At 47.4% G+C, this 132326-nt stretch overlaps 8 protein-coding genes and 2 long non-coding RNA genes across 12 annotated transcripts in view; 4 read left to right on the top strand and 6 right to left on the bottom strand.

The window, feature by feature from the left end:
* Positions 1-6814, bottom strand: part of LOC308041132 (acyl-CoA (8-3)-desaturase-like) — an 11164-nt gene extending 4350 nt beyond the window's left edge. For both annotated transcript variants that reach the window (XM_080345627.1, XM_080345626.1), the window contains exons 1-7: positions 6563-6814; positions 3712-3822; positions 3229-3426; positions 2107-2208; positions 1808-1936; positions 313-373; positions 119-195 (exon numbers count right to left, since the gene is read on the bottom strand). In XM_080345627.1, coding sequence (XP_080201753.1) covers positions 119-195; positions 313-373; positions 1808-1936; positions 2107-2208; positions 3229-3426; positions 3712-3822; positions 6563-6757 — 873 coding nt within the window. In that variant the 5' untranslated portion in view covers positions 6758-6814. The remainder of the gene's footprint in view (positions 1-118; positions 196-312; positions 374-1807; positions 1937-2106; positions 2209-3228; positions 3427-3711; positions 3823-6562) is intronic.
* A 10572-nt stretch (positions 6815-17386) lies between these two features.
* On the top strand, positions 17387-33567 carry LOC308041135 (acyl-CoA 6-desaturase-like; the record flags this gene model as incomplete). Its single annotated transcript, XM_080345631.1, has 12 exons — positions 17387-17593; positions 22857-22967; positions 24336-24533; positions 24980-25081; positions 25990-26115; positions 27955-28015; positions 28239-28315; positions 28506-28603; positions 29725-29821; positions 31226-31305; positions 32064-32189; positions 33516-33567. 12 exons carry the CDS (start codon positions 17387-17389, stop codon positions 33565-33567), a joined length of 1335 nt encoding a protein of 444 aa, XP_080201757.1.
* Positions 33568-48083: 14516 nt separating this feature from the next.
* On the bottom strand, positions 48084-66238 carry RAB3IL1 (RAB3A interacting protein like 1). 2 transcript variants are annotated; one of them, XM_080346149.1, is made up of 11 exons: positions 65818-66235; positions 62368-62602; positions 61829-61924; positions 60304-60381; positions 59492-59707; positions 55169-55297; positions 54948-55060; positions 53542-53565; positions 52109-52208; positions 51097-51163; positions 48084-50477 (listed from the first exon to the last, which is right to left on the bottom strand). In XM_080346149.1, the coding sequence occupies exons 1-11, from the start codon at positions 65826-65828 to the stop codon at positions 50395-50397; spliced, it is 1152 nt and encodes a 383-aa protein (XP_080202275.1). In that variant the 5' UTR covers positions 65829-66235; the 3' UTR covers positions 48084-50394. The 2 variants fall into 2 exon arrangements, with proteins under 2 accessions (XP_080202275.1, XP_080202276.1); XM_080346150.1 differs by lacking the exon at positions 53542-53565 and having other exon boundaries at positions 65818-66238.
* An 8546-nt stretch (positions 66239-74784) lies between these two features.
* On the top strand, positions 74785-82972 carry BEST1 (bestrophin 1; the record flags this gene model as incomplete). The annotated part of the gene is made up of 9 exons (XM_080345301.1): positions 74785-74936; positions 75982-76076; positions 76573-76806; positions 77758-77912; positions 78928-79005; positions 80372-80524; positions 80955-81035; positions 81477-81628; positions 81775-82972. 9 exons carry the CDS (start codon positions 74785-74787, stop codon positions 82970-82972), a joined length of 2298 nt encoding a protein of 765 aa, XP_080201427.1.
* A 1374-nt stretch (positions 82973-84346) lies between these two features.
* Positions 84347-88925, bottom strand: FTH1 (ferritin heavy chain 1). Its single transcript, XM_080344862.1, has 4 exons — positions 88666-88925; positions 86788-86934; positions 85664-85789; positions 84347-84692 (listed from the first exon to the last, which is right to left on the bottom strand). Exons 1-4 carry the CDS (start codon positions 88774-88776, stop codon positions 84528-84530), a joined length of 549 nt encoding a protein of 182 aa, XP_080200988.1. The 5' UTR covers positions 88777-88925; the 3' UTR covers positions 84347-84527.
* A 162-nt stretch (positions 88926-89087) lies between these two features.
* LOC308040703 lies at positions 89088-91388 on the top strand. The gene is made up of 3 exons (XR_013922161.1): positions 89088-89465; positions 89716-89864; positions 90078-91388. It is a non-coding gene; the product is annotated as an uncharacterized lncRNA (long non-coding RNA).
* A 371-nt stretch (positions 91389-91759) lies between these two features.
* LOC308040704 lies at positions 91760-92448 on the bottom strand. The gene is made up of 2 exons (XR_013922162.1): positions 92010-92448; positions 91760-91855 (listed from the first exon to the last, which is right to left on the bottom strand). It is a non-coding gene; the product is annotated as an uncharacterized lncRNA (long non-coding RNA).
* Positions 92449-104041: 11593 nt separating this feature from the next.
* On the top strand, positions 104042-111254 carry LOC308040923 (uncharacterized protein; the record flags this gene model as incomplete). Its single annotated transcript, XM_080345302.1, has 2 exons — positions 104042-104990; positions 110311-111254. The coding sequence occupies 2 exons, from the start codon at positions 104042-104044 to the stop codon at positions 111252-111254; spliced, it is 1893 nt and encodes a 630-aa protein (XP_080201428.1).
* An 8390-nt stretch (positions 111255-119644) lies between these two features.
* LOC308040924 (olfactory receptor 1G1-like) lies at positions 119645-120619 on the bottom strand (the record flags this gene model as incomplete). Its single annotated transcript, XM_080345303.1, has 1 exon — positions 119645-120619. The coding sequence occupies one exon, from the start codon at positions 120617-120619 to the stop codon at positions 119645-119647; it is 975 nt and encodes a 324-aa protein (XP_080201429.1).
* A 9325-nt stretch (positions 120620-129944) lies between these two features.
* On the bottom strand, positions 129945-130871 carry LOC308040850 (olfactory receptor 4E2-like; the record flags this gene model as incomplete). Its single annotated transcript, XM_080345228.1, has 1 exon — positions 129945-130871. The coding sequence occupies one exon, from the start codon at positions 130869-130871 to the stop codon at positions 129945-129947; it is 927 nt and encodes a 308-aa protein (XP_080201354.1).
* Positions 130872-132326: the final 1455 nt, after the last annotated feature.

The raw sequence follows: 132326 nt of genomic DNA on the forward strand, positions 1-132326 counted from the left end.
CAAGATCATATATTCCCAACGAGACTCACAGCTCAGCGTTCCTTCCAGTAATTTCTTGCACTGAAAAGTATCCATTAAAGGAGGAGAAGCCACCGTTGGCAAAGCGCAGCCAACTTACCACCCACTGTTTCCGCTGGACCACAAAGTAGAAGACATACCACTGGAAGTAAAGAGGCACCAGAGCTGGAGGACCAACTAGAGTGGAGAAACAGAGACATTAACCATGTCCTTTTACCCCAGGGAGGGGAACTGGGAAAGGAAAAGGATGAGTCAATGTTGTCCATACAACCGTGAAAGGGTTGGGTTACTCACTGATGAAGAAGTACTTGTGCTGGTGGTTATAAGGCATGAATTTCTTCTTTTGCACACCAAGCTGTTAAAATAAGCAAATTACTCAGGCTGTGAAGACAGCTAGAGACATCCGTGCATACACTCCTACTTATGCTTGCAAAGAAATGCATGCTTAGATACCTCCTAACCTTTCAAAGAGATGTCCTACCAAACCACGCCAGCTTCCACCACACCACTGGCTTCATCGTCCCCTGGAATTCCAGCCTCTGATTGCTACAATAAGTTCTCAGACCTGCTTTAGGTGCACAAGAGGCTAGATAGTCCCTTGCACCACAAAAGGCAGCGTGCACTGGAGGCCCTTTCCCTACAGAGGGCACAGTTGCTTAACACTTAAACCCAAACCTACCTAAGGCACTGAGAACAGTTTGCTGCCAATATAGCTTCAGAGAAAAGAAACACCTACAATGCTATAAATAAAGATAACAGTGTGCAGAACTCCCACCTACTCACAATTAACCCCTAAAGCGGAGAAATAAGCATCTAGACACTAAACTATGTCCACAGAAACAGGGGTGAACAGATTATCCTCCTCCCGAGGCCACTAATTTGTCAATGTTTGCTGTATAAATATAACAGATCACGTCACTGGCTTCCTTGAGGAACTCCATTATATTCCTGTGCACGTCCAAACCATTTCCGAATCGCAGCCCTTCCTTAATTTCAATGCAAATCACAGCATGTAAGCCAGGTGACGCTATGAATTTATGTAACTTTTTTTTTTAAAGGACCAGAAAATGCTAAAGCCATTCCATTAATTTCAGTGTTGTATCAGAAATAGAGTTGGACTCCGGTCTGACACCCCCTGTCAGCCTGAGACCCCTGAAATAGCTCTTTTGATCGGCAATTGTAAATATCACCCGCTGCTTCATTTCCCAAAACGTTACAATTAGTCAAAGCTGATCTTGGCAAATAGAATTTGGAACCTTATCTTTATGCAAATATCTCTTCAGAGACATATGAACTTGGAACTGTGACAAATATTTCATCCTTATTTTAAAACACAGCAAAAATAACTTCAGTTGAAATTTTAAGAAAAACCCCACAAGTATTGAAGTATAATTAAGGAATACTAGGGACTAGTGGAAAGTGAAGTAGCACTATATAAAATAGCAAATCAAACCATTTTCTGGATGTACTTCTCACTTTACAGAAGCAGTTTTGGTGTTTTTCTTTAAACCTTCAGAATAAATTTGGGTAATTTCAATCCACAGCAAGATTGTATTAAGGAAAAACAAACAACCAAAACAGCGTGACATGAAGTATATGGAAGCTAGTGATGCATCAGGATCTTTTTTCTTCTTGTTTTTCTAAGGCCATTAATGCCACGCTGCACTTTCTCCAAATTCCTGAATCACCGAGAGATCTCATTGACCAAACCAACAAGTCTCCAAGCTCTTCGCAGCTTTCCCAGTTTAAACCCTAATTCTGCACCCTCCCAACCTTCGCCAGGTCTCACCTCTACCGAGAGTGTTTTTCCCAAGGCAAAGAATAAGGGGTGCATGTTAACGTCGGGGTCCTTTCGGAAGCAGTTGGGTTTGGCGTGGTGTTGGAAGTGGAGGTGATTCCACCAGCTGGCTGGTGCTCCCTGGAGGAAGGAATGAGAAGAGAGTGTTGTAAAGAAGTTGTATCTTCTGCCCTTAGTCCTCCCACCCCAGTATTTCCTTGAATTTGGTTTCTTCTTGTTACTGAAGTTGGTTTTGACCACAGAGCACCCTGGGCAAGGACTCGCCGTCCCTTTCAACACCCAATGCCCACCTTCAGATGGCCGATGACGAACTTGTGCACCCAGTGGTTCCACCTGGACTTGCTAAAGACTGAAAGGTGTCCAAAATCGTGCTGGAGCCAGCCAGCCTGGGCCTGCAATTAAAGAATAGATTTAAAAAAGGTCAGCGCTGCTGGAGATAAAAAGAGTCAGGAGTCTCTGCATGTAAAAAGGGCTTTCAGTTCTCCCACTCCCACGCTCCTCACAACATAACCCTGGACAGCAAGGACATTTCCACTAATTTGCGCTAATTTCCACTAAAACTCAGTCCAAACACTTCTCTTTCACTATGTACCACTGCAGCCCAGACTTTGCCTAATGACTTTTAGTCCCAGATAGTTGTTTTCACGAGGAATCAAAAAATATCATTGGGGGGGTACGGAAAAGAAAAAAAGGTCATAGAGCTCAGAAACAGCATTTATTCTTTCACAAAACTGCACTGAATTCGGCAACAAAGTCTCCTTTAAGGAGCAGCTTGCTGCTGCCTCCTCTGAGTACTTGTAATTCCAAGGGGATCGGGCGGGCAGGGAGGAATAGCCGGGGCTTTGAGAGCGGCTCTGCCGTCTCCTCTGACTCGCTGCGGGTTCCCATGGGAACTTTGGTGGCTTGGCCACAGCTTTGGAGTTCTGGCACCAGGGACCTCCGAGGCGCAGTGTGGCTCTCATTGTGGGAAGAAGGCTGGGAATAAGGAGGGCTTTGATGGGCTACGGGAAGGAAAAAGCAGGGCAAAGCCTGCTCTAGCTAAGGAGAGTGTCGTGGCACTGTCATTGTGCCCTTTGGGGAGAAGGAGGATTTGGGGAAGTCCACAAAGATCAGGTTTCTCCTGTGCTTATGGCAATGAGCATCTAAGTCTCAAAGGGATGGCTCTTGGTGCTTCTAGGGCTTCTTTTTCATAGAATGGTTTGGGTTGGAAGGGACATTCCCAGCCCCCCCAGTGCCCCCCCCTGCCATGAGCAGGGACATCTTCACCAGCTCAGGTTGCTCAGAGCCCCGTCCAGCCTGGCCTGGGATGTCCCCAGGGATGGTTCACCCACCACCTCTCTGGCCAACCTGGGCCAGGCTCTCACCACCCTCAGGGCAACAATTCCTTCGTCATGTCTTGCCTGCTTTTTTACCTGGACAGTGCCGAGGAGCAGCGCCGAGCAGAGGAAAGGCACCGTGGATGCTCCGAAATACCAGATGACGAGCCAAGCGGCAACATCCAACAGCAAGATGTGGCAGAGGTACAGGATGAAAAAGGCAGGGTTGGGGCTGAGAAGCCCCATCTTCTCCACGGCTGCACGGAGTTCACGGAAATCTTCTACCAGCTTTTTCTGTGGGGAGACCCAAGAGTATCTGCTGGTGTGAAAATGGCTCGGGAACCCAAGGAGGAGCTCGGTTTCTCCTTTCAAGGAGCTTCTGTAGCAATGGGGAAAAGCTGAGGGTCACCTGGAGACAAATCTTCACTAAGACTATAAATAATGAGGTGAAGGGGAAGCTTCAGACCAACACAGTGATCCAGGAGATCCTGTCGTTGTATGCACAGGGAATTCTGGCTGCCAGTAAGAGCAGTTAAATTGCACATTTTCATCCCAAATAGCAAGCTTTTAAATACTTACGTTCTTGCTGGGCTCAAAGCTGGGCTGATCCGGTGCCAGTTCCCCAATTAAGAGTGGGCCCATGTACTTTCTTACTAGTGTCTTGTCAAGATGAAACGCTATGAAAGGATCCTGAAATACAGATACAGGGACAGGCTGAAGACAAATGACCATTCAGGTGGCAGGAAAATAAATACATTTCATGATATCCTGGGCTCAGCAGAAAACAACCCTATTAATGGAGGTGAACCAGATTTTACTCCACAAATCCTGCTGTTTTCTTCACACCATTTGAAGCTGAATTCTCTGTATAATTTCTTATCTGGACGCTGATAAGTGCATGTTCCCAAGAAATACGGGCTCACTTCCCTCTTCCGAGTCTGAAAATTACATCTCCTGTTGAACCACAAGATGTATTCTCAGCCATGTACTCCTCTGTTTTTATCTTTAGCTTCCATCTTATTTTTCTTCAGGCTCCATATCCTGAAATGAGAGTCTGACTGGGGAGAAGGGCAGGATATTAGCACAAAAACCTGGCCAAACTGGGAAAAATACCAGGAGAAGCAGGACACAGGTGACGGGAGCTCCCAGCAGCTCTCTTAAAATCCCCATGTTTTCCCAAACACGCACCCCCCGCAATCTCCAATGCCCACCCTGCCACATCTGCATAGGATAGTTTTATTTCCTCCTGTTTTATTTTCTCTGACAATTCCAAAGATCCCTGTTAGAGAAATCAGTTACTTTTATCATTTCAATCTCACAGCAATCTCCATGGTGACCAGGCAGCCAGCTGAAAAAATCATTAGGGGTTGTTATCACTGTCAACTCTCCCACTATACTTAGATTACAAATCTCCTGAGCACACATGGCAGTTTGACATCTGCTTCCTACCAAAGATCTCCCATTTACCTCCTTTTACATATTTCTCTCCCGGCATCCAAACCAGCACATATTTTAGCATCTCCTCCAGCCTAAGGATGCTTTTTTTGAGACAATATTTGCCCACTGCACAGCAGTTTGTAAACTTCCTGCACCACGCGCCGTTCAGCGCTATAGTTACTAATTTATCATTGCGTGCTTTAAAATAAATCGTCCTTTTGAAAGATCTCTAGTGAAGAAAGGGGTTACAAAAACAGCTGATGTTGCCAGCTCTGGGTCAGGCCTGTTGTATCTTAGTTGTAGCATCCTCTCTGCTAAGGTTTATGTGAATGAGGCGAAGAGAAGGGAATGTACATTTGCATTTTCTCATTGAAAAAGGAAGAACAAAATGGGGAGGAGTACGCGGGCCAATCAGAGGAGGGTGGCACCACACGTTTAGACCAGTCTTTCCCATGGAGGCTGTAAAACCTGGCAGAGCAACGCTAAGGGGAGCTTAAGGGACCACTGATCGCACCTTCTAGAAATCACAGCGCTCTAGTGGCATTTAGCAAACCAAAGGCGTTCTTTCCTTACGTCTTTCTTTTTCCCTGTTTTTGAGAAGCCTGATTTATTATTCTTTTTTTCATTTCCAGGACAAAACTATGGGAAAAATGGGAATTGAGTTGGCTCAGGTTCCTGAGTGGTCAGCAGTTTGGCTGCAGCCAGCAGCGACGATAACGCCTGAAAAATGCAGCTGGCTGCAATGTGACCATCTAACTGTGCTCAGCCCTACGTGCTGGTCACTGCCACCGGCTCGTTCCTCATCGCACAACAGCAACGGGACTTCAAAAATGCCTCTGTGCATGAAATGGGTGCAAATTTGCATGTTATCTCCAGCTTTACATTATATGCGTATGATGAAGTGAAGGAAAGCGCTAGATCTTGAGTTCCATCCTTTCTGGGCAGGGACAAAACTGGACTGAAACATCTTCACCATCCCACACCTGCCCTTGGGTCTAAATATTTACATTTAGAAAAAACCACATTTTCTTTTGCAAAAGACATAAGCAGACAAAGGAAGGAAACACAGCGACAAAATTACCCCACACCCTGCTTGTCAATTCAAACAATGTTTCCTCCGCATTGCAATAGTAATTGGCCTCCAGACATGAATTATTTTTTCTATTACAAAGACAGAAATGCGATTTTCAGCATCTCTTGGAAACGGGGTGCTGAGTTTTTAAAGTCAGAGGAAGCCGAATTCACCCAAATGCTTGCAAAAAAGAATATAGTAAGTCTATGTGTGCACACAGTGTTGCTACAAATGCCTCATGTGTTTCTGTTCAGTTCTGGCCTGTGGCTCACCATGTAGAAAAACAAGAGAATTCCTATTTGCTACATGCATGCAAAAATTATTGTTGGTTGGGTTTTGTTGTTGTTGCTGCTGTTTTGTTTGGGTTTTTTTCCCCAGATTTACGGCCGTTTGCAGACGCGCTATTTGTGGGATGCTTTTGTTACTCCCGCAAAACTGTTTTCTTGTAGAAATCTATAAAATTCAGTAGATATCTTTGCACATATGAGGTCACACTATGTGCAGAACACAGCCCAGCGTCTCTTCAGTGAACAGCCCCTTGCCCGCCCCCATTTGCCACTCGCCCCCTGCTCGTGTTTTGGTCCCTGGTGATCCTCCCCACTCCACGCGTGTCGCCCCTCACGCTGCTTAGGGATAGGGGACAACGACACTTGTGCCCCTGCCCCGACCGTTCCTCCTCCGTCCATCCCTCCCCGGGATGCCCCGAAAGAACCGGGGACGGACCCTCCTTGGGACGGAGCCCCCGGACACCGACACTCCAGGGACGGACACCCCGGGGGATGGAGCCCCGGGGACCGACCCTCCGGGATGGAGCCCCCGGATACGGACACTCCAGGGACGGACACCCCGGCGGATGGAGCCCCGGGAGACGGACACTCCAGGGATGAAGCCCCGGGGGACGGACACCCCCCCGCCGCTCACCGTGGCGTCCTGCCCGGCGTAGTGGCTGATGACCCGGGATCCTCCCGGGTGCCTCCGGCAGAAATGGCTGATGTCGTACACCTTCCTCTCGATCACCAGCCACCGCTCCTGCGTCCCCGGCCCCCGTCCGTTCCGCTGCCCGATCTCCTCCCAGGTGAAGCGCCGCAGCCCCCGGCCCGGTTCGGAGTCCTCCATGCTTGGGCTGGGCTCGGTTCGGCTCCGCTTAGCTGGGCTCGGCTCGACCCTCCTCGCTCCTTCCCAACCCCTTGAAAACCGGCCCGCTGGCTCGCCTCCTATTGGCTCTCCGCTCCCTCAAGCCCCGCCTCCCCCTCCATTCCCGCATTCTCATTGGTTCTCGCTCGCGTTGCGCCCGCCCCCTGGAGGGACGCGCTATGGAGCGGGGCTCGGGGCTGCGGGAGCGCGGTTTGGTGGTGGAAATCGGGGAAAAGGAGGAAACTTCGGCCTCCAGCTTGGCATCTTCAGCTGTTCAGGCTGTAATAAATGATGGGCTGTGATATACTTAAAGTTTTGGGTTTTTTTTCCAATTGTTTTCACGTATATGATTGATACTTCAACCAAAACAATAGCAAAATACCAAAGCTTATGATAACACTGAGAGCTTAAAATCAACTTTCAGGTTTCTAATATTACAACCTTATATATTTGAGGTATCCACACACTGTGAGTTTAGCATTTAGAACACATTCTGAAGGCTTTTTCCCATAAAAACATAGCAAACGCTACTTCTGATCCACCAAAGAAATGGCCCCTGAAACGTCACATCAGAAATCAGGACCCGTAAAATGCCGACTGAAGTGACGTCGACAGACAAAAGTAGGAGGGAGGAAAACACAAAGACCCAAACAAACCCCCACTACAAAACACAGAAGCAGTACCATCGACACTCAGAGTTATTCCACTGTTGCGCAAACCATTTTATTGCTAACAAAGACATTAATTTTAGAAGGAAGTATATAAGTTTAGTTTTAAAAAGTTAAAAAATTTGTAGTTGCCTGGTATAATATCAGAAAACAAACAAAAAAAATGCGTAGTTTAACATAAAATAAGTAACTCATTTATTTGGTTTTAGAGGAGTCAGCTTTGAAAAGACAAATATCAGACTCACAAATGTCTTATGCAGGGACAGGAGTTGGACTCGATGACACTTTGACACAGTCTCCCACAGCATCCTAGTTGCTAAGTTGAGGAGGTGTGCTCTAGACAATAGAGTAGTGAGGTGGGTTGCAAACTGGCTTAAGGAGAGAAGCCAGAGAGTGGTAGTCAATGGTGCGGAGTCCAGTTGGAGGCCAGTATCTAGTGCAGTGCCTCAGGGGGCAGTACTGGGGCCAGTATTATTCAAGATATTCATTAACGATTTAGACAAGGGAATTGAGTGTGCTATCAGCAAGTTTGCTGATGACACCAAGCTGGGAGGAGTGGCTGACACGCCAGAGGCTGTGCTGCCATCAGAGACCTGGACAGGCTGGAGAGTTGGGCAGGGAAAAACCTGATGAAATTTAACAAGGGCAAGTGCAGAGTCCTGCATCTGGGCAGGAACAGCCCCAGGTTACAGTATAGGTTGGGAAATTACATATTAGAGAGCAGTGTAGGCGAAAGGGACCTGGGGGTCCTGGTGGACAACAGGATGACCATGAGCCAGCACTGTGCCCTTGTGGCCAGGAAGGCCAATGGTACCTGGGGTGTATTAGAAGGGGGGTGGTCAGTAGATTGAGAGAGGTCCTCCTTCCCCTCTACTCCGCCCTGGTGAGACCCCATCTGGAGTATTGTGTCCAGTTCTGGGCCGCTCAGTTCCAGCAGGACAGGGAACTGCTGGAGAGGGTCCAGCGCAGGGCAACAGAGATGATTAAGGGAGTGGAGCACCTCCCTTATGAAGAAAGGCTGAGGGAGCTGGGGCTCTTTAGTTTGGAGAAGAGGAGACTGAGGGGTGACCTTATTAATGTTTATAAATATATAAAGGGTGAGTGCCACGAGGATGGAGCCAGGCTCTTCTCAGTGGCAAACAATGACAGGACAAGGGGTAATGGGATCAACCTGGAACACAAGAGGTTCCACTTAAATTTGAGAAGAAACTTCTCAGTGAAGGTGGCAGAGCCTGGAACAGGCTGCCCAGGGAGGTTGTGGAGTCTCCTTCTCTGGAGACATTCAAACCCACCTGGACATGTTCCTGTGCGACCTCATCTGGGTGTTCCTGCTCCAGCAGGGGGATTGCACTGGATGATCTTCTGAGGTCCCTTCCAATCCCAAACATACTGTGATACTGTGACACTTGTGAGTCCCTCCCAAATCAGGATATTCTATAATTTTAGGATTCTATACTGTTGGTGCAGCCATAGGCACAGGATAAATTTATTTCAAACATATTTGAGGGCAACCAACAGCCCTCATCATCTTGGCTTGCTCATAAAGTAGCTGGTTACAAGACACATTCCTGAAGTTGTCGGTGCAGGTGCCAGAGTTATTTAAACGCCTTCGCTTCCTACCAGGGGAAATGGGATAAATGCAGCTTTATATAGATTTGCTGATTGTATCACACTGTGGGTTTGATACGCCGGAGGGCAAGAGAGATGGGCAGGCTGACAAGAACATCAAGATCAGCTTGAGCAAGGGCCAAGTCCTGCGCTGAGGAGGTAAAGAACGCGGGAACGGGGTGAAAACATCGAGTGGCTGGTCCTAGATCACTTGTTACGTGGAAAGAACAGAGGCTTGGTGGTCAGTGTTATACGCCAGGTGAAAACACAGCCTGGAAAATTAGATTGTGAACCAAATATACGATTTGGAGGAAGCAGAAAAGCCCAAGGAACAAAAAAGCAGTGCAGTTCACACCCAAACTGCTTATTTCTAGACCAATTTACAACCTGTTTCTCTTCGCTTCTGGGCTGAGGATGCCTCATCTTCCCTGCCCTCGGCTTTTTTATCCCCTTTCCAACCAATTTCTCCCACTTTTCCATCTCTCCTGCCTCTCCCTCTCAGCTCCCACAGCATCTTTTGCTGCTGTGGCCACACGTGGCTGCTGTGGCCACACGTGGCTGCTGCTGCCTGATGTGCAGCCAGAGGGAGGGAAGGTGGCACCGTAGGTAAATCACATTTTTGAGGGTGGTCTGCGGATTATCCTTACACTAGACCACAGAATAATGATATAAGAGCTAACGATGCTAAAACAGACAGATTCATCTGCGTGGGACTTCATACACATACATTAAACGTACTTTAAAATGCCTGTCTCCACCTTCAGCTCCCTTCTTGCTTTCCCTAGTAGCAAGAGTCTTCTCTCTGAGCTCTCGTCACCGGTTCCAAATTCCTTTGTTTTCATTCACACCTTCCAATCTGACCCAATTCCAGCAATTCCAGTTGAATGTAACCATAGAAACAAAGAACCACCAGACCAGGCTGCATCCCTTCTCGTTCTGAACACCACCTGATGCTACATCACATATCGCTGCATTGGAATTCTCTGAAACGCTGTATTGAAGGTCTTTTATTTCCCTTCCTTTAGCAGTGCCGCAGCTAATACATCAAATCTCTGCTTAGACACATGGGCACCGTCACCCATGAAATAAAAGGTTTTCTCCTAATCTCAGCAAAATAACCACAAATTGCTTTGTATTTTGACTGCTGGCCATCTCACAAACATAACTATAAAAGACATAAATAAATAATGTTTTGCATATTTTTTTAATTTAACCATAATTGTAACAATGCGGTAATTATTTCCATTTCTATTTTTTTTTTTCCCCCGATTGTTGCACAAAAGAATAATTGTCATGAATTTAGTCGATATTTTTAGTTTGACTTTTCACCATTGATACGAGAGGCACTGTTCAGGTTTCCTTTTCCTATACACCACATTAAAAAACACATTTGGAAACTTGTTTTAGGAGATGGTAACAAAAGCCAAAGAGCATCACTGAGCTTGCCAAACCACAGCCTTGTTCTCCTCATGATTTCACCAGGACCAGAAGCTATAAGGAACATTAACACATTATTAACATATTTCCCCAAACAAATTATACAACAGTCCTTGGAATTACCTTCAAAGCTGCTTCTGATGGAAAATCTGTGCTCTGCTCCTTTTCCTCTCAGGAGGTGATTTAACCCAGGGTAAGACATCATGGAGGCTCCTTGAATCACCCAATTCCAAGCAGAGAAGAATCTTCATGTCCTGCTACAAGCCACCAGTTTTCAACACCAACTTCTGCACTCGCCATCCTCAGGATCTCAATGGGTCTCACAGAGAATGAGATCTTTGTAATAAGGATTGCAAGAGGAAACAGCTGTTGTTATACACTCACCACCACCCCACATCCAGCTGTGACCGCTGCCGTTAACAGGGAGCGATCCTTGCTGGAAGACAATCAGCATAATTAGCTATTATAAAACCAGATCTGGCCGCTCTGCTCTTCCAAGTGCATTATTTCTTTGCAGTGTTTGACTCCTTGTTTTACCTCTAGTATTCCCATGTCCATTTCTCTTTATTGTCATGATCTGGCTGTGACGCAGCTTCCTAGATTAGCAAAAATCAGAGAGATAAGAGGTGCTCTTTGATTCAGTCTTCTGATGCAGCTGCAATCCATTCTTAGCATTTGAGATGACTCGGGATCACCAAAAGTCAGAGAAAACATATTAGAGCTCTTAGGTCACTACCATGATTGGGCTGTAACGTACTTTAAAATACATTAAGTGACCCCCATGGTGAGGGATCACTAAGTACCCAAGCACCTGGTGACCAAATCAGTAATAGAGGAGATGGGCTGAAAGGGGGGCAGCCTTTATTTTATTATCTTGAAGAAGGAGAAAATGAGTTAGAATAATGGATGGTGAAGTCTGAACCCACAGAAAATAGGAGATTTTAAAGAAAAACAAATGCTGGAAAAAAAAAACGCTAAACAAACAAACAACAAAACACAGTTTAAAACAGAGAAGTCTGAAAGAAGAAGCAGTTCTTGGCTTTTGTTCAGCTTCAGAGAAGCCTCAGATGCAGAGTGCATGGGAACTGCGGTGTGAGGATTTACAAGAGGATGTCACCAGTACAATTAAAACCATTTCGCTGATGAAGCAAATGCAAGAGGAAACCACTAATTTTAGCTCTTGCGAGCTCAGTTCCTAATCTCAGGTTTAGGAAGGTGCAGTGGAAGCTTCAGCCTAACACCAGAAAAAGGAGTAGATACTAGAAATATTTCCTTTATTCTTATCAACTGTTGTGTTATTGGGAACGAGCTGTGATAGTTGAATAATTTAGACTAGACAAGCTAATATTGTACCTGCAACTGTTGAGGTTGCTAACACTAATTATACTGACTATAAATTCTTGGGTTTGCATATAAATGGTGTTTCTTTGGCCCACATTAACTGCATGGAGTATTTGCTCTTGTTCTCTGCCCTAACAACTGTTTGTTAAAATTTAGATGCAATAATTGTACTAGATGACAGATGGAAAGAATTAATATATTACAGACTACTGGAGGAAGATGATTGTGATTTGGGAGGAGTTTACATCTTGCCAGAAAAAAAAAACAAGAAGAAATCACTGCACATAAGGGATGGAGTTGTTGAGATGAAAATAAGTGTATTTTTTGGTATGCAAATTAAGATTAGTGACTTTTCATTACAAATTACTACAAATCAGATTATACTGACAAGGCACCATTGAGAACAGAGCCTTTCCCTCCTTATTTTTATCCTGATGGGTGCTCGCAATGTCTTCTCCTTTCTCTGCTAAACAAGTGGGATTATGTACTCGGGTTCCTTGGCATCCAGAGCAGTTTGTGCCCTGACCCTGATAATCCCACACAACCAACCCAAGACCCACTGTGGAATGTGCCATTCGTGCCAGCGACAGAAACACAATGGGAATCGCTGTTTGTTGGTTGGTTGGTTGCCTTGTAAAGTTAAGTCAGCTCTCCCATGAAACAGAAAAAGCGTCGCCAACTTCCTTCAAAATACCAGAATGTGTCAGGGGAAAATATCAAACGCATCCTTGATTTTAAATAGCATTGAAATAGATCGATTAATTAGCCAGCTCTAGCAGCACATGTAACAGAGGAAGCAAAATGGCCAGTATTATACAGACTAACTGAAAACAAGATTTATATTGAAAACTATGCTTTTCAAAGGACATTTTTATGATTAAAGTTAGGAAATAAAAAGAGAACAAAGTTCGTGTCTGTCCCTGAGGGCTGGAGGAAAAGTTTACTTTGGTTATTAAAGTGATGCTCAATGACATCTCTACCCAACCATTGGGTTCCTCACCCCAGGCTCCCTTGCTCTCAGGATCTCATGTATCTATTTCCCATTGTATTTCAATTAATTATTCCCCCATCTCAACCAGCATCTGAAGCTCCTCAGCCTTTCCTTCTAGTGAACGTCCAGAGCTCCTCAACCTTTCCTTCTAGTGAACGCAAGGGACACCCTGCGCTCCTTTCTCTCCTTACATGTGTTTTTCCTTAGCAGAGTAACTAAAGGGAGTTAAAAGCCTAAAGTGCTTGTTAAACTGGGGAGAAGGAGGATTTTCCCCACAGCTGAAGTGATTTCCATGTGCTAGTGCCAACCTGGGTGCTGCTATCAACATCATTAATGGAGATGCTAATCCTTTCTTAAAGGCAAATTAAAATAATATCATGCGATCTTATCAGATTCCACAGGGAGAAGACAACAAACTCAAAAACTGCGACTTCTAACACATTTTTAAAACACTTTTCTCGGGGTCTCATTTTTTTTTTCTTTTACATTAACAAATCAATGCATGACACAGTGTAAAAGTACCTGAACTACCAATTCTCCCTGTATTTTCCCTGTTCCACACTAACCCAGCAAGATATCCTTCACTTAGCCCAAGTTATGGCATGTATTTCATTTTGAGAGCAGATATACCCCCCTACAAAAACACTCCTGCTTTGCACTTCTTTATATATATATATATATATATGTGTGTGTGTGTCCCCTTTTCTGTGCTTTCTTTCCTGTTGTGTTTCTCACCTTTTTCCCCCATCTCATGACTACTCGATTAAACTCAGGACTTTTCTGTCCCTCACACAAGCTCTTTGTGCCGTTAAATCTACACCACGCAACAAGCGCAGCCTTTCACCTACTTGGCCACAGAAAAGAGTCTGTTCTTCTCTCATTGCCACGGCTGGGTTGCGCTGCAGGAGCCAAAAAAGACCTAGAAAAAGAGCCGCAGAAAGCCTTGACGGGATTACAGGCTGTGCTGCAAGAGAATAACGCTCTTCTTTTTATATAGGAAACTTTCAATGACTTGTCGTTATTACACAATTCTCTATGTGAAATATCCAGATGAGGAGTTCTATGCGCAGCTTTTGCGTCTATCTTGCAGGTATAAGAGCCAATACCAAAGTTGATCCCTCTCTTCAACAGTTCGTTTCTCAGGAGGGAGGATTTGCTCAAGCAAATATACCATTGAAACCCAAGGTTTGCATACGTAACCAGCCCTGCTTGGATTAGCCGCTGCTTAAAGTCGTCGGCTCTGAATTATGAACTTCCATGTGTACAAAATAACCCCCAAATTCAATAACACAAATATATTCCCTTTGTGGAGCAGTCGCCTGATGGACTAGGACCGTCAGCTAATACTGTGAGTTACCAATAATAGGTATTTTATCTCTAGAGGACAAAAGAAGTCACGTCTTTGACTCAGACAAGATGCTCTGAAATGCCTAAATTCACACTTCAGGCTCCTGTTCTCTTTCCTGATTTCTCAAGATGTGCTGCCAGCACACAGGCCAGGTTAACATGCCCAAATCTTTATTATATATGTCATTACCCTGACATAGTTTTCTCTGTTTGATGTATTTCCTTTTATTAAACAGAAATATTCTGAGTATGGTAACGTCCAAATGCAAAGTGAACACATCCGAGCTGCTCCTGTTTGTCCCTCTCATTCAGCTCCATTTTCAACTGACAAATTCCATCACTTTTTTTTTTTTTCTATTTTTTTAGCTAAGTTATAAATTAAAAGCTACAAGGCAAAGGGTAAAAACAATAGAGTAAGAAAGGACGATTCACTTACCCATGGCAATCAATATTTAATATATTGATTAGAATCATAGAATAGAATCATAGAGTCATTTCAGTTGGAGGAGACCCTCAGGATCATTGAGTCCAACCAGAATCTAACTCTAGCGCTAAATTACATATATATATTAGGAGAAACCAGGCATAATAGATAGAAAAACACATCCAAGTGCATCTCTGCAAGGCCCTGAGGATAAAGGAACTTGGGTACCACAGTAAAAGCACCGGGACAGCAGCTCCGGGTGAGTGGGTACAGATAAATGCAGGATATAGGGGGACACCCTTGGCATTACAAAGTTTAGAGCATCCAACATGCTACACAGACATGCCAACAAGGTTGAAAATCCTGAAATGCAAAGAACTGAGCACAGAAAGTGCCATGGTGAGCTTTTCCCACACCACGAGCAACGAGCTTCAGGTCCACCTTAATGGAGTGTCCTGCTGGCATTTATTATGATCCTTGTCGGAGGTCTATTTTGAATCGAACTAAATAAAACTAGCAAAGCAAGTCTTAGGAAAACATTCCTTTCGTTTCTGACTTCCGTCATCCCACACCACAGGGAAAGGCTGGTTAATAGCCTCAAGTCCTTGTGCAGCCATAAGACAGGAGAAACAGAGGAAACCTATAGCACCTATAGGACTGGAGGCATTTCTTGCTTTCACTGAACGACATGGTCTCTTATCCCATGTATAACCCCCCTCCTTCAACAACGAGATAGCAAACAAGCATTGGGAATTAAAACATTTGATGGTAAACCATAGGGGTTCCTTCCCCAGGAGGTCAGAACACAGTGCTATGGAAAGATGAGATGAATAAAGGGCTGAGCTACGGGAAGCCAGTGTTGCTCCAATCCTAAAATGTGATCACATAACAGAATTCTGTATTTTAGGGAGTGCAGTCTGCACCCTAAAACATTTGAACTGCTTGTCTATTGAATTTGCTCAGGCTCAGCCAGCGCCACTGCAGAACGGGTTAATAAACTTTCCAATTCTTAATGCAAAACGGTCACAAGAAAAGATACCCAGATACATCCCCAGGAAAGCTGTGGGTGACAGATACCCAGATATATCCCCAGGAAAGCTGTGGGTGACAGATACCCAGATACATCTCCAGGAAAGCTGTGGGTGACAGATACCCTCAGGCACAGAGAGACAGTGGTGAAAACCCTCTGCTATTGTTACGCGCTTGCACCGCAACAATTTGCATAACTTAATGACGGGGATTATTTTATTATGAAGTGCCCCATGGCAAAGGGATGGTGGCACCATCCCACCTGGGAAGAAAGCAAAAGCCTTGCCCTGTGGCTGAGCCCGCTGGCAGACAAAGGGAACTGGTCAGGCTGACGGGGGGAGTTCAGCGGGACCAGATAGAGCAGAACCGGGCTCATCTCAGGCAGTGTCAAAATCTCCTTTCGAAATCCCCCACTAAGAAGGGAAAGAGAAAATGATGAAAAGGGGGTGGGGGGGAAGGAAAAGAAAAAGAGGGGGAAGCGGGGGGGGGATTTAAAAAGGAAAAAGAAACAGGCAAAAAAAAAAAAAGGAAAAAAGGGAAAGGGAAAAGGAAAAAGGAGAAAAGGAAAAAAAAGGAGAAAAGGAAAAAGGAGAAAAGGAAAAAGGAGAAAAGGAAAAAGGAGAAAAGGAAAAAGGAGAAAAGGAAAAAGGAGAAAAGGAAAAAGGAGAAAAGGAAAAAAGGAGAAAAGGAAAAAAGGAGAAAAGGAGAAAAGGAGAAAAGGAGAAAAGGAGAAAAGGAAAAAATGAAAAGGGGGAAGAAAAATGAGAAAAAAAAGAAAAAAGAAAAAAGGGAAAAAAGGTGGAAGGGGGGAAGATGGGGAAGGGAGGAGAGTGTGGGAAAAGGGGAAAGGGAAAAGAAGAGAAGAAAAAAGGGAGTAAGTGGAGAAAGAGGGAAAAAAGGGGGGAAGGGATAGGAAAGGGGGGGAAGTGGGGAAAAAGGAGGCAAAAGGGGGAAGGAGGGGAAAAAGGGGGGAAAAGTAGAAAAAGGGGGGAAAGGCGGGAAAGAGGAGAAGGGAGGAAAAAGGGGAGGGGAAAAGGGAAAAAAGGAGGGAAAAGGGGGAGGAAAGGGGGAAGAAAGGGGGAAATTAAAAAAAAATAGGAAAAAATAATAAAGGAGGAAGAAAAAAAAAAAAAAAAGAGGGGGGAGTGGAGCAGCTTTTGAAAGCAGGAGCCAAAACGCCAAAATGCCGAGGCCAAGGCACGGAGCCGGCGGGGCAGCCGAGGGGATGCCCGCCCGGAGCGGGCCCCGCGGCGGGGGGAGCGGGCGGAGCGGTGGCCCCGCCGGGCCCGGCTTTGCGCTTCGCAAGATCGCGGCGGCCCAATGGCAGCGGCCGTGGCGGCGGGGGGAGCGGCGGGATTGGTGCAGGAGCTCTGCTGATCCCGGCGGAAACCTCGGCGGGACTGAATGGAGGAGGATGCTGGGGGGGGGAGGATGCTGGGGAGGGGGGGGAGGATGCTGAGGGGGAGAGGGAGGGGTGGGAAGGGGCCGAGCTTCTCACAAAACAGGGATATGTGCGTGGAGAAAATGCATCAGTGCGGGGAAAAACCAACCTAGGGGGCACTTCCGAGCAAGCGACGGAGCGATCGCAAGGGCCAGGCAGCGGGAGACAAAGAGAAGGGAGGACATGAGCGAAGGCAAAGGGATCAGCTGAGTTAAATCACGGAAATAAAAAAGCTCTTCCCCTCCGGCACATCCCGAAGAAGAGCAGCGACAGGTCCCTCCCTTCCCCTGCTTTGGGCAAGAAGACAAAGAAGCGAGTTGGCCCCATGGGGGAAGGGGGTGAGAAAGGAGGGGAGTCGGGGGAGCCGGAGGCGCAGATCCGCTTCTACACCTGGGAGGAGATCCAGAAGCACAACCTGAGGACGGACAAGTGGCTGGTGATAGAGCGCAAGGTGTATAATGTCACCACCTGGGCAAACAGACACCCGGGGGGTCAGCGAGTAATCAGCCACTGCGCCGGCGAAGATGCCACGGTAAGGACAGACACACAGACACACACCCCCGCTGTCACCCAGCTCCCATCACCAACCTCTGGCAGGTCCTGGTGGTGTCTGAGAAGCGAGCCAGCTTTTGGGCAGCCTCTCCCCATCTCTCTCTAACACCTGCTGCACACCCAGCTCTTTTTCGAAGAAAAAGGGTTGATCCAAATTTGATGCAGCTCCTTGGCGATCAATTCCATTGAGCCGTGGCAATTCGCGGCATGTGGAAGATGGGTTGGTGGAGATTGCTCGGCTTAAATCCCGCTGTTTTTTGCCTTTGTCTCTTGTTTGTGCTGTGCCTGGAGCTGCGAATCCATGGGCAAAGTGGCCCAAATCTTCCCTTGTGCAGCGTGTAGCTTGTGACACGTCCCAGCAGCCAAGCACAAGAAAGGGTTAACCAGAGGCCTCTCTGTGGTTCAAAGTTGCTTCTGTGTGAGAGAGTGAGCCTGAGGCTTTAAAACAAGGAGCTTTTTAGCCTTTGGGGTTTTTTTTTCTTCCCCCCAGGAGAGGATTCTCTAGAGAATTTAGTTACAGGTTGCTACAGAAAATTTAAACTAAAAAAGAAACCCATTTGCTGCTGCTGCAGCTGCTCCCGCACTTCATAGCCGGTTCAGCTGCCGCTCATGTTTCAGCAGCTTTAAAATATAAATAAATAAACAAAAGAAGCAAAACCAAACCAAACCTCGAGAAAGGAACAAACTGCCTCGGAGATTGTTATCTGCAGTTTGTTATGTGCCGTTTCCCCCCAAGCCACCCTCTTCGGAAGTGCACCCAGAGAGCACGTTCTCACCCCCGGGGCATTAGCCCATAGTTAATAAATTTAAACTGCTTCAGAGCTTTTCCGAATATGTGCATGGGAAGAGAAGGGAGAGACCAAGCTGTGACTTTTAACTCTTTGTCTCCCACGGCTTTTAACACCTTAGCAAGGAGGACGCTCTGCGTGTGGCACAGTCCTCTGGCAAGAATTACCTTTCCTTTTCCATCCGTCTCCATTTGTCTGTGGGCCATGGCTATTTTCCATTCCTTTCCTTGAAGCACTCAGCTGAGTTTTGGTGTTCCTGCCCCCTTCCAATAAATCCTCTGAATGAATAGCTTTCTCTGTCAAAAAGATGGGCCAGGTTTTACTTTTAGCTGCTTAAACACAGGCCTGCTGAAACCAGAGGAATTTGACTCCTGTCCCAAAGAATTTAACTCAAATATTTCCACTAGAAACCAAAAAGCATCTGCTCTTGGCATTTGTCTCGAATCTTTACAGGGGAGAGTGAAACGTGGGTTTGGGATTCTACTGCTTGTCCTCCTCCCACCTCCCATTGCATCGCACTATCCTCTTATGGACTTATCTCCATGAATGCTCTGAAATTGCTCATCACCGCTCTGAGCACTCAAACAGAACTGGCACCTGGTTTCCAGCCTCCCCTGTGGTGAATAACAGTTTACTGCCAAAAATATCTCTCTTTCATTCAGGGTGAGAAAAGCCTCAGGCTTGACACTGTCAAGGTTTAACTAACACGTTTTGTTCTGTGTTGCGAGATATCTCAACTGGGGGAGCTCAGGAGGAAAAGGTGATGATAAAAATTCAGTTTAACATGTTTACATTCCTAGTTTGTACGTGGCTTCCGTTTTTCTCAGGTTGCCCTTAGCACGACGTGTATTTAGGAGCTCCAGCCCAGCAAACATGCACCGAAGGAACCTCAGCATCTTGTCCATTTATCCTGGACCAGTCCTCTAGAGGACCATGTGTGTCCATCTACCACCGCACTCCTCAGCTCTGCCAGGCCACTCTAAAGATACCTTCTTGGCCATGTGTGAGCCAATTCAGCTCAGGATGCTCACAAGACATCTAATTGAGAAGCTTCCACGACATCTGTTATGTTGAGCATGCTCAGCTCATCAGGTTAGGAGCACCCAGGCTTGCTGATGCACAGATTTTCCCCACAGGTTCTAACAATACTGAGCATTTATTAATTTTAGGCCATACTTTAACATGCTGAGACAATATCCTAGTCTGAGACAACCTGTTCTGGTGTCACATCATGCATGGTTGCCTTCACAAAATGTTGCAGAGATGTTCAAGGATGTGAAAGAACATCCTTGGCTAATGGCACTAAGCACTTCAATGATCAGATACTGCTCATGCCTCAGTAATATGAAGCTTTTTTTCACCGAAAGCAGCTGGAATAATTCCCACTTGCCCAATCCTCATAGGACACTTCAGCTTATTTATCCAGTAGGTGACAAAGCTGGGAGGGTCAGGTGTGACTGTCACACAATACATCCAATCTTTTGCCTTTTGCTTTTTATCTCTAATACAGAACTGAAGACAACTCCAAAATTCAGGCAGTATCTTACATTCAGGACCTATTAGTAAAGGAGATGCATAAGATATAGCTAATAAAATAATCCTTCTATTACTATAGCTTTCTGTCTGATGGTGGTAAGAGTATCCAGGAGATGTTATTCTCTCTCCTGCTTGGCAGTTAGCCTGAAAAAAACATTCTCTACATATGCCAATGACATATATATGTATTATTTCTCAAATGAAGGTAAAACTTTCCTGCTGCCAGTATTTCCTTCATGGCGCAGGCTTGCGAGAGCAGTGGAGTGGAAGACAGGTGGTGTGGGTTTTTAAGTAACAACCGTGTTTTGACATGCGTTTGCATTTCTGACCTGTTCCTACCTTTACTTTTCGTCCCATCCGGTGAGAAGTGAGGCTAATAAGTTCAGAAGCAGAGGACGGCTCATGGAAAAGTCATTACAAACATGTTTAGAAAACAGAGAGGCTTCTGGCAGGGAAGCCCCAGGTAGATGAAAATACCTCTTAGGTGACCAGGCAGAAGCTGCTGTTGTGAGTCACCCCCCAATTAATACAACACAAATCAGCAAGATCTCAGCACGGTGGTCAGACCTCCAAAGACTTGTTTATCCTATTAGTTTAAATAATATTGAGTTGATACTCAATACTCTTCGCTTCCCCACTCGTCCTGCTCTCCCCTCTTCTTTCACACCACCTGCAAATTGTGCCAGGGAAGGAAACTAGAAACCAGACCTAACATTTCAGGGACGTTTTTATGGGCCCAAGAGCAGAAAATGCTACAAAAACTAAAGCACTGGTAAAAAAGTTTTAAGACTGGTCTGCTACCAGTTCTGCTACAGCCTTCCACTGTAACCTTGGGCAAATGAGCTGTTTAGTGCATCCTTCCCTGTCTGTACAAGGGAAAGAATGGTATTTTTTACGCTTAGGTGGGCTGGGAAGATAACATGAGGGAGGGTGAAGTATGCAGAAATCATAGCAAAGCAAATTCCTCAAATTAAGGAATGAAGAAATGACCTTTTTCCCCCACCCCCCTTACTTCTTCCCCTGTAGCCTCTGGCGTTTTATGGCTTTTATAATCTTCAAGTCATCCCACAGAGTTTTGTTTCTCTCCTGCACCTGAAACTCTCCCCCCAGCCCCTCTGCCAATGCTGTATCTCCAACGTCTCACCTATCATTTCTTTAAGTTAAATGGCTCAGATCAGCTTTCACTCTCCTTCTTTGCCTCCCACAGCAAAGCCTCTACGGTCAGAGTATTCCTTTGAAGCTCAGTCCAAAGTCTTGGAATCAGGTGAAAGTTCGTGTTGATTCTGGTGGACTTTGGGGCCAAGGTTGTTGGCTGGTATTTTTGAATTAGACTTCTGATGCAGGTCACCTCCCAGAAGGGTCAGTGAGCACTTCCCAGCCTGCCCTTCCTGTTTGGGCCAGAAATGAGATTTTAGTTGGTCCTTACCATTGTTAGGCAATGGGACAAAGGTGGAAAGGTTCAAGTATGATACTCATGACTTCTATTTTTGACTATTCTTTCTCCACCAGCCTTAGCACTTCGTGTAATTATTTATATCTTTACAGCATTCCTAGGTGATTTCCTAGAGTTAACTCCAGCTCTGTGCAGTAAGAAAAGGGCAAGGACAGGGTAAAAGTTCCTGACCTTTATCAACTTTCTGTCTCTACCACTATTTTGGGGTTAAAATTCAAGCCATGCCATGCAAAAAGAGGGGTGCGCAACATCCCAGCATCAAATATATGGTCCCACCAGGCATCTGTAGGACATGGGTAGAGAAAAACACGTGCAACAGGAAAGGAGTCCAGATAACAGTAGAGCCAGGCAAAGCCATGGGCGCCAGGATCAAAAAATATTCTACAAACGAGGCTTTGTGCTTCCTTATTGGAAGAAGGCTTGAAAATATGTAAGAAAATGATTATTCCAGATGGGTTTCCTGCTTTCCCAGCCTCAGGAGTGGATGCGATAGAGTCCGTTGCTGAAACTTAACAAGCTATTTATGTCTATTACCGCATGTTTGAGAGGATACAGAAAATGTAGCCAATGCTCACAGCGTGTACTGAACAAAAAATACACAAACAAGCTCACAAAAGATTAATGGGCCTCGTAGAAGGACAAGCAGCCACATAACACAACACAATAGAAACGACCATTAGTCTTATCAGAGGTATTGGTAACTATCAGGTCTTGGAGGCTGTTAAACACAGTAGCATATTTCAGAGTCATGAATAAAGTCGGTTTTTGGTATAACTGCTTTTTTAGCCACTAGAGAGTTTGATAGTTAGCACTTCAAAGCAATTGCTTCAAGTTCTAGTATACAACCCAGTTTTTGGTTTGGTTCCTTTCTAAGACATATTTCCTGGACTTGCATGGAAGTTGAATTGCCTGGTTGTAGAATCAAGAAGCATCAAGATAGGAGAAACAGAGTCTCCAAAATGAAGAGTCACCACTTTCTGCCCAGCTGTGTTAGTGCTGGCATCTACAGGTCTGGCCAGAAGACCTATTTTTTGTATCTGCAGTCATGTCCGGGTTCAGTCACCCCCTCTCCTGAACTGCCTCCAGCCAGCAGACTCCCAAAGGGTATTTATATCCTGCTGGGGATTTGCACAGGCTCCTCTCTGCCTGCCTTCTAAGTGAATTAACAGGATTGAGGTATTTAGTTGCCTAGGAAAAAACCATTTATTGAGGTGCCTTTCACCATATGTCTCAACAGCATCCCTCGTCTCACCATTCGCTTCCTATAGGTTAAAAAAAGAAATCATGATTCTCCAGTACTGACCAGTGACCGCGGAGATGGAAGTCAGGCTGGGACCCTCTTTCACAGCGACACGGGGGACAAATACACAGAAGGACAGTGCTGGAGATGGATGGGAATGACCCAAGGAGTGGGATGCAACAGTTTATTTCTGAATCTCACGCTGTTACTCATATTTCCACTCCAGGATGCATTCCAGGCCTTCCACATCAATCCCACCTTGGTGCAGAAGTTTCTCAAGCCGTTACTTATTGGGGAGCTTGCTCCGGGGGAACCCAGCCACGACCGAGATAAAAATGTGAGTATTTCTTTCTGAGTTGGGGCTTATGATGGGTATATCCCATCATTTTTTCCCTCTTGGGGTGACCTCCAGGCCACAGGGAGATCATAAAGGTCTCTTCACTTCTCCAGAGAGGGAGAAAAGTGCTCAGTGAGTGATCACCTCTGTCTAGCAATGTGCACATCCCAGTATAGATGAAAATGCATGTGGGACGGGGTGACACATTCAAACTGGCTGTACAAGCCTTTCCTTTCCCCCAGAGCCACCAACAGCTCTGTCATGGTCCTTGTGTCCCATCTCTAGCAGCCCATTCCGTGTATTCGGGATGGACGGGTCCCATCCTGGTGGGAAACGTCAACTGAGACACGTGGGCTAGGACATGTGCACCAGCTCTTGGGAATGGTGTCCCTCCTGCTATTCCTGTGCTGGTGACCAATCTCTAAACCACATCATCACTTGTCTGTTGTGGGGGGAAGGAAAGGAGTAGACTAAGAAGTCTGAATAGACTTCTGAACAAGTTCCTCACCACCTCAGCAAGACCTGAATCTCTTTCACTGCTCTGCAGCTTCCTTTGACAGATTAACTCCCAGGGAAAATTCCTCTTTGAGACTCAAACTGGCTTATCCTGCTAAGCCCAGTAGGTGCAAAGCTCTGGAGAGCAGTCACACTTGTGCCACGAGCAGTAGGTACCTATGGGTGAGGTGAACCAGATGTCTTGTTTTGGTGGCCGTATTTAAGGAGCAGCAACCCAACAAGTTCCTTTTCCACCTGCTCAGCATCCTCAGGGCAGCTCAGCATCCCTCCCAGACACTCCGCTCATCCATTATTCAGGCGCTGTGCACGGCATGACGAGATCTTGCCACGAAACTCAATCCAGTCCCGTTGTTTGTGCCTGGCCATGATTATGATATATCTGCCTCATTCACAATAGAGGAGATGACTCCAACCCGCATTAACCCAGGAATGCTCCTCGTGAATGATCGCACGGTAGCTGACCCAAGTATTAAATAGACGACGGGAGCTCTGGTATTGGGTGAGCTCCAGAATGATGCATAAGTAATAGGACTGAATTCTCCCTTTCTCCAGCTGCCTTTTTGATACCTGTAAAGCTCATTCAGAGGAGAGTCATCAGCTGATGTAACTCTCAACAGAGCCAGGTCGTGCCGCTGATTCACAGCAGCGAGCTTGAATTACCCTCCTAGCTCAAGGTGCAAAAGGTCAGGACGTGGGCTCGGGATGTTTATTCATAGCAAAGTGCTATGAAAACATGGAGGAATTTCTGGAGTGGTCAACTAATGCAAGAACTGGTATGGAACTTAACCTTCTTTCCTCAGACAGATTCAGACTCATGAGCTGCACGCTGTGTCTTGTGCATCTATTTTGCAGTCCCAGCTGGTGGAGGATTTCCGAACCCTGAGGAAGACGGTGGAGGACATGAACTTGTTCAGAGCAAGCCCTTTGTTCTTCTCTCTTTACCTGGGCCATATAATCGTGATGGAAGTTTTGGCTTGGCTGATGCTTTCGTACTTCGGTACCGGCTGGATCACAACTCTCATCCTCGCCTGCATCCTTACAACTTCCCAGGTGAGAGTGGTAGGCATGGAGCATATCGGCTACACAAATCACTCAGGAGAAGGCCAGTGTGTGCTAAACTTTTCATATGACATTAATTACCAGTACAAAACATTAATGCCAGTGAAAAATATTCATGACATACCTGCCACTGTGGTGCTTTCTGGCCACCCCTGCCCACTGCTGATTGTGGCTCATGTATTTTCCTCACCTCTTCGACCTTTCCTTAGTGGATTTGGTAGTGTTAGGTTTGCGGTTGAACTCGATCTTGAGAGTCTTTTCTGAACTCCATGATTCTATGTTCCCCTCTCAGAATGAAAACAGAGATCTTCACCTTCTCACTTCAATTAATTCCCTCTCTTCCTCACGCTCACAATTTGCCTTCTATCTCCATTTCCTTTTGTGCTTAACTCTGATTTCAAACACCTTCTTAACTACTATATTTCCCTTCATCCCAGGCGCAGGCAGGGTGGCTGCAACACGATTTTGGACACCTCTCTGTCTTCAAGAAGTCTTCTTGGAACCACATCCTCCACAAGTTTGTCATAGGACACCTGAAGGTAAAGGGGGTAATGGACCCAGGGCACTGTGGCAACTACGTCCACGTAGCAAACTGCAGCATTTCCATAGCGAGCAGATGCGCAGAGGAGAAGTTAGTGGCCATTGCACATGGAGATGTTGTGCTGAAGAGAGCACAACCGTAGCTGGTAGAGAACGCAGCAGTTCCGCAAGCTTCAGTGGAACCACACCAGTTTATAGCAGCTGAGGACAAAGCTTATTAAATTGCATAAAACCCAATTTTCACATCACATTTTTGCCATGCCCTTCACCTCCTTCACACTGAGGTATATTAGTCTTTCAAACGTCCCATCCTGCCACATTCCATCCATTCAAGATGCCTTCAGAACTTCTATCCTGGGCAAGGTCCAGTGCAGTCCAGGCATCTCAGCATCCACCTGCAGTAGGAACTTATAGAGGTTGGGACATGACTTCATTCATTCTCCCAAATCCATTTCATCTTGCCTGCCTCCTTATGGGCACAGGTAGCAGATGCAAATTGCTATAATAATCAATAAAGCAGCAAGAAGGTTTAGGGATGGACCTGGTAGCGTTAGACTCGACGATCTCAAGAGTCTTTTCCAACCTAAATGATTTTATGATTCAGCTACTAACAACAACTTCACATGTGGGAAGACATGGGGACATGCAACTCACTCAAGATATACTTATTCCCTGATCTTTCCATATGGATGATCTTCAGTGAAGGCAAACCAGCCCTCTGAAACCAGCAGTCTCATAGCAACCGACAGCTTACACACTTACTGCTCATCGCTATTTCAAAAGCAAATAACGGCTTGGCCATAATCAGAGTTTTGCTGGTTTAGTTTATATAAATGGACGGGTGATCCTACCGTCAGAGGAACTGTACTTTTCCATGGGTTAACTCCTTATCCCTGTATTTGCCCAGGGTGCCTCTGCGAACTGGTGGAACCATCGTCACTTCCAACACCACGCCAAGCCCAACATATTCAAGAAGGACCCAGATGTGAACATGCTGCATGTGTTTGTCCTCGGAGATACGCAGCCTGTTGAGGTAAGGAAAAGTGGGGAAAATGTGGAAAACAGTTGTCTTAGAGGGCTTCGGAGAATACTTGTGAGAAAACAAGAGTTGGCTGCATTGGTAGATGGGAATTACACAGCCAAGACTTCCAGGAATGCTGAAAAAGGAAACGTTTCATCCAGGGATTTCATCTGTCTGTGTTGTCTGACAGGAGTTTGGCCATCACACCCTCCCAAATCTTGGGCTGCAGAGCAGGATTTGTTGTGTATTTCCCTATCCATTTGCTGTGTTGACCACAGAAGGAAAGAATTTTGGGGTGGCTTGGGAAAAGCGATGAAGATGGGACTGGAAAGAAGGCAGAAAGCTGTTTATGACAACTTCATCCTACTGGCTTGAAACAGAAAGAGGAGAAAATATGGCGTTCCTCAGTAATTGATCACAAACATTTCAAAACTGATCTTCTGTTTCCATTGAAAAATGTATTTCAACCTTAGTCCAGCTGTGCTCCAGATAACCTGGACAAGGTTCTCTCCACTGGAGCCCTTGCCATGCAGTTGAGGGGATATTGCTCGCATAAGCAACACCTTTTTAAATTATCTAGATATTGTGATGCTGCACATGAAATACCAGGCTATGTTAAGGTATTTTAATTCAATCTGTCCTGCTAGAGCCAAAATATTTACTGTCTATTGTATAACCACCTACACAAAGGACATAAACCATGCACCATCCTTGGTCTTTTTTTACAAAGGAACAAGTAGTTCTAGTTTAAAAATAATAATAATAATAATAATAAATAAGTATATATATATAATCTGCAGTAAATACAATATAGGGGAATACAACATTAAAAAGTTAATGGTTTCTCAGCCAGCTTTTGTGCCACTAAAAAGTAACTCCAGACGCATGTAGGGGATATACATGCTGGTATATGCACATGTATAGACAACACCTTGCACACACAGAAGTTTCAAGAGGCAGAAGGGCTCTTATATTTGACTAAAGTGTAAACCTCCAGGAGTATAAAAAAGCCATTATCTAGAAGATATAAATCAATATCATGCTCTTCATTGCGGAAAATCTTCTGCCTGATGACTGAGTTTAAAAGCAGACAGTGGTCCTACCACTTACAGGGAAAATTAAGAGTGCAGATATTTCTGACAACAAGGAAAACTGAATCTCCCTCCTCTAAAATATCTGAAATGTTAGGCCGGCGTCAGTTTCTCTCAATCCTCATACACACTGGTATATAATCCTTTTCCGAGTGATGCTAAGCAGAGTTTCAGAGCCCAGACCAGAGGGAATGATGTAGCTGATTTACTGGTGCTACAAGAGCTACCTTCATTGGGAAGTTGCTGTGCTAGAAGCAAAAAATGCAAGTTCACAGCAATCCAGATTCCCCAAGCGTTACCTGCCTGTGCAAACATTCCTGGAGCTCAAAAAGAAGACACTTGTGTATAGCTCTAGATATTTTACTAAGGAGATGAGGTTAAGAGACTGGGTGTTCTTGGCTCCTTTTCACTGAAAAGAAATGGGCACGTGCAAAAATGCAGCAACTCAAGGTCCAAACCTATGATTGTAGAAACTCCTCTGCATCTGCTGTAACAGGAATAGTAACACAGAAATCAGTGCAGAATAGCTCCCAAGTAAATGGAAGTTATCTGAATATCAAGCAAGAAGACTTTAAAACAGAATTTACATGTAGCACAATTACAAAGTCAAGGTATTTAACCACACCAAAGCACTTTGTACCTTTACTGGTGAGGGAATTTAGTTAAAACTCCACAGGCAATAAATAGGAAGTATTGCAGGGAATCTTCTCTTATGTGTGAGTATGATAGTCCAAGCCTGAGCTTTCTCTGTGTCCTGCAGTACGGCAAGAAGAAGCTGAAGTACCTGCCCTACAACCACCAGCACGAGTACTTCTTCCTCAGTGAGTATCTGCCCTGCACTTTTCCTTTTTCCCTGAATGCCACTCAACCTTTTGAGGAGATCAGCTCCTTAAGTCTCAACTCATCCTCCCCTTCATCAGGACCACCATCCCCTGTGCAAGCCCCAAAATCGGTTCCACAGATTCTTTCCCTAGAACCAGTCCTAAGTCGCTGGCTCCTCTTTCCAGCCCTCTGATGGCCAAAACGTTTCCCTTTGCTTTGCAGTCTTCCCGCCTCTGCTCATCCCCGTGTATTTCCAAATCCAAATTATCTCCACCATGATCAGGCGCAGGTTCTGGGCGGTGAGTGAAATGTTCCCTCGATCTTTATGGGGTCCGGCTGGCTCGTAAGAGTTCACACTTGAGCAGGGAGGGAGGGTGGGCAGGGGTCACACTTTGCTCTCCCAGTTATCCAGCATCCCTAACACGACCAGCAAGGACACGTTCTATGAGACAGCCAAAGTGATGCCTGATGTCTCCTCTCTTCCCCTAGGACCTCGCCTGGGCCATCAGCTACTACATGCGTTACTTCATCACATACATCCCATTCTATGGCGTTCTGGGATCCCTGTCTCTCCTCACTTTCGTCAGGTAGGAGATAAAGGGCATCCCCATTGCTGTCCACTCCCTCCAGAGCCAGAGGAACCAAGCGTCAGCTTGGCTTTCCATCTTTTAGGTTCTCTGCAGTCATTGACCTCATTGTGTGTTACTTTGGCTATTCCCACTGCTTCACTCTCCTCTGATCATCTCCCAGTTCCAGGTCTCCTCTGCAGAGCTGGTTCTGGTGCTCAGCATCATCCCTGGTGCTGGTGATGGCTCAGCCAGGATCCTCCTCTCTTCCCTCATTCCCTGTTCTCACCTGCTGTCTGATCCCAACACATTTATGCTTTTGTTTTCCCCACTTTGGTCAGTATTGGACCTTTTTTGCGCAAAAAGAAAAGGCATCAGACGTACAAAAACCTTCACAATATTAGAACTTTTGCCTCCACAAAATTTAACATTGCCGTTCATTATTTCGGTCTGCGTAGTTTCAAAACACTTCAGACCTGAGGAAAACAGGAGGTTCAAAAGACATATATTTGTCTAAGAGCTTAGCCAACCTTTTCTGCCTGAAATCATGTTGGAAAACTTATAGAATCATAGAATAGTTTGGGTTGGAAGGGACCTTCAAAGGTCATCTAGTCCAAACCCCTTGCAATGAGCTGGGACATCTCCAACTAGATCGGATTGCTCAGAACCCCAACAGCCAACCTGTTATTTCCAACACTTCCATATATTAAACTAAAAGTGAAATAAGGCAAAATTGCAAATTCAGACCATCTGTTCTTTCAGAAAACGAGCCTAAAGGCTAGAAGGAGGATGCTTCTGCACAACTGCCTTGTCAACACCCATCTAAGTCTCAGCACAGAGAAACTACTTTGGGTAAATAAAGAGAAGAAAGTGAATTTCTGTAGGCTATCATACAGGTGCTGAAAATGCAGTTATATACCATAAGCAGTAAATAAGCCACTCCAAAGCAATACCCTGCCCAGTGCAGAGTTGAGACTTATAGTAAAGGTACTGAGAAAGAGAGGTATTTAATTCCATACCTTGGAAAAATACTTTCCTTACAGGTTGCATCTCCTGTTGCTCCTGGAAAATCTGAGTCTGTTCCCCTCGTATCCCAATCTGCTGTATCAATTATTGAGCTTTTTACCTATTTGTTTTTGAAGGTTTCTGGAGAGTCACTGGTTTGTGTGGGTCACCCAGATGAATCACATCCCAATGGAGATTGACTCTGAGAAGCACAGAGACTGGCTTAGCTCTCAGGTAACCTGGGAGGGAGACAAAACCCCAAACTCAGCCCCAAACCAATTACAAATTTACTTCAAGAGTGGGTCGGTTACCACTATCCCCAGGTATATGGTCTCTGTCCATGACCTTTCCCATAAAGACATTCTCCCCAGAGCCAGTAATGCTGAATTAAGACATGGAAGTCCAAACTCTGTTAATTAATTCTACAATAAAAAGATTTGTTCAGATTTGAGGCAGTATCAGGTTCAAGCTGCTTCCCCGTGTGATCTATTTTAGCTCATACGTACAAGCAAATAGAAGAACCCCAATGAAATTCAAAGCTGAAAAGAGAGCTTAATATATTTCTAAAGTTTATATTTCAGTAATAAGGACTGAAATTAAAGAAAACCCTCCTTTCTACATCTTTTTAATGCCTAGTCAGACAAATCCACCTTTTATTTCCAGTGGTCCAACCCTAGAAGATAATGAGAGCAACTTTGACACAGGCCATATGAATTTGGTATAACTGATCTGAGAGAAGAAATCATCTCATGTGTTAATTAATATAATTAGTATCTGGAGTTGTAATGAGTCCTTGAAGTGAGCTTTCAAAGTCTGGTGGTCAATTTCTCTCTGTTTTGCTAAAAGCACAAAAGCACTTTAAAAAAGGTGCTAAAACCACTTCTTTGTGCTAAAAGCACTATTGGGAAAGCACCTGTTTTAAATGTAACAGGTGAATAGAGTCACTGAAGCCATGGGAGGGTTCAGATGTTCACCTTAAGCTTTTGCTTAAGCACTTTATGCAACTGGAATTTGTAGCCAAGGAGAGGTTGTGAGAATGAGAGAGTTGGGGAGGGGGGGATATATTGGGTGGGAGGGAGAGACAGAAGAAAATGTGTGTGATATAGAGGTAAATCTCTTTGACACTGATGTGGTTTTATGATGCATCTTGAGGGGGTGAGGAGAGTGTCTCTCCTATGGTTACTATGCAGAAATCACAGCGGAAGGGGATTTTAAGCAAGACTACCTAATTTTACAGTTATCAATAGCAAGACTAGCTAAGAAATATTTCCAGAATATTCAGATGTTGCACTTCAGGCAAACAGGGCAACAACCGGGTGGGATGGGAAAAGCGGGTTTGCTCTGTCCATACATTTTTCCTCCCTTGTTTTCCACCTTGATACCATTGTTACCCACCTGATCTTCAACAGGAGAGCTGAGATTTAGTCTGTACTTGGACTGACATGTGACTTGTCACCCAATGTCCAAACTGCCTCCTTATATTGTCCCCTTAAGCCCTGAAGGAGGATTAAAGTTCCTTTTGCTGCAGCCGCCCATCTCAGCGCAGCAGTTTTCTGCCCGGTAGCGCAGCAAGGGCTTCGTTCTGATTTGTAGGGTGAGACTTAACTCATTTTCACCGCTGCTTTCCCTTCCCCACAGCTGGCAGCCACGTGCAATATCGAGCAGTCCTTTTTCAACGACTGGTTCACCGGGCACCTGAACTTTCAGATCGAGCACCAGTGAGTATGGACCCAGAATCATTTGGCTGCTACCAAGTTGTCACAAGACTGGACTTGAGGGCAGGGAAGGTTTCTAAAGGCACATGTGTGGGAGGGGGCAGGATTTTTTGAGCTCTACAATAAGGCTCCCAGACTACTGGGAGTCATAGTCTTGCTTCTACTACAGGCGTGGCATCTCTCTCGCTACCAAATACTTCAGCTTTCACTCCCACAATTTTAGTTTGGGGTTTAATTAGGAGTCAGTGGTACAAATCTACCAGTTACGATGGCTACGGACTCATATCCTCAGCTAACGACTTGAACTCGAGAAGCCATTGCAGAAGTCTCTCCCAGAAGCTCGGGACACTGTGTGGGTACCGTGTTCGAGGAAAGATATTAAAACCAGGGCCATATGGACCATTAGTTTTCAGTGACAACAAAAAATGTAGAAGAGGTTAAAGGGTAAAGCTGACTGGTTTGGAAGTCAGCTTAGGAAACTTCCATGGAACAGCACAGGGCAAGGTGATCCCAAATTCTTCTTTACCTGTGTTCCCTGAGCTTCCAGAGATGGGAAATCAATGCGTTTTCACAAGCCTCCTTGAAGCGGAGGACTGTGAATCACAGACACCTCTCTGTGCCTCTCTTGCTTTTGTCAGCTTGTAGATCTTGAGGAGGAGGCTTCAATAATTAACCCCCGTGAGGAGGCAGACAGAGATGCTCATCCCTTGGGGTTAGTCTCCAGAGTTTTCTCAGGTTTGTTTTCTCTTCCTGTGCTCCAGCCTGTTTCCAACGATGCCACGGCACAATTTCTGGAAGGTGAAACCTTTGGTGAAGTCATTATGTGCCAAGTATGGAGTCCAATACGAAGAGAAGCCTCTTGGAAAAGCATTCGTAGACATCGTTGGGTAAGGCCTTCGTATCATCTGCGCCTTGCAATTCATTGTTAGATGGACATCCTGTATTTTCTAGCCCAGAGAATTCAGGATACTATAGACCCTTCAGGAATACCACGTCGATGCGTTGTAATCTGGGGTCACCACATTAATAATCTTCATGTCGCAGCCCAAGGAACACCTATAGAAATGTTGACCCGCAGCAGAAATGACACAGCTCCACTAATGTAGTACAATAATGCCAGGTGACAACTGATGGGAAAATGCTTCGCTACATCATGGGGGAAGAAATAACTCTCCCCCAGAGCAGTTTCTGCAACCAGAGCACTGCTATCCAAGTACCAAAGTACTTAGCGAGCACCTAGATGGGTACTAACTTGATCTAATAGGGACCTTTTTTATCATACCTTTTTTAATATGCTCTATTTAAGATTCCCTTTTTTGAATGCGGATGATTCTTGCTTTCGGGAGCTGGCAGCATATATTCAGTCTGTAAACAGATAAATCAAGAGAATGAGTCAGGTTGCAGCATGTGCGGTTTCCCATTTGAGCCCTGCCAGCAGAAAAAGGTTGTTCCCTGCGGGTTTAGTTGAAGACTGGTCTAATAATCCTTGTCAGGCAGCCTCTGCGTTAATGTTTCTGTCTCAATTACTCCAAGGAGAATAATTCATGACAGGGAACATGAGAAAGCATTGTACAGTCAAGAGATCTCCACTCTCAAACCATCCTAAGCAAATGCAAATTAAAGCAGGTTTTCCCCAACATGCAGAAAAGGCTGAAAACTGGCTCAAAACCTCCTTTAGTCCTCTCAGCACAGGAAAATAAACGCAATACTGAGACCCAGGTGTTGATGCCCAACATCCCACTGTGTGGTACCCATCATAAGTTCTCAGGAACCATCTTGGCAATTATTTGCCCTCTCAATAGAAGGATCATCTCCTGTAAACAATATAAAGCTCCAGATCACATTGTGTTTGTCAGGAGACTTTTGGGCCCCAAACCAGCTCGGATCTGACACAGAATATTTGAGGAGGTGATACAGATGGGGAAATTCTGCTTGAGAATTCCTGGGGGGGAAGTGGAGAGCCCAGGCAATTCTGCTCTGCTCTTTATTCATGGTCAGAGGTGAAGTTCTCGCTCACTGAGTCTCAAACTGGGCACTTTGGGGGCTTAAAGAGCAAAATAGCTCTTGCTGTATTTACTATACCAGGGAAAGACACTCAGTGTCCTAAGGATTTGCATTGAAATTCAGTCGTGTGTTTCTGTATAGGAAAAAAATGACAGAGGGAAGATTCACAGCCAAAAAAAAAGCCCCTTATGTTTATTTTCTTTCCACAGGTCGTTAAAGAAATCTGGAGATCTATGGCTGGATGCTTACCTCCATAAGTGAACATGAATCTTAATGGGGAGGTGTGAGTGACAGGGAGGGACGGGGGGGTGCGCGGGGGGGAAATCACACGCGTGTCTTTTACTCTCGGATTTCAGTCTATACAGATTTCGGTCTCTATCTACGGGCACAGTTGGAGGGGACCTTCCTCTCTTGTGAACTGCTACTGGTATGGGCTCAGGCAACCTGTTAAATCCAGACAGATTTTAAACGTGCTTCTGAGGATGAGAAGCGATGCCAGTCTTGCACAAAACAGAAGGTTGGGAGAGGATGGAGAGGAGGAGTGTTTAAAAAAGGGCATTAATATCCCACCTTGACCTTCTCTTCAAAAGATTCAGTCTAGTCCTACCTAAACCCCTTAAGGCCCTGATTCCCAGACACAACAGACTTGTTAGGCTTCAGTGACTATTTACAATCCAAGGACACCCCAGTCGGTTTATGAAACTCAAACATGGGAAAGAGGCATTTTGTTATCAAGCGAAGAAATAACGTGGCTCCCTCCTTTCCCTCCCTCCTTCCTTTCTCTAGTCATAGCATCACTTTAGGAAAAGCTGTGATACTGACCCTGGACAACTAATGTGTAACCGCCTCTCAGGAGGGTTAATATAGTTGTATTTTTATGAGCAGCCCCTATTTCCAAGGGTCCGTGGAAGATCTTTGGGCTTAAAGAGCACAATATCTCCCTTAGGAGAGAGTCTATTTTTAATGAGCAGCGGGTCTGGCATAGCAATGTGGTTGTCAGTAAATTCCACGAAAGACCAAAATAAGGCACATAAGCAAAACTTACTAATTGCTCGTGAGTGCTCCCGTGTAACCACAAACGGTCTTTCCAGCAGAGCGGTTGGGCCGCCTGCTGCAGGAAAATGGCATTTCTGCCTGTTTGCACACGCCTGGCAGAAACCAAACCTCTTTCTGTTTGTCAGAGGCCAGGAGCAATGGGACTGTTTACCCTTCTCTTGGGAACAATCAGCAAAGAAAAGGGGTTCTCCCTGCAAAAGGAGGAGCTGCCCGACCATTTGACTTGGTCCCCCGGCCCTTCGAGGGGGCAGCTGAAAACAGAATTAACCAGGCGGTGCTGGTGCTATGAAACCTTCTGGAGAACTCTCTTACAAGTTTTCTAAAACTCCATTTTTCTGCCTAACACCTAATTACCGAAATCCATTAATAGCTTATTGGGAGATACGGTTGAACAGCTTCCAGGTGCTCCTGTATCAGGCAACCTGATCCCAAATAAATCAAGGGCTTTAGATTCAGTTGTAATACAACCGAAGAGACCTACCTACCTTTTAGTTCATGCTCAAGGGCTGTGGTTTCCAAAGCAGCCTCAGCACACTCAATACTCTGGTTATTAGGCAATGACTTTGCGCGCCTTGTTACTCTGCTCCGCTCTGAAACTGGATCCTCTTTGGAAAATCCTTGAATGCTCGTAGAATGTCACAGAACCAGCGAGGTTCTTCATGCACAGAGACAACCCTAGGACTTAAAAAAATCAATGTATCCCACCACCCCACACCCTCTTTGGAGAATGAGAATGTTTCTTTGCTTACAGATGGGAAAGTCGTAGGCAGGACTGCAGTTTAAGCCAGCGAGTAATACTTAAGGTTTGTAAAGGGCTTATTCTGGTGTTCGTGCCCATCGTTAAGATGGTAATACCTGAATATCCCTATGAATGGTTAGGATGAAAAGCTACTGTCTCCGGGGTGTCTGAAGCTCAAATGGACTTTGAGCAAATGTTATAGTTGGTTTCTAATAGCATAAAGAATAACGTCCTTCCAGCCAGGTAGTAACGGGACTGTGGCTAACATTGTAAAACTGCCTTAATACGTGCATCTCTTTTTCTGACTCCTTGAATGTATCTGGCTGTCTCTGCTCCAGCAAGGACGACCACAAGCACTCAGTAGCATCAGCACTGCAACCTTTTCAATATCCAGCTTATTTTTCTGACAGTTTGTATATTTTCACCCCTCCAGTTCTCATTTGCAGAGCAAATATTTCCTCAACTACAGATGCCTCTTCCTCCTTAGAGCTGTCCCCTCTTCTCTCTCTTACCTTTCATCTTGGGAAACTGTTTGCTTTTTAACACCTAGAGAAACTACAGCAGACTGACAGCTCGGCCTAGGTAAATAGTCCAGGCTTAGCAGCTTGGCTTTCCTGCTTGCCACTGACCGGTCTACTGGAAGGACTGTTTTTCTGCTAAAAACCCAAAGTACTGCCAACACCGCAGCCTGGCCTAACAGGAGGCAGCAGCTACTACTGATGGTGAACTTGAAACATTCAAGAAGAACAACCACGCTACAAGATCTACAAGGAAAGACCAGCTCTTAGGCAAATGGGCATTTTTTCCCCCAAGATCTTGGCGGAATATACAAAAGGGAAGAAAGGAAGGACAGGAGAGATCTTGATATTAACTCTTCCCCAGGGACTTGCTTCTTTCAGACTCCCAAAAAATTCCCTTTTCGTGAAAAATGTTCAGTTGCTCAAACCCAGAAATAAAAACTGTGCAATGCTGTAGTCAGAACTGATTTCAGTAACCGATGGTTACTTTTTCAGGCAAAGCCTCTCTGGTTTGTATAGTTTCTTCCCCTCCCTCCAAAAAATCCCAGCCCTCTATTTTGGAATTCAAACTGTTTCGTACACGCCTTGATGTACAAGTTCATCATTTAACCAGAGCAGGTCAAACAGATCCCTGAGAAAAAGCCCTCAAAGCCTGGAGCAATCTGTTACAATTTTAAGAAGCACCAAAGTGCAATTAGGTTTACAGGAGATATTCCAGAAGTTTCAGTAAAACTGTGAACTTAAGTGGATATAAAATTCACGTGACCTTGCTTGGCCTTATCTCCAGCCTGGTCAAAACGCAGCCAATCCATCACACATCAGCATCCCTTGCAGGTTACAATTAGCCATCAAAATAGTTCAAACACCAAAATTCAAGTAGAACTTTGCCCAGCTTTCTGAGGACCGCAATTAACTAGTTTCTCTGAAAATAATGAGGTGAAATCTTGCATGCATTGCCTCTCAATAAAGGTCATTCATTTGCACTGTATTGAGACACAAACACAGAAAAAACCAATCTGTAACACATGCTGGGAGCCTGCCAGGGTTTATTTAACCCGGTGTCTAAACCACGTCATTGGCTCTGTGAGCGCTTGGCAACGGCAAGAGGCCACCAGCTGGAAACACAGTTCGTTTCAGGGCAGATAATAAAACAATAGGCAGGAAAGTACCGGATTTGCTGCTTTTCAGTCATTTGTTATCGTAGACTGGAGTGAAAACTGGGGGACCGGGATGGGCAAAGAGAGTTGAGCTGAAGCGGGAGAGAGACGGGCACGTGTTTTGGGAGGAGTACAGAGACGGGAGAAACGTGAGAACAGAGCCAGCTGGGGAGGGATGGAGAAAAAATACCATGGGGGTGGAGAGAAGAAAAAGCAACTTGAAATCAGGTGTCCCATATTCTCCCCTTAATGGCTGTTATTAATATCTGCCTGGACAACAGCTTATGCCAGAGACAGGAGGCAGGAAAGGGCAGAGCGTGGGCTCGAAGGTGATGGATGAGGTTGGACATGTCCTGGGGAGCTGGATCTTGCGTTGAGCTGGTCCTACCCAGCTCTGGGAGCAGGGACGGCGCAGGATGACACACACACGGTCCCCTTCAATAGAGCATCTCCACCTCCTGCAAAGCTCGTGCTGGTCCTGCTCGCTGGCTTAAGTAGGTTAAAGCTGCAGCCCAGACCTTTAGTGACAAAAATTTACTTCACTGAAACGGCCAGGTCTGTGCCAGGTTTGGGAGCTGACACAAAATCTAGCCCTGTGTTTCCAGGCAGAGGCACAACAGGAATTAGGGCATGTAAACACGGAGACTTTTTGCCTCTAAGCACAGATTTGAGGAGTCTAAGGTCCAAACTGCTCACTGAAATAGGGCCTGGGAAGCTCAGAGCATCAACAGAGCCTCACCAGGACGTCTCCTTGCTACAGGTGCTGATTACTGGCTGGATTTTAGGTCTTCATTAGGGCAAAGACACCCTTTTCTTTCTGTAACAAGTTGCCATGTCCTAGCCATGGCCTCTTCTACTAGATGCTTTCCTAAGAAAGCCTTCCTAACAGAGCCCTAACATTTCAAATGTTTTCTGGGAGTTGCTAAAACGTCAAAAACACATTCATTGTATGACAAGCTCCTGATTATCTCCTTCTTACAATATATATATATATTTCAGTAACTCAAAAAGAACAGTTTTGTGTATTCTGCTGCTCAATAAAACCATAACTATTTGTTGACCATAGAAATGCTCTGTGTATTTTTTCCAGTCACACTCAGAGCCACCATGGTGCTCAAAGAACCTGTTTGTCTTGGAGCATCTTCTGCAATGCAACCCCACTAGCAGGTAGCATGGAGAAGCCAACTAAGCTGTTATAGCGAGGACATGTCACCATCCAGGTCTGGCCCTGAGACCAAGAACAAGTGTTCAAATTCCGAATTCTTAAAGGATCAGGGTAAGATTTGGCAAAAAGGGTGACTCAAGTCTGAATTGCAGCTTTAGTCTTGGAATTGCTGCTCTCATCAGTTCAAAGTCAGATCCTATAGCAAGAACTGTAAGAACATAGTGGAAGAAGCTCTAGAAAAGGATTTGGGATCAGACTTGATGAAGCCTCTTAGAATTTGCCTAGACCTCAGTTTTCTGCCCATTTGTTGCCCATCCAGAGGTGTGGTGAGCAGTAGAAAAGCAGCAGCTTTTCTAACCAGCAACTTGACCCAGCACTTCAGCGGGCTTGAGGTCACCAACACCAGTGGATTGAGGTCACCACCACCAGTGAAACTGAGGTCAGCCCAGAGGCTTTAACAGACTGTTAGCTCTGGCAAATAAACCCATTTGTCCCATGTTACCAGATAGAGGAGCACACAACAATGGACAGAGGCTGGGGGTGGGAAGCACATAGGCTGTCCCAGGTCAGCAGACAAAATGATAGTCAGGAAAGGCCGGTTGATGATTATCTGGTACCTTAAACCAATACTACAGTTTTTCAGAGTATGCATTAATAGCTTCATAGGTGAAGTCATCCTGCACAGAAAATGCTCCATGATAAGTCACAGAACAGAAAATGACCCTACCTTGCCCCATTATTAGGACTTTTATTTGATCCTAGAATAAACACATTCCCCTAATACAAACACAGGAAGCTCTTACACAAAAACAAAGAGTTGGAAATTGATATATCACCTGGCTTCCTTCCCTGGGAGCACAACTCTTCCCAGAATATCTGCTTCAAAAGGGAGGAAGGACCTGATAGTTCTGAGTCCACGTGGATTAAGATGCCAACGCTCCAGCCACATCTCACAGCTGTGCCGAAACACTCTGCTGGGAATCCACAGGTATTAGTTGAAATGGGGCAAATCAGCCAGTTTTCTCAGTTTTATCTTTCACAAGCTTAGGCTCAGCTTATCCAAAGTCGAGCTCATCCATTTTTTATTTACCTGACTTGAAGTGTCAGTGAGTCGTGACAGACTAAATCTCCCATGGGGTAGCTGAAATTAAGCCTTTTCAATTCCTTCCCTCCCTTGAAATCAGCACAAGGATGGCAAGGAATTTAAGTCATGAAAACAACATAAAATACACCTAATATTCTTATGTCAAATACTTATAGACTGGTCATGGAGCTCATCAGTTCCAACTCTATTTTTAGCTACTTAATGGTCTAAAAAGTCAATATTTCTGATTGGCAAGCTCTAGAAAGAAGCCTTCATCCATGAGCAATATTGCTTAAAAAAATAAGGAATATAAAATCTGTTTTACTTACTCTGCAATGGCCCAATTGCAGATGTCTCAGGAAACTCTGTGTTTCACAGTACACCTGGGATGCAGCATCAACATGATAGGAAATGTGTTCCTGGTGCTCATATAATACAGTTTTTCCCAGACAGTGCCAGAAAGTAGCTCCTTCCTTGCAACAGGGGTTTCAATTCTGTTCGGAAAAGTCAATGACAAGTTAAGCCTCTGAAAAAACTCAGTTTTTAGCTCAGTCTTTGAGCTGGGGTTACATCATATTATATTTTGTTGGGCGGCTTGACAAATCTGTCTGAATTCCTCAAGCATAATATAGAAACATTTTCACAGTGCGTCTTGCTTATACTGTCCCTCTGTCATGGGACCTGCACCCTGTTCTACATTCATTATATTGATGTTCTATAGGGTACAGGTGAAGGTGCGAGCCTCTTGTAAAGCAGATATTTCATTCACATTCGCAGACAGAGAATCATCTGTTTGAAACCCATGTTATAAACAGTATTAAGAGAATAATACTGAATTCCAGAAGTCAAAAGCAAGCCGGAAGGTGAATCATTCCCCCATGACAACCCTGATGCTATCCTGGGGCAGATTTATTCATATTTAATAAAACATCATCTTCCTTTGCGTGGCACGGTGGTGGCAAGAAACACACCCAACCCTTCCAGCATCCCAGACATTTCACTGTTCAAGCATCCTAAGGTCCGAAACAAAACAAAGACCTTAAGATCCACCAGGATCTCCTGAAACGTCAGTTGTTAAGCAACCTGAAGTCACTTTTGGGTGAAAGCGGGTGATTTTAGAAGAACCGCAATCCGCGGGCAGTGCAGGAATCCAGCAATGGAAGGAGACGCCGTCTGAAGGACAAGACACATGAGGAATATTTTGCAGAATTCTGACCAGAGAAGAGGAAGCAAGAATTGAGGAATTGAGAAGAGGAAACAAGAAGAGGAAGAGAGAAGAGGAAGAGAGAAGAAGAAGCAAGAAGAGGAAGAGAAAAGACATTGCAAAGTCCTTTCAGAAAGGCCGTGAGAAGCCTTTCAAAGAACACAAGTTTTACGATGCTGCCCGGCCTCCTGCTGATGAATGAGATGGGGAGGAGGGGATAATGGTGAAAAGGTCTCCTTTGTGTACAGAAGTTATTATTTTCACAGTCCGCCTGCTGACAGAATTAGGATGGGTGTGGATTTTGTTTCCCAAACGCTGCCCAGAAACAACATGAAAACTATTATTCCAATTAGAGCTACAGAACGAGCTCATTTATTTCTCAGTTCAGACTGAGAAATCCACCGGGTCTGAACACAGATATGCTATGGAGGCTGCATATTTATATATCTTTCCTATAAAGGAATCTTTCCTACATGGATTATGGACTGTTCATGAATTGTCTAAATTCACCTTATTTCTTTGAGCAACTCAAGCTGAGAATCGGAGAAAATGATTAATTTAAAACCAGTCTTTTGTAATTCCAAATAAAGATATGTAGCAGGTATCCATTTCAATGGGGGTTTATAGGAAAACACAGTGATAGCAGCCCAAAAGTTCACAGATCCAGGAAAGCAGCTTCAATATATTTACCACATACTTCTATTTTCCCTATAAATGTAAAGCAAAATGACCAAAGTGTCAGTCCAATTATTACTGTAGTGTATCAGTTATATTATAATAACCAACACATAAATCTACTTGTGAGCATTATCAAACAGGTTTTTTTTTTTTTTTAATGTATTTTTTGGATAAAGCTTCTCCAGCTCCTCGCAGAAGAACATTCAGCCCTGTGCTAAGAACCAGCGTTAGAAATATTGCTGCTGAACAGTAAAATTAACGCCTGGAAATGGGAACAGAGGCGGAAAAGCCTGTTGGCAAGGGAAACAAGTACCCAAGTGCATTCTAGCACAAACAAACCGCAAACACCCAGCTGTGACCAGCGAGATGAAATGCAGAGAAATGCTCATTTCTGGGGTGCTATTCTATGATATACAGGGAATGATGGACCTGGAAACTTAAAGTTATTTCCTGACCTATCATGATGCAAGTGGGATGATTATGGATTGTGCATTATGGATTATTGATGATAAATTGAGTTTCATGGTAAGGAGTGTCGACAGCTATATCAAATTGAACCATCAAATTAAAATGTTGACACTTTTTACCTTCAAGGCGCTGTTTTTCTAGTCTCAGAGAAAGGATGGGCTCCTTGTCAACCAGGTATTAAATTCAAAGCCTCCTCTAGTTGCTGAACAAGTCCCAAATCACAGCTTTCCTCTGTCTTAAATGCCTTTTCTAGCACCCCAAGGAGACAAACTGTCCATCAACCCCCTGCAGAATTCACTAGCGTGCAGACCCAGTTCCAGATGTCTGGTGAGAAGCCCAGTTTTATTGGGGAAATGTCTGCAGAAACTCGCAATATTTTCTCTTGCATTGCTTGGTCAGAATTAGCCACTTGGTTTGGGATGAAAGGTGGGGTTGGGTTGGTTTGGGATGAAAGGTGGGGTTGGGTTGGTTTGGGATTGGATTGGATTGGTTTGGGGTTGGGTTGTTTGTTTGGGTTTATTTCGGTTTGTGGGTTTTTGTATTAGTTTTCGGGTTTTTTTTCAGCCTGGGTTAATTGTGAGCTACCAAAAGATACGGGCATCAAGTACTCAGGATGCCAACACAAATGGCAATATCCTGCTACAACTACACTGATCCTGAGACAAATATGTAGTTTTTAGGCTGTACCTATACTTGGGGACTCCACTCGAGCCAGCAAACTGTGTTATAAATAAAAGCGCTAATTAACCCTCATGGAGGTTGCAAACATGAGCCTCGCTGATGCTAATGATGACTGTTTTATTTTTTGTAAGAGAGCTCTTACAACTGGTATTTAAATATCACACACAGGTTACTCAGGTCAAGCCAAAAAAAAACAAGCAAGAATTCAGCAAAAATTCCAAATTATCAGGAAATTAGTGGGGAAAAAAAGTCAATGAGCAGGATCCTCACATGGAAGCGCCACCCTTGCCCGAAGCATCGTTCTTAGCACAATTAGACAACTATGCAACTCATTGGCCAGGTGCTGAATTTGTAGATGACAATGAGAAGATTAATCACGGTAATTGCTTGTGATTGCACACATCCTAATTGAAATGGGTGGGGCTGGTTTCCTTGTCTGATTAATTTAATTCAATTATCTTGTGCTCAGATCTGTGTTCCTCTGCTGTGTTAAGCAGTGACCCGTTTTATATAAACCACAGGAACCGACCTGCACTTTCTCCTCTGTGATTTTTCTCCTATTTTCACAATGACCAGCACAAAGCCAGAGCCCACACGCATGGGTCTAATTGTAAAGAATGCCTGAGAGTCTTTAGGTCCAGCTCAAACCAACTTTCTTCATGAGTTTCATGTCAGCCCTTGTTTGTGCCGTTTCACTGCCCTTCGACCAGATGTCGATATAGCAGCTTCAGAGAATGTTTCAGGTCCTTTCTGTTCCAAACAACATCCTGGGTCAGGAAAGGGTGTTTGAGAGATTTTTGGGAGTCCCTGCCCATGAAGAGGTGAAAGTGTCAGACCAAAAGAACATGCTCAGCAGAGTAATTAAACTGATGATAATACCATGAGAATTAGCCCTGGAAAAAAACAACAACTTATTAAAAACAAAACCATCCTTACTTACAGATGCCTCAGAAAGCCTGAAAACTTAGTTTCTGAGTCTGCAGAAGATGCTGTTGGTTTCTCAACTGGAGCCAGTTCCTCCTTCTGCCCAGTCCTATGGGTAACTCCAGATCAATCACTTCCAATTGCAATTATCGCCTTTTGCAAGTTAACTGACCTTTAGGCCACACTCATGGCCCCAAATGGACCTAACGAGCAAAACCTGTTCTTCACCATCACCCAGGAGGGAAAAGAAAATATCAAGTTTAATATAAACGAAGGTGCCGCTGCCAATACCAATTGCAGTCCCTTGCTCATTCTTGTCTCCCGGTCATGCTGAAACTCACAAAGTGCTAAAATTAAATATCTTATTTGCTAAAGGTATGTAACCGAAGTGCAATCCAACATCACTAGAGGGCAAGGTATCGTTAGGATGACTTTAAGGCTATGATATTCGTGTTGTGTAGCAGCATTCCAACGTCATGATTCCTTTCACATCCCTGAGAAAATAATCAACAATTTTTCTAATAACAAAATGTCTGGGCTTGAATATTACAACATGAGATTCTGTCTCTCATCTTGCACAAGTCAGGAACTAAAAGGTCTTTAAAAGTCCCTTCCAACCCAAACCATCCTATGACTCTATGAAATGTTATGTCTGCATAACTGAAAAAAATCCATAAATAAAAAGCAAAGAGATGTTGCGTCAGTCGGGTCTGTGATGCACAAATGAATCACACGCAGAACGGGGGACAGAGATTAAGAAGCAATTTCCTTTCCAACGTCTCTGTAACCACCTCTGAGCAGAAAGGGGCAACTTTCAAGGTCTCAACTGCAATATTTTGTAAATGTACCCAAGTTTCAGATGTGCTGTTGCCAAGACAGTAAGAGGGCAAGTGGGAGTGTGGCAGCACATGTGCTGCAGTAAGAGCGTTCAAGATATTTGTGTATTTTGAACGTGTAAAACCAGGCTTCTAAAAATCAGCATAATGAAGAGAAGCCAGTGACACAACTCCTGACAACAGCAAAGTTATTTCTGGATTTTCAAAACCGAGTCGGATAAGGCACTGACCAGCCTGACCTCACATGTAGCCCAGGAAGCTGGACTAAATTACCTCCAGAGTTTTCTTCCTTCTTTGCAAATATCCTGTGGAATGAAATAAACATCAGTCACGGGTACAGTGACACCAGCCCTAAGCCATGACATTTGGAGGACTATGAGCCACAAGGAAATTCCCATAACCTCACAGAGTCACTAAGGATTTTAAAGAGCTTGTTGTAGTGTCTGAGGTGTCCAAATGAGTTGTTAGACCAAGACACCCTCTGCAAACCTGGAGTGAAATTCATGGACGTGCAATGGTCTGGTCAGACCAACTTAAACAGGTGGTTAAACATGAGGTTTTCTCTCAGGTACATTGGTATTTTAGTGCTAGACCAACACAATTTGGTCCTCGTGACCCCTCTGTTAGTGTTCCTAGCATAGAAAAGTCTTGGGTTTAATGCAAACCAGAGCTATCAGGCTTTTTGTGTGGTCCCAACACTTCACCAGCCCCAAAGAACTCACGTCATCCCCCCATGGGACCATCGGGCACTGCTGCAATTCCCACCGAAATGTTATTTCTCAAGCCCAGTTTGACTGAAAGTTGGATTAGGGCTTCATTCCTTATCATCTTAGTCGTCTGGCATTGAGCGGGTGGCCTGGCAAAGGGGAAGGTCACCAGAGGCGATGGACAGGTCACCTCTTCCAGCCCCAGCTCCAATTCTGACGCAGGAAGAGCAAAGGTGTCTTTGAACCGTGACTGACATACATGTACATTGGCATGAGGCATCTCAACTTGACTCTAAGGTGATTAACAGGGCAGAATTAGCACAATGAGCCAGGGGAATTAAGGACGAAGAGCTGTCCTTGAGCCAATACCACGTCTACGTCTGCCAGAGGAAAACCTGCCACTCCAGACTCAAATGGAAACATAAATAGGAAAAATTTGAAGTGTCTGGTGTTGTACATCGAGTTAAAAAGCTCATGAGGTTCTGTGTGCCCAAACAAGTATCACCAAAAGCTTTCAAAGCAGCACATGAATGAGTGCTAGAGCTTTCCCTGCAAAGCTTTCTAGAGACCACCTCCCATTTCTCTATCAGCTTCCTTTTCACAGCCCCATAGGGAGCTGTTTTGTCACTTACTATTAACATAACTCCAGCACAAATTGCTGTGAACTGTGTTTCTATCACTGAAGTTACTTGTGTGTAACCAGACATATACCAATGACTCAACTTGCCCTGCTCAGCTAACCCAGTCTGGTATCTCCTCCTCCAAGGCGAAGTGTTTCAAGTTCAACCTGGCCAAAAGGAAGTGAATTCCCCTTCTCCTTCCCAAGCTTGCCCTGCTGTCTCTGCTCCATCATCCGAGCTAATGGTATCACATCTCCTGAGCCAAGGAATCACTGTCAATTCAGATTTGCCTTTCTTCCCCTCACATCCAGCCCACAACTAGACCAAGCCTCATTTTCTCTCTGTTTTCTTTCCCTTCTAATCCACCCCCAAAGGAGCTCTTTCACTTCTCTCTTCTTCACGTTGTGCACTGCATACCTCTCATCTCACCAGTGAAGTCATCCTGAGCCCCTCTGAATTGTCCCATCACCTCCTATCACACCAGCGATCCAGCACAAATTCCTCTCCAAGGGTCTGGGCCAGTCAGTCTTCCTTCTTCTCTCCAATTTCATAGACCTAGTTGGAAGAGACCTTCAAGATCATGGAGTCCAACCATTAAACTAACGCTGCCAAGTCCACCTCTACCTCATGTCCCTGAGAACCTCATCTCTGTCTGTCCAGCCCTCCAGGGATGGTGACTCCAGCACTGCCCTGGGCAGCCTGTTCCAATGCCCCACAGCCCTTTGGGGAAGAAATTGTTCCCCAGATCCAACCTCAACCTCCCCTGGTGCAACTTGAGGCCATTTCTTCTCATCCCATCACTTGTTACTTGGGAGAAGAGACCAACACCCTCCTCACTACAACCTCCTTTCATAAGGAGATAAGGACTCCCCTCAGCTCCCATTCTCCAGGCTGAACCACCCAGGTTCCTCAGCCGCTCCCATCACACTTGACCTCAACGCAAAGTAGGCACTGACACCCCTTCTGCTTGGCTTAACCCCCAGCAACAGGCACGCAACTATAGCGTTTTGCTGCTGGCCACAACTTGAAGGGTATCATCACAGCAGGGCTAGGAGGCACTTTGGTGTCTACCCAACTCATCTTGTGCAAGCAGGACTCCCGGGGGACCTGTCCTGGCTTCTGACAGTCCTGCAAACGTTACGTCGACCGGTACAAAGTCCACCCGCCCTAACAGATTGGCTAAAGTCAACGTTTCAGCTCATTTCAGCTTGAGCCAAATCGCCCTCATGCAAATGTGGAAATATTGACCTGATAAACAGCAAAACGGGCCACTTGGCTACCGGCACCGGTGGCACCACTGGGGCTGCTCCTATAAGGAATGTGCTGCCTCGGCAGAGCTGCCGAGTCCCAGCTCGCGGTGACACGTGCGCGTGGTGACTTGTGCCAGGACATTGGCTTGGTCCGGGCTGGGCCACGCTCCCCGAATTTCTGAAAGGGCTGGAATTTCCCTGGCGCTGCCTATGTAGCTCTTTGTACATGTGGGGGCAGCCTGACCAACTGTGCAAAGACAGCCTGATTTACAAACCTATGCAAACCTGGAGTAACGCTGAAGGCAGGGCAAAGGATGGGACCAGCAGACCCAGGGAATTGCTGTGAGCAACCATATCTCTAGGTTCCTTATCCTGGTTTCTCTCTTCTTGCCATTCAAAGTCTCCTAGATTCTGCACTTAAACATCTATTAACATCTAAGTGTCTAAAATCTTCTCTGATGGTTTTGCTCATTGTCCTTCAGGCAAGACAAACACATCTAGGAAGGCAGATGTTTGAACCACCACCTCTTTGAAGCTCTTTTTTTGGCCTAGGACAAGCTAGCAGGCACCACATTGTGGGACAAATCCATGGAGAAATGCTCTTCATCCAGCAGCACAGACCAAAAAACACAGAGAATCTGTTCAAAGAACACAGAAAGGTTCTGGAAACTGGACCATGGTTTATTGGCGAGAGGGAGGACAGCAGAAAAAGCTCTGGTGGCCAAGTGGGCAGCTGGTGATAACAGACAGGGCTGATGTCTTCTCAGACCATAGAAGCTTTGGAGCCAACAACATGGTTCTTTTACCAGCCACAGAGAAGCTTCTAAACCACAATCCCTATGGACAACAGTGAGGAGGTGACACCTACAGACCCAGACATGAGGAGACATTCACAGCCTCATCCCTCTGCAATGTTCCTCAGGTTTAACCAAGAATCCCTTCAAGAAATCCAAATCCTTCCTTTTCTTTCCACATCAGACTAGTTGCCCAGTTGCCCAAGGAGACTGGTACCCATCTAACCCCAGTTCCCATTGCCTGCAGCGGGTGGAGGCTGCAGAAACACCCCTGGCAAGGGGCTGCAGGAACCAGGGCAGCTGTGACGCCAGGTAGGGGACCCTGGAGATGCTCCATTCTCGCAGGGTGGACAGTCCCTGCCTGGTCTCTCTGTGCCCTCTTGTGGCTGCCAGACATGCTGCACAGGGCAGGATGAACCTGGGAAGAACTATTACGGGCTCTGTAGGGTCCTAGAGATACAAATAAAACTGACATCCCACTCCGGAGACAGCTCTCCAGACAAAATGTAGTTGCTTAGTGCAGGAAAACAGAGGAGCTGAAAAGCACAAAGCAACTTTAGAATCATCTGAGCACAGAAAGCAGCCAATGCCGGACGCACCAGGGAAGGGATATGGGAGGACACTCTTCAAGGTCCAACTTGTCCCAAGAAACACTTGGGATAAAACTCTGTTTGCTACCAAAACACCGTCACTTAGTCCCCTGGCAAAGGGAGGGAGCTACAGAAGGGACAGACTGAGCAAGAAAAGCATTAAAAATCCCTTAAAGCTTTAAAAACCCTTAGGACACGCAGTGGCAAGAGGAGCACAGAGCACGATATCAGTCAAACTTTTCTCTTGGCTACCGAACCCACACCCCCCAACCAACCCAACCCCAGAACGGCAACCAGACCTTTGAAGAGGTTAATAACAAATGTTTATTTTCCTTTTAATAAAGAGCAGGGTGCAACCATCCCGCTGCTAACGGACTGACTTCATATTCACTTACAAATTGTTCTCTCTGCTTTGTTTGAAATGCAAGACGACCTTATACAACACACTTCTCTAATTCCTTCCATCTCAAAGTGCTTTACAAAGTGACACCGGGGCGGGGAAATAAAAACCCACAAACCAAACCATCTCATCCACAGAGAGACCATCTCATTCCCAGCGCTGTGATGCAGCCACCTCTGTTGTGCAATGTTGCAGCTGATGGCACAGGACAGGTAGAGATCAGGGGGAACAGATACAAGGATAAACTGCCACGGAATCAAATTTACCTGAGCTGAAATTTGCAACTGGGAAAAGACACTTCTGTTTTCCCCTCTGGAAAAATTGGTGTCAAATTGCCACAATTCCGCAGCCACCACCACGAGATGCAGGATTATCACCAGCTCAAGACCCAACCAGACTCTTACCCAAAGACTCATTGTCCAGGTTTTTACTCCCCATTGGAAACACATTCCTTTGGTGAAAAGCAGCAGATGTACATACCTCTCTATTTAGGGGGAGCAGCATCACTCAGCTGTGGGAAGTAAAGGCAGAACTGAGGTGTTAACGACTGGGACTCATGGCTCAGCCCTTTCTGAGGTGGATTCAAAGCTTTTGTGTCATCAGGAATGTGTTCTCCCAGCTCCGGGGATGATAACTCATACTTCACGTAGCTACTAACCCTCAGCAAACAATACCACGTGCCCATATAGCCATAAGGAAAGGATATTTTAAGTGTGCTCAGGGACAGGAAAGCTTGTGCTCATTGGGGTCTTCCACAGAAGGTTCTCAGATCTGCTGTGGAACTGTCCTTGTATTAGGTTCCCAACCAAAAACCTTTGTTTCCCCCATCTATTCCTCCCTCCCCTGGACAAGAACCCAGCAGCTCTGTTGGTTTCCTCCCACTGAAGACACAGAGCTCCTACTGTAGCATCTCCCAGGAGAAGATGAAACTTAATGGAGATGGTGATGGGGTTGTGGGCACTGACTTGCTAAGATGATGGCAGAGGGACAGGGTGACAGGCCAGTCAAGAGCACAGAAATGTCACAAGAGGTGAAACCTCCAGGGTGGGTTGTGGCTGAGCTGGTTTCATAGGGGCTAAATTGGCTATAAAACACTGTCATGGCTTTAACACAGTTTGGTAGAAAAGCCTGAGCCTGAGCTCAAGCTAGAGCTGACCTCAGCTTTAGGGACATCTTTCCCAGCGCGTTTTGAAGTCGACAGGAACCACAGCAGCCCAGGAGACACTGGGTTTCCCAGTGGATGTGCATCTCTAGGTCTGGTCTGAATCTCGGGGCTTTAAGACTGCCCAGCCTGGACACGCTCCTTCCGGAGACAAAGGAGCCAGCCTGGGATCACGGTTTCTATCTAAACAGTCAGAACAATACTGCCCAAAGCTCCTTCGGAGCAGAACCAGCTCAGAAGCATCTGTTTGTGGGTGAGGTTTGGATGTGAGAGCACCACGGGGGATGGACTTCTGCACCAAGGACTGTCGGAATCTCTAGACCAGGAGAAAACATCCTGCAGCCAGCTGTGAGTTTTGCAATATCCCCACTCATTTTCTTCTGCCCAAGGCCCCAGGTGCAAAGCTCTGACCTCTGCTCCGGCTGTTCCCCCAGCGCCAAATCACAAGCTAAAAAACACAGAAACAAACCCCTCTTTGTGACTGGGTTGGCAGAAAGCTTCTCTTGCAGACTCCTTTAAAAGGAGCGAGTACCTGCAAATAGGCTGCTCATGTCTCTCTAGAAGATTATTGTGTGCTGCTGGTGATTAAAGGGTTGTTAGGGGAGTAAAGTGGCCAGCAGGACCTTGTGTATGGCTGGACAGACAGCCAGCGTCTGTCCTGAAAGAGTTGCTTACAAAGAGAAGGCTCCAGGACGCCTGCCTTGCACAGGGCTGGCCTCAGACTACGCCAAAGCAGAGTGCATATAAAAACAAAAGGTTTAAAAAAAGAAATAAATGGATATACACTGCATATAGGAGACTCCGTAGAGCAGAGTCCATTGGCGGCCACCCCAGCGCATCCAGGCCAGCCCAGCTGCCAGGGCAGCTCCAGTCCAGTCACAGTTGGACAAGTGGGACAGCTGAAGGTGGAACTTGTGCTGCTCGCTCCTTGATCAGCGTCAGGCAGCGGGAGGATGAGGAGGGAGCGCAGCCCATGGCGGGAGAGGCGCCGCGTTCAGCTGCTTGGCAAACAGCCTTTGACGAGCTGTTCGGCCAGGAGCAGTTTCCCTCCACGCTTACATCTCGCTGGGATAAAACCCGAGTTTGGCCAAGGACATCTCCCTCCGGAGCCGCATGACCTCCCAGAACATCAGCTCCACTGCAAAACAAGAAGCGGGGAGAGAAGAAGAGGAGAAAAAAACCACAAAATAAAATGAATTGGTAAGCAAGGCGCAGCTGGACACCCCCTCTGTGCTCTCAGTGCAGCCCAGCCAGGTGCATCCCCAAGTGGGGGAAACAGAGATAGAACTGCAGAATCATGGAATAGTTTGGGTTGAAGGGACCTTTAGAGCTCATCTATTTAATCTATTCCAACCCCTGCCATGAGCAGGGACATGTTCAGCAGCTCACGTTGCTCAGAGCCCCATCCAGCCTGGCCTGGGATGTCTCCAGGGATGGTTCATCCAACCTGGGCCAGGGCTTTTGTTCTAGTATTTTACCCTCATTGTAAAAAATTCACCCTCACTGTAAAAAATTTCTCATGTCTAGAGGAAGACATGGAGGGTCCAGCAGGACAAGCCCATCAGGTCACCCCTTAACAGCTTCACCCCAGGGAAAAACCTCCCAACAGGCTGATAAGCAAAGAATAAGCGCATCAATTCATGCCTTTTTTGTCATTTAACCGTTTCTCAAAGACACAGGGAATACCCCAAGCCTGTCATGTTGAACAGAACCTCTTAATTCCTCCCAAATGTCCCACAGAAAGCATCTCCTCTTACCATCCTGCCGCACCAAGCCCTGCTGGATATAGCGAATGTAGGTGAAGAAGTTGCACACCGCTGTGATCTGAGGGACGGAAGGAAAACCAAGGAATCAGCTATATGATCTGCTTTGCCTGTCAAGAGGCTCCCACAGCACCCAGTAGGAAAGCTCAGCGTTCAGCACCCGAGAAATGAATTATTATAGTACCACATACCACCAGATGGAAAGAAATAGGAAGAAAGAGGGTTAAACATAATAAAAATCAAAATTGTAGGCATTTGCAAGATATTACACTGTGGAAGAACTGCAGCCTAATGGAGATCTGAGACATGAGTGATTGCCACTGAATGTGGGAGCAAAGTCCATGGTCTTCCTTCAAGGAGCACAGTTCCCTGACTGCATTAAAGTCTCTGGAGTTAAAGGTTTGTGCAGAAAACGTGTGTGCAGGGAGGTCAAAGGGTTCACGACACATTAGAGTAATTTGGTGCAAGTAGCAAAAATCAGTCAACTTAAGTTCATGCCCAAACCCAACTTTTTGTCTCAGAATAGTCACACGTTGCAGGATCAGCTCTTCTGATGTGCAACTGGGGAAACAATAAGCTTCTACAATGCTCCATTGAATCAGAGCCCCAACAGCAACATTAACAGATCATTCGCCTTCTCCCTTCCCTCCAAAGAAAGGACAGCTTGTTCTCAGAGCCACCCGAGTTACTGATCCATACCAGAAGGTAACCAGAGCCAGCACTTAAAGAGCAGAAAATTACTGTGTTTTACAAAGGAGGGTTAAAAAAATAATAATAAAGCAAAACAATCAAAGCCCTGTACTGAATTGGACCATGGAAAGCAAACACTCTGAAGGAACGTAAGGCAGAGCTGGAGATCATCAATGAAGAGTCACCTTGACTTCAGGAACAAACCCAAGTCCCACAGGTCTCTGTGTGTTTGAGGGCTGACCCAAAGGCTCCTCCACCTCGGGGTTTGGGAATGATTTTGGAGGGTTGAGGCACCCTGGGAAGGTGGGAGACTCACCCTGGCCCTGCAGGATGGTGAAATGTAGTAGTAATTCCCCGAGTCCCCCAGCATGATGCGGTGCTTGCAGGTCCTGGGGAGGCCGCTCAGAGCACATTTCCTGCAGAAAACGAAAAGAAACACTTAAACCCTCAGCAATCTAATGACAGAGCAGAGCACAAGCGGTTCAACAACCTCAAGACTGTCCCCAAGAGATGGAAGGGGGACCTCAGAAGCCACATGCTGTGTCATTTCAGCACAAAGAGGAAAAAACCTTGGCTTGTAGGAGCTTCTTCTCAAAAGATCCCATAAACAGCACGTCTAGGAGACCTCAGGCTAAATATCTGCACCCAGTAATCACTCCATGCCCAAGCAAACCAAGGCTGTACCCTTTCCCTGACCAAACTTGGGCTCAAAACAGGTAAATCCAGCATCTGAGCAGATTTGCTGGCGCTGAGAGCTCAAACCAAGCCGCACTGCAGCCTTTTTAGGTTCCTATTAATTAACTTGAGCCTGATTTGAAGCTCATCTAGTTGAGGCCACATGGAGTGGCTTTGGAGAAGTGCGGCAGCTCCTCAGAACCAACCCCCTTTTTATGCAGACAGGGAAGAAATTTGGCTTCACAACTGTAAGGAGATTGAAGAAAACAGACTTTTCAAGACAGCTCAGCCCCCAGGAAATCCACCAAAAGACATAATGAGTAAAGGGTGCGGCATGTCTCTCATTTCTTGCCATTTCCTTCCATGATTTGCAAGCCAAATAGTGCTTGTTTTCCACTGTTACCAAGGCAAATATCAGCTAAGAGTGGAAGCACGGGCTGGAAGTGTTCAGATGCAAGGAGAAGTAATCATTGCCTGAATGTTAACACACCTTACGGGGATCAAATCCTCAGAAGGTGCAGGATAAGCGATGCTTTTGTCAACAAGATGCCCTTAAGAGGTCCTGAATTTGAGTACAGCGGGGAAAAACAGACTCCTGCTGGTTGCTCTTGGCTTGGTTGGTACCACTTGGTGTAACCCTAGTTATTACAACCATAGGCAGAAGTAATCTAAACCACAGTGCTTGGACACCTGCCCTCAACACTCAACGTACCGCAGGGCACTCTTCCACACATGTCATTGCGAATATCAGATGTCCCCAGCACCTCCTGGCCAGCATTTTGCTCTGATTCTCTATAGGTAACATCACTTAGCGGTCAACTCAGTCCCTGCCTGTCTAGAGTCCTCAAACTGTTGCAAAAATCATTGGTTTGCATCTGGGAAACAAAGGGGAGCAAATTCCTTTTGGGTCCTTTATTGCCAAGAGCAAGATTGCCTTACCATCCTGTCTGCGTGGGTTAAAAAGTTAGTCTAGTTCAGCTCTAGCCTCAAAGCTGCTGAATTACGCTAAGTTAGTAACTTGTTAATGGATTAGAGATCTTTGATCACTGACTGAAAAATAAATATCTCACTTACGTTACAATTTGTGACCGGAACCCACTGTGAAGACATAAAAAACAAATAAAAATCAAAAGGAAACTGGTAAGGATAAACACAGGATGGGTTGTTCTTGGAACAATCTGCCTAGAGATGAGACAAAATGCACAAGAGAGTGGTAGGAAACCTGTACGTGAGCAGCTTTTAATGTCACAGGAACACCGCTTAGAAGGTGCTCTGCTTGAAGGCAAAGGAGGAAGAACAAAGAGAGAAAACCCTGATTGAGCTTAAATTCAACAGCTGGATAAAATCCCCTGTCTTTGTCTGGAATGTCACATCGCTCCTGCTTGTGCTCCTCATCTCTGAGGCCACCTCAAGTTGTCCGACAAGCTCTGGAGCAGCGATAGCCCCGATTCTGATGGCAAAGTGACAGCGTGGGGTGGGGAAGGTGACACACAGCAGCAGGACATCCCTTCTGGCCTAGACTCAAAGCCACCCGCTGCACCAGCAAGGTCGGCAGTGCAAGGTGAGCTTCCAAGCTGAAAGAACATGACATAATGCAGCCCCGACTTAATCCTTTAACCTGGGTTATGTACAAACACACCTTCGGAGAACATTAAACAAGTTGCCACCTCGAGGGAGAAAGAAAAATAACAACCTTTCCAAGGCAGGCGCACTAACACATCACTGGGTTATTCCCCAAAATAATCAACCCTAGTGCATCAGCTGAGCTAATTCCCCTTCTCAGCTAATGAGTTGAGCTGAACCAGCACAGGTCAGATGTTAAGAAAACGCTCAGCTAAGCCCCCAGAACAGTTCAACTCGACTAAGCGAGGCTTGGCTGAGCTCTGCCAGATGGTACAAGAACCAAAAGAGAGTAGAAATATGTATTGAATTAATTTAGAGGGGATTTGCCATCTTAATGATGATTCTGGAAATCAATTTAATTTATTAACTCTATGACCAGAAGTATATGCGGCAGGAACAAGGCTTCATGCACAGCACCTCTGCTCTTCTGGTGCTATTAGGATATCTACTGTGGTGTGAATAAGACCGTAACAAGCTCATTGTTTCCATTTCAATTCAGGTGAGACTGTTAATGGGTAACTGAAGCTGACTTTTGTATTCCAGGATCAGAAATGTCAATACATTTACAATAAAACTGGAATACACTGTTTCAGTTTTGAAAGCACCTTATTAGGTTATTCAGCATAACCTGAATTTCTCGGCATTTGGTATAATGAATTGTTCAAATGTATAGATTGAGTCCATACTATTGAATTTATTCTAAGCACACCGCTTCTGGTTTTACGCTGGTCCAGTTTGATACACTCCCCAGTAAACAAGTAACACACGTAAAGCTTGAACTCAAATGGTTAATGTTTGTTTAGTGATGTATAGAGGTATTCTAGACATATCAAATTTGAGTACTGAGAGTGCCTTACTTTGGGCCGCCGCACTCCTCTGCCGACACCTTCACCACAGGCAGCGCCTGGGAAGCCACCGGCTCGATGGTGAGCGTGTTCTGCTCCACGGCCACTCGCACCAGCTCCGACAGCTGCGGCAAACACAAATTACGATGGATATGCAAAGGTCACCTATAGAAAAGCGCGACTTGGGTGCTGCCAGGTCGCGTGGGTTTGCGTCCTCTTTTTGCAGCGCTCACCTCCTGCTTAGTGAAGTCCAGACAAGGTCCTATGTCTTCTCGGTAAATTCTGTCCAGGAAAGAGCAGGATTTATCCAAAGTTGGAGATTCCTTCCAGGCTTGGAACTCGGCAAATAAAATGGAGTCGACCTGCAGCAAGAGGAGCAGGAAGAGAGAATGTAGGTGGAGGGAGAGATACTATATCAGAAAATATCTAACCTAACCATGAAACATCTGGAAGGCTCAGACACCACAGAAGTGTCTGCGGGAAGCTGGCTCTCCAAGGACATCTCCTCTCCCACCCATAGGAGTTCTGTGCCACTGCCACAGCCATTCTGGGCTCATTCTGCAAGGAAAGGATTGCTCCAAAATATGATGAATTGGGAAAAGCCACTAATAAATAGCCATCAATAAACAGCCAGCAGCAGAACTACCTTCAGTGAGCCCAAGTGTGAGCTCACAACATTACCCAGCCTGTTAAAACCCACTCCAAGCCCAAAACTCTGGTGCTTCACATTTTGTAAAGCGGGAAGATGTTTATTGGTTTAAAATGCCAAAGTACATATTAGGAAAGAGATAAGATAAGATTTTTATTAACCTGCATTGGAAAACATTCCATTTTGTTTCAGTGGGAAATAAAATCTTGTTTTTAAAACCTGGGGATTATGCCAGTTTAGGATAATTATTAAAAAAATCTATCTTTTTGGAACTAACATATAGATTGTGACAAAGGAAGTTCTCAGAACAGCTTATAAGTGTTATAGTTTTCACTGTATAAAACAGTATACTGTTAATTTGCTAATTCTTCAAACTAAAAGAGCAACAGCTCTAGCAACTGGAGTTCTCCTACTTATTTTGTAGGATGCTGCCTTTAAAGTCTAGTTGTGATCTGGTATGATTTAAGTGCAAATTCAAATTCACTATAAATAAGAATATAAGTGCAAACACAAAACCAGTTTTAGATAAACCTGTTATAATAGAATTTACTAAACATTTTTTTTTTAACTAGGCGAACTCAGAACCATATGCAGCAATTGTAAAGCGAGCAAAAGGTAAAACGTATTCAGAGCAGCAGATGTAATGGAAGGCTGGGCAGCCCCACAGGCTTGCAGAGGTAAGGTGGGGTGAGGAAAGGAGGTCTCTCAAAGGGAACTCCAAGAGTAGGAACAGCCTTCCCTGTTAACAACATCTACTTGTAGCCCTTTACAGCTGGGCACACAAGTGTTATCGCTGCTCGGCAAAAAGGGACTTGGGGACAGAGCTTGTTCCCATCCCTGAGCTCCCTCCATCCCCGTCTGGCTGAAAATACTGCAGTCCTGGAGACTTAATTAAACCGTGGATGGATCATTAGCTAAAGCACCAACCTGACTGATGGGGCATCTCCTGGTAAAGCTGCTAAAAGGAAACACAGAACTAAAAGAAACCCCCCGGAGCGACACAAAGAATGTGAGTGAAGGTTTGGGTTCGAGCTATGGAGGTTGCTCACCTGGTACTGGGAGATGGCTTCAAGATGGGAAAACAAATTGAGAAAGAAAAAGGAAACCCACAAAAGCAAACTAAATGAAGAAATGGAGGTTAGCATAAAAGGAAGCCAGGACTGAAAGGTGGGGAGTGCGAGAGGCGGCCGGGTCCCACCCCTCCCCGTTACCTGCCGCAAGGAGGAGGAAGCATCTGCCCCCACGTCCTGCCAGCTGGGTTCATAGGTGATGTGGATGGACTTCCCAGGGAGGAGACAGAGGAGCAGAGAGAGGAGAGCGGGGAACCCAGACTTGGAGGGCAGAGGAAGAGACAGACAGGGAAGGAAAAGGTTTAGAGAGACGAGCAAGAAAGGGAGGTAAAAAACCATGAGACAAAACAGAAGGTACAAAGAAAGACCCAAGTCCTCCCTTGCAGGGAGCTGAACCTGCTGCTCAAGACATCCCAGGGCCACAAGCGACGCTTCAGCTTGAGGCGCAGAAAGGGAACAGAAATCCTGGCGTTTTAGGCTCAGTTCAGGATGGGCACATTTTTTTCCACAGCGCACCAAGTCTCTAAATGCCAGGTTCCCTTTCATCACCTCCCACACAGGCCACTAAGGAATTCAAGGCAGAAATTCACAACTTAACCCTTGATAATATAAAATTACTGGTCACTTTGGAAGCTGTAGCCCCAGGATTTTAAGCCCTGGGATATCAGAAATGCTAGGTCCAACTCCTTAACAAGTGAGTCACTGACAAGAGCCAGAGCTTCTCTAAAGATCGTCAACACGAGCTTTGCTGAGACTGAGCCCAGAACAGCAAAACGAGGGAAAAGTTTATTGTAGGCAGAGGGCGACTTCTACAGGGTGGTCAGGGCTCCCAGTCTGGAGCTTCCCTGCTGTGACTGCAGGAATGGTCAATGTTGGAGAGGTCACCTTAAAAAGATCTAGAGCTTTTTCTCCCTGGCCCTCAAAGCAGCTCCCAGCTGACCGCACTTGATTCCAACTTGCAGAGCATCTGGACTGTTCCCTGCTTGGCCAGGAGAAACCGGAGCACCAGGCCTTCCCGGTTACTGATTTTTTCCTTTGGCTTTCTTTTTAACACATCCTTTGCTCCTCTCTGGCTGCAAACAGAGCTACATAACTTCATCTCTCGCCGCTGTTGCTGTCTCAGGACAACGGCTACAGCCAACATTGCCTGAAGCATTTGGTCCAAACTCTGGCAAGAAGAACACTGTGCAGAAGCTGACAAGGCACATTTATTGAATCCACTGCCAAAAGCAGATGTTACTGGTGTTTCCAGCACAGCCCTGTTCAGTCAGAGTATTGATCTCACAATTCCTGCCTATGTTCTCACACAAGCCAAGTGACCAGGTACCTTCGTGTTGCCTCAATAATTCTTCATCACAGAGGCTGCAGCTCCCAGAAAAATCACTAGGGAGATGTATTCCCTCAGTCATTTTCATTTGTCCTGACCAAGTGCCATAAGCTCCCTCCTTTTTGCTCCCCAGGACAGCTGTGCACACATCTGGCACGGGGAATGTTCCCAGACAGAAAGGTTGTGCAAGCAGGGAGAAGTGTTTCTTACACCATGGTCACAGCACGTGGGGATATATCAAAAGATCAACCAAAGGGAATCAAGCAGGGTTTGTCTGAAAGATAGTCAGAAACACGCAGGGTGTTTCCCTGCCCAGTTCCCTCCAATGAAGAAGGAATTAAATGTAATTAATTAACCATGCGCTATACAAAAAGAACAACAGGGGGAAAGGGACCTGGGGGTCCTGGTGGACAACAGGATGACCATGAGCCAGCACTGGGCCCTTGTGGCCAGGAAGGCCAATGGTACCTGGGGTGGATTAGAAGGAGGGTGGTCAGAAGATCGAGAGAGGTTCTCCTGCCCCTCTGCTCTGCCCTGGGGAGACCACACCTGGAATATTGTGTCCAGTTGTGGCCCCTCAGTTCCAGCAGGACAGGGAACTGCTGCAGAGAGTCCAGCACAGGGCAACAAAGATGATTAAGGGAGTGGAGCATCTCCCTTATGAAGAAAGGCTGAGAGACTGGGGCTCTTTAGCTGGGAGAAGAGGAGGCTAAGGGGGGACCTTATTAATGTCTATAAGTATATAAAAGGTGAGTGCCACGAGGATGGAGCCAGGCTCTTCTCGGTGGCAAACAATGATAGGACAAGGGGTAATGGGATGAAGATGGAACACAAGAGGTTCCACTTAAATTTGAGAAGAAACTTCTTCTCAGTGAGGGTGGCAGAGCCTGGAACAGGCTGCCCAGGGGGGTGTGGAGTCTCCTTCTCTGGAGACATTCAAACCCACCTGGACATGTTCCTGTGCAACCTCATCTGGGTGTTACTGCTCTGGCAGAGGGATTAGACTAGATGATCTTCTGAGGTCCCTTCCAATCCCAAACATACTGTGAGATTGTGTGATACTGTGTAACAGCGACATGCCCAAGAAAACAGAGCAAGAGACAGAGACTGCAGGTCGATGCGGTGCCCTGGCGCCCAAGCCAAACCAGGCAGAGAGGGAAAAAACAACAGCAAATCACACCAAGACTCAACTACCAAGGTGCAGCAGAGAACCAGCTCCTGACACATCCACCCCCAGCGCTCCCGGACCTGTCCATGCACCCCAGGGATCCCCCAACTGCTTCCTCTGGCCCTTGTCCTGACATGGCCTTCAACACGCTCCTCAGAACCCCCCCAAACGGAAACCCTCCAGCACCTGCCTCAGCACAAATTTAGGGAACAAGCCACATCGCTGCACAAACAGCTTCTCCCAACGCTGAAACCTCAGAGCTCTCCAGGAAACCCAAGTCAGACTCAGCATGCGGTGACGGTGTCGGCGCCAGGGCTGGTGCTGGGAATGGTGCTCACCCACCTCCTTGCGCTCGTGATTGATGGGCTCTGGGGTCACGTTCTGGCTGATGGCTGAGACCATGGCGCTGCTGGTGCTCTTGTTTCGCCCGTGGCCCTTCCTGAAGACGGCTTTAGAAGGGCTCTGGAGCTGAGGGTGCAGCTCCCGGTTCGGGGAGGAAGGTGTGGATGTGATCACCAGCGTCTTCAGAGCTGTCACCTCTGCCTGCAGCATGTCGATCTGAGGAGACAAGGCCAGAGCCAACAGCGCCATCAGAACCCGCTGAGCTCAAGCTTGCTGCACCCCAAACACTAAAGCCATGGGGAACCAGCTGCAAGCGCAGTCATGAATCCTTCACCTCACTCTCCCAAACACCCACCATCACCCAGAATTTTAAACAGGGCTGAACAGCAGCTGTTTGGGAACCCGTCCCTCTGCTCCTCTGTCTGAGCACATTTTGCCCCAGGCTCTTTTTAGACCCCAAAACCCCGAGGAAATTCCTCTCTCCTCAAGAAGGAACCAGGAGCAGCCCTGTGACGCAGCCTCGTCAGGAAACCCCAGCTCTGCTCTACCCATCCCCACAACTGTGGCAATTAAACAGCGAATTGCTTCTCTATGGTTTCCCTGGCATCCATTTCTCAAAGGGGAGCTGGATCAGGTGCCTTTTCCCCCTCACTCAGTGTCCACTGGAGCGGGAACAGAGTGAACGCAGCACCATAGAGCGACCGAGCTGCAGGCGCTTTACCCTCCTCCAGCCACCACACAGCACCGGGGCCAGTGCGCAGGGATGGTACCCAATTAACACAGAAATAAATCACAGAAAGCGCATTTCTCACCTTCCCTCGTGCCTCCCTCAGCTGTTTCTCCGACGCCGCCTGTTTAGTGTTTGCTTCTCTCACCATCTTGTGCGCTTCCTGCACCAGAGAGAACTTCAGTTTGCCTGTTCCAGCACATCACTCTAGGCCAGAGCTCTGCGTACCGCAGGCTCCGGGCAGGGGGACAGACACCACTGCCACATCCCAGGGTTTAACTCTGCCAGCTGGGGAGAGCTTTCCCCCCAGGATTGCCCAGAGAAGGCTCTGAGCGCCAGAGCCTGGAGCGCATCCCCCTTCTAGGAGTGGAGTTGGCTACATTGAAGAGTTTAGCTGGCCGAGTCCAAGGTCACCTCTTCCACTGACAGGGGCTGCTGTGGAGAAAGCCTGCCTCTCCTTGCCCTTAGGAATCGCTTTAAAGCGGAGGTTTTAACACAAGCACCCACCTGTGCTATATCAAAGCGCCCAGTCCAACACCTCTGGACTCTGACCTCGACTCAGCCTCGCTACGCTGCCTTCCCGACCTGATCTCAGTCCTGCGCTGTCGCTGCAGCCTCGCAGGTTGATCACTGGGCTGTTTTCTGACCCCTGTGGCAGAGATCCCGATCCAGACTTGCTGCCTGGCATCTTGGTTCCTCACCGGTGAGATCACTGCTCTTGCCTGACTTTGTTATTGCACTTTGCTCCCACTCCTCTCGAGGAGCAGCCGGCCCTCCCTGTGACACAGCAGGAGCCGCAGCTCAGGCGGGGACCAAATGGTAGAGCCTGGCTTAAAAAATATCTCCCATGGAAGAGGGAAGCATGAGAGACCCAACTTGGGCCTCCCCGCAGCGCTGTCTGGAAACCGTCTGCCCAAGGCCACCAAAGGAAGGGGACAGCCCTCGGCTGCGTTATCTCTAGGTTCAGTTTATCTTTGTACAGCCAGATCTCCAGGAGGGGGATGCTCTCTGGGCCCTGGTGCTCAGCGCCAGCCTGCATCTCAAAGGCACAGACGGGCTCTGGCTTTTCTCACTGCCCAGTGTGATCCAGACATCAGAGCTGCTGGTAAATGGGATTTTGCCAGGATAGAGTTTGGCAAGAATCACTTTAGGAAAAAAACAAACCAAACAACCTTCTGAACACTCACTGGAGCAGAGGAGTATCCAGCTTGTTCCGACCCAAGCAAGGGCCGACACAAGCCAGGGAATCATCTCTATTACAGAGCTGGAATGGGAGAGGGACCGGGAGCTAAGCTTAGCTCCAGCTACAGGCATCCCCACATGTTTTTGCTGCCAGATGTGCAGACCCGTAACTGCTGCGCTCTTTGTGCCATCCCATGGCTGCTAAAGGGGAAAGAAAAGCATGTAAATTGCCCCCCAGGAGCAGGTACGAGCCCCTGCTCGCGGCTCTGCCTGCTACACTGCCCAGCTCTGCTTCTCCAAGGGGGAAAGAACAGGGAAAAGGAGGAAAATGTGGGAGGGGATGGCTGGAAGTTCAGGGAAAGCCTGTCTTAAAGGAGTTGGTTGCGAGCTTAGCTTAAGAAAGGATGGGAAAAGGAAGAGGGTGGTACCTCGAACAGGCTGGCTGTTAACTCCTCGAGCTCCTGCTCCAGTTGCTCTCTGACTTTGGACAATCTCTCACATTCTTTGTCCTTCAGCTTCAGCTCCTGTTGAGGAAACGGAGAGGGACACGTGAGCTCGGAGCAGACCCCCACCTGGCAATCACCACCTTCCCCCGCATCACGGCACGGATGGTGTCACCAGAGCCATCCCTCCACAAGCTGTATCCGGCTTTTCAGGCTGGAATTGCCCATTTGCCATTAGCAAGGAGGCTTCACAGTAAGCACTGCTGCCTCAAGCTGTTTTGCTGCAGCGTTTCCAGGACTAATTTGGATGTTGGCACATGTCTGGGTCAACCTAGCAAGCGATGTCCTGCTCCAAAGCACTTTATGGCTACCTCAGCTCAATCTCTCCCCTGTTCTGGCTGCTCTAGACTGCAGCACAACCACTTTCAGACCCTGCTGCCCTCAGCATCGCCTCTAAGAACCCCCCCTCCCTGCTCAAACCCGTGCCACCACCATCAGGTGTTCTCACAAACCCCAGGCTTTACCTTTTGTGCTTTGTGCAGCTCCTCCTTCAGGAATTCAGAGCCCTTCTCACGGATCTCCACGGAAGAGCTGCGCAGGCGGGACACGTTGAGCTGCTCGGTGGACGGGGTCTCATCCGCACCTCCAGCATCTTGGCTCCCCGTCTCGGGCTCCTCCTTGCTGCCTTTGGATGGCATCAGTGTCTTCCAGGGTCCCACGGCCAGTTGCTTCTGGGTGTCTTCTTCAAAACTGACCTGGCTGTGGGGAAACAGCGCAGTGAAACTTTATATGGTGGCGATTCACAGCTTTCCTCTAACGTTCACAACAAATCCGCGTCCAAGCTCTCTTCTCCAGGATGAACACCCCAACTCTTTCAGCCTGTCCTCACAGCAGAGCTGTTCCAGCCTCGGATCATTTCTGTGGCCCCTCTCCACAGACTAACACAGCCCCTGGAAGAGGCTGATGAATTTAGGAGGCTTTGCAGCTGTTGGGATCTTAAGAGAAGAAAACAGAGGCTTGAGAGCCTGCACGGTAGGACATTGCAACGTCCTGGAGCACGTGTATCATCCTTTATTCATGCAAACTGTCCCCCTGTGGTCACTCGCCATTTGAAGTCAGCGCGAGGATGATCAAGTGGAAGCTTCCTATCGTGCCTGGCCACCCCATGGGACACACACAGCGCTATGGATTAACCTGCTGTGGGTTATCTCTGGGTCAGCAGCCTGGGCTGAGCCGTGGGGCTGCCCCCTTGAACGCACAGCACCGACCCCTTGTCCCAAATGCTCCTTCTGACTCCTTCTTCCTGCCTCTACCTTCTCCTGCAGAGAACCCATCACCTTCCTCTGGTTAGGGTCACTCTCTGTTCTTCTCTTTCCCCAACCTTTGTGTTTTCCTCTCCCCAATGCACCCTGCGTCCTGTGCTCCAGCCTTGCTCTGACTCCATCACCACACTGGGCTTATCTCCTCAGCCACGTCCAGCTCAGAAGAGCCTTGTTCTTCTCCCCCATCTCACCCAAACACAAAAAACAGCCAAACCAACAACGGACAGACCTTCTCCTACGCTACACAACCCAGCAACAGCCTGGTGCTATTACACTTTTCCCACTCAAATTGCCTCTTTCCAGCCCACCAAAGCTGCCATGAGCAACAGTTGTCCACAGTCGTCTCTCTAAGAGGGAAAGAAGCAGCATTTAGCAGTTAATTTAGGTCAGGTAGCATAGGAAAGCAGGTGGAAAATCACACGGGGCAAACCCTTGGTGACACAACTAAATTTGGAAGTGGGAGAAATAACATAAAAGGGGAAAGGGCAAGAAAATAAAATTCGGTTTGGCCAGAGGTAAAAAGGACAGATGGTGCCTTCAAGCAAAGATAATTCGTCTTGAGCTACTCAGCACGCTGGGACTGCTTGATAAAAAGCCATTTGCACAAACACGGAGGGACACGCCTGAGCGAATGAGCCAAGACCAACGGGAACCCCCGGACATCTACAGCTGGAGGAGAACACACAAGTGTGAACCCCACGGTGTTCTGAGTGTGAACCTCACGGTGTCCCGAGTGTGAACTACACTGTGTTCCGAGTGTGAACTACACCGTGTCCTGAGTGTGAACCCCACGGTGTCCCGAGTGTGAATCCCACGGTGTCCCGAGTGTGTCGGGCTCGCTCCATCCAGCCAGGCTGCCCTGTCTGGTTAAGCACAGCAAAGGCACAAGTGCACAGAAGAAATGAAATGGTTAAGAAAGGTCAAGAATAGCTAACACGGCTCGCTTACCTAAACAGTGAGATTGCTAACAGGATGAGGAGGTCTCCAAGGGCTCCAAACACTAAGGAAGAGGAGGAATTACGCAAGAGAATGACCCAAAAGAAGGAATTAAACCCATAGCAGGTAGGTGGGCACCTAATGAGACCAGTTCATCCCTGTCATTGGGGATCAGGGGAAGTTCTCTGCAATGGATTTGCCACGGAGCAGCGGAAAAACACCAAACAGAGAGGTTTGTTTAATAGCCAAAGTGTTTTTCAGGTGGCAGAGTGGGTGCCCTCTCCGCTGTGACTTTTGAGATTAGATAAAGTCGCAGAGAAAACATTTCTCCAGGTTCTCCTGCATTAGAGGGGAAAAAACAGCAGAAGGGCCCCGGCCAGTCTGAGCACCTCCAGCTTCTGTCATCAGCACAAAAACCAAACCCAGAGCGTAAAGGGAAAACCAGATTCAAACCAGGCAGCTAGTAAAAAAATGTAATAAAGCAGCAGCAAGGAAAAGGAACATTTCAACAGCCCACTAAACTATTAAGACAGCCAATCTAATCTGTATGTAACAGGACAAAAACCCACAGTGTTGTTTCTTTATGATTCTCAAGTTGTCAGATGAAAGCTGTTTGTCTTGGGACAGGTATTCCAGGGTATTTCCACACGCTGCGCAAGAAAACTGGAGGACACGGAGGAATGGAACAGTCTCACCCACACTCCTTAGTGCCAAGGGACCTCAAAACTCATCCTAAAAATCATCCCATTTTTCATGACGGAATAGGACATTTTCCAAGCCATGCAAATAGAATCCCCACAAATGCCTCGGCTGTGCTGGCTTCTGCCCTGAAAAACCCCAATCTCAAAGCTGGGGTTTGAAATAAACCCCCCCAAAGACTAAAATGCCACCATATTCGCTCGCACTCTCTTGCTATCGCTGCTCTGACCAGCGGCTTTCTCAGGAAAACACATCATATCCTAAAGGTCCCAACGCTGACGTGAGAAACGCAAACCTACACAAAAACAAACCAACTTTCTAAAGTTGGATTCTGTAGAAAAAGCAAAAAAATGTGCAGGATCGGCACTTTTTCCAGCGGGCCCCACAAGTTTCCCGCAGGGCTGATGCCGCAGAGTTATTTCCCGTAGCGACAGCCTGCGGGTCTCTCCAGGTTCATCCCTTGAGCTCAGATTTGCAAAGAGGACCCGGCTTCTCCATCCCGATGGCGACAGAATCCCCGTTGTACGGCACTGCTCGCAAAACTTTCCTGCAAAGCGTTTTGTCTGCTCTATTATAACATAAATCACAGCTTGTTTGGTCTGCTCCATTATAACGTAAATCACAGCTCCTGACTCTTGTACGCGTCTCCATCAGCCGCCGTGTCCTGATGTCTGCTGGTGGACACGGGACAACCTTATAGATCTCTAATTGATAGGACAAATACAGGTCTGGGGACCGGGGTTCGCAGCTGCGGGGACTCAAGGTGTTAAAAATCAAAGAAAAAAGGAAAAAAAAAAAAGAAGGAAAAGAAGCAAAAGCAACGGGAGCCCAAGGGGAGGCTCAGTCCGGGCTGCTCCCGGCCAGACACCCCCATCCCCGCCCCCGCCGAGGCTCGGGGGCCGCCCAGCCCGTTCCCCCCGCTCCCCCGCTCCAGGTCCCGGTATCACCCGGTCGCCCCGCCCCGACCCCACCGGTACCGCTGCCTCCCCGCCCGGGGAGCCGCGCTGCCGGACCTACCCCCGCCGCATGCTGGGTCCCGCTGCTGCTCAGGGCGGAGGAGCCGCCGCCGCCGCCGCCCCCATGGCCGGAGCCGGAGCCGCTGCCGGGGCGGCGCCGCAAGGACGCGATCCCGGCGCCCGCGGGGGGAACGGCGGGGGCGCCACGTGATCCCGGAGCGGTGGGGGACGCGCATGCGCGGAGCCAGCGTTCTGTTCCGGACGAGGGTTCGAGACCGCGACCCGTCTCACCGGGTCCCGGGACGCGGTCCCTCTCCCGCAGCCCGCTGCTGGGAGGGTGACGGAGCGCGGGGTGGGTTCATACCCTCGAGGCCAGCCGTGACCCCCGGACCCGGTGTCCCGTCCCCTCGGCCGGTCCCCCGGTGCGATGGTTTGATCAGCCTGACGGTGCTTTGGGTTGGGGGCGTTCAGCCTGGAGAAGAGAAGGCTCCGGGGCGACCTTACTGCAGCCTTTCCATAATTAAAAAGTGCATACTCATCCTGAAAACTTTTTCCTTGCTTGTTTTGCTCTGCTAGCACAGGAGGGCAAAAAGCATCGGCCCCAGGTAATTCCCGGGGTGTTTGGAAATGACTGATCCACTCCACAGCCCACTGGACCAAAACCAGCCTCTTCCCTTGCAGGCCACCTTCAGATTTGTTTTCCAGATCAGTCCTTCCCCATATTTCCCATTTTCCTACCTTGTGCTGGGGTTTGCTCCGGGCAGCGCTGTCCCCCCTGAGCCTTCGCACACCAGGACAGCTCCAACCCCAGTCTCAGCTGCCCCATCCTCTTCCTCAGTGCCAGACACAATGCCAAAAGCAGGGAAATTGGAGCTGGTGATCCTTGTCCCCATTGCAGATCCCAAGCCCTGTCCCAGCTTCTCCTGGGTATCCACGTCATCTACAGCCCTGCTCTGCCCCATGGCCAGGACCCACAGTGACAACAGCGGCTGACCCCACGCCCTGCAGTCTCAGAGGGGTTTGTGTCGATGGCTGTAACCTTGGTTATCTTCAAGGAGCTTTTGGGAGGAGGGGAAAGACCTTCAGGTTTGCAAGACAGCACCAGAAAGTCATTAGTCTTTGTAATTATTAACTCCCAAGTCCCAGCTGGCAGGGACAGAGGGTCCTCAGATAAGAAAGATAGAACCTCCAGGATCCAACAAAGGCAGGAAGAAAAGAGACCTGATAATGCAGACAGGAAGCATTAAGAGAGGATGTGGTGAGGATGCTGAACCCCAGTCACCTGCAAAAAATAACTGGTCACAAGGTGAGAAGGGCACATGTTCCCCCTTGCTCCCAGCCCGAAGGACAGGCAGAGCGATTGAGGAAACCTGGGCAGACCCTGAGGTGTCTCCATAACCTGATGGATGGATGGGCTCAGCACACATCACAAGTGCAGGGTTACCATGCAAGATGCTGCCTTCTCCGTGCCCTCTGCACAACACTACTTGTCCCCCAGGCCATAGAATCATAAAATCAGAGAACAGTTTGGGTTGGGAGGGACCTGCTCCCTCCCCTCTTCCAGATCCCGAGTTTGGTTCAAACAAGGTGCAAGACTGAGCTGCAGAGCAAAAGCGGCACTCAGCTGGGACACCCTGCCCAGCACACGTGGGTGGTACCGGCCATGGGAGGGGGCTCAGGCCTGCCCGGGGTGCCTTGGCTGCTCAGGGGTCCAGACCCTGCTGCAAGTGAAACAAACCACAAACACACATACAAACACACACACATATACAAACACAAACACACACACACATATACAAACACACACACAAAAAAACCAACCCTAAAAGAACCCACAAGTGAAACAAACAAACAAACAAAAATGGAGGGAGAAAGAAAAAGAAAAAAGGATTTAAAAAAAAAGACAGGAAAAAGGGGGAAGGGAGAGAAAAAGAGAAGAAAAGAAAAAAGGGAAAAGGGAGGGAAAAAGGGGGGGGGGAAAAGGGGGGGAAAAGGGGAAACGGGGGCGCAAGGGGGGGAAGGGAGGGGAAAAGGGGGGGGAGGGGGGGAAAAGGGGGAGGAGGGGGGGAAAAGGGGGAAAAAAGGGGGGGAAAAAGGGGGGGGAAAAGGGGGGAAAGGAAAACAAAGAAAAAAGGGGAAAAGAAAAACAAAGAAAAAAGGAAAAGACAAAAGAAAGAAAATAAAACCCCAATGCAGACCCAGGCTGGGAAGGGAAGGAGTAACAGGGCTTATCTCAGATCTTGGAAAGCAGGACTGCAGCCCTGACCCAGCAAATTGCCCAGAGCGGATGTTATTGCCATGAAAATGAGAAGGAAAACAAATGGCCTAAAAGCCCGGGCTCCATCCACCCACTCGCTCCCCTCCCGTGCCCCGGCCCTGCCAGCTGTGCAGCGTTACTGACCCCGCCAGCTGTGCAGCGTTACTGAACCGGCTGCAACAGCTTCAGCAACCACCCTCTGCGATCTCTGGGGTCTCAAAGCTGCGATTCACGGAGGGGATCTGCCCTGACCCCCCAGCAAAGTGCAGCTCCCCCTCCAGGGCAAGAGGTTGGAAGGGAAACACTGATAAAGCGTAATTCTGTGCTGCTGGGGCAGCAGCGCTGGGTCGCTGGGGTGGGTGCTGCTGAGAGCGATCGCATCGCTGGGCAGAGACCCAGCAGAAACGTGGCTGTTCATGCTGGTTCTCAGCTGCGGACAGACAGCAGAGAGCGACCTAGATGAGCTCTGAAGGTCCATTCCAACCCAGACTGTTCTATGATCCTTGGGAAAAAGGGCTCAGCCTGAACACAGATGGAAAAGGGAGAAGAGCGGCTGCAAAACTCCAAGGGAAAGGAGCTCCCTCAGTTTTTTAGGAAGATCTTCCTTTCTCCTGGCTGATTTGGTCACTTTATCCAACCAGAAGCTTCTCAGCCCCGCAGCCCTCCTGCAACATCTGTAGTGAGGCAGCAGGTGGTACCTACAGGTGACATCTAGGACCAACACATTTGGCCCTGGCTTTGGAACCTAATCCCCACCATAGCGGCTAAAGCATAAAAAAGAGGACCTCAGTGAGGATTCTGCCCTCCTTTTTGTGTCGGTACGAGTTGAACTGAGCAATATCAGAGGGAAAAAGAGGGATATGTGACCCTCCAGGCTCCTGGGAATGGAAATGCGGAGGGTCAGGCAGAGATTGGCACTTGGGTCGCAGGGAGATACGGAAACATCGGAGCAATAGAGAGGTGTCACGCTCCCCTTCTGCTCATCTCTCCTGGGCAAAAATGTGTCAGGAAGCGATGGCAAAAATAAAAACAATAGAATCCAGTGATGTGCGGTCAGTTTGTCCATTTTCTGAGCTGTTTGGCCAGGATTCGCAGACATCCCGTGGTCGGTCCATGCCATCCCAAATGAACGCTGTGTGAATACACACACGTGCCAGCTCCACCTCAGAGCTGGAGCTTACAGGTACCAGATGGCTCTTGATTTGCCACAGAACTGGAAAAACAACCCAAACAAAGACACTTTTAAAAAAGCAGTAGAGCTGGCAGCAAGTTACCCCCTCCCTATGTCAGAACAGCACATAAGTAAATTAATGGTAATTAAAAATAATAATTAAAATTAACTACCGCACCAAGGCAAGTGCTACGCAGGGGGCAGGCAGCACCCTTAGTGTGAACCCGGCTCTCCGGTCCCCCCCAGGATGTGCAGAATTAGTGATGAATCCCGCAACATAAGGGAAAGAAATCTGGGCATCCTCACAGGAGCACTGATGGTCACCGCATCCTATTCAGATAGTCACTTGTTATTTTCTTGGACAATAGAAGAAGGGCACCGTGTCTTCCCAGAGACACCTGAAGATAACTCAGCACAGGGAGTGGCCCTTTGGGCTTCCCAAAGTGGGGATTTGCTTCCCGTCATGCTAACTCCATCTCTGCGTCTGTAAAATGGGGAAAATGAGCATGGTTCCAGGGCTCGGAGGGTGAGGATGGATCTCAGCACCTCCTTAGGACTTTCGAAAGTCTCTTCCAGCCCAAACTATACCATGTTTCTGCACAAGGTCAGGCTTTCAGACTGGCGTCTTCCACAGGGGACATGAAAAGAGATCCATGCTGCTAGACCTTGAATTATCTACTTTCATATTAAATTGCACAAATATTTCAGGCTGTCCCAACAGCAGCTCTGAGCCGCAGGAGCTGCCAGCGGAGCTGCTCTCAGAGGAGGGCAGCAGAGTCCCCCAGATGCCACCACAATGAGCAGGACACTTGAGGTTTTGTCGCTTCCTGTTAGTCCCCAGGAGACACCTGAAGAGCCCCAGCAAATGTCTCTCCCAAACCACTTGTGTCACGCTGCCTCAGCCTGCTTGTCTGCGAATTCTGGGTACCTTCCCAAAGGGGAGGACCAAACCATGGAGCAGAGCCCTTGTGTGGACCACCTCACCTTCAGAGGGTCCATCCCTGTGCTCTCCCAGGTCTTACCCCCACTTGCAGAGCTCTTTGGTGTTTCAAGACATCATTATGATCCTGAATCACTTGGGGACCACGGCCCAGCCTTGCAGTCCTGGCCATAAAAGGGCTTTTTGGGAGCAGCTGCAACCCCGGAGCAAAGTTTCAGGGAGCTCATAGCAAGAACAGCCCCATAACAGAGCAGATGACACAGTAGAATCATAGAATCATTTTAGTTGGAAGAGATCCTCGAGATCATCAAGTCCAAGCATTCACATATCCCTGGCACTGCCCCATGTCCTGAGAACCTCATGTCCGTCTGTCCAGCTCTCCAGCACTGCCCTGGGCAGCCTGTTCCAATGCCCCACAGCCCTTTGGGGAAGAAATTGTTCCCAGATCCAACCTCAACCTCCCCTGGCGCAACTTGAGGCCGTTTACTCTCATCCTATCCCTTGTTACTTGGGAGTAGAGCCCAATCCCTTCCATGCAACAAAGCTACGTGCTCCTTCAGTCAGTATGATGGGTTTGCAACCCCATACTCACTAGCCTCCAGCCATTGATAAGAACCCTTATCTAGTTCCACACCTTGAATATGGGGCTCCCCCAGGAGCCCTCCATGTGTTGTGCTTCTCTCGGGTCTGTATCTCACACTGCAGGAGCATCGTGCTGCCTTTTCTCTGTGCTGCCCCATCATCTACCCAGAGCAAGTCAACCCAGGGATGCAGAAAGTCCATGCAGGAAGGTCCCTGGTAAGTCCAAGTGCTCCAGGTCCATCTGTTCCCCTGCAATTATTCCCATTCTAATGTATAGTGTGGCAGCCTCCCAATTGCATGGACAGATGTGGTAACTAGAAGAAGCAAAGATTGTTCCTTTCATTTATTGTCAAAATGAATGAGGACCAGAGGTAATCCAACACACTACAGCCCACACCAGGATTAACACCTCAGATACTGGCACTGAATCCCGTGTTTTCAATTATCATCTTCCCACCATTGACAGCAATTCCCAGAACTCTACCAGAAACTCAGCATTAGACACATGCCAGGCAGCATCTGCTTCAGAAGAGTCAAACAACACCCTCTGCTTGTCTGTGCTCAGCCTCACAGATTCATTTGGACAAATGAATCCCCGCTGCTGCTGATAAACAAGTGTCAAAGACCACAAGAGAAAGGAGGTTATTAAAAGAACTGGCTCTTAGCTTAATTTCACTGGAGACTTTGCTGCCTGCTTGCTGGAAAGAGCAGTGGAAAAACCACACGTGGCAACCCCAAAGAGCTCCACCGAGGAGCCCAGATCTCCTCCTGCTCTTCCTGCAGCAATCAGACCTGAGTTGACCCTCCACCGTGTCCCACCGCTTAGAGCCCACTCACAAAGCTGGGTCCAGGTGCTGAGACAGGGCCATGGCTTGGCTTAAAGTTCAGAGCAGCTCTGCAAGAAATATTGGTGTTTAGGGGGCAGATGCTGTTACTTTGGGCAATAGAAACCGCTTCCCAAAGGAGATGGGAGGACACTGATGTCCACCTGGAGAGCCGTGGGCTGTACCAAGTCCTGTGCTGGTGGGGACACAGTGGCCACCCAGGAGCCCTCTGTGAGTGAAGAGTTGAAGATGAATTTGGTAAGAAAGGATCTTGATTCAGAGCGTCCTGGAAGGGAAAAGATTTAACAGGAGAGATTGCAATGGAAGGGATGGGTGGTCACGACTGCAAGGGACAGCTTGGCAGCTGAAAAGGGACTGGAGACCTTGGAGAGACAGAGGCAAGGAGGTGTCTGCTTTGGTGGAGGCTTGAGGACAAGGGCAAGCGGTGTTTCTCAGAGCGGGATGCAAGAAAGAGCAGGGACGGCCCCAAGTGCTGCTGGAGAAGCAAGAGGGAAAGAAAGCAAACATACAGAATGAGTCTCAGGAAACGGGTGGCAGAGTAGAAGTCCCCAGCATCCAAACCACAGCTGGAAGAGATGGCAAACTCATCCAGGGACAGCAGAGATGGTGAGGAGGTAGAGAGAAACACCCAAGAGCCAGGCAGAGCACGGGCCAGGTGCTTCAGCCACCCAAGGGCGACCCATTTTCCAGCCTTGGTGGAAAATTCCAGCCCTACTTAATCTCCTGGGGTTCCTGTAAGATTGTGACGGGGAGAAAGGGACAAAACAGGAAAGAATTAGAAGGAAAAATGCCTCTCTGCTGGCAGCCACCATGGCTGTGCCAGGAGTTTGCAGCAGCGGTTGCGGAGCAGCCAGCCCTGCCTCCCCCTCCTCCGGCCGCCTCTATAAACACGCAGGGCTTACTCAGAAGATTAGAAGGGAAACGGGGCAAAAGACAACAGTCTCTTTTGTAATGGGGAGGGATTACAGCATCAAGTGACCGGCTGCAGCTCCCGAGTGGGTTTCAGGCTCCTTAGCGCACCGTGCCTGTCAGGTTCAATCCCTCCATCAGCCAAGGGGGCACGGGAAGCGGACCGTGGCGGGGGCCACAAAGGAGCCAGCGAGGACACGTGTGGGACCAAACCTCCACAGCCCCAGCGCAGCGCGGGAGCCCATGACTGTGAGTATCTCATCCTCCCAGAAGCAGATAGATTCCTCCAAAGATCTCCCTTCCTATCCGTGACCTTCTCTCGCTCCGTCCGTCCACTCCACCTGCTTCTTCTCCATCTTTGCAATGGCTGTTCATGTCTGTTTGCCCGTTTCCTGCGGCGGGTGATGCGCCCGATGCAGGTGTGCTCTTGTGGGATCTTGGTCGCTGTGAATTCCCACAGTGTGATGAGTCAGTCGACCTCCGAGCGCGATGGTTTGTGCGGATGGACCAGGCAGGGGATGCGCGGGCATCGCACAGGGGGTGGCTCTCCCTGCGCACATCGGCTCCGGTGCATCACCTCCCACCACGTATCTCCTCCCCAAATGGTACCTTGAGTGTCCCAGCTGCTGAGGGACATCCCGGGGCTGCCCCGCACCAGTGGGCAGGGAAGTGCCGTAACCATTCCAAGCTGGAGGAAAAAACAGTGGGAAAAGCCCCATATCCCACATCGGAGCAGAAACGCATAGAGGTGAGTGACATCCATTATTTACACGGACAAGAGCTGGAGTTTTCCATGTTTGGTAAAAAGTGAATGTGTATTTGAATTACGCAACGAAGAATCTCCCTAAGAGCTTTCAAGACCCAAAGGATCGAGAAAACAGATGGTTTTCTGTATGCTGCCCTCAACAAATTTCTGGGTGTTTGCATACGCTTCCCACCTGCAGAACCCAAACGTGCAGGCTCTAGGGCAGTTTAAAAATGCACCTTAAGTCCTGTGCACTGGCTAGAAATACACACAGAAATCACATCAATGTGCATGAAGCTCTAATGAAAATGCATTTGTGCAGCTGGGGAGCCCATGGCAGGGCAGGTACCAGCTTTACTCCTCCAATATAACTCTCCCCAAATCCCTTCTCACAGGTTATGACAGGGAAACCCAAAGGAGGAGCAGCACCAAAAAGCCAAAGCCAGGACAAAGATGCTATTTAGTTGTGGAGGCCAACAAGACGGAGTTTGCTGGTTTTATTTGCAGACTGGGACCCGAATTGTCCCCACCTCACTGAGATGTTTAAAAGAGAAGCATAGACACAAACTTACCTGCAGAGCAGGAAGGTCTGAATTGTCCCTTGAAGTGCTGCTTCATCTCCATCATTCAGGGAGGAGCCCAAGGCCCCATAATTATTAACATTATTGCCTCTGTTAGACAGTGTCTGTAGCATCCTGGTCACAGGGTAGGATTTCGAAATACCAATAGTTTCACACTGGATAATCATTTATAAACCAAGGGATCGCTCGCTTATCTGCCTGCCATGGATTACACTGCTCTGCTTTTTGTTTGTTTGTTTTTTACAAATTTAGTTTAGTACACATGCAAGTCTGCCTATTAATGGATGATAAAGAGTAATTTATGCAGGGTTATGCTAGAAGAAGTGGCAATGGGAATGCTGCACTGCTGGGAAACATTTAACAAGCCTGAATGCCTTTTTTTTTCCATCCAGCGTGATTTATTGTGCAACGTATGGTTGGAGAGGGAGGTGGAGTTGCTGGAACTTGTGCTCTGTGAGCCTGGCAAATGGCCCTCAGCCCAGATTTAAAGACATCTATATTTAATGGGCAAGCGCTACCAAAACTCAGATCTCCAGGGGTACCTTCATCTGGACCAATACCAAGAAATCTCTCCTTCCTGGGTTTTTTCCTTTCCTTAATTATTCCTGAACAACTATTCTGTGGGAAGGCATGTGGGCTCTGTCCATTCCGACCAACCGGCTCCACTGAACACTGAGAATCAAACACCAGAAAACAAGGGGGCTCCACCAGAACGTGTGTCCTCTGCCATTGTAGACAGCAAAAAAGGGGCCAGCTCATCAAATTAATTGCTTGCCATGAAGTTCCTCCTGGTTTGCTGTGTCAATGACTTCATCTTAACCTGTCTTTTGATCTCGACTTTCCTTCCTTCCTTCCTCCCTTCCTTCCTTCCTTCCTCTCTTCCTCTCTTTCTCTTTCTCTCTTTCTCTCTCACTTGTGGTGTCCCTGTCTCCTCCCTCTGTGCAATCTTGCCGGTAGCTTCAACATCTGCTCGTTTTGTGTCCCCACGAGGACCCGCGATGACGGTGACATACACCAACCGGGTGGCTGACGCCCGCCTGGGCACCTTCTCCCAGCTCCTGCTCCAGTGGAAAGGAAGCATCTACAAACTCCTCTACTCCGAGTTCCTTATTTTCATCTCCCTCTACTTCACCATCAGCCTTGTCTACAGGTAAGCATCATGACATCCTTACACAGACCATCACTCTCAGGCTGTCCTGGAGCAGAACAACTGAGCAACACAGCATTGGGACAGTGATCCTGGTGAAGAGGAGCTTCCTCCTGTTCGCGGGAGGAAAACAAAGGTCCTTCCTCACTGCTCTGCTATGGCTTAGCAGCTGATAAATCTCCTTTTTCTGTCCTGGGAAGCAGCACAGTTTCTCTTCTTTGGGATGAAGAGGTGCGGTTGATGATTGTCTAGAGAAGAACAGCATGGAGATCAAGTCCTGGAGATGTCCCACCATGGGGAGTTTTAGGAGAGAGTTTCCCTTGTTACACAACAGGCGATGCCTTGGGTAGAATCATAGAACAGTTTGGGTTGAAGGGACGTTCTCAGCTCGCCCAGTGCCCCCCCTGCCATGAGCAGGGACATCTTCACCAGCTCAGGTTGCTCAGAGCCCCGTCCAGCTTGGCCTGGGATGTCTGCAGGGATGGTTCATCCACTGCCTCTCTGGGTACATATTTGGGAGCAGACACCAGCTCTGGGACCACAGATCTTTGATAAGGCAGCTCTGTGGCTGTTCTGGTGAGGAAAAACAGGGAGTCCCTTAAGCTGGTTTAATCTCAGATGCAGCAGAGAGGTAGGAAAGAAGCTCTAAGAACGAGGCAGTAACGCACACCATAAGAGCAGAGCTTGGACTGAGATTTTGCAGGACATTAAGTGAATTGTGATGCACATCCAAGCTCTGTGGCAAACGCTGATAGAACAATAGAATCATTTTAGCTGGAAAAGACCCTAAAGATCGAGTTCAGCCATTCCCCCACCCCTGGCACTGCCCCATGTCCTGAGAACCTCATGTCCATCTGTCCAGTCCTCCAGGGATGGTGACTCCAGCACTGCCCTGGGCAGCCTGTTCCAATGCCCCACAGCCCTTTGGGGAAGAAATTGTTCCCCACATCCAACCTCAACCTCCCCTGCCGCAACTTGGGGCTGTTTCCTCTCATCCTATCGCTCACTACGCTTCCCTGAGGCTGATGCTGCTATTTTTCCCTTTTAGGCTGATCCTGACCGAGAGTCAAAGGCTGATGTTTGAGAAGCTGGCGCTCTACTGCAACAGCTATGCTGAGCTCATCCCCGTGTCCTTTGTGCTGGGTAAGGAGCTCTGTCTGCAAACACACATAGCTTTTACGTTCATAGAATCACAGGATGGTTTGGGTTGGAAGGGACCTTCCCAGCTCCCCCAGTGCCCCCCCTGCCATGACAGGGACATCTTCACCAGCTCAGGTTGCTCAGAGCCCCGTCCAGCCTGGCCTGGGATGTCTCCAGGGATGGTTCATCCACCACCTCTCTGGCCAACCTGGGCCAGGCTCCCACCAACTTCAGAGTAAAGAATTTCTTCCTCACGTCCAACCGGAATCTCCCCTCTTTCCATTTAAAACTATCACCCCTTGTCCTGTCACAACAGGTCCTGCCAAAAAGCCTGTCCCCATCTTTCTCATCAGCCCCTTTTAAGTACGGAATTGCCACAATAATGTCTCCCTGGAGCCTTCTCTAGGCTGAACAACCCCAACCCTCTCAGCCTGTCCTCAAAATACTCCTTTATAGAAATATAGGGACAGGATGGCTAACCTGTCCAGCTCACCTCCAGGTTTCTACGTGGCTCTGGTGGTGTCCCGCTGGTGGGCTCAGTACGAGAGCATCCCCTGGCCCGACCGCATCATGAACTTGGTCTCCTGCAACGTGGACGGGGAGGACGAGTACGGGCGGCTCCTGCGGCGCACCCTCATGCGCTACAGCAACCTGTGCAGCGTGCTCATCCTGCGCTCCGTCAGCACCGCCGTCTACAAGCGCTTCCCCAGCATGGAGCACGTCGTGAGGGCAGGTCAGTACCTGCACACAGCAGCACCTTGCTGCTGGTTTTTGGGGGTAAAGAGCCCTGGAAATGGCCAGATGACCTCCAGAGTGCAGATGGGGTAGCGCTGCAAGATGCTCAGCTGATGTCTGCAGCGGGTGCTGCGCATCTGCTCATGCTCTGCTTTTCTGGGATAATCAATTGTTTGTTTCCCCATTGCTTGTTGCTACTAATGTTTGGAATGCTTGTTTCAAAGATGAAGGGTCTCTGCCCAAATTTTTTACGTAAGGAAAGTATCACAGTCTAGTTTGTGAATGCAGATATGCTGCAGGTCACTGGTTGATCAGAGGAGGGTAACTGGGAGGTAACTGCTCGCCCTGCATGGGAAGAGAAAAGCTCTCTGTAGTATTTATAAATAACTCTGTGCACAGATCTGTAACACAGCACAAGCAGATCTGCGCACAGTGGTATGTTTGTCCTCCTTCAGAGCAACAGTTTTCCACTGGGCAGGTGGAAATTGGAGCCTCAGACCAGCCTTAACTCTGGGACTCCTAAATCCTCCCTGGAGATGCTCCCCAGGGTACAACATTTCCCAGTCTGCCCAAAAGGAAACGTCTGCACCTGCCATAATCAACTGGGTTCCCTTTGCAAGCCAGAGGGAGAAACAGACACTTCCAGGGCACAACTTATCCCGTTTTCAACACACGTCTACGTGCACCAGGCAATTGCACTTTATCTCCCTGCTGACTGTGATCTGATCAGATATGCTGCAGACATCCAACATTAAATGAGATAAAACCTGCCTCTCATACTTCCATAACTCAATGTTTTAACCAGACGACTCACTCCCCCCTTATGTGTCTTCCAAAGCCTGAATGCCTTAGTCTTGCCTATGATTTTTAAGGAGAGCTAAGGTGACCACCTGAGGTTCATTTCTGCCCTCCATGGCCACCCCTCTCCCACCTCCTCTCTTCCACCCAGGCCTCATGACACCAGAAGAGCACAAGAAGTTCGAGAGCTTGAATTCCCCCCACAACAAGTTCTGGATCCCGTGTGTGTGGTTCTCCAACCTGGCTGTGAAGGCGAGGAACGAGGGCAGGATCCGGGACAGCGTGCTGCTCCAAGGCATCCTCAATGTGAGTGGCAGAGGCGATGGGCACTTGTTTGACATCCTTGTCCAGTCCTCTCGGTGGCAATAGAGGCATTTCCAGAGGTCGGGCAATAGAGATGGCGGGGTAGGACAGCGAGCCAGGCTTGTCCCTGGGGATATTACATTAATTTTGATGGGAAATACCTCCATTGCCACTTTCCAGACCATGATGGAACAGAGGTTTTCATGGCTTACTGACACAGTAGCAATGTCACATATACTAGAGGTGAGGAGAATGTGACATTTTTTCTCAAATGTGGTACTGGAGGGACCACAGGACTCACATCCAGGTGTAGTGATGGGAGACACCCATGTAGGCTGATCCAGGACCTGCTTTCTCCAGCCTTCACAGCCTCCAGAGCAGCCAACGACAGTGGCCAGCGGAGCCCTCTGGGACACAGACAAAAAGCTGCGAGGAAGCGTGTACCTGGAGGAGAGCAGGAGAGGTTAAAAGCCTCCCAAAACACCAAGGTCCTTGCAGAAAGCTTCACTATTGGACACTCTTAATCCTGGGAAGCAGGCCATGCTCTGCAGGCAGAACCTGGCAATGAGCCCTGCCCAGCTGCAGAGAAAAACCATTCAGAGCAGCTCATCCTTCCTCAGATTCATGTGCAGAGAAAATCACTCGTTTCTGTTGCCTGGAGTGAGATTCATGTGCCCAGAGAGAGAAATCTCCCTCTGGGCTATTTATCTAGACTCACTATATGGCGAGGAGAGCAATGAATCCTCCTGAGAGGTTCTTTGCCTAAACTGTTGGCTGCTCATTTTGTGAAGTGAAAAAATGCTGCTATGAAGCGAGCAAAAAGGGGTCGTGGGCTCGGATGGAGACACCCAGCAGCCCTTCCAGGGTAAATGTGGGACCATAAGGGTGGTCTGGGGCACCAAGGGAGCAGGAGGCCTGGGCGAGCTGGAGAAATGAAGCACAATAAAGCCAGAGAAGCTCCATATACCCAAAGAGACGAAAACCGATGCTGACAGCCTGTTTCCTTTCCCCACTGCAGGAGCTGAACACCTTGCGCAGCCAGTGCGGGCGACTCTACGGCTACGACTGGATCAGCATCCCCCTGGTTTACACACAGGTGAGACGGGATCCCCCACAGCTCCTGCTACAAGGAGCACCCCATTACACCCATAACACAGACCACGCTGACACGAGATACACCTGGACCTCTGAACCCACCACACTCTTGCATATGGAGCTCATCTCTTATTTCCACAACTCAGACACAGCCACCTCTACAGAAACACACTGCCCAGGGATGACTAACCATGACTTATATATGTGGAAAACACAGATATTTGCAGATCCACTCCCTGCACTGCTTTATGGTTTCTCCCTGCTCAGCAGAGCCCAGATCTCTCCAGCAGCTCTGATAGATTTGTGCCACTTTAATATTTATATCACTCAGCTCTTTAATATTAATAACTCTTCCAATACAAACCCAGACAGACGCTTCGGCACCAACTTGCCCCTTTGTCTCGCACAATCCAGCTGCTCAGATAACACCGATGCACCCCCTGTGAAACGGGAACCGTTCCCCTTCATGCAGCGCTGAAGGTTAATGGGGAACAGACACCTTGGGAAACTCTATTCCTGCACAAACCAGCGTCCTGCACACAAAAGCAAGATCATAGTGTGTCTTCGCCCCCTCTGCAGCACATAACCCCTTTGTTTTTTAATAGGTGCCCATCCACAACGCAAATTCTGTCATTCCAAGCACTTTATCTCCTGCCCATCCCAAACCAGCCCTGTGCATTGCAAGGCTCGCTCTTGGGACACCAGGTGTTTGTTTTGAACCCCCTTTCATCGAGAAACCACACAAGAGCCGCAGCTGCTTTTCATTTGTAAAGGGGAAGTTCCCAGTCCCGTGATTACAGAGAAAAAAGCCAAAACTCTTTGTAACCTGAAATCTGGGCAGGCGAGCAGGCAGATATAAAAAAGGCCCAGCATGAGGGTGAGGAGAGAGCCAGCTCAGAGCTGGCAGCGCTGCCGAGGTTCCCATCCCCGGCTTGGAAGCTGCTGCCAGCACAGACGGAGCCATGAGAGCCGATGGCAGGAGTGGGAAGAGCTCACAGACCCCTTGGTTCAGCAGCAGAACAAACCTGCAGCCACATGAGGGTTGTTTAAGCTCTTTCCATCCAGCACATCACATGTTTTCTCCTGCCGCTGTCTTTGTGACCCCTACGCAGATGTCATTCCATGGGCAGCGGGGAATGAAATAGGGTGTATGTAATAGCTAAAGGGTAAAGGATGCATTTAAAGCTTTCCGCATCTTACTGCAACAAGCAGACAAGCCTGTCATAACTAAACCCAAGGCTTTCAAAAGGCCAGAGAGATGGCGTCTCTGTCGCAGATCGCTGCTGTTTGGAGGCGTGTGGGGCGGAACTGAAAAGCGATGCTGGGAACTCAAGCTCCTCTGGTGTGTCCCCTGGCGTCTTTCCCAGGTGGTGACCGTGGCCGTTTACAGCTTCTTCCTGGCCTGTCTGATCGGGCGGCAGTTCCTGGACCCAGACAAAGCGTATCCTGGCCATGAACTAGATCTCTTCGTGCCCGTCTTCACGTTCTTGCAGTTCTTCTTCTATGCTGGCTGGTTAAAGGTAAGTCTAAGAAAATACGTCAGGAGCTGGAATCTGACCCAGCCAAGGGTTTTTCCCAGTGTGTGCTCACCAGGGACCCAGCTACATTCTTTGGCCCATGGGCAACATGCCCGGTGCTGGCAGGCAAAAGGGTATTGCCGAGAATTCCCCAAGTTTCTGAGCATCTCACCCTGGAGATCAGCTCCTAAAAAGCTTTGGTCCTGGCTAGTTCGGGGAAAAAGGGAGACAGTGGGCTGTGCTTTGCCTGCAGTGATGGTCTAGGGCTGTGTGAGCAAGGGGCCTTTGTGTCGCAATGTCACCCTGCCAAGCCTCCATTAACCCATCTCTTTTTGGGAGGAGCAGCAGATTGAAGGGACATCCCACTTCTCCCTGCAGGGCAAGGGGCAGGTATGACCGTGATAACCTTTGCGATGCATTTCTCCACGTGCAGGTGGCCGAGCAGCTCATCAATCCTTTTGGGGAGGACGATGATGACTTCGAAACCAACTGGCTGATCGACAGGAACCTGCAGGTAAAGCCAAGGCGGGACCCTCCGGCTGGGCCTGACCTGCAGAGGGAGAGCAAGAGGATAAGGCTCATGTGATGGATGCAGACTGTTTCACACCCTCATTAGCTTTAAATGGTGCATCATTCCTGCCTCTCCTGACCTTTTTCCACCCTGTTTCTATCCAAAACTGCCTCCTCTGCTTTCTCCCATGCAAGAACTCTCCACCTTCAGCCCTTCCTAACACTGAGCACCTTGCTTTCCTGTCTCCTTCAGCATCACTTTTCTTTCAATTAATGAAATCTGTGTGAAAAACAACCCAAGTGACAGGAAACCACAAAGCAAACCCAGCCACTTGCTTCACTTGCGTGCTACGCTGCTTCCTCCTGCCCTGCCTGCCTTTATCCACCTATAACCCTCGCATATAACGCCACTCACCCCGTGTGACACTCCTGCTGTCCCCTGCAGGTGTCCCTGATGGCGGTGGATGAGATGCATCAAGATTTGCCCATTCTGGAGAAGGATCTTTACTGGAACGAGCCTGATCCCCAGCCACCCTACACCGCAGCCACCGCTGAGTACAAGCGCCCATCGTTCCTTGGCTCCACTTTTGATATCAGGTAAGCGCAGCCACAGGGTGTCAGGACAACCCACATTTACACCTCGGATCAAGTCTTGCGCAGGGTATTATACTCAAGGAGTAAGTCTTTCCACCAGAAACCACCACCTTTTGCAGCTGTGTAACAGCCCCTTTGCCTTTCCCCAGCATGCAGAAAGAAGAGATGGAATTCCAGCCCCTGGAGCAAATTAAAGAGAACGAGGAAGCCAACCACTCCACACCGCTACTGGGACACCTGGGCCGCCTCCTTGGTGTCCAGTCACCGAGCTTCTCCAGGTCCTCGTCCCGGATGAACCTGCTGCGCCGGCGGGGAGACCCCACGTCCCCCTTCTCCCATTACACATACCAAGACATGGGCAAGCCCGGGAGCCCTTGCGGCATCAACCGGCCCAGGGGAGACTCCAGCTCGCAGGACCAGTGGGACAGCGAGGAAGGAAAACTCAGGGAGTTCGACGCCTTCATGTCGACCCCGTTTTACGAACGGCCGGGTTTCTACAGCGCTCCGCAGACGCCCATCAGCTCCATCCCCATGATTTTCCCTTCTAGACGCCAAGGCCGCAAGAAGCCGCCTGCGCTCTCCAGCATCGCTGCGTGCTCGACTTCTCTTAAGGATGTCATTGTCAACTCCTCACCTTCCAGAGTCAGCGATACGTATAAAAGCCAGAGCTCCATCGGCTCGGGCGCAAAGGAAACATTTATTTGGCCAACAGACCGGAGCAAAGGTCCTGAGTCACTGGTTGAAACAGCAGAAGAAAAGAGCAGCTCTAACACTAAAAGCAGAGAAGCTGCCACCACGGCAAGCCCGGGAGCTCAGTCCACAGCATCAGACAGCCCCAAGTTCCCCTTCCTGGCAGAGTCCCCAGAGCACGAGAAGCAGGGCAGCTTCAAGAGTCTGAAGAGTCTGAGAGCTTCCCACCCGCCCTGGTTAAACCTGGAGAACGCAGCGTCAGCCACCCCCAATTCCGAGCATTCGAGTGCCTTTCACACCCCCAGTAACAAAACCCCCGGCGGCGGCACCTCCTTCTGCTTCTCCTTCACCCCCGTGACATCCCCAGTGCTGCAGAGATCCCCCATGGGGAACATGGGCCCTGATGCTCGCACCTTAAGTTTAGAAGATGCGGCCAGCGCTCCGGAGCATCATCCAGCAGAGGTTTCCAGGAGCACCAGGGATACTGGAAACGGAAGCGCTAATACACCGCCTACAAAAGAAGCAAGAAGAGCAGAAAGTCCGTCCCCCAACGACTCCGGCATCTCTCTGGCCGAAGGTGACTACGTGGGGCTGATGGAGGTGATCATGGAGACCAGCGAAAGCACGTGTGAGGAACAGACAGATCAGTGCGGCTAGAGGGGACCAAGACACGCAGTTCTGTTGAGATACCTGCCGTATTAGCGATATTGCGGTATCTTTACACCTGGCCACACTGGCACTCACCCAAACAGAAGGGTAGTGCAGCCAAACTACTGCTGGAACACACAGCTAAAGCCCAGCCCAGGTTAAAGCCAGCACTAATGACCCACTGCTACCGGGCTCAGGTATGGTAGCAGGCACAACTAATGAAACCAATAAAAAACCCTCCAATGTAGCAAAGAACAAATCAGACTGAGTATTAAGTATTGCAGATACCCAACAGAAGAGAAATAACTCAGCAGGTAGCAGCCTAAAGGACCTGGAGTGCAGGCGCAGCCCAAACCTGAAGAGGAATATAGTTATTAATGATCGCTCCCCCCTCATCACCACAGCAAGAACCAGAACTGGAGCTTTATGGCAACATTTGGCACAAGGCCCATCACAAGTCTCAGGCAGGACACGCACCACTGCCAAGATACCCCAGGGGAGGGAAGGGACTGCAGCACATCACGTCATTTGTGGTGCAGACCCACAGTGCTGCTTCAAGTCACATGGAGCCGGTGTTGTCCAGCTCTGGAAATGCAATGGGATAAGGCAGGGCAAGCGTCTATTAAAAAAGCAGCTGCAGCTCAAAGACTATTTGCCCAGCACGTTGCTCCCTTTTGAAGTTCCACATCACATCTGCCATTGATTTGACAGCACTCAAAGTCATCTGGATGGCAGCAAACACCATACAGCTGAGTTTATACTGTCTTCCCTAAGAAAATAAAAGCAAGGCTGAAGTCCAGGATCATGTTTAGTTTCCTCATTTAAGTTTCCACACAACAATTTAGAGAAACAGCAAAACTTCTCCTATTTTCAGGAAGAGGCTTCAGAAACAGCTGCAAATCTCCCTTCACAACAGCTGCCTGCCTGCTCTGCTGTCCTGCTAGACCCAGGCAGATGTCACCACCCCTTCTGTGTGTCCCCATAGCATCCTTGGGGCAGCTCCTGCAGCACCACTGCTTCGGTCCACCCTGCTCACAGAGCACCTCTTGGCTTTATTCATTAGAACAACACCTAGTGAGGCACTAACCCCCTCCTCCTTCAGCAGCCTCATCTCAATTCAGGGACTAGACCAGCAAACCCAGATACTCAAGCCTTCCCTTCCTTGCATATACATTACAGCAACACCTTTGGTGGCAAAGGCATTTAAAACACAACTTGAATCACTAAGCAACTCCTGCAGTGGAACCCACTGCACCAGAAAAATTAAAATAAGTAAAACCCAATTCCCCTAATATATTCCTTCATTCACATCCCATTTAAGGTATCTTGACTATCACAGAGCCAACAGCACAATCCTCTCAAATCCAAGAGAAACACAAAAAGCCAGCTTGAACCAAGTCACTTTATTGGATGGAGGGCGATACACAAAACACAAGAGAAAAGAAGGGTGATATTTGGTACAGAGTATTAGAACTGTTTAATCTCAATAGCTGAAGATGCATGCACGGCTGGACAGTAACATCGGAGCCCCGCTGCAGCGCGCAGGGCAGCTCTCGGCCAGGCTTCAGCTGTGGTTGTCGCAGTCCCCGAGAGTGTGCTTGTCGAACAGGTACTCGGCCATGCCGTACTTCGGGGCCCCCATCTTCCGCAGGTTGGTGACATGGTCACCCAGCTCCTTGATGGCTTTCACCTGCTCATCCAGGTAGTGAGTCTCAATGAAGTCACACAACTGGAAGGGAGACAAAAGAAGTTTAAATTTAGGCCAAACACAGATTATCCTGCTAAAGCAGTGGCTGAAATCCTACCACTCCTCTCCAGGTTCAGGAGATTATACAGAAAATAGCAATTTTAAAGCTGCAGGAGATACCCAAGAGGAAGAAGCCTTTAGTTTTTGTCTCAGCAATGCTAGAACCAAGACTTAAGTGAGGCAGGCTTATCTAGGCACACTTGCCTCAGAGCCCCACAGTACAATGTCAACTCCAAGTCCCCTCTCTTCCTCACTCCAAGCAGCAAAGTCCCTGAACACAATCAGGAGCCCCCACTGCACAACACTAATTCATGACTGAGGATTTACAGGTCTAGAATGGTCCAGCCATGTTATTCTTTATTTAAAGAGTCACTCTAACTTATCCAAGATGCTTTCAAAAGTACTTTGATTCAGACAGATGCCAATCTCTTCCTGATCCTAAGCAGCCTCAATCCAGCCTTGCTAATAACTTGCACCTGTGAAGAAACCTGTGTTTTCAGACACTGTATTTACTCTGAAGTGTCAGGGCTTTTACAACGTTAAGAAGCAACTTAATCTTATGACAAAGGCCTTACAGGCATGTGTTGGTTTAAAATTAGAACTCATCCCCATCCAGAATCAAGCCTTCTCTATATAGAGCTTAATACACTTATTTTATTCAAAACACTGTTCACATGAGTGCTCTCTGCTCCAAAGAACAACAGAAGGGTTTGGGGAAAGCTCTGTAAGGCAGGTCTCAGCCACCCTAACACACTGCAACTCATCCTCCTGGAAAAAAAATGCCAATAATCTCACCAAATGGCAAAGGTACAGCCTGAGACCTGGGTCTGGCCCTTTGGAAAGGCTGCACCCCTTTTTTTCCCCACACAGAACTTGCCCCTAACCCCACATGGTTACACACGTACAAGCCCCCTCATCACACAGTCACATTCTCGGCTTCATCGTTTACTTACGTGTGGATCATTCTTTTCAGTTGCCAGTTTGTGCAGCTCCAGCAGTGACTGGTTCACATTCTTCTCCAGGTGCAGGGCGCACTCCATTGCAGTGAGGCCATTCTCCCAGTCATCACGATCCGGCTTCTAGAAGCACAAAGCACATGGCCACATTTTCTGTAAGTACTCACAGACCATTAGGGAATAAAGTCTTTTACATCAAAGTCTATTTAGATCAAGTTCAGCCATTTAGGTACCGTCAAAAATGTGGCAGATACCCAGTACATGAACAGAGCAGAACTGAATACACACCCCAAGCCCCAGACCTTTCCCCATTCCCCATGTTTTCTTAGTTTTATGTTCTGAGCTCTGGTAGACAAAACAGCTAACAAAGCTGCTGTCTTCCTCCTCCCATTATAACCTAATGGTTTAAACACCTGTCTGTTTAAGTAGGCAATGGGCACAATCTTAGAAATTAAGCAGTTAAGACACAGGTACAGGCGAGTCTGATCTTCAGCTCAAACTGCCCAGCACAGTCCAGTGTTTACAAGTACTCAGACTTACCAGTGAGCAAGTGAATTATTCTCCAGTACCCACCACTTTGTTTGCTATTTTCCCCAGGAAGAGTTGTAAACTCCTAACTTTTAAGCTGGCCCTATGACATTGTTTACTTCCTGGTGTTCCAAATAATCTAATTAAGCAACTTGAAGAAAACAGTGCTATGAAATCTTGCAGTGAGCCACCACAAGCAACTGGAAACTTGGTATTTCATGTTCCCATGGCAAACAAGTCAAGAGTTTTCTACAAAACAGCACAGAGAGCAGAGAAGGCTCTTGCCACTGAATTTAAGACAAATGAACAGGTTGTGTGGTAGTTACCCTCACCCCACAGCAAGCCACCTAGCGCTGCGCATCTTCTTACACAGGAAGGACTTATTAATCAATCAGCACAAATTATCAAATTACTATGCATATCTAGATCTCGGGCTGAGCACCACACACAAATCACAGGAATGTGTTTATCTACTGTCAGCTGCTGCTCCTTTTGGGAGAGGAGCCACAGAGAAATTTATCCCCTTCCAGCCCAGAGACAGAGCACAAGTCCAGTTCTGCAATAGACAGACAACCCAGAGCTCCGCTCCTCACCTTGATGTCCTGCAAGAAGATGCGCCCACCCCTCTGATTCTGGAGCTTCATCAGTTTCTCAGCATGCTCACGTTCCTCGTGGGACTGATGCAGGAAGTACTTGGCAAAGTTCTTCAGGGCCACATCGTCCCGGTCAAAATAGTAGGACTGAAAAATAAGAATTCATATGTTCAAACCCTCAGGTCTTGCTCCAGGAGCCACACAAAGCCAAGTCTATGCTGTGATCTTGGGTATGTCTCCTATCTGAGGAGGTAGCTGGAGTCCAAGCTCAGGACCAACAACAGCAAGGCAGAGTAGCAAAACTCTTCCCTTAGTCACAATTTTCCTGACTAGGATTAAATGTTAACCTTTATCCCTACCACAGACACCGGGGCACAAATACTCGTGATTCAGCTCTGAAGATAAAAAAGCCCACACCTCAGATACCTGTTTACCTGAGCATCAATCAAATGCCTCAAGCACAACAGACGTGACAAGTCTTCTTCAAGGATAAACCTTCGCTGCTCCCTTTGTTTGCCTGAGTTTGTTTACAATGATCACAAGTCAAGGTTCTGACTTGCACAGTTGGTTAAGGGTGACCAAGAACTTTAAGGTACTTCAGCAATAAACCTCCCAACCCTTCCCTGGGCTTATCAGGGATTAGACTAAGAAGTACACTTACTATTTTTTTCTCCAAAAGTAGAATCACATTAAAAAGACAAAAAATACATTGAACTAAAATATATATTCAATAGTAAACACAAAACCATCCTTTTTGAAAGCCAAAAAAAAACCTGTGGCAGCAGTTAGAAGCCATCACACAGTTGGTTTGTTCTGTGGTCAGAGGCACCAGGCAGGATTCAATGGAAAGCTTTGTATCAACTGCCAGTTATTTACCAGACAAACTGCTACAGAATTCTCTGCTCTTCAAGCAGCAGCCTGGAGGTTCGAGGCAAGACACTGGTGCTTGTGTGCCACTATCATCCATCAACATTATTACACCCAGCTCGTAGCTGAGGTTCAGACCTTCATAGTAACACAGGAGCAAGTTCTACACCAAAGTGCCACTAGAAAGTCTCAAGTTACCTGTATGTCTAAAGAACTGAGATTGCTGTGCAGAGGTCAGAGCTGCTGTTTGGACCAAAGTTACTTATCTGCTTATGGCTAAAATAATACTTTTGTGCCAAGATAAATATGTAAGCGCAGCACCAAGGATACCGCGAATTCATTTCATGAACAAGAACGAAAAAACCTCGCCTCAAGAGACACGAGCTCCTGCGGGCAAGGTGCCAATGGCTTTGTTAGTCAAGTCCTGCTATCGAGCCCAGCCCCAAGGGCAGAGCCGCCTAGAAGCTGCTGAGCTGTGCTGATAACGAGCCCGCCAAGGGCAACGGGCAGACAGTGGTTAACGTGTAACTCGAGTTCGCCAGCGAGATAAGAGTCTCACCTATAGAAAACAAGCGGCCGCCCCGCCCCGGGGGAAGGCTCAGAACGGCCCGAGGCGAGGGGGGAAGGAGGAGGGGAAAGAGGAGGGGAAGGGGGAAAGGAGGAGGGGAGGGAGCGCGGCTGCGCCCGCAGGCACCGCCCGGCCCGGTCCCTGGGGCAGAGCAGGCCGCGCCAGCTGCCCCCATGGCCCAGACACAGGGCAGGCCGCAGGGGGTGGGCCCGTCCGCCCCCGAGCCTGGCCTAATCCCCCCTGAGCCTGGCCTAACCCCACCCCTCAAACGATGGCCTAAGCCTCCCCACCCCCCGAACACTGGCCTAAGCTGGCCTAAACCCCCCAACACTGGCCTAAAGCCCCACAGGCCCGACTCGCGAACCTCCCACCTCCTTTCCCCACTAACAGGGCCCACGCCCCCCCTCGCCTTACCCCCGCCCCCCACAGGCCCCCCCGCTCACCATGCTGAGATACACGTAGGACGCGTAGAGCTCCAGGTTGATCTGCCGGTTGACGGCGGCTTCGCAGTCCTGGTGGTAGTTCTGACGCACCTGGGAAACGGGCGCTGCCATGGCGTTACCTTAAGGTGTTGAGTCGGTAGATTCGACGGCGGATTAAGTGTTGGTGGTGGGGGCGGCGGGCCCGAGCGCGGCCGGTTCCGTCCAAGCACTGTTGAAGCAGGAACCCGCTCTGCTCGCCTCGCCGACGCGCTCTGACCAACGGCAGCGCCGCGACGGCCCTTTTATAGTCGACGCAGCGTCCGCACGCAAGACCCCGCCCCTACCCGCGAGCTGAGGGGGCGTGGCCTCCCCGCCGCGCTTCTGCTGGCCCAGCGTGACTCAGCACACCCCCCAGGGGGCGTGGCCCGCGCGCGCGCCCCTTCCCTCAGCGACAGTTTCCAATATGGCGGCCTCTCAGGGCTATTGAGGGGGGGGGGGCCTGTTACCCACCCGCTTTCCACCCCAAAATTGTCGCCAGGTTGAGCCAACCCCCGTCCCACCGTAATCCTGGAAGCCGGGGGTGTCCTTCTGCCACAGCGCGGGGCTGCCGGCCCCGCAGGGAGGGCGCAGGCCGGGGGCAGAGGCCCAGAGAACAAAGCGCCTCGTGGGCCTGCGTGACACACCAGCGGTTTGTTCATCAAATAAAAACAGCCTTAGAGCCTTTATTAGTAAACGTTCGAGCTGTTTAACTCATACAGCATTGGGAAGGAAGACATTGATGCCGTGATGGATGGTATTTTTTGTCCTTAAAGCGGTACCAGGTACAAAAGCTGGGCTGGGTGTCAATGGCAGCTCTGGTTTGCTGCCTCAATAAAGCAGCTGGTGACCCAGCGGTGAGACCTGGTGGGTTTTTGGAGTTCTTTTCAGCCCCTCCATTGGAAACTGCCTTTAAAACGCTCCTAAGAAATAGAGCAAACAAAGCGCAAAACCCTCGGTTAGCCTGATGAGCCGAGCAAACTTGAATGAACAAACACAACTGAACTCTTCCAACTTGCTCCATGTTATTTACAGGTACCAGCAGCTATGCCTCGTGGTGTTTGATAACGACCCGGGGAAGGAAACACTGGATTTTAGCACCCGTGATGACTAAAGGCACCATATGCAAGAAAGCTGGTGAGAAACCAACATTTCTGACCCTCCGATGTTGGATTTGTGTGAAGGTGAGGTTTAGGGTATGACCTTATAGTCAGTTCAAACATCATAATAATAAAGAGGTAATTGAAAAATCAAAGGCCAAATGGAAAAAAAGAGCTTTCTGATAACGAGGTGATTATTTCAGCAGCTTTTATCACTGCCAAAGGCCTTGAGCTTGTGTGGTCATTTATGTTCAATAAACATTGGATTCATTTACTTTCTGGTTTCTGAAATTTTAGGAAGATGGTGAGTGCAGCCTTGAGGCTTAAACTGAGATCATCCCACAACATTGGGCTCCCAAAGTTTTGACTAAGACAACGTTAGCGCTGAAATTCATCTGAAATATTACAAGTTACTAAGCCTGTAAGCTCAGATTAAATCAATTTTCCTCTAACCAGATTTTTCTGCTGAGTTTAACTTGGTCTTTGCACCTTCTCGGCAATGTGGGATTTCCCATGTGTGACTGCAGAGGTGTCTGGCTGTGAGTGAAGGGCAGTGCAAGGCTCGTGGCAGCACAACGGCGCTTTTCGGGGTGCTCGAAGGGAACATGCAGCCTTTGGCTTCCCTTGTTTTACTGTTTTCTGTCGCTTCTGTCGGTTAACTGTCAGAAGTCATTAAGATCTGTGTGTTAATGTGGGTCATACCTATTGCTTCGGCAGCCTGCCAGGTACATTTGAAATCTCATGTTCCCCTCCCACATAAACGCTTATGTAAAAGAAAAAACTTGTAACTGCTGGGCAGACTTGCGTTCCTGTTTTCATTCTGTAGTGTTTTCACCACCGTTTGGCTGAAGAGGTTTGCCAAACGTCGTCCTTGAACCTACAAAAGACTAAACCATTTATTTGATATGTTTGCTGTTCGTTCTCTCTTGCCACCAAAACTTTTTGCCCATGACTAAGCCACGCTTGGAATTATCAGAATAAAGTCACCCAGCAGTTTATAGATTGCAAACTACTCCTTTTTAATTTTCCCAATCTCATCCTGACCAAACCAGCATAAACCCTCATGACATTGGTTCATGAAAAGGCTGCACAACAGCAGAATTTGTAAGTAATTAAGCAAAAATTCAGTGAATAAAAGAACTATTTCCTCTGTGCTTGGACAGTCTGTGCCACCCATGATTAAATGCTAGTAAGATCAGGGAAGTTCTACATTTTGCTTCCTGGATCAACTGCAAGTTGCACAAACATGCACGTTATTTTTGATGACAGCAGATTTCTGTGGCCAGAATGGGAAATACTGGGTTGCACAGCCATGCATCATGAGAACTTTGTGACCAACACAAGGGGTGTTTAACACACTCTGTTCTCACAAGAGTTTAAGTCCAGCTTGTACCCAGACTTTTTCTGTTGATTGTGCAACTACTGTCACATTGTGCTTTAATTTTGACTTTATTTAATTCTGTTTTCTTATGGCGTGGTTTAAGCCTTCTTTCCTCTAGTCCCCTTCATCCTGAATAATGCCATTCCATACTCAGGCTCGACTTTGCATCAAATGACATTCAAGTCATTTTTTGCATCTGAAAATGCTTCACACACTACTTTCTATCATATTTTCAGTAGCTAATAGTTAATTGCACGCCTGACCATTCTTCATGAAACTGTTTGAATTGGAGGGGAGATCCTGGCCTTTCTCATTCAAATCCAGTACATTAAAGATGTCAGTGTATGCAGGAAAAAGAGCCTGGTAATCCAAATTACTGTTTTTTCAGTACACTTTACACACTAACATCACAGCTGCCCAGGGACTGCTCCATCCTCTGCATGTGCAGCATTATTTTGAACTTATGTCATTGCTCAACTGCGTCATTGGTCTGAAGTAGATGCCCACAATCAAAAATCAATGTATTGTCTGCCTACACGAGCTTCAAATTGTTGAAGACAATCTTTGTTTTCCCTTGGACAAGATCCCACCAGAAACACTGGAGCAAACTCTCTTGTTGTTTACAGCTTGGCTATTACAGACCTGAACATCAGCCAGTTTAGGGAGAGCAACGCTCAGCTTCTTCATCTGACAGCTGGAGAGGACAATTTCAGCATGTAAAAAATAGTGAGAGCTTCTTTGAGAAATGTTTCCATAAATACACAGAAAATTATTAAGTCAAAGAACTGGTGGATGTGGTCAAGATACACCTGGATGCAGAAAATCCACCAAGATTCGCTTGTACACACCTCAGGGTATCTCAGCAGAGTATCTCATACATCGTGTGTGTGTGCGTCTGTCTGTCTGTCTGTGGAAAAAGGGGTCCCAGCCTGGGCCAAGGGGAAAGAGTTGTCAGTTTGGGAGCGCAGAGTGGGTTTGTAAGAGGACATGACACGTGGTTACAGCAAGTTTGTGCAGACAGGGCCACGCGGAGCATCAGGCAGCAAGAGTGGGTGATGTTGGCAAAGACTTTGCACGGGGTGAGGCCTGGGGAACGCTAGAAATAACACAGAAAAAAAGAGGAAAGTTTCCATGGCTCTTCCACCCACTGTAATATCAGTTATACTGACCCTGTGCGTGAGCTTTGCAAATGATGGCAGTGAAACATGACTTGTAAAACAGATACTGGACAGTATTTGCACAAAGGAAATTCTGGGCTTGTAAAAACAGAAGCCAGATTTTTGCTGATCCAGCCCCTGAGCAAAAACTCAGCATGTGACTTATTCACCCAGCAAGACCTTCAACGAGAGGCCTCCCTTGGTGCGAGCAGAGAGAACTCGCTGTAGTTGGACCAGGCACAAAGTTCAGGAATGCACAAAGTTCCATTTATCATCCGTAGAGAGAGTTTTAGAACACTTGCTTTGTGCTGTGCTCATTTAATGGCTCGAAAAACAACAGATCTGAGTTAAAAAGCAACAACTGTTCCAAATCCAGTGAGTGAGAGCTGAATATTCCTCGAGTATTATATCAACAAAAATACAGTCACCTCTTTTGCAAAGCGCAAAGTCCTGGAAATAAGATAAATGGTGAATCCAGTCAAATATTTGTTATGGAGAACTTCCATTCCACCCCCAAACTTCAGTGTCATTGGGCTGCCAGACTTTCTGTAAACACAAAAGCAATCCTAAACTTGGCTCCAAGGCTGATCATGTGGCTGGAAATTTGACACTAATCTCAACTGTGGGTTTTCAAAGCCGTTTATTAAAAACATCTGAGATGCATTTGTACTGAAGATACCCTAAAAATGGAAACGCCGTTAACTGCAAACTCCTCCTCCGGCTCCTTGAGTAAAACATTGTGCACATTTTTCAGTCATTTCTTTTAGGTGCTCAATTTTCTACCTGTGGGAAATCCAGGGTTCAAGCAACAAGTTTTCACTGAGTCCTAAGGGCAGGGAATGCAAATCATTGGGTTACACAGAACTGCTTGTTCCTGGAAACAGGCTCCTAAGCCAGAAAGTCAAACGATATTTGAACTTACTCTAGGAAATTGGCTTAGGAGACGACTGAACAATGAGCTGTTCTGCTATAGGGAGAAAAGTCTTAAAGTAATTAGTAACATTCTGTCCTACAAGATTTTGTAGACAAGTAACAGAAAACTCACTTTAGACAGACAAACACACTCCAAGTTGTGTTACAGGTTTTTTCTCTCTCTGGAATAGTTTTGCACAGAGTCAGTCTAAACAAAATGCCCCAGGAGATTTCAATTCCCTAATTTGTTCCAAATGTCCCTTTAATTGAATTTTTCTTCTTTGACTTGCCTCTAAAAATGAGCTTAAAGGCAAGAACAGTGAGGAAGAAAAATGTTAATAATACAATAATTCTGCCTGGCATGGCCAGAAGAATTTGGTGAATTTACTCACCTGTATCAGCCCCGTTTAACCCAATTTCAAGCCTGACACCACGACCTGTGACTGAAAATCTCTCGCTCTCATCCCAGGGACAGCCTGGGCACTCAATGGACACAGTGCAGCCTTCGCAAGACGGATTTGTCAAGCTGCAAAAGCCACAATTAATGTTGACATTCCACTGCAGGCCACAATCCACAGCATTTGCTGTACTGTCATCATCCTCTGGTAGCGTGATCCACTTTCTTCCCCCTCTCAGATTTACAAAGTCTTAAAGAGGTGGGTGCGATTCTCATTCCTTATTTCTGTTTTACTTGATATCTTTTTCCTTAGATACTGAAAAGCTGGGGCGGGGGGGGAAAGGCGCTTGCAAATAGAACTGCCCAGCTGAAGTCAACAGCCATAGGGAAATTCCTGAATACACCGAAAATCGCTTCCTTTCCATCATGAATTCCCCTGCAAAACACCGGTAAGGGCTGGTGGGAGAAATAAGGCAGTACAGCAGTTTTTCAAAGCTTCCCTACCCCACAACTGTGCCCATAATCCAGATTATTCATCTGCCAACACATGCTCGTATTTGTAGTTATTGCTCATCCCCAAGGTGCCGTTTTGACGGTTTGCGGAGCATCAGGTTTGAACAGACGTTCTACAGCATTAAGCCTTTCGGAGTAGGTGGTGGTTGCTTTTATATTTAGCCACCCAAAAAAGGGTAAGTAGGCAAACGCTTTCAGGCATGATGAGAAGAAACAAGCTTTTACAGGGAACTGGCAGTTAAACACCGGCTTAAAGAACATGCACCAGCCCGATAAAGCGCTGGCTCCGCCACAAAAACAAACAGCACCCCATGTCTCAGCCTCTGAGGTGCTGATGGAGGCACCTCCAAACTTCTGCAGGTCTCTCCAGGAACTCATTTCACGGCGAATTTAGAGGAGGTGGAGAGATTAGATAATCTTTAGTGGCTTAGAAGAAATGGAGGGATTTTCTTTATGGGGGTGAGGCATAAAGTTGGTGAGGGCAAGGTGAAAAAGGGAGTTTTCTCAGAATCTGCAGAAAAGCTGGTTCCTGCTCCACTGTAAAGAGGTGCTGAAAACCCCCCTGTGGTTCGTGCAGCCACAGCTCCGCGGGCTCCGCACGCACAGCACCTGCACACCCTGGCTGTAATCTCTTCCTGAACCATGTCCAGCCCTTCGCCAGCAGGGTCAAAATATTTAAAAGCAGTTGAAGAGGCTCGAGTTGGATCTGCTCCGCTGTGCTTCCCACCGAGCAGCCAGCTGCTGTTGAGCTGCGGAGTATTGGCCACAAAAAGTCACCTCTGGATGAGCAAAAAAACCCAAAACAAATAAAAAGCAATGAATTTGGACAGAGAGAGAAATAAAGTGGGGAAAATGCTCAGGAGGCTAGATTGGACCTTGATATTAATACATAGGATGGGATCTAAGGACCATGTATAAGTTGTCTTCTCCAGCTCAACAGATGTTGGCCGGTGCCCACAGATAGTGACATCTCAGCAGCCACAGAACAGGCCAGCAAGATAACACGGAAGGGCAGCTACAGGAGGACATTCTGCTCTAGAACGGAGTGCACAAACTCCGCAGCAATCACATCTGGCTGGTTCAGACTGTAGCAGATGTTGGCAGATGTTCTGCTGAACCGACTAGGCGGAACCACTAAAGCCAGGCAGACCCCCAGCCTCTTAAACCATGGCTATTGGTTCATGTCGCCCTGTGGTTTTTGGTCAGCATGCTGGGAGGATAATCCCACCAAAAGCTGTTAAATTATCAGTCTCGTTTGCTTTCTGACTCCTCTAGGACAGCACCAGCTTCAGTTCAGGTTGAAGACAGCAGAATGCTCTGCCTGGCCTAAGGAATCAGTCCCTCCCCTCAGTTGCTCTGTGTTATGAGTAGCTTGCTCAGTCATGCGTGGCCGTGCTGCCCAAAACCTGTGTAAATAGGCAGCGATGACCAAGACTGAAACCAGTCAAATCAGGAACTTTCCAGTCCAACAAGAAAATAAAGATTTCCGCTCCGTACTTATTTAGCACGGGCTGGACTCCTTGCCTTTTGTTTAATGCTCTTGGTTGCTTCTAAAGGCCATCATGAGAGGGACACAACACATAGTAGACTCAGAGTAAAGTTACACCGTGCAGCTGAAACAATCACACAGCATGAAGATGTCAAAAAGAGGAGACTATGCTCCTCACACACCCCCACAGACCTTATTTGCCTCTTTGCCCTGTCCCCAGCGCTCTGCTTCAGTGTTCATCAGGGTCTCTACGGGCCGGTTCAGCTCAGGAACCGGGGAGAAAACAGAAGAGGAAAAATCAACCATTTTTAGGCCAGTTTCTAGGCTTTGCTGGGCCAATGGATGGATTAAACAAGCGCCAGAATCAGGTGCTGGGTGGGAGGGTGGTGGGTTGCTCGATCAACTCAACACCTTCGCAAATGAAATTAAAGTTTCCAGTGTGTGTGTGTGTAAGCCAAGAAAGGAAAAAAATATATGGGAGGCAACCACAGCCTTGCTCACAGGGGTCAGTCGGGGCAGGATTGATACGGTCTGACGGCAGCGGGGCACTGGGCAAGCCGAGGAGATGAGACACAGTGAGGAGAAAGCTCCTGGAAAGCCATTCCTCACAGAGGAACTCGTGCTGAAAGGCAAAGGCTGAAACATAGGATTTGGACATTAAGAAGCAGTGAAGATGTTAAATCAGGCCCAAAAGGGAAGCGGCTGTAACGAGTTCTCTCCCGAAGCAGTTCTGCAGTCAGGAGGTGCAGATTGAGCAACGAGCTGACATCAGCTAAAATAACAGGATGGTGGAAGGAGTGGCTGGGATGGTAAACTATGCGGATGTTACTGAGGTCACCATGGAAAACATAACTTCTGACTGGGAATTAAAAATAAGCCAGAATTGCAGCATTGTTACTTAATCCGGGAAACTCTGGCAGTAAAGTTCAGCTGTATGATGGCTTAGCATAACCACACACACACAAAAATTCAGCCTTTCACCAGAATTCATCAGTGACTGCATCCCAAGCCCTAGCAAGGCTTAACCAGCTGTGAACGCCACCTGATGTGGGTAATTCCTCCTTCTTTCTCTGCCCCTGCAGCCTCACTACAGCAGATGTTGTATCAAGCACAGGTCCTTGCCCAGTGAGGAACACACACACCAGCCCTGGCTCACCCATTATCCCGAGTCCCTCACTTCCAGAAACAAGAGACAAACAGATTTATCATCACACCTCCTGCTTATTTAACTCCCGCTCCTCTTTGATCAGTCAGGTCAGATCCGCAGACAAGAAAAAAGGTTGTCTCACTGCCCTGTTAAACAATTACTTTGGACTTAAGATACCCAGGGAGCCAGAACTGCCCATATATGCCTTGCCAGCAATTATGACTGGTCTAAAAGGTAGATAAGTGATATTTGCTGATGCTGCTGTTGAGCCATCAAGTGGCGTTCAGGCAGCACAAGTCTCTGAAAAAGATCCCCACCATCCCTCTAGCTTCTTTATTTGCCCAGAAGCTCACTTGTTAAGAAAAGCCTGTGTTTACTCTCTGCTTTCTTCATATTTTCATATACTCTGGAGTCACTAGGGTCTACCTCCCTCCCCATAAACGTGAACATTTCATGATGAACAGGGGGGACGGTGGTTGTCAGCTTGGTAAAGGAAAGAAGAACATCCACAGTGTCTTCTCCTTTGCATCACCATCACAAACTTCCTCGGGTGGGAAGGGTTCAGTATCTTCTTGCTCTACTCTAGAGGCCAGAAAAGCAGCTCGATCCAGAAGGGGCTCAGTGCAGGAGAAAGGAGTATTTCCTAAACTGGCCCAGCCTCACATCGCAGTAACACAACCCCGCAGAGATCGACAGTAACAAAGCTGACAAGCGAGAACACAGCTGGAAACTGAAGAGACTGAAAAAGAAGATGGAAGGGAACTGAGAATCTGCTCTTTTCTACAGCCACATCCAGTGTAAGAAACAGCAGGGCATGGAGAAACTGAGGAACGGGAAGGGAAAGCGACACCATCATTACTTTAGATCAACTAGAAACTTCTTTTCTCACACTAAATCCTTCAAAAGTGCCTCCTGCCAGAAACAGTTGGTAGGAGACAGTTCTACCCCTTTTCCCACATCACCCCCAACCCTAATCAGTCAGATCTCTTTGTTTCAGTGGGTTTCTGCTTTCCTCTTAGGGAGGAGTATCGGGATGGAGCAACAGCATGTACGAGAGCGAACAAATCCCAAGGGCTCGGAACTGGGAAGCAGACACAATCTCTTCCCGACCAGCACATGACCTTGATTCATTTTCCTTCTTCAGAATGAGACAGCATTTTGTTTTCGGGCAACGCGTTTTGTCTGATACCCGCAGTAGCCAAACTAAGAAAGGCACCATTCATTTGTCAAGGCCACATTTTAAAAGCATCTTTCTTTGCCTTTGAAAATTAGTGGATTGTCCTTGCGTTATACCACGACTCTGGAGATATATAAGAGGTTACAGCACTTGGCTTTAACTGCAGAGTTCAGTTGTCTTGTGAAGAATGCTGCCCTTTACAACTCTTTCTAGGAAGGTTAACTTTGTTAACATTTCCACCCGGTTTACAGCACCAGGATTGTGGTGAATAACTGGCACACTGATAAGCTGGTCATGACTCCCGGTACCCCTCCTTCTCCCATTTCAACCCCTTCCCTCCAAAACACACCGATTTAATAGAATTTTGGGGAGGAAGGGCAACAGAAAGCTGCCAACTGCCAGTGGCGCCTTCCGGTATCGTGACAATTTGCACCACACCTGCCTAATCCTGTCATGGTAAAGCAAGAAAGCTCATTTTCCTATAAGTGCTTTCCACTTCGTTGGTCTTCATATACATTAGCTCTGCTTCCTCAAGCCGTACAGCTGTGTCATAACTCATCCGAGTCTTCTTCTTAGCAGGGCCAGCCTGAGCAGCACTTTCCACCTCACCTGGCTGCCCAAGGCTGATTGGAACACCAGGGCATCTCAATCCTCGGTGACCCAGAGCCCCTCCAGCTCAGCACAACCTCTGCTTGTAATTACAGCGAGCAGGGACGCTTGGGCAGACCACGGCGACAGTGCAGGTCACCAAGTGAAGAGCTGTTAGAACCAGGCGGCCATCTAAGTATTTGTACAAGATTTAGGCCTCTGGTTTCAGTGTCAGTGCAGCTCCAGGGAGGAGGAAACAACAGTGAGAGACAGGCGGGGTACAGCACTAAAATGCTCTTATAGAGTCATAGAATAGTTTGGGTTGAAGGGACCTTCCCAGCTCCCCAGTGCCCCCCTGCCATGACAGGGACATCTGCACCAGCTCAGGTTGCTCAGAGCCCCGTCCAGCCTGGCCTGGGATGTCTCAGGGATGGTTCATCCACCACCTCTCTGAGCAACCTGGGCCAGGCTCTCACCACCCTCAGGGTCAAAAGCTTCTTCCTCATGAAAATCTACTCCCCCTCTCCTCCTCCCAGCCCTGCTGCTCACCCCTCGAGCCCGAAACCAGCACCCACCTCGCAGGCTCCTCCTCACCCAGCAGGCCCGGGAGCGAGAGGGAACAGGCGGGGGAACCCCCACAGCACCTGGGCGCGTTACCAGCCCAGGCAGCTCGGGCCAGGCCCCGGCCAGGCCGCTGTGGAGCCGACGGGCGGACGGGGGCGCGGGGGCCCGGGGCTGCGCGGAGCCGCCACCTGAGGGCGCCCCAGCCGCGCTGCCGCCGCAGGGGGGCGCTGTCGGCGGAGGAGCGCCCGACTCAGCCAATCAGAGGGTTTGGTGAGCAGGGCGCATGCGCCGCCGCCCCAAGGCATACTGGGAGATGTAGTCCGTGGCGGTTTTGGGGGAGCGCGGAGGGGTGTTGTCTCCCCCATCCCCATCAAGTGCCGCTCGCAGCGGGGCCTGTGTGGAGAAACCGGCTGGCTGGGGCGGTTCGCGTAGAGTTCCCTCCTCAGCGGCACTGCGGGGTGCTTTCCGGCCTCCCCCCGTGCTGCCGCAGGCTGTGCGGGAAGCGCCGGGCCCCTCAGGGCGTGCCCGCTGTTGCCATGGAGATCAGGCGCCAGCGTCGCGGGGTGATGACGCCACCGCGGCATGCTGGGACGTGTAGGATGGCGAGACAGCGGCCGCTCAGCCTCGTGGAGTCCAACTGCTCCCCCACCCGGCACTGCCCCGTGTCCTGAGAACCTCATGTCCGTCTGTCCAGCCCTCCAGGGATGGTGACTCCAGCACTGCCCTGGGCAGCCTGTTCAATGCCCCACAGCCCTTTGGGGAAGAAATTGTTCCCCACATCCAACCTCAACCCCCCCCAGCCTGTACAGCGCAGGGACTGGGTGGTGTTCGTCTCTTGTTCTTTGAAAATCCTCCATTTTCGGTGCATCCTAAAACCAGAATAATCCTCTGCATGTAGCCATTTACTCCAGAAAATGTCTGGGCTGACTGGGGTCCTGACATACGTTCCCCCAGTTGTTAGCAAACAGGACACATAACCACGGACGTAGTTATATGCGGTGCTTTTATTTCAGCGCTGGGAAACCAGGGGTTCACACCCAAAGCTTCCACCACTGATTCGAACTCCACTACATTTATACAATTTGGTTACATACATATTCATTAGGGTTACAACGTATGTATTGCATATTCATCAGATTACATCATTATTTCCCAATATCAGTTGCAACCCCTTGGAACTACTCTCAGCATGCGCAGTGTCCTCTGGTGGTCGTTCAGGATGAAGTAAAGAGTCTTCTTCACTCGTGAACTTTTCACCTTTTGTCACTGCACATGCACACTATTCCTATACTCATTATAAAATCATGTAAAACACTCAGGTTTCTTAGATGCGCATCCTCAGCACACTCTATCCGTTCAAGATAAGATAAGGACTTACTGAGAACTAACAGAACTAATTTTCAGTTCTCTACTCTCAAACTAAGAGATAAAAACTTGTATACCACCTGTGAAATTTCAAGATAAAGTGAGAATCTTGGATACAGTTTACAAAAGCAAAATACAGCTAACTATAACACAGTTACATTCCTAGAACAAGGTGACAAGTTCCATGAAATTTCAGTTGTGTTTAATTTTTATCCAGGACCAGTTAAACAGCGATGGTGTAACATCACCATTTGTTTTGATACTGTCGCAGGCAAATTGAGAGAGGTTTCTGGTGAAAGTAAAACAGAACCTTTCTGCCCTGGAAAATATTCCACAGTTACACACGTGGCTGGTTCTTCCTATTTTCAGCCACTGATCAAGTGCTGGAATGAGGGCACAGAAACCCTTGATGCTTCTAACAATTCAGGGGACTCTGATGAAGACCTGCGAGAGATTTCAGCTCCCAGATCAATATTTCGGTGCAAAAAATTAATAAGAAGCAAACTCCCCCCTTTTAAAAGACATATTAATTCTTCTTCTTTTGTTGTATCGTAATGCAACAACTCTTTAGTGCATCTGAAATTCATTCAGTAAACAAGACTTAAAACACTCTCTAAACAACTCCCTCAAAGGAAGGATATTTTACTCATCAGAAGACTCGCCTGCTCGGGAAATCTTTGGGTGTTTTCCTGGATGCAGGAAATGTTTATTTTGGGGGAATGTCACAGATTTTGCATCTTCCTTTTGGACACGGAAGGGAAGAGCAGAACGAACAATTAAAACGCTGCTGGTGTTGTCTCGGTGTGGAAACGTCACTCTTGAAAACGCTTCTGATATTTTCTTTGACTGGAAATCCATAAACTGTATTTTTTTAAGGCATGAAAACAGAGTCTCAACCTGTGGTCTGGAGTCAAGGCCATATAAAATTAAAAGGTTCTCAGTAGCTAAAGACCCCATATAATAGAAGGATTATACACCAAGAGGAAGATTTAGAGCACTTTAACTTATTTTACTCATACTCAGTTAATATCTTTCATTAATATCATTTTGAAAAAAAACAGAAGAGCTAATCATTGTTCTTTCACAGGAGAGCTGTGATATTAACTGACCTAAAGGTACTAGTGAGTAAAGAATACCCATGTGGACAGATACAATTAAAAAACAGCTTTAAATTCAACCACCCTTCACTAGCAGATGTTGAACTTTGTGTGCAGCTGGTTTGTTTTTCTGTGAGGGCACTTGGGTAACTCTTTCAATGGTTTTATTCTCTGACTAACAAGCTTTAGTTGCATTTCTTGCCTCCTCCTTTCTATCTGGTTCATATACATGTTCACAGCCAAGCTCCGCAGAGGTTTCCAGTAGCCAGTGATGGGGGTTTGGACCTTCCAAACCTCTGGGATGGGGCTAAACTGTGACAAGTGACAAGGATGTGGTGGGTGCTCTGGTTTGGGGTGATGTGAGAAAGCAGAGAAACATGGAAAAAATACCCTGTTTGGGGGTAGAAAATAACCAGAGCACAAACATGAATAGACGGGCTTGTCTGAGCTCAGGAGAGGACTGATTATCTCTTTTGATCCAGTTGTGCTTCCAGGCACCAGTTTAATCAACCATCAGTATTAATCAACCGTCTCAGATGACTACAGACTGTAAACCAGTGAAAATACATCTTAATGGTCCAACAAGGAAACCTGCTGGTGATGTAAACTCTCCTTACATTGAATCAGGAAAACGTGGGCTGGAGTTCAGCTTGTGTGCTGGTTTTGTTTTGCGAGGACCAGCAAGAACTTGAAATAATTATTACACCCCCGCTAGTGCTCACAGAAAGGCTGATCATTTCATGGGGCCAGCAACCACCTATGTAAAACCAACACAAAAAGCTCCAACTTATTGTCAAAGTAAATTATAACATTACCTAGAGAAGAACGTGAATCCTCTGCTTACGTTCTGGAGGCGTTTTAATTGCTGTTATTCTTTGTTTTTCCTGATGAGCTCTGTATCCATGAACCCAAGACATCAGTGGGCTGCAACCCTTCACCACGCCGCGGGATTCCACTGGGGCATAGGAAAGCATTTAAGCTGATTGTGAGACTTGCCCATTCCCAACAGGCAGAAGGTGCCAACAGCCTCATCCCATAGTCAGAGCTTCTCTAAATGCCCGTGTGAGCGGCTCTCCAGCAGCATCTGCTCCTGAGGAAAAGAAAACCACCTTTTTAATGTTAGTTTTCAAGGTAGGAGACATATCCATAGCCTGAAATATGATGAAATCGGACAGACTGTTGTGTCACTGGTTTCTTCTCTACCCTTGTGCTCTACTTTGATCCTGCACACAGAATGCACGTCATTGCAGTCTGTGCTCAGAGACACAACTGTAGAAAAAGAAAACTAATCGATTTTCATAGAAGGAATGCTAAAAGTGAAGCCTACAAAAATATGTGGTCAGAGAGGATCTCTTATTTTTTACCTGCGCTGGATTCTTTTTCTTATTGTGGAAAACAGGAGAAGAAATACTTGCGAATGTCCATGTGGCTTCTTTTTCTAAGAGGTGGAGACTTTTGCTTCTGGAGTTTGCACTTAGAGTAAGAAATGATATTCATAGAATCACAAAAGCATTTTGGTTTTGTCTGACCAAATATTATCCTCTGCAGCGAGAGTCTTTTAACATCTCTCTGATAAATGTGTGCACTTCATAAGAACCAGGAGAAACCAGCACCTCCAGGAGACAAGTCATTTCACCCCAGGTATTTTAAACAAGACAAAATTAACGTAATCTAAAGTGCCGCCTCCTGTCTGTGACTGTAAATTAAGCCGTGAACGGCCACCTCAGCCATAACCATCCACCTACGAGCAGGTAACGTTCTGTCTTCAGTGTCAGCTCCTGTGTTTCTTGCAATTTGTCAGGACAGACAGAATTCCATTAGCACACAGAGGTTCGGGAACGCAGGGCGAGGTCAATGACTACGCTGCCCCATCTTCTCCTTTGAATTGTTCCCTTTGGAATCAGCAAATAAACTTCAATGGAATTATCATCTGCTTTTAAACAAACTGCTTTTGTATATGGATTTTTTTTTAATTTGGGGGTATCTTTCTATGAGGAATATCATAGGAAGATATCAACTATCATCTTTAGAAGCTAAGAGCAATTTCTTGCTCCACTATTTAAGAAGAACGGAGCAGATGAGCAGAATCATCCTGTTATCCTTCCCAGACACTGTGGACAGATAAGCATTTGATTTAATTTAACAGTAGCACTAAACAGGACATATTTTTAAAAAAATTAGAATGAATAACAAGTTCCTTCTCTTTCCTGGAACAATCTCAGCAACAAAACAAAAGTAAATCCTTCTTTGAGACTGTCATTACAGACGTATTAAATAGGTAACAGCAAGAAAATTGAGTTAAGCATCCAGTTCTTGCAAACTAAGTTTCCATTGAAATAAAGCAGCATCCAGTTTTCTTCCACTACATTCCTGCCTGACATTCCCAGCATTGTTATGATTTATTCTTCCATCCAGAGGTGTAACTTGCGTTCTTTGATTTTTCTCCCTCTTAAAGATTCAGGTTCATTAAGGGAATGTTCAGAAGAAACAAGACGACCGTTGATGAGTTTGTTTTCTTGGGAGTCACAGATAATTGGGAGCTGCAGGTCATTCTCTTTGTGCTGTTCCTCCTGATCTCCATCACCTCATTGGTGGGGAATCTCGGCATGATCACGTTAATCAGGCTTGACTCCCGACTCCGTACCCCCATGTACTTCTTCCTCAGCCACCTCTTCCTGGTGGACCTTGGGAATTCCTCAGCAGTCGCTCCCAAAATGCTCCTGAGCTTCTTTGAAGAAAGGAAAGTCATCTCCGTGCCCGGCTGTGCAGCCCAGATGTATTTTTGCGGCGTCTGCGTGATCACCGAGTGTTACCTGCTGGCTGCCGTGGCCTATGACCGGTACGTGGCCATCTGCAACCCTCTGCACTATGGGGCCACCATGTCTCGAAAGCTTTGCGTCCAGCTGGCTGTAGGATCCTACGCGGTGGCTACTGTGAATGAAATCGCGATCGTCAGCTCAATGTTCAGCCTACACTTCTGTGGTGCTAACGTCATCAATCACTTCTTCTGTGACATTCCTCCGCTCCTCAAACTCTCCTGCTCCAGTACAACCGGCAGCGAACACGTGCTTTTTGCTGTTGCTGCTTTCGTTGCTCTCAGCACTTTAGTGTGTATTCTCGTCTCTTATGGTTATATCCTCACCACCATCCTGAGGATCAGCTCCTCAGAGGGCAAGCACAAAGCTTTCTCCACCTGTGCCTCACATTTGATATCAGTCTCGTCGTTTTACGGGACTATGATCTTCATGTACCTCCGTCCCAGCTCTAGCTACTCCCTGGACCAGGACAAAGTGGTGTCTGTTGTCTACACCCTGGTGATTCCCATGCTGAACCCCCTGATCTACAGCCTGAGGAACACGGAGGTGAAGGATGCGCTCAAGAGGCTCCGGGGAAAAGTTCTTGTTTCCTTTAGAAATCAAACTGGTAAAGAGGTGTCGTAAACTACGCAAAATAAACTTGGACGTTCTTGAATCTCAGTCTCCATTCAGTTGCTGACCATTTACAACTAAAAGTGAACAGGAGACGGTAATTGTGAGGACCCAAGTGCTTGTGCAGGTCATTGCGATGAGATAATTGAGACGCTGCCACCTTTCTCTTCTGTCAGGGTGTAGCTATACAGATTTTACCCTTAAACCCACTAATTATACTCAAAGCCTTATGTGCACTCCTTTCCACGTGCCACCCACTGCTTTAAAGACCTTTGTTTTCCCCAAAGACCTGGGATTCCCTGTGTCCCTCCACAAGGAGCTGTATTTTTCCAATTGAGAAGTATCCCTCCTGTTATTTAGCTCTCCTGGCAGATTTTCAAGAGGGAATGATGGGGCGAAGAGGAGATCCAGGTCCTCATGGGTGTTTGCTGAGGATAAATCTGGGGTAACGTGTTTGAAACCAGGAACATTTCCAATTGGCAGTGTAGTCTGAGCTTGCAGAAGCCGGGTCTAACATTACTAATGAGTGGCGCTGTTTTAAGATCAAACAAACGAATGCTACATATGCGCATTCCCCAGATAAGGTTCAGCAATCAGACACAGCTTGATGCAATCAATTCTATGTGACATCTTTATATGATACAGAAAACCCATCTATTTTTAAGAGATAAAAAAATAGTCCTCACTGTGGATGTAAATAGAAAATATAATCTAAGGGGGTGGATCACTGCTCACAAATATTTATTCATCAGCAGAACCAATGCCAGATCACACCACATCAACTGAGGCCCATAGGAACAGCAGAGAAAAGGATCAAAATACATGTGGGGAAGCTCTTCCTTGGGAAAAGTTACCTTGAGAGACAGATACTGCACCCCTTTGATAATGAGGTGCTCAGGGACAAGTAAATATGAATTTTCCTGTTAGATACATAAAATTAGGGAGAAGTACTGGGCACCCTTTGGGGTCAGAGCCTCACGAGGTCAACAGTGCCCAGGAGCCACACCAGAAACACCAAATAGGACCTAGAAGAACAGATTTAGGTGTGAACATAGCAAAACCAGAACGAACACTGGGGAGTGATCGGGGTGGACCGTTTATTTGGGTGGAGACAATGGTGGAGAAACTGAGGCATTGTGGCTGGTGAGGGAAGAGCAAGCAGGGGACAGTGACAGAAGGGGCCCCATACCCAACCAACACAGCTGGTCCCATCCTCTTAATAAATTATATTCCCATGTATTTATGACTACTGACAAAACTGGGGTTTAAAGCTCAGAAGTTCTTTTGTGGAAGAGATGTAAGTCCATGCAAGGTGTAAGCAGGGCAGTTATTTCAGTGTGTTAAGCTAGGACATCAAACTGAATGAAAATCTTCTATTTGTGTGGCCAGAGACAGCAGAAAATGCACATATGGTAGAATGAGAGCTACTGGTCACTCCTACTGTATGAAGAGAAAAAGAGCTTTAAGGAGAGATGGAGCAGAACATCAGAGTCTACCCCTAAAGTTTTGTGAAGAACCCCAAGAAGTTTTGTGAAGAAAAAGGGTTAAATATTGAAGGTATTCGGGGGCATTTCATACCTGGGTTAGACAGGCTGAGCGGGGTTTTCTTTCGGAGTCAATGAAAGTTTAGAAGTAGAAGCACATTCCTGCAACTTGTCCCCATGGCCACTGTCATGGAGCTGCAGGGGCCAGCTGGTCCCCAAGGGACAGGGAACAAGGAGCCAAGGAGAACAAAGCTACACTCTTGATCCAGGGCCCATCCAGGAGGCACAGAGACCTCCAGTGTAGTCAAGGAAGGACCAACAGCCCTAGACTGAGCTTAAATGGGGCTCTTGGGCCATAAGCATGTGTGTGGGGTGGTCCAGGTGGGGCTGGTCAGGGCCATCAAGTCCAATTAGTGCCCTCAAGGCCCTGGCAGCTTCCAGGTGGAGTTGGGAAGTGGTAGCAAGAGGGTTGAGTTGTGGCCATGAGTCAGTGGCAGGGCAGCCCTACTTCTAGGAACACGAGAATAGTCCAGGGGTATCAGTTTCTGGCAGCAGCCAAAAATAGATGTTCAGAGAAAGAGTATGAGAAACTGGACGAGTATATTATGAGCCTTCCCTGTTAAGCTTTTTCCAGCCCTGGCAAAGAAAATCACAGCTGATAGAGCTCCTGCTTTCTAATGTTATAGGCTATTGGGCATAAACAAAAAGTAAGAACGTCTCATTGTTTGAGGAACGCTTATGGATGAGCACCTGGCTCTAAAAGGGGATTACAGCTGATGACCTCTCCTCTTTATCCGGGATGAAGATGCTCATAGTCCTAAGGGAAACAGGTCCAAAGTGAGGTCTTACTTCTCAGACCTCCAAAAGTCTGAGCAACCCTTTGGCACATCTCATCCAGCACTTGACACCTCGTCAAAAATGTGTCATGAAACAAACCCGGTCACTGAGCCCCAGTTTGTGCAGTTCAAAAACCAAAAAGCCAAACCCACATCAACCAAACCCAAATATATTTGCTGAATCCTGTGTGGGATTTTGGACATCAGAGGAGGATTCCACCTTAAGAGACATTATCAGACCGAAATTGGGGTATTGATGTGTTCCACCCTCACAGAAGTAATTTGGCTCCGAATAGGAATAACTGGATAAAATTCCATGTTCACACGATCTTCTAAAAAAAATCCATTAAAGTATTTGGCCTCTTAAGATTTGAAGTGTAACATATAGCTCACCAAGTCTTGAACGGGCAATTTAAGAACTTTTACCAAAACGACAATTGTTTATCACTTAAATAATTAAAATGATGCTTGTGCTTGCAAGAAGTAATTGCGATGCTGCCTGTGGGACCACTTCCCTTTGGCATTTAAAATTGGTTGCGATGTCTCAAAGGGGAGATTTTGAAATGTGATTTCAATTCTTCCACGATTTGCTATCACTTCAAATGAGTTCAATCTTTGTGGAGGACGAAGCCACTCCGCATTTGTTTCTTACCTACGAATATCCAACATTTCTGGAGATTGGGCAAGGGGTGGCTGTGATTTTGCGTATTCTGCTATTGGTATTCCTGTTATTGGATGAATTTCAACCTTCTTGCAGATTTGCGATTTTCAGGTACAGGAAAATAATCATGTAATTATACGGAACTTGAGCACAGATGTATCAGGGTGATTTCAAGTTATTTTGGGCTATGTGAGAATTGACATAGGTCCAAAAGTGCGTTTGTCCCTGCTTCTAGATATATCATAAGTTTACGGTTTTGCTAAGAAACCACCTTTAACCCTGAGCAAACTACTTACCTTATTTTCGTCTACTTTTTCTAACCTAAATGATGCTCATCCTTCAAATTGCTTCAAAATCAAAATATGTAAGTTCAGAACTTGTGCTATCTGCTGATGTCAATAATATAAGGAGGGGATTTTCAGATGTGATCTAGAAAAACAGATCTCAAGTCCATGGAGCTTCTCATGGGCCACTTGGTCTCAGATACTCCGAAGTATTTAGGAAGCTAAAACCTGTAGAAAATCCCACTCTAGTTATCTATACTATAGATAAATTCCCCTTCTCACTCCCAGAGGTTTAGTTTGCAGACTCTGAAGGATGTTTTTTTAATGTGGTAAGATATTCATCAAAAACATTATCACAACTGGCTTATCGAAGGCAAAATTTAATTGTTCTTTGCCTACGCAGTGTAGTGATGTAAATTATAGATGCCTAAGTGGAATCAGAAGTTGAATGTAGCTGTTTATGTTGATGCAGGCTTTAAAATGATTGTGCGTATATGTGCTTAAATGACAGATCTCTCAAGTTCTACATCCATCTTAACAAAGATGCTGGATTTCATATTATTCGGGTTCTTATAGTTGAAATCGTAGCTGATAAGAGACCACCTAGTCTAGAGAGCTCATGTCTTGAAGAAGAATTGGATTAATCTCATTAAACACCAGGAATCAGACCCATCTCATGGAAATTCAGGTGTTTCCAGAGCAGCTTATGGCCACATTCGCACAGGTGCCAGTGAGAAGCTTTTCAGGATTATTTCTTAACATCCCTTCCAGGTTCTGATTTGGAAAGATGCTTCATTCTGCAATATTTTCCCTTGACAGCGTATAACTGCTAATTCAGCTTGTGAGAGCCCACTCGGTCTTAAAAACACAAGATAGGATTCAGTTTTAGGTTAAAGCGTCAGGTGTAGGCGTCTACATATAAACATTTGTATGTAAGTTATACATCTACACTCCTGGCACGGGTGAGGAATAAACCAGGTGTCAAGGTTAAGTCCAAAAGGCCATTCAGGTGCTCAGGAACAGCTGAGAAGTTGAGGTAGCTAAAGTTATCACCGACCAGCTCGTCATCTCAGTCACCCTTTGGAGCCCATTGACTGTATCGAGCAGGCATCCAAATAATTCGTGCACCCAGCGAATCCTGGAACCCCTGAGCCATCCCAGCATGATCTGTTGTTTGTCCAGTTTCATTCCAGAGGAGCACGAGCCCTCCGACCTCCCTGCATCAAACGCGACGGCCGCCTTCAGATGTCTCAGCACATCCAGTGACATTTATTAGTGTCTTCCACACCATTAATTACGTCGGCATTCCTCTCCTCTCCTTTTACTCCACGAAGACTCAGGATCCAGCAGCTGTGACCGTGTATTACTCAAAAAATTCAATGCCATAATAAAACCTTAAAACATCTTAGACAATACAGCATCAAGACAATATGAGTGTTAGGAGCTATAGTGAAGAAATGCCGTAAGATCCTAGATACACATTGATTTGACGTATTTAATTTGTTAGATGTGGGCTGTGTGCTGAATTTTGGCTTTATTGCAGGAAAAGGATCCAGGTCTATGGATATTTGTCCCAAAGAGTAGATCAGTTCCATAATGAGGGTATCTGAAGAGCTTTTTTCACTCCAGAAGTCTATTTTGCGTTTCCTCATGTGTTAAGAAATGATATGGAGAACGGGGATTTTAACATATAATCTTTTGATTTAACGTTTAATTATGGTTTTCTAAAGAGGATAGTAACTCTGTTGGGCATTAAAATGTGTATCAATTAGGCATTCTTCTGTTAAATATATGTAATTAGACCCCAACAACCATGAACAGGATTTCAGCAAAATGTACCACGAGAAAACTTTCTCAACATTTTCTCATTTCTCTGATCACCATAATAAAGAATATAAAATGGCTGGTTTGTTGTGTCTGGTATGTTATTTTCCATGCAGATTCTCTCCTCTAAATAAAGAAATATAAGTTCATGTTACACTTATCTTGCAATAGATTTGAATTGACTTTGCTACTATTTCTTATCTTGACAGTTAAACCACTGGAATGATAATGACCAAGGAAAACCAAAGCACAGTGACAGAATTCATCTTTCAGGGCCTTTCCTCCCAGCCAGGGACACAGACTTTTCTCTTCATAGTGTTTCTGATTCTTTATCTGTTCACAGTTGTTGGGAACATCGTGATCATTACAGTGATCAGAGCTGATTACCAGTTACAGTCACCCATGTACTTTTTCCTTGCCAACCTGTCCTTCTTAGACATCTGCTACATCTCCAGCAACATCCCCCAGATGCTAGTGAACCTCTCAACTAAGAAAAGGACCATCTCCTTCTCTGGATGCGCCACTCAGATGTATTTCTATTTTGCTTTTGGCACGACGGAGTGTGTTCTGCTCGCGGTCATGGCCTATGATCGATACATGGCGATATGTCACCCCTTGCTCTATGCCACGGCCATGAACAAGAAGGTTTGCATTCACATGGTGGTGGCTTCCTGGACCAGCAGCCTGCTGAGCTCCATGGTCATCAACAGCTTCACCTTGTGGCTGCCCTTCTGCGGGCCCCACATCTTGAACCATTACTTTTGCGAGGTGCCGGCGGTGCTGGCCTTGGCCTGCGCCCACGTGGCCCTCATGAAGCTGGTCATCTTCGTCTTCAGCATCCTCATAGTCTTCACCCCTTTTCTTCTGATCGTCGCCTCCTACGCCCGTATCCTTTCCACCATCTTAAAGATTCAATCTGCACGTGTGCAGTCCAAGACCTTCTCCACCTGTGGGTCTCACCTGATGGTGGTGACCGTGTTTTACGGGACAGCCATCTACATGTACATGAATCCTAAGTCATGGGCTCCACGGGACAAGGACAAAGTGGTTGCCTTGTTTTACACCATTGTAGTCCCAATGCTGAACCCCCTCATCTACAGCCTCAGGAGCAAGGACATAAAGTGTGCCCTGAGGAGGGCAATGAACAGACCCCAATCCCTGTTTATTTAAAGGCTTTTCGGGGATTGGTAGTATTTTATTTAGTTCTACGAGTGGAAACAACCCTCAAATATGATTATTTCTCTACCTGCTATTGCCATAGAGTTATTTGTACAAAGACTGAGATGAAATCATAAATGTGCTAAGTTCAACAGCACCTAAACAAGAAGACCTTGTATGTAAATAAATTTCTACATAATCTTTGGGATTTGGCTTAAAACCCAGAGGCTGAATAAAGACATTGCGGCTCCATCCCACCTCACTCTGGCAATTCATTTAAAAGAGAAGTGGAAAATGCCAATAGCATCATGACAAAAACCAAAAATAGTTAAAGAACTGTAAGAAAAATAAAGTGGTTTGTATAAAGCTTAATAATGTGTTTTGCTTCTGAGTAGCCTGACATGAATATCAGAAAGCGGTTTTCTTTCTGTAACTCAAAGATGGATCCTTAGGTGTTAAGTAACCCAGGCAAGATGAAGAGTATTTCAGACCTTCTGAACTTATCAAAAATTAAATTAACCTTTTTAAAGGTGTGCTTTGTACTCACAGGTGGTTTTGCTCCCCACCCATGAGCTTTCTCAGTCACGGATGACCTTGCACCCTCCTTTCTGTGGTGTGGGTTTATTATTACTCAGTGACATTATAGCCAAAATCTGGATGCTGTTGCATTCCATTGTAACTCCAATTTTATATCTGAATTGCCCACTGACTACAGAAGGAGAACACCTCTCCATAGACTGATCAACCTTCCTTATGTAGACGTATTTTGATGACTAAAATTAGATGGAATCACTCAGACCTAGAGAAACCCACTGAAAGTCCTTCCACAATGGACTCCAAAGCCTAAATAAACCAATGCTTGAAAAGAAAGCAAGAAAAAAATCCCAATGTCATCTAAGACTTGTACAGCCGAAGCAGATGGAACATCTTTCAAGCCCAAATTTTTCCTTCCCCTTTTAACTTTGTGGTTCAAAGTGTCCTGCTCAAAGAAATATCCTCCTACCAGGAGAACATTTGTTAGCCATTAATTGTATCAGCTGAGCGAGCCCAGAACTGAGTTTGGACCTAGTGGGCTACACACTGGAGAAGTCTCCATGTCCTTCAGAGTCATTTGGGGCAGTGTGAGGTGTTGGATAGACGAAGCCTTTAGTAGATAAATACAGAGATAGATGTAAAGATATTTAGTGCAGAACAAGACATAAAAGGGGAAGCGTAGTCAGAGCCAGACCCCGGCCTTTCCCTGGACCAGCCCAGGCTCCCACCACACATAAAGGACTATTTACTTTTTTAAAATATATTCTTCCCGTGAGTGAAAGATATGGAAGATAAGGCAAACACAAAGTATCTGATTAGTGAAGATGAACAAATGCATATGAGCTGTAGGAAGAACAGGGCATTTCTTAACCCTTAAGACTAAATAAGAGGCCTTGAGTAGCAGGGGGTGGGGGCAATAGTCATGGCGTGACCCACTGGAAGCCTCTGGAAGGCCTGAGCTCCAGCATCAACTAAGTTATTAAATGTTTCCATCACAAATTACACTTCTCCCCTTCCCAAAACAAGGAACTCCCCCAGTAAGGGCAGCCACCCAGGAGTCATCAGCTTAACAAGCCCTTCTGGGCATCCTGAAGAAGCCTCTAGTGATCTTGAAAGCTTCTTAGAGAGCTCAGAATAAACATCTCATTCTTCCTAACAAGCCCCTGGGGGCAACTTCACAGCCACTAAGGAGAAAGAAACTTTTCTCTTTGTTAAAGACAATGAGCACTTTAAAGTTTGTCACAACTGCTCCACACCCTGAAGCTGGTGGTTATGGGTTGGCATAGACCTTTCCAGTCCTCCACTTGTCCAGAAGTTACCCCTGGAATTTGAAGGAGAACATCTGGGCATCACACCACCAGCAGCTGCCCCTGGCCAACAACTTCTGGTTGGCAGAAGCCCCTCAGCAGCTTGCAACAAGTGTTTGGGACATCACAAGGGGTCCATCAACAGCCACAGCCATGGCAGAGGATGAACCAGGTTGAGGCTTCATCCAGGGGGTCAATTCAGAAGCGAAAGGAGCTGCTGACTGTGCTGGTGGCTCTCAGTTGCTTTCTGTTGCTTAAAGGGGTTAAAGTCCGTGAGGTGGTCGTCTCCATAGCCAGCTCCATCAGGAAAAGCATGGCTTGATCTGCAGCCATCCAAGGCTCATCCCAACACTTATCCTCCATCTCCTTCCCCCCTTGTACGTATAATAGAAGCACAGAATCATTTTGGTTGGGTGAGATCATAAATATAGGATAAAGCTCTATGCCCGTGAAGGTGGTCAAGCACTGAAAACCCTGAAAAGCTGTGGGGTCTCCATCCTTCAAGATATTCAGAGCAAACACAATCCTCAGCAGCCTCTCTAGTTGACCTGGTGTCACAGAGACACCCCCAAAATCAATTTACACAGGCAAAAAGCTCCAAAGAGACTTTATTCTAACTAGAACTGTTTAGCAGAAAACCAACCAGAAACAGGGTTTATCCAAAATTATTCAGCACTCTGACGACGTTATAAAACACAGGTTCAGACACTGGTTAGGGGTTAATTACTACACAGCCGACTTGAACAGATCAGATCCCAAAACTCCAGGGCGATGATTCAAAATGCACATCTTCCCACTGTGTCACAACGAGAAGACTCTCAGGGGTACCCAGATTGCTTACCAGGTCGATGAGGTGTCTCAGTCCCCAATAAATGGTTATTAGATGGCCTGTCTAAGGAGGAGAGTCTGCAGACCTGCTGCTTCAAGGAAGATCAACTCAGCAGGGGCCCCCAGCAGCAGCTCCATTGATACCCCAGTTGAATCTGAGCTGTGGTCATCTGTGGTAGTGGTCCAGAAACTTCTCTCAACCGAGGTGTTTCATTGGTTAAGTCAGTCAGAACAACCTTTTCTTCCTGTGTTTCTGGAGAATAAACTACAGTGACTGTTTATTAATGGGTTAATTTAAGGCAAATCGGTGTTTACCTTTGCAGTAGCCAGTTAGGTGAAACGTACTTTTGTTTGTACTGCGTGTTTTGGTTAAAGTGCATGTATATATATTAAAGAAAAAGCAATTCAAAATACAGTAATCAATTTGATATCATATTTTCACTTGTCTGTTTTTGCCATTGTTAAAGGGAAATATATCGTGTGTGATCCAACAGCCCGCGAGAGGTGATGCTGAAGATGTATTTCCAGGAGATGCATACACACTACATGTATATATACATGTATACATGGCTGGCCACACAGATCACAGACAGAGCTCCCACATGAACACAGCACCATCGGCCTCATCCTGCTCCTCTCTCTGGCCAGGACTTTCCACGTCCCAAGAGCTGACCCAGTTGCTCTGGAGAGCTGCTCCCAATGGCTCATGGTGGTGGGTTTCACAACTGGACACTGGAGCTGCTGGCTCAGCTCTGGGATGGGGCAGGATGGTGGCTCCTCACAAGTCCTCAATTTGGGGTCCTACCTGCTGCTGTGCTTCCCTGTGCTCCTCTGGTTTGCGATGGGCTTGCTTGATGTTCTCTGCTCACAGTTGCAATCATTTGTATGAGGATCAAGCTCAGTCGTGCTCCCCACAATTTATCCAGTAACTCAACTGTGAAGAGCTGGTTCCTGCCCCATAGGAACCTGCTGTCCCCTCTGTGCATGGGGCAGTGCAGCTTTTGGGGGGAGGCTGAGCAGGGCTGAGGAGCTCCAGGAGGAGCAGCCAACTTGCTCAGGACTATCCTCATGGTCTTGTCCTCCTGCCAGGACACCACAGCTGCCCAAGTGTCCCTGAGCCCCCTTACCTGCCCTGTCCCCAAGCCAACCTGCCCCGCTGAAGCATGAGACCTCTCACACAGCCCTCCAGAGCAAATCAGCATGTTTATTTAGAAAAACTGAGCATTTTTCAGAAGCGGGAGCTGGGGACCTGGCCCGTGTTGTACATGGCCGCGGTGCTCAGCGGCAGAGCCCCCCAGAGATGGCTACAGCATCTTGCGCCACTGATGAAACTTGCCCTGCACCCGGCGGATGGTGTTGCCAAACCGCTGCTCTCCAGTGTCCTGGTTGTCCTGGGCATCCTGGTCTGGGTGCAGGTAGCTGGAGTCCATGTGCCTGGTGGCAGAAGCACTGTGGTTCTGCTTCCAGTATGGCTTGTACGCACTGGAGGTCCCCTCTGAGCCGGTGGACCCCTCTGTGCTTCTGCGCCCCCACCTGCCCTTCTCCCAGGGCTTGGGGCTGGAGAAGGGGACAGGCACTGGGTGGTAGGGTGGTGTCCTGGGCTCCCCTGGGTGGGAAGGTGGTGTCCTGGGCTCCACCTCGTAGGATGGCGGTGTCCTGGGGTCCTCCAGGTGGGAGGGTGGTGTTCTGGGATCCACATAGTAGGACGGTGGTGTCCTGGGTTCCACCTCATAAGAGGGTGGTGTCCTGGGGTCATCCAGGTGGTAGGGTGGTGTCCTGGGCTCCCCTGGGTGGGAGGGTGGTGTCATGGGCTCCGCCTCGTAGGATGGCGGTGTCCTGGGGTCCTCCAGGTGGGAGGGTGGTGTTCTGGGATCCACATAGTAGGAGGGTGGTGTCCTGGGTTCCACCTCATAAGAGGGTGGTGTCTTGGGGTCATCTGAGTGGTAGGGTGGTGTCCTGGGTTCCACATGGTAGGAAGGTGGTGTCCTGGGGTCCACCTTGTAGGAGGGTGGTATTCTGAGTTCCACCCTATAGGATGGTGGTGTCCTGGGGTCCTCTGGGTGGGAGGGTGGTGTCATGGGCTCCCCTGGGTAGGAGTGTGGTGTCCTGGGTTCCACCTCATAGGATGGCAGTGTCCTGGGGTCCTCCAGGTGGGAGGGTGGTATCCTGAGTTCCACCTTGTAGGAGGGTGGTGTCCTGGGGTCATCTGGGTGGGAGGGTGGTGTCCTGGGGTCCACCGGGTAGGAGGGTGGTGTCCTGGGGTCATCTGGGTAGGAGGGTGGTGTCCTGGGGTCCACCGGGTAGGAGGGTGGTGTCCTGGGGTCATCTAGGGGGGAGGGTGGTGTCCTGGGGTCCACCGGGTGGGAGGGTGGTGTCATCAAGGGCACTGGCCAGGCGCTGGGTGTCCCAGGCAGCGAGTCCTGCTCTCGCTGGATGAGGTTCCTTAGTTTCATCCAGAGGAAGGAGCCGCTGCGTGGCCGCAGGGGCTTGGCCTCAGCCCAGCCCCGTTTGGTCAGCGACCGATCCATCATTGCCATGGACTGCTCCACTGGTGCTGGGAACCATTGCATCTGTATCTCGATGCATTTTTTTGCCAGGTGCATCGAGAGCTTTCTGAGCGTCTCCTGGCTCAGCCCCAGCCTTGAGGTGACACCAGGCTGTGCAGCACGGCGCCGGCTCCAGTCCTCAGGGTTGGCCTCATACCTGTCCTGGGTGGTGAAGTTGCTCTGATGGCCAATATCATTCCTTGGTGGGATGGAAGCTGGTCCTGCCGCCCTGTTGTCCTGGCTGGGAAGGGCTGGGGTGGCCTCAGCTGACCCAGAAGGCCACAGGCACTCCTCGTCCCATGGCGAGGTGGCCCCAGACAGGCGAAGGAGTCTCTCGCGCAGATCATTGGCCAGTCCTTGTGGGTTGGTGGCCAGCTCCTCCTTACCACCATACCAGCCACGAGAGTCCCGCTGTCCCTGCCCAGGGTGCCCCACTGACCACGGCCTCCCCACGCTGTGCTCCTGGGGAGCGAGTGGCCGTGGGGGACACGGCGCCGGCGGAGCCGGGGGCTCCTGGGTGCGGTAGTATTCTTCCCACTGCCTCCAGACTTCTGTCTCTCTGATGTTTCCAGCAGTGCTGTTGGGCTGCGGTGGGGGGAGCCCCCCATGCCGCGGCAAGGGCTGTCTCTGCCCCGGCGGGACGCGTTGGCTCCGCTCCTGTGCCGCTCGCTGATGGGACCTCCGCACCACCGTGGGCAGGTCCCCCAGCCGTATCTGCAGCCCCTTCCTGGCCACGTGTGTCCTCAGGGCCGAACAGGCTCTGCCGAAACGCACAGGTCCGAAGGAGCGGCCGGAACTCATCTCCAGGGCGGCTCTTCCATCGCGACTCAGGCTCTCAGGGTGTTGGGAGGAGCGGCAGCATTGGCAGGGCAGGCAGCCCTGCTCCACCAGCTCCTCCAGGTCCTGCCATGCCTCCTGCCAGGTGTTGGCGTCCAGCGTGGCCGAAGCCCCGGGTCCACCCCACACCAACAGCAGCAGCTGCTGCAGCTCCTGGGCAGCCTTGACGCAGTGGGTGCAGCCGGGGATGCAGCGCCAGGGCCCGTACACGGGTCCCATGGGGCCACCTGCAAACCAGGGAGGGGGGACTGAGCCATGGAGGGCCAGGGGACACTGGTACCATCCAGGGACCCTCCACCCAGGCTGCTCCATCCTTCCCTGGGACACACCGGGGGGGACCCACAGGGGACTTACGTGGCTCTGCTGCCACCACTTGCTGCCTCCATCTCCGGCGTTCCCAGCTCCGGCAATGACACTGTGAGCACAGGAGTGTTGGCACAGTCACCCACCTGGGCCAGACCAGTGATGTCTCCGAGAGGTTCCCCCATCCCCATACCTGTCGGCAATGGCTACTGGTGAGCAGGATGGTGACAGCAGCCAGGAACAGGATGGCCCCAACAGCCAGGTACAGGGTGCTGGGCTCAAGTAGAGAGTCATCGTTGTTCATGGTGCAGCCTTTGTCACAGCCACACAGGAGACGTGGGGTGCTGGCACGTGTCTTGTAAGGGTGCTGCTGCGAGGTCACAGCCCTGTGCATGGGGACACCTCAGTGATGTCACAGCCCCGCTGCGGGGACCACCAGGGCTCGGGAGCAGGTTGGGAATCCCAGTCCTGGAATCACAGGTGGGCTGAGACTGGCAAGGATCGACCTGGTTCAGCCCTCCCTGCTCAGCCCACCTGCAGCCCAAAACCACAGCCCAATGGCTTTTGACAGCAGGAGCTGCCCAGACACCCATCCCCACAGCTCCTCCTTCCCTTCCATCACTCTGGGGAAGCCACATGGCAAAAGTGGCCCCTCATGACAGCCCTAGGAGAGTCCCATCCCTCCCATATGACCAGCTGTCCCTGCTGTGTCCCTCCTGTCCCATGAGCCCCGCTGGGAGGACGAACAAGGAGGGGATGTCTGTGGGGTGAGGATTGTCCCACTCCCCAGTGCTCACCCTCTGCATGGTGACAGAACAGGCAGGTCCCTCGGCTGGTTCCTGCTCCCCATCGCCATATAACATCTGCAGTAACTCCTGGGACCCTGCAGAGTGGTTGGTGACCCCAGGAGCAGAATGATGCTCCAGCTTCTACCACGTTTTCTGTGTGCATTGTTTTTTTGATGTGCAGACTGTCACCTTGTCCACTTTGATGCACGTTACAGCTACATGAGTGGCCTTACCACCTTTTTAATGCTTGACTTTGAAATATAAATGGTCTTCAATAGACTTGCACGCATTTTCTTAAGTTGGTGAAATATACTTAAAAAATGCAGAGTGTATTACGCTGGAGAAAAGCTCACTCTTTGTTACAGTTTACTTTTGAACCCGTTGTCAACATGACCAACAACTGAGGATGGATGAAGCTTCAATTATTTTCACTGTTTTAATGGGAAGAATGTGCATTTGCTACCACTAGGATGAATTCCTGCAGGAAAGTCATCAGCTTATCCCTCACACCAGGACAGCAAACACTAAACAGCCATGCTTCACATCTGCTTTTTAGTAAGGAGCAGTGTGCAAACAAAGTCACATCAGTGATTTAACACCTGCCGCAACAGCTGGAATGATATGTCACACAGCACTTTAACGCAGCCTGAGGTCCATCTCAAGCTGTAAGAGTTTAGTTTTAATGTATAGACACCAGCACAGCTGACATCTCTAGTTTATGGGAGTTGATTTGCACCCTGGCAGACTGATTTTGAGATACATGGTGCAAACCATGACCTGGTGGCACTGCAGGTGTTGCAGTTGGATTCTTGGCATGCTCCTTGAAAACACACCCAGATTGATGACCTTAAGTGATGGCAAAGGAGCTTTTCTTCCAGTTGGTGTCCCACAAAGGATGTGCTCACATTTTCCACAGAAGCAACATGGTCAGTAAGAGGCATCAGCCCTACAAACCGCTTTAAAACAGAAGAATGTATATCTAAGTGTGCTGATAGTACCAATTCCCACTCTAAGATACATATCCAACTCCTGTGCCTAAGGCTGAGGGTCTCATCCAAGCTTCCTCTATGCTCAGTGGAGAAAAACGTTACCAGTTGAAGTCATCTCCTCTTGTTATAATGACCTAAAGCTGTGCCATCCAGTTGACCTCCCTTTTTAACAGTAAAGGTAGCCTAGAGAAGGAGCTTTGATTCCACCATCTGACTTTTAGGCGGCTGAAATTAGAGAAGCTCCATCAAACCACAGTGCCTGTCCAGTTCCTAGGGCTCCAGAGAATGAGAGACACATTCTTGTCTTGTTAAAGCGGCTCTCACCTGGCTGATCACTCTTCTTAGGGCACATTTAACTTCTTTGTTCCTCAGGCTGTAGATGATGGGGTTTAGCAGAGGGGTGAGGATTCCATAGAGCATGGAAACTATTCTGTCCCGATGAGGGGAGTAGGTGGAGGAAGGCCGTACGTACATACAAATGGTGGTCCCGTAGAAGAGGCACACAACGGTCAGGTGAGACCCACAAGTGGAGAAAGCTTTGTGCCTGCTCTCCGAAGAATTCATGCCCAGGATCGCCCAGAGGATGTAGATGTACGAGACCAGAGTGATTGCAAAGGCGCTGCTCCCAAGGACCCCAGCCACTGTGAGAATTACCAGCTCCCTACTATAAGTAGGTGAGCAAGAGGCAGCCAGCATGGGGGGAATATCGCAGTAATATTGGTCAACTTCATTAGAATCACAAAACAAGAGCGTAAATACCAAAGATGTGTGTAGCAGAGAGTTAAAAAACCCGACTACCCAGGTGCCGATGGCGAGGTGAGCACAGAGCTTCATACTGACCATATTCACGTACTGCAGCGGATGACATATTGCGACGTAGCGGTCGTACGCCATCACGGCCAAGAGAAAAATCTCTGTGCCCACAACGTCAATGAGGAAGAACAGCTGGACCACACAGTCAGTGAAGGAAATCACCTTATTCTCCAGCAACAAGGCCTCCAGCATCTTGGGCACAGTGACAGTGGGACAGAGGACATCCAGTAAGGACAAGTTGCCAAGGAAGAAGTACATGGGGTTGTGCAAACGAGCGTCTGTGCTAATGGTAACAAGGATTGTGATGTTGCCTGCTATGGTGGCTAAATAAACAATTAAAAACATCCCAGAGAGAAACAAACGGATTTCCAGGGCATCAGAAAGACCTACAAGAACAAATTCAGATACTGTTGATAGGTTGACGCTCTGCATCTTGTCTTTCATTGTGGCAATGATTGCAGAGGTGTACCTGGAAGAAAGAAGTTGTAACTTACTCAAAATCCCATCTCCTTTCTAAAGAGTGTGATTATCCTTTTAAAATCTGTTTTGCAGTTCAAAAACATTTGCAAGTTTACATTGCCACACGCAAAATCTAAATTTTACTTGCATATACTTGGTGTAAAAGGGTCCTAGATTCCTAGCTGAAGCCCTGATGTTTTTTAAGTGAGCAATGCTATCGCAGAAGAATTAAATCCCCAATAATCAACAGACAAGTAGTATACCCCAGATGCATTGAGGTTTTTTTCAGCTTTATCCAGCAGGATATAAAAAGAGACATCATCTAGTATCCATTTAAAGACCTCCCTCCTTTCTATACATTTTACCCTATAGACCTCCATAACGGTATTAGGACTGTTAGGATCTAGCTGGACTTTTTGCCCTCTTTTCCCAATTCAAAGAAGTCTAGGAGCACTTGGCATTGAAGGATCTTTCCATTGATATATTTAATGTAACTCAGTACTTATGATTGTGATTTACATAGCAGCCCTATAGAGATATAAAGCAAATTTCAGCACAAGCATCTCCTTGTTTGCAGATTAGAGCGTGATTATGAGAGGCTGTAAATACTGTAGTTCTCATTTTAGATTAAATAGGTGACCGTGATTATCCATCTGAGACAGGCACATATATCATCTGATGTTCCCATGGAAGCTTGAAAGGGACCAAAGTCAGAGCTTAAACTACCATAAGAAATACTTTAGTCACCAGAAAGAAACAGGCACATGGTGCTTTAAATCATAGCATCACTTGTTCTTAAAACAGGAAACTTATTCAGGTGAAATACAACAGAAACTTAACACAAAAGTACTCACTGCTACAAAGAATTAATTGCTGGTAATATATAAGTTGTCTGTATCTCCGGGTAATGTGACTGTCCTTTTTCTTCTTTCTACATCCTATAAGAATATTTCAATATGACAAGAAAGTGATTTCACTGTAGACTCAGAAGCACTGATCTATTGAGGAAGCGATGGGTCCAGATGTAGCAGCATGGGAATATCGACAGACATCTGCAAGCACTGGAAAACTCCAGCATGACAGCAAGGGCAAGCGCCGCTCCCCCTTAATGAGGTTTTGTAGACATGCAGGGGTGTATCTGGGGAGGAGCATCTCTCAGCTTTTTTGGATGCTACCTTTATTGCATATATGAGGCTTTCTCTGGGGCTGGAAACTTGATAAACTGTTTCTTCACCCTGAATCCTTTGATTCCTACATCTTTCATGCTGTAGGACATTTTTAGAGGGCTGTGGTTCGATACTCCCAGGAAAAAGAAATAGATGCTGTCGTTCTCCCCAGGTCCTGCCCGCCTTGTGCCACTCCAGGTTACTGCATTTTGCAGCTCACAAGGCTCCAGTGTTCTGATTTCTTTAAACTACAGCCTTGACTTGATCACAAGTTGTTGTAGAACCAATATGTCTTGCTCTGGAGCCTGAAATCTGTTGCTTACACACACTGGGTCAAAATAAATTTGGCAAGCGCTACTCTTCCACATTGATTTTATGAGCGATCTCTAATTCTCGTACAAGAGCAACCTTGTAATTTTTATAGCCCCTGCAGGAACGACAGGAGATAAACCACTTGTGAAATCCATACACTGTTGAAGCAGATGTGTATGGCATAAGAAAGAACATAAATAACCAGCACTGCTTTGATTTGAGCTAACAAAAACTGCCCTCTGGTGCCAGAAAGCATCCATGCATTTTGCATTTATTTATGGGAGCACCGCTTTCCATCTGATGCACAAGATAAGGAACAGACCTGTTTTTATTCCAGGATTACCTGCCCATAACTTCTACACCCTTAACCTGAATTACGCTATTTGTCGGTCATTCTTAAAGCCTGTTTGCTTTTAGCCCTTGGAGCACCAGACCATATTTCCCAGCAAGTTTTGTGAAGGACGGAGCTAATCATTTTGTAATAAGCCCAGAAAGAGATACAATAAGAGATCAATCTCATCTATAGCTGTCAGAATAACTAGGACCATGCCCTTCCACCTTCTTAAACTGGCTTCAAGTCGCTTCCACTGACTGTTACCATCTTCTCCCTGAGCAGCCACAAGAGGGCAACAGATGCAAAATCCCCATGTACATCGCTGTACCAACAGTCAGGAGATGATGTGCTAACGCTGCCCACAAAAAGGGCCTTCCAGCTATTTGCTTTCAGTATTTTTAAGCTGTGCATTTGCAGGGATATTCCTAGTTAGGTTACCAGAGGCAGAAACACAGGACAGTATTCAAGAGATGCTTTTAGCCCGATCTAATCAGGCTTCCCATTTAACGAGGTTATTTGTGATGTTGTTAGCCCCACACTAGAAGGGTTTCATCCCCAGGATTATAATGCCTGTGAACTATACGTGCCATTAGCATGTGTCAGATGCAAATATAATCTTTAAGCTCTCAAGAAAATCTTCAACAGTTGCCAAAAGCTTCCTCAGCTGTCCCTGTCATGCTGTTATTTCAATCAGTTTTATTTACCATGTGTTTGCCAAGATCTAGTGAATTTTACACAGGTAAATGGTTCATAAGAATAGCCGTACTAGCCTGTGCATATACTAGATACTGAAATATTCAGTTCATGTGCAGTAATTGCAGCAGCTCTGATACATTTTAATATCTAAAGAATAAAATAAATCAGGTCTTAAGCCCAAATGCCTGCAGGTATGACATATTGCTTGTAGAAATGGCATTGTGTCTCAAGGTATATATATATATATGTATATATAGGTAGTATTATTCCTCACCTGGTAACACCTCAAAGCAATCTGAAGATACTTGGTGTAAATCCCCCAAATGTTGCTACCCCACAGCCCTAAGATGCTGGTATTTGTAGTACGATGGAAACTCATTATGTATCTTGTTCACCCAAATACCTCAGTCATCCAAAGTCAGTTGATACAACTCGATTTGCTCATTTTGCTGTGGCCTCTGCAAGAAATCCCTTGCTGAGGATGCACAGTTCAAAGTTATTGTTCTTGCAGGATATATTGTATATATTGTACATATAAAAAACAAAATAGTCATGGTCAAAAAAACCCAAACAACTAACAAAACCCAAAATAAACTCAAAATTACAAAAAAAAATCTCAGCAGTCCATTTGCAGAATACCAACATGTATCAGCTGATGATATGCTGGATTAAAGTTATCCCAGTCCCTGACGGTTTAAACCCAAAGTGCCACGTCAGGACCATCCCCAGCGTAACACGACCAAAGTGATTTGACTTGGACCAGTTGTGGGATTACTGAGTTTTGACAAGTCTTAACTCTCCTGCTAGGAACGCTTATTGTGAGCCCAAAGCGACCGCAGAGTTGGATGCTGAAAATGCTCCTTTTGTGCACATTTGTGTTTCAGACATAGGGATAAGCCCGTATAAAATTAAATTCAGAATTCTATTCAAAACATTGTCCCCTGTTTGCCGTGGAATGGCTCAGGATTATCCTTCTCTTTGCCAAGAACTGTTTCTGAGTTTATTCTTTTGCTCTGAAGACCAGATTAATGAGTCTGCAGCGTGTCACCCACAAAACAGATTTGAAACCAGCCCAATCCAAGCAGTTTTAAAGCTGTGCCCCCCAATATTGCCATGCACATAGCTCTGCTTAACCCCCGGTCTTTAAATAAGAATTATTAGACCAGGATCTCTTAATTCTCTTGGGATTTAACAAAAGCATTGCAGACATCCTGCCGGTTTTCAGAGAACTTGCTTTTCCCCTTTGACACGGTGCTTCATCATCTTCCAGACTATGGCAATAATCAACCCTGAGCAATAATCAACGCCGAACTCAGAGAGCTGCTGTTTTCCAGCAGAGGAAGAACTTGAGGTTTTAATGATGCACAGTGGAGCCAATTTACACACACTCATAAACTCACCTGCCAAGTTGCGCCGTTGCAACTTGTCAGGCACCAACTTTTTAACAGCATCTACTGAGGCCTTGTTAAAATCACCCCAAGCTGTTTTCTGGAGAGACAAATCAATTGTGTTAAATTGCTTGTCTTGAGACACAGGCTCCCAAAAACTCTATGGAATTTGCGTTCGGCTTCCTTGTCAAAAAATATCAAAGGGATTATTTCAAATCTATACGTGCAGTGATCTGCATAGTGTTTTTTTGATAGAGAAGCAGAGGAAATAGGCACTTCCCCTAGAGGACATGTGTGACTTAAAGAAATCACAGATTTGTGATCACAGATAGAAAGAAGAAACAGCTGAAATTTAACATGGGTTTTGAGGGAGACTTTATCAGACAAAAATTGTGAGTTATCTACTAATAGTTGCCAGCTTGGTGTGCACATTTTGCATCATCTTTCCCTTCTGCCTCCCTTCTTAACGGGACACGCCGTAATGCTGAGAGAAAAACAAATGGCAATTGGGAAGTCCTGTGTTGGACAAAATCAGCCATCACTGACATGGACGATGAAACAGATTGCCCCATATGAGGAGAACTTTCACAGTAAAATAGTTCAAGTGGGACAGTATGTATCCTGGTAAATGGGACATGGTTTGGTGCTACAGTTAGGTTGTGGTTGGACTCGATGATCTTAAGGGTGTCTTCCTGTGGGAAACTGCAGCAGGTCTGTGGAATCCTTGACAGAAAATATGGGAGTAGAGATCAGCCTTGAGATATTAAGATTTACCCTTGAGAAGGATGGGAGTAAAGGAGTATCCGGAGAGAGGAGAGATGTACCTGTGAGAGAGAAGGGGATAGAAGAATAACATGGATGATAGAAAAATTAACCAATGAGATGTTAGTGCTGTAACTTGTAACCAATAGTGAAAAGACACATGAACTGGTAGAATTGTATAAAAATGCACTTGTAGCAATAAATGGCATCTATTACTTTCATCTTGAAAGAATTTGGTCCATGTCGTTTGTCCGTCTCAACCACGACAGTCTTCCAACCCAAATGATTCAATGATAAATGCAGGGGGTGGTTATTGAAGGGACAGGAAGGGGAAAGAAGAGCCCCCTCCCAAAGCTGGCAACCGTGTCCCTTTTCCTCCTGTCTCCTTGGTAGCGAGCAGTGAGTTCCAGCTCTTCAGGGCCATCACAGAACTTCTAAATCATTGAGGTTGGCAGGGACCTCCTGAGATCAGCCAGCCCAACACCTCTGCTCAGGCAGGATCAACCAGAGCAGCTGTCCAGCCAGATTCTCTGTAGCTTCAAGGATGGAGACTCCACAGCCTCTCTGGGCGACCTCTTGCAGTGGTTGACCACGGCTCCCTCAGGGTCAGCAGCCAAAGGCAACTCCTGAGAAGCTGGCCAGACAGCCCCTTCAGCTCTGACCTCAAACCCTGCCCCACAAACACCCCGTAGCTCAGTCAAGGCTCCCAAATCCTCCTTTCCGCTCCCATTTTCCCTACAGTATCAACAACCAAGGTCATCTCCGTCACATCTCCCAACCCACAGACCCAAATGAAGGCTGCTAATAAGATACTTGGAAATGCAGGGGTTGTCCAAAAGAGAGCTTTGGCAGCTCAGAATATGCTCCCACAACAACAGACCACACAGAGATGCCACTTGCCCCCACCAGCAAACATCAGCTCTGCCCTCATTATATTGCAATATATTTCAGAGTGAAAAAAACAAACAAACAGCTTCAGGGACAAGGATAATCTGAGTGTTGCAGGAGGTGATGGAACCTACAGGCCTAGGTTTGACTGTGTGGGGGGATCCTGGCTCGGGATGGAGAATAGAGAGGAGGGGAAGGAGGAGTAAAGGAGACGTGACAACATGTGGGGAGGAGAAGGCAAAAGTTCAACCAAAACAAGGACCCAAAGTGAGTCTGCCCTCACCCCCATGAAGATAGAGGGACATCTTTCCCATAAGCCCTTCTTGGGACAGAATTACATTCCCAATTATTTCCAGGTGATAAATCTCGCACGCTTGAAGATCACCATGGCAGACATAAATGCAGAATTATTTATAGATCAACTGCTTAAATTTCGCATTTTCCCCTTTCACATTTGCCATGGCTCTTCCTCTTTACAAAAAGACATTATTGGATTTACTACTTCTAGTGTAGCATCCAGCGGCAAGCTCAGCACAAAGCAATGCTACCAGTAAGAGTGGACATGCCAAGTGTCTATGTCTTTAGGGAGGTGAACACGCACTTTGCAGGCCAGTTTCACTGCGAGGATACAGGTCGCAGCGGCTGACTACGAAGAGAGATTAAAACTAATTAAATATCCCATAAATATCTAAACCTGCACTTGTGAATAGGCTCATGAATAACAATAGCGGCAAAAATAGCTGGGGACATCCCTACCGCATCCCAATCTGCTCTGATCCTGCTGCCCAATCTGTGAAGTTTCTTTGCATTCACCTAAAAAACCACACAAAACTTAAAAAATCTGCTGATCCTGAAGCAGTTTTAACACAGCTGCTAAAACTCCCAGATTGAGAGACCGAATGGCAATATGAATGGACTGTTTGGTTTGGTGGTGGTTTTTTGGTGTGTGTGTGTGGGGGGGTTAAGTTATATAGACACATTGCAAATGGGAAAATGAGTCCCTTAGCTGAGAAAAAAGCCACTGCTAGTTGGCATTAGCTGTGTGCAAAAAGCAGGATTTCTAGGGTACAGAAGCCCCCCAAACTTTGAGATATTGGGCCAAGGGCCATCATGGTGCCATTGTCACCCACACCCCAAAACCCAAAGCTCTGACCTTTTCCTGGGAACAGCTCCTGGTTACTTTAGACATGAATTTACTCCATTGGATCCAGCCTCTTGATGTCCCTGATTTATTCCTGCTGAACCAATGGAGCAAAGCAAATTAACATCAGCTGAGTAACTGGGGTCTGATTACACTCACGTTGATTTACAACAGCTGAAGACTTTGCCACCTGTTGCCCAGAACCGTGCTTAAACCGTTGTTGGTTTTTTATTATTATTTTATTATTATTTTTTTACCACAAATGTTTTTACCCGGTACCTTCAGTGGAGACGTTAACACTCTACAACACAAGCAATTCTGGAAAATGTAATGCAATAGAGTACTATTCAGCCCAGGGATTACATTAGAGGTGGCGGTGATTCACCAGAGCTGGGAAATGTCAGTGGAACCCAGTGTTTTTACCCCAAAACTGGGTGACCAGCCTCTGTGTGTTCTGGGGTGATTTTCTCTAAGCTACACCTTGGATATATGATCTTTGCTCACTCATTCCAGCCGGAGATCTGGGTGTTTGTCCTGGGTTTAGATACCCCCATAAAGGGTAAAATTTGCTGAAGGAGTATGGAAACCTCATTACTGCAAGGTAGAAAATTCGGTTATTAAAAACACTTTGCAGAACAAAATCCTATTGTCTTTTCTTTAGTTCTCTTCCCCAAACACCATTGCTATCTGCCCACATAGAATGCCGGATCGTGTCACTTCTTCCTTTATATATTGTCGCTTGTATGAATTTAATAATCCACTTGTGTGAGACAATTATTGCTGTGTCCTGAAAGGTTAAAAAATCACATCCTCCTGTGTCTAAGGAAAATCCTACAGCCAAAATCTCCACACCTGGAAACCTCAGTGTGTGCATTTAGGGACACTTCCATACGTGCCTCTGCCATCTGGTGACAAAGCACTGTAACAGCATCTCAGACAGGGAGAAAATGCGTGTTCTGCCTTTATTTCTTTGAAAATTATGATCCCACACAACTGAAACTGTTTAGAAAGCTTCAATTTTTCAACATTTATTTTTAATATTACCAGTGTTATATATATATATATCTCCATAATTTGGAGGGCTTATATATTGTAGATACTTGACTTTGTGTTATTTATTGTTTACTGCTGCTAGTTGTGGACAATGTATTATCTTGTGTTATACTGTATTGAACACTATACCGTTACATTATATATTAACATGGTGACAGCAAGATATAAGACATACTCTGTTCAAATAGCTGAACTTGATTCTAGTTATAAGCTTTAGGGAGAGGCTACCCCAAGTTATTGCAAATATAGATAAGCATATTGATTTATCTCATTGATTTATCAGACTTGAATGTAAACATAACCCCATTACTCTCCCATGTATTCCGAAATACTGATTGTGTCAGGTATAACCGTGCTGCCCTGCTGGGCTCAGGTGAGAAAGGTCTTTGACATATAATATATACTAAGGTCAAAAAAACCCTGATCCAAACCAACCAATTCTTGCATTTGCGGAGGGAATTCGGCGGTTACGCTGGTTTAAACTTGTGCCCTTCAGGGTTTAGAAATCAGTGGCGAAAGCCTCATTTCCCATTTGCAGCTTGTTCTTTATGACTGGAGGCCAATGGTTCGTCACAGCCGATTTCGACACAGGTGGAGTTGCTTGTTTTCCGCATTGGGAAATAACCTCGCTGTGTGTTTCAGCGGTTCTTGTACAACCCGAGCACAAGCTGCTGTGTAACTGCTTGTAATTCTCTTTGGTAAGGGCTGGATTTCCCTGCAGACCTCTGGAATAAGGCTATTTCGGGATTCCTAGACTGTAATATGCTGGGACCACATTGTCCTGAAATGATGCTCTGCTAAACGTAAGCCCAGTTTTAAATATAAGCTGAGTTTGTAATTTCAGATGAATCAGAAAACGCATACAAGAAGCAGCCTGAAAACTAAAGGCAGTCGCTGTGGACAGTACAGTATCTTTTTCCACACACCCAATGGTTTCAGAGCTGAAGTAGAGGAAGTTATTTCCTTTCACTAACAATGTGGAAAGAGGGGTCGCGCAGGCTACAGAATTCTGTCACAACCAGATTTTTATGGTAATATATATCCTAAGAAGGGATGTGAAATGTTTTTGAGCAGGTTGTAACCACTCGTCATGGCAAAGAAATGGCTGTGGCGACGGGAAGAGTCCATTTATTTTGAGGAGAGACAGAGGAACATCACAGAAACAAATATAGAGAAGTGAAGATAAGACAATAAGGGGAAAAAGACATTGACAAAGACCATAGTTGGAGTCATAGAATCATTTTGGTTGGAAAAGACCTTTAAGATCATCGAGTCCAACCATTAACCCACCCATGTCCCTGAGAACCTCATGTCCATCTGTCCAACCCTCCAGGGATGGTGACTCCAGCACTGCCCTGGGCAGCCTGTTCCAAGTTCCAAGCAGCTGTTGAGATGAAAACTGTGGCTCTGAAGAAACCCAAGTTAGGTAAATTCCTTAAATGGAACTAAACATCCTTTGGATTTCAGATATTGTTGGATTCCAACCCTGTTCCCACAGCCCAATCTGCCATCAGTCCAAAGGAAGGTAACTGTGGGTTTGCTGCAAACCCATCTGGTCTCAGAAGATTCTGCAGCGTTTCCACAGTTTCCACATGGACACCTTCACCTCGTGATTCCTCAGGGTATAGATGAGGGGGTTCAACATCGGGGACAAGACAGTGTAGATCACACAGATGTGCTTGTCGGAGGGGAAGGTAGAGAAGGGCCGGAGGTAGATGAAGATGCAGGGTACAAAGAAGATGGTGACGACCATCACGTGCGAGGCACAGGTGGAGAGCGCCTTCCAGTGCTCCTCAGTGAAGCGAACCCTGATTGTGACCAGGATGAACGTGTAAGACGTGACCAGCACCAGGAAGCAAACCAGGGATATCAAGCCGCTGTTGGAAGCCATGAGCCACTCGGTGACACAGATGTCTGTGCAGGCAAGCCGAATGACGGGAGGCACGTCGCAGAAGAAGTTATTGATGGTGTTAGGGCCACAGAAAGGGAGCTGGATTGTGAGCAGCGTCTGGACGATGGAGTGGAGGAAGCCTCCTGCCCAGCAGGCAGACACCAGGACCCAGCAGACCCGCCGGCTCATGATGGTTGTGTAGTGCAGGGGCTTGCAGATGGCCGTGTAGCGGTCGTAGGCCATCACGGTCAGGAGGAACATCTCTGATGCCCCAGCAAAGTGCAGAAAAAACAGCTGGGCTATACAGGCTTCAAAGGCAATGGCCTTCCTCTGGGAGAGCAGGTCCACCAGCATCCTGGGACAGGTGACAGAGATGCAGCAGATGTCTATGAAGGACAAATTGCAGAGGAGAAAGTACATGGGTGAGGACAGCTTAGGGTTGGACCTGACTGTCACAATGATGAGAAGGTTCCCCAGCAGAACCATGGTGTAGGCCAGGAAGAAGAGGGCGAAGAAGAGGACTTGCAGCTCCCTTGTATCAGAAAGCCCCAGGAGGATGAATTCTGTCACCCGGGAGAAGTTTCCCAGTGCCATCGCTTCAGACAGGGCTCCCATAGCACAACTGTGGGGGAGCCACTGGTTGACCAGGACGAGAAGGGGACGTGCTGCAGCTCCAGGGTTCATGGACGATGGGAGCAGGATGCATTCACTGCTGTTCCACCTGCTACAGAAAGCACAGTTTCACATCATAAACAATGGTGAGCAGTGTTTGCAAAGAGCACTGTCCACTTCTGGCCACTGTCCACCACTGTCCTCCTCTTCAGCCTTCCCACCCCCTTCTCAGGCTTCTGGTCCCTCCATACTGACCCTCACCTCCAAACTCACTCTGACCACTATTTTTCTTGTAGTTGTGAAAAATTGTGTGTTCTCATAATGTCATGGAGAAATCACATCCGACTCCCACAGGACAAGAGCCACAAGTGCTGGAAAGACACGACACTGTCCTTGTTCACCTGCCGGGAGTGCAAAGTGCTGCGGTGGAAGCGACTCCTGGCCACGCTCAAGCATCGTGTCTATGATACGTGGCTCCACCAGGGGCTGTTCCATGTTCTAATTGCAGACCTCTAAATTGATGAAAGGGTTCTCCAGGTAGCTTGTCCACTCTGAAACTAGAAATACAAGCTCAGAAACAAGGTCCTGGAGGTTTTTTACTGTATTGCTCTCCACGGAGCTGGCAACACGAGTGCTTTCTTAGACCTACTGTCAGCAGAACGTGCTCTCCTGAAGAAACTCTGATTTCTAACATACCAGAAGCTGCAAAACTCTGCGCAGTTTCTCTACCTCTTTGTAGCTCCAGGGAATTATTGAAGTTCAAATAAACTCACTGTCTTGCGAAGGTTAAAATGTGACCAGCGGAGGAATGCTCAATGCTCACTTCTGTTCACAATCACGCCAGGAAATTCTTTAGCTACTAATTTCTGCCTCAGAGTTGGTAAATCAGCAAGCAGGAGATTACTACTAAGAAAGCAGTGTCTGTTTTTCATATATGCCTCTTGCTGAACACTTTCCTCACGTCCTGCTCTCTTCTCTGCTGCTTTCTGGTCGTTCTCAGCGCCTGCTTTGCTTTCCCATCGAACAGGTTTGCTTCATGCATGATTCAGAATATATGTCTGCAAATCACAGCAGCAGGTTAGAAATGATCCCGCTTTTTCCCCTCTGCCTCTCCCAAGGGCTCAGGGTCCTTCCAGCTGCAGAGAGGGTGAAATGTCTGTGCTTGACCTTGTACTGGACAGAGACCTGCACAACTGGCCCCCTATATACCCAAAAAAGAGGAATAAACACTTTATTTACCCTGTTTAGATCATTACACTACAGTGAGATGACTTATACCATAGAAAATAGTACATCTGTCCTTGAGAATAACTGGAGAGCAGATACTTGCCCCATGCTAAATGACTCACATTAAATGAAGCTGCCTTGAAGGACACAAATGACCAAAATGTCACAATACTTTTTAAATATTTCTGTATGATTTTCAACAGATTTCCA

This window comes from Nesoenas mayeri (assembly GCF_963082525.1).
Source record: "Nesoenas mayeri genome assembly, chromosome: 5".
Lineage (NCBI taxonomy): Eukaryota > Metazoa > Chordata > Aves > Columbiformes > Columbidae > Nesoenas > Nesoenas mayeri.

Coding starts and splice junctions, on each gene's coding strand:
- FTH1 (XM_080344862.1), bottom strand. CDS start 88,776: ATGGCAGCGCCCGTTTCCCAGGTGCGTCAGAACTACCACCAGGACTGC. Junction 86,935..88,665: donor CCTACGTGTATCTCAGCATG/GTGAGCGGGGGG, acceptor CTTATTTTTCAG/TCCTACTATTTTGACCGGGA. Junction 85,790..86,787: donor TCTTCTTGCAGGACATCAAG/GTGAGGAGCGGA, acceptor TTGTGCTTCTAG/AAGCCGGATCGTGATGACTG.
- RAB3IL1 (XM_080346149.1), bottom strand. Junction 52,209..53,541: donor TTCCGGTCACAAATTGTAAC/GTAAGTGAGATA, acceptor CGTTTTCTGCAG/GAAATGTGCTCTGAGCGGCC. Junction 50,478..51,096: donor GGGCTTGGTGCGGCAGGATG/GTAAGAGGAGAT, acceptor CTTGTTTTGCAG/TGGAGCTGATGTTCTGGGAG.